This window comes from Urocampus carinirostris, chromosome 18, assembly GCF_059441175.1.
Source record: "Urocampus carinirostris isolate Australia breed hairy pipefish chromosome 18, RoL_Ucar_1.0, whole genome shotgun sequence".
In the NCBI taxonomy this organism is placed as follows: Eukaryota; Metazoa; Chordata; class Actinopteri; order Syngnathiformes; family Syngnathidae; genus Urocampus; species Urocampus carinirostris.
Genome location: NC_142366.1, coordinates 24,258,645 through 24,377,731, shown reverse-complemented (window position 1 = coordinate 24,377,731; position 119,087 = coordinate 24,258,645). Strand labels below are relative to the sequence as shown.

The 119,087-nt window shown below is 41.5% G+C and overlaps 2 protein-coding genes and 1 long non-coding RNA gene across 3 annotated transcripts; 1 reads left to right on the top strand and 2 right to left on the bottom strand.

Moving 5' to 3' along the window:
* Positions 1-2,400: 2,400 nt before the first annotated feature.
* Positions 2,401-108,686, bottom strand: sspo (SCO-spondin). Its single transcript, XM_088322158.1, has 117 exons — positions 107,617-108,686; positions 107,329-107,538; positions 102,389-102,471; positions 102,084-102,254; positions 101,783-102,006; positions 101,589-101,691; positions 101,340-101,498; positions 101,173-101,258; positions 100,970-101,095; positions 99,970-100,126; positions 97,647-97,899; positions 97,433-97,574; positions 95,514-95,658; positions 94,517-94,689; positions 94,220-94,438; positions 92,838-93,003; positions 92,507-92,768; positions 90,890-91,094; positions 90,725-90,819; positions 90,406-90,662; positions 88,509-88,643; positions 88,238-88,440; positions 88,038-88,165; positions 87,063-87,172; positions 86,832-86,981; positions 86,655-86,748; positions 86,369-86,578; positions 83,944-84,149; positions 81,870-81,984; positions 81,675-81,796; positions 81,384-81,554; positions 80,190-80,423; positions 80,005-80,127; positions 79,844-79,941; positions 78,730-78,961; positions 78,503-78,655; positions 78,287-78,424; positions 78,040-78,222; positions 77,819-77,969; positions 77,042-77,201; positions 75,788-75,836; positions 75,583-75,681; positions 75,368-75,495; positions 74,830-74,950; positions 74,610-74,737; positions 71,987-72,128; positions 71,660-71,830; positions 70,469-70,649; positions 70,297-70,372; positions 68,762-68,783; positions 68,572-68,692; positions 68,288-68,501; positions 68,073-68,214; positions 67,787-67,960; positions 66,245-66,421; positions 65,067-65,147; positions 64,830-64,985; positions 62,862-63,017; positions 62,623-62,787; positions 62,353-62,544; positions 60,867-60,989; positions 60,567-60,696; positions 59,233-59,355; positions 59,068-59,159; positions 57,721-57,903; positions 57,490-57,660; positions 54,474-54,729; positions 54,349-54,395; positions 53,091-53,261; positions 52,892-53,026; positions 51,968-52,104; positions 51,806-51,900; positions 51,673-51,722; positions 51,431-51,601; positions 50,004-50,174; positions 49,864-49,943; positions 48,750-48,919; positions 48,626-48,672; positions 48,352-48,552; positions 47,303-47,473; positions 47,038-47,238; positions 46,889-46,961; positions 46,491-46,711; positions 45,169-45,321; positions 43,046-43,212; positions 42,817-42,962; positions 42,521-42,741; positions 42,358-42,390; positions 41,274-41,444; positions 40,985-41,197; positions 40,743-40,910; positions 40,399-40,533; positions 39,555-39,792; positions 39,332-39,484; positions 39,205-39,251; positions 37,827-37,997; positions 37,582-37,758; positions 37,334-37,489; positions 37,092-37,216; positions 36,192-36,328; positions 36,040-36,086; positions 35,718-35,963; positions 35,133-35,294; positions 34,942-35,058; positions 33,500-33,638; positions 33,228-33,424; positions 31,512-31,682; positions 31,300-31,433; positions 30,122-30,270; positions 28,197-28,243; positions 26,738-26,902; positions 24,798-25,015; positions 21,017-21,112; positions 10,307-10,367; positions 9,889-10,019; positions 6,203-6,353; positions 2,401-3,532 (listed from the first exon to the last, which is right to left on the bottom strand). Exons 1-117 carry the CDS (start codon positions 107,682-107,684, stop codon positions 3,510-3,512), a joined length of 17,199 nt encoding a protein of 5,732 aa, XP_088178284.1. The 5' UTR covers positions 107,685-108,686; the 3' UTR covers positions 2,401-3,509.
* aoc1 (amine oxidase copper containing 1) lies at positions 103,966-115,004 on the top strand. The gene is made up of 5 exons (XM_088322157.1): positions 103,966-104,035; positions 110,399-111,934; positions 112,174-112,462; positions 113,135-113,267; positions 113,463-115,004. The coding sequence occupies exons 2-5, from the start codon at positions 110,401-110,403 to the stop codon at positions 113,730-113,732; spliced, it is 2,226 nt and encodes a 741-aa protein (XP_088178283.1). The 5' UTR covers positions 103,966-104,035; positions 110,399-110,400; the 3' UTR covers positions 113,733-115,004.
* Positions 110,418-117,992, bottom strand: LOC148348701 (uncharacterized). The gene is made up of 3 exons (XR_015847561.1): positions 117,942-117,992; positions 117,598-117,657; positions 110,418-113,643 (listed from the first exon to the last, which is right to left on the bottom strand). It is a non-coding gene; the product is annotated as an uncharacterized LOC148348701 (long non-coding RNA).
* Between the last annotated feature and the right edge of the window lie 1,095 nt (positions 117,993-119,087).

The following is a 119,087-nucleotide window of genomic DNA, read 5'->3' as shown; positions in this document are numbered from 1 at the left end:
CCGTACCGGCCATTGACCTGTTTTTGCCCTGTTTTCTGCCTGATACCTGTTGCCAACCTGTTTCTGGACCCGTTTCTACTCTCCGAAATTATACTGCCCTGTTTTCCTGCCTGATACCTGTTGCCGACCTATTTCTGGACCCGTTTCTGCTTTTGCTCCTCCGTCCCGGCCATCGACCCGTTTTCCCTGTTTCCTGCCTGATACCTGTTGCCAACCTCTTTTCTGGACCTGTTTCTACTCTCTGACATTATCCTGCCCTGTTTTCCTGCCTGATACCAGTTGCCGACCTGTTTCTGGACCCGTTTCTGCTTTTGCTCCTTCGTCCCGGCCATCGACCTGTTTTGCCCTGTTTTCTGCCTGATACCTGTTTCTGACCTCTTTTCTGGAACTGTTTCTGTTTGGCTCCCCCGTCCTGGCCATCGACCTGTTTCTCACCGTCAACAACGACCCTTGCTCGACACGGAAGTGCCACTTCCGCGTTCCTGCCATATGCTACCCGTGACGGACGATCATCGGATCGTGGATGCAAGCGCCGCTCTCTTTCTTAATAAAAACTGAGTAAAACAAACGGTATTGGGTCCCGTCTCTGTTTCTGGTTTGTGACACTGCTGACGTGTGATAAAAAGGGTTGCCGGGTCTCGTGGAAGGCCTGATTTCCTCCTTTTTAAACTAGCTTCTGTTACGTTTAGTATCATTTTGCCACGGCAAAGGCCGGCCACCCCCTGAAAAAGGGTCCAGGTTTGGGTCCCGCCCCGTCAGTTGAGAAACGACAGGAGAGCAGTACCCGGGAAAAGGGTCCGGTTTTCCGTTCCGCGTTGATCAAAACGACCCTCGATCACGAATGCGCTCGTGTTCCCCCCTCCCCCACTCTTTTAACGACGGCAAAGAGGTGATGGATTGCAAAGCCCGGCGGTTGGATGAGGCCCAAGCAACAATTTGTCAAAATGTGACATTTTTCTATGAATTAAAAATGCATCAGTCCCCCCGCTCCCATTACACACTGGAGGATTGGGCGCATTAGCGGCAAGACAGAGGAGGCGGCTTGAGCGGCCTTCCGTCTTCCACTCCCTTATTTAGTCATGCCGCCAAAGAGGGGAGGAAGAAGAGGGAGGATGGAAAAAAAAGAAGAGGTGGACCTTGGCTTGTGGACTTTTACACACAGGCCTTCATATCTGTGAGGGGCAGTCTGGAGAGGCGGCGCCTCACCTGTCAACACGGAGATATGAAATGGTTATGTTTAGTCAGTCTTCAAATTCTTTCTCCATTTTTAGATCCCCTTCTTTAAAATGACCGATTGTTCACCTTAGGAGTATTACGACCTGTTACGGTTGCCGTGGCGCCCGATCGGCCCCAGCTGCGGTTCATTGACAGATTGGCTTTCCATCTATTCAAGCTCAGTGCTCTCATTCTCCCTTTGTCAGTCTGTCAACAAACCTGTGCCCCGCCTGTCGGTCCTGTTTCCCGTTGGCATTTCCTGTACGGTATTGTTCCCGTTTATTTTCGTCCTGTTTAATATCGGTTTCCGGTTTCGTTCCCGTCTATTTTTTCCCGTTTATTATTCTCTCCAGTTTTCGTTCCCGTCTAGTTTGTCCTGTTTTATTTCGATATCCTGTTTCATTTTCAATCCTGTCTGTCCCGCCTGTCCGGTATCGACCCCATCTGTCCGATATCTACTCGGGCAATTGCATACCTGTCAACCTCCACGGCTCCACGCCTGTACAAACTGTCGTATTTTCCCGTAGAAAATACAAAATAATCGTACACCGTATTTTTTTTTCGGAATGATGCACGAAGGGAAATCCCCAGGCGGCGGACGATTGCATATATTTACCTTCATGCGCCGTAACTTTGACTTAGAGGGAACATTGGTTATCAGCTAAAAGAATAGCGTTTTCATTCTACAGTTAACGTATCACTTTCTTGCCTTGACAATGAAATGATGAATAAGCTGTAGATACATGTATTTGTAAATCTGACTGTGCCTCAGCAGACACAAACCACACTGAAAATGACGTCTTAGTTTATCATCGTGAGTTTACGTTCAAGCGGTTGCACGAGAACAGTTGTGCAATGTGCCACTTTATCGCAGCCGAGCAGCCATTTTCCTGTTCGGCTTCAATCCGCCTTTGGAAATCGTATCAACATACGAGTACAAAAATATAAATAGCACCGGTTTATCTTCACAGGATCTCAGCTGGGCGGCGACGTCATCACCAGGTGCTTTCTGCTTTTCTTCCCTTTGGCCGAAGGACGCCTACAACACGGCAAGAATGGATGTTCCTGTCCGGAAAGGTCGAAAACAACTGGAACTGGTCCCGGGGCCTTTTACAGTTGAGGGTTAAAGGTTCCGTTTTGATGGAGTAAGAACAACATGAGATTTTGACAAAGTAGTCCGCGTGCTCCTTGAGTAGAAAAGTTTATTAGACCTTTAAAAAAATGAAAACATGACATTTACACCAAAATACTTGTTGTGAAACAAAAACTACAACAGTGTAGAAAAGCAGTGGTGTGCACAGATAGACAGTAGGTGATGCTCGAGGCCATGCCTTTTTTCATAGGCATATATTAAGATAAAAAAACTCACAATTTACTGAGGTTTTTTTATGTATTTAAGAAAAACACCGAATTGGGGAAGGAGGATTTGGGTCTGGTTATAGGAGAGGGGGGTTCCGAAAAAGTTCCCGATGTTCAAAACGACACCAAACTATTGCAACCCGTAGCAACGTTTTTTAAAGACACATCGGGGGGAATAATGCCATTTTTGTAGCATAGACTCACATCGTAACTCATAACTTTTCTCCATTTTTAGTATAACATCTACCTTTAAAAAATGAAAACATGACATTTCTGCAAAAAATACCTGCCGTGAAACAAAAACTACAATTATATAGTGTAGAAAAGCAGTGGTGTGCACAGATAGACATTAGGTGATGCTAGAGGCCATGCCTTTTTTCATATGCATATATTAAGTAAAATAAAACTCACAATTTACTGAGGTGAATGTTTTTTTATGTATATAAGAAAAACACTGAATTGGGGATGAAGAATGGGGGGTTCCGAAAAAGGTCCCGATGTCCAAAACGACACCAAACTATTGCAACCCGTAGCAATGTTTTTTAAAGACACATGGGGGGAAAAATGCCATTTTTGTAGCATAGGCTCACATCGTAACTCATAACTTTTCTCCATTTTAAGTTTAACGTATTACGAGTAGGAAATACTGTTTACAGAATTTGTGAAATCAATTTGGGCATTTTGATCCATCATATCAAAAGTACACTTTAATATGAAAATAGCTTGGGCTCCTAAAATATTGGTGCACAACACTGTCAAAAAGAATAAGACACAGGCCCTTTAGTAATATATTTATGAAAAAAGAGTAGATAATAAAAGCATATATATGGAAGTAAAAGTATAGTTTTCAGTCATATAATGACTAAGAAGCACATGAAAAATCTTCTCTGACTTGCTTACATGAATTCATGTTGCCGTAAATGTTGCAGACGTGCTCATCGCCTGGACAGGTCACCCCCTGTAAATCACAATGACATTTGTGAGTGGAGTATGAAAGCAGGAGCAAGATATCATAAAGCCTGGCGCTTGCCTTCAGTTTCAGACGGAATATATGACAAAACATGTTTCGGTGATGGTGGCCATCTACTTATATTTAAATGTGCAGTGATGCGCCATCAGGGGAGGCAGGTGAGACTGTGCCTCACTTGTCATAATGGGAATAATGGACTAAAGTTATGTCAAGTGATGCATTCTTTGGCTGGAAAATATGCTAGCTTGTTTTATTTGTAAATCTGACTGCCTCGCCAGACGCAAACACCAATCCCGACTCGATGCAAAATCTCCTGCGTCCCGACACTCCAAATTTGCATGGAAGACGAGCATCCTGTGGAAAAAAGCCGACGGGTGGTTGCAATTGCGTGTACCGTTCCGGCCCGCCGCTTCGCTCGATGCATACGCGGCCGAGAAGGATCGCCATAGTGACCGAATCAGTCAGTCGGCGAGATCGAGAGTGTCACGTACCAGAACAGGCAACAGGAAGCACAACCCAATCGCGTAACGTTACTCACAGTTTATTGGGGAGAAGAGAAACGAGCGCACACTCGATCCGGGGATCTTTGGTCGCGAAAGTAGATTGATCGGGACGAGGAAGTGGTCAAAATCAAACAGGTCGGGGCGAGAACAAAACAGGAGCAAAACACAGGCAAAAACAGAGATTCACAGGGCTTGGCAAAACAAGAGCAAAAACACAGGAAAAACGGGGATTCTCCGGGCTTGACGTGTCAAAGCAGAGTTTCGCGGGAGTTTCTCAAACGCTCCGACAAAGGGCGACTCACAGGACAGCGTTTAAGTAGTCAGGGAGCAATCTGTCAACGCGTTTCAGCTGGTGTCCATGGGCGGGACCAATCGGGCGCCATGGCAATCGTGACAGAGAGCGCCGAAGCGGGAATATGAGACGGGAGGGGATTCTCCGTGTTGTGCTACATCCAATTAGCTCGCGCAACAGAGAGGCGGTATCCGTGATTGAATTATTGATGCGCGGGGGCTCGGGCAAACGTACTTTCAGGTCAGGCTGTGTGAAAAGGTCGGATGAGTGTATTTGTAAACGTGCACAAGAGTGTGAAAAGTGTGTGATCTCCAGGCAAAATCCGTTCATTGATCGATCATCTCAATCAGGGTTGAGGTACTTTCCCCTACCGCACTATGAAAAGCTCTTGATCAAATCCTAGGGGTGGCTTTTTGTTGCGTTAAATAAAAAAGAACCACGCTCGGGATTTCACATTTCACAAACCAATTTTGAGAGGAGCATCATAAAAAGACACGCCTGGAAAAAAAAAAACTAGTGCACTCTCTGGATGTTCACAATTTTCTGACTTTTGAAAATTGGATTTAAGACATGTTGATGCCAATGAATGTGATTTTTAGGGATAGAAGGATGAGATGCGTCGGTCTCGATTCGATGGTATCGCGATCATTGTGATAGGCTATAATTGATGATTGCGATTGCGGTCCGCCGACATGCTGCTGCGGGTCGTTCGCATCGGTTAATGTTGATATCGGGGTAATGGCGCAAAAGAGATGCAGTCGGGTGACGGCAGCCGAATACGGGTCTGCGCTATTTTGGGTCATATCGTGTTCCGTCTTCCCAGGAACTGTATCAAAAGCCAAACGTGTCCATACTTTGGATTGAGAAGTTCTGCTTGCTCGCTCTTGTCCTCCATTTTCATCTCCATTAAAATCACAGGCGCAGCCGCGAGCGGCAGCCTTTCCAACAGCTCCGTGTTATTTCGCTCTTTTTGTGATTCATTGTTTTAAGTGTCTGCTTCTATCTTGGCTGTTTTTTGTCCCGTTTGACAACGACACTTTGGATGACTTTCTATCCTATGGTTATGGGTTTAAGGCACAAAAATGCGTTTATTCGAGGAATCAACTCCTTGCCCTGAAGAATTCTTGAGCAGGCGTGATGAGGGGGCCCTATGGTGGATGCAGAGCCGGAGCTAAAGCTAAGCGGCTAGTGGCACTATAAGTCTTCGGTATCGTCCGTAATCTTGGTAAATGTGAACTCTCTACCAAATAAGACCGACCAACTGTCTGTGCTGGTAAAAAAAAAAAATAGTACAGGGAGTGCAGTTTGCTGTCTTTTACGGAAAAGTGGCTCATGTCTAGCATCCCGGACGCTAACGTGGAGCTACCCGGAGCTACCCGGCTTCAGCGCTGTTAGGGACAGAGACACAAAAGCCTGCGGGAAGCGGAGAGGAGGCGGACACGCTATCTACGTGAAGACGAGGTGGTGTAACCCTGGGCACCAAGATTTCCATCTGCTGCAGGGAAGTCCAACTTTTGGTCTAGCGTGTCACGTCATCCACTCCGCTGTGGCTAAACTACAACACAGCACCCCGAGGCCATCCTGTTAATCTGTTCATAAACAACAGAAGGATACTGCTGGTATTGTAAATTTCCCTACGGGGATGAATAAAGTATCCATCTATCTATCCACTTCTGTTTGCTTTCCCGCACGATGACGAACTGTAAGCGGCTGCACAAAAATCCATTCCGGGGAGAAACCTCGATTTTAGAAATCTTTCGATATATTCGCAAATGTCATTTTGTCCCGCCCCTCGTGATTTTCCGCCTGGCGCTACATCGGAACCGGAGAGGGAGATTCAAACCACGTGGTTTAGCCTCTCACCTTGGCAGCTGGTGCACTCGCAGCTCCGTATGACGGGCAGGACCACCGGCTCGCTCTCGCCGTCGTCGCAGAGCAAGTTGAGGAATCGAACCGGGTTGTCCGGGTCCAAGCGGTAACTGCAACACTCGCACACGGACATCAGGTACGGCTCCTGTGTGCATAGGAGAACATTGAGGCTAGGAATGCCGTAGAAAATACAGGATCAGAATCAATGAAAATGATACAAGTAAAATCTTTAAAGAGACAGCGCCTATTATTTAGCAACTCCTGAAGTCATAAAAAAAACTGTGTTTTGAATAAACAGCAAAAACCCTCAACTATCATATAAACGTGCAGTAGTTTCGACTCGCTGACGGCATCTTCTGGCTAGTGTCATTATTGCAGCCTCTGTCAAGCTTCTTTTGTTGCGTGTGTAAATCGATTTTTTGCAAATTTACAAAGTAGTACTTTAAGCTTTTAGGAGTGTTTTTGGCTAGGTATGGTTTCAAGGCACCCCCAATAAATACCAAAGTTTTTCTCCTATAATTATGAATTAGGTTTTTTTTAATCATCGATAATGATTCTTTTCCCATCGCTACTTTTATCATCATTAATTAAATCATTTTAGAATTATTTACACATATTTTCTAATTAATCATGATTTTTTTTCTTCTATTCATGATAACTTATTTTTACATTGATGTTTAAAAGAAAATTGAGATGTTTTATTCTATCATTACTTAAGAATTGATGACTTAACGCTCGAATACACAAAACAAATATAGAAATCAGAGAGGAAAATGTAAAGCAAATAAGTGTGTCCCGGTGCTGGTGATGAACCCAATGGCCGCATTCCATTTCTTGGAGGCTCACCAAGCCCCGTTGCCACAGTAACAGTAGGTAATGACACGTCGGGCTCAGCCGATGTTTATTTTTACGAATCTCTCGGCGCGATCGCCTCTATTTTTAAAGCGGAGACGTACGGGTGCCGACGCGGGCGTCCGCGCTTGCTTTAAGGATGAAAAAAATGACAAAAGAGACGTCAACCGGCTCAACACGTGACCTCGGACATTCTCCTTCACGTGTGCTAATCAACACGTTTATATTTAGCTCACTGGTGAAACGGATGCGTGGGCTCAAACTGAGCCAGCCTCTTTTGCAAATTTGGACTCATTTGCTAAAGTTTAGCCGCTAAACGCTCCGTTTTTTTCACCTGGCGTACCTTTTTTAGACCGTAATCAGGGTTCGTACACGTTTCCATGGCCAAATTCAAGTCCATTTTTTTCGAAATCCAACAAATTAAAATTAAAAATGTTTCGTTTTTTTGTTGTTGACTCAATTAAAGTGGCTATCTTGCTGCTAGCACATACCTTGTACAATTTGGAGATTTTCCAATCTAAGATCTTGTCATGATTACTGATGCGACTCAGCTGTGCCCGCTCATTTGGCGCCACCTGCTGCAGGTTCTGATTGGCTCCCTCTCACTATTTGAACCCAGTCCTGTCAGTCCCCTGTTGTCAGTCCGTCTGCAAACCTCAGTGAATACTAGGCAAGCCTTTTTCGACCCTGACTCCCACTTGTCCCATTTTTTTCCGTCCACGACCTGTTTTGCTCCTGACCAGGTCTGTTCTCCCGTCCCGGCTTACAATCTTTTTGTCCGCCGACTATGTCTACTCTCCCGTTCTGGCTTAGGACTCGCTTCCGACCCTGACCACGCCTTGCTCTCCCAACCCGTTTTTTTCCGTCCCTGACACCGCCACCACATTCGGAGCACAATCCGAGTACGAGGGCGACTTGCTTCCCGCGTGCAGCGAACACCGGATCGTGGGTGCAGCCCTTTCTCTTTCCTACAATAAAACTTGTGAGAAATGTAACACAATTGGGTCCTGTTTCCGTTGTGGTCCTGACAGATCTACAATCTTTTTGTGTCAATGGGCTGCGATAGACTGACACACGCAGCTTGAATACGTCACACTTCTTATCAAACATGGAAAAGGCTCTATCGGTGTTCATCGAAGAGACAAGGTTCATCGAAGGCTCATCATGGAGTTCAATATGGAGCGGATTTTGAATTGAATTGTCTCTATTGTCATTGACATCGACGTATCGTGCATTGTGTTCTGCAGCAAATACTATCACGGGGGCAGTTTAGGTAAGGCTTTGTGTGTTGGGTGGGTGCACTTGTCAATGTGTTCACCCAAAACAAACTGTGAAGCATGGCGATGACTCGCTTTTAGGGGCTCGTCACGTTGAAAATAAATTCATTCATAAAATCGGACTCCGAGGAAAGTCGGAAGTGCGCAAAGACATGGTGATCCCTAACAGGTGCTCCGGGGATTGTTTTCCTGTCCGACTGAGGCAACGTCAGAAGTGAAGGTAATAGCAAAGCTGCAGGTACGGCCTACTTCTACAGCTAGGCTAAACACTCTCTTAAGCTCCCAATGCTGATCGAAACGGCAGATCAATTCACCTATGAAACGGATGACCTGGAGCTACAACATGTGTAAAAAAGCCGCATTTCGAATGGTCCCATTTTAATCATTGCGGAGACCTTGCTCAACTCAGGGTTATCCGATGCTAACGTGCAGCTAAATCTTTAAATCGCTTTCTCACACTGAAAGGAGAAGCCTTCCAATTTCAATGTACTTTTCTTTAATGACTATAAAGACTTTTTCATTTAACTGCAGTTCTGTGTTTTTATTTGTAGATCTTTTGTTGTTATTTTGTTACAGTTGTATACTCTCAGTCAGTTTGCTCCTCTTATGAAGGTGCGACGCTACTTCGTGGGAATTCATGTTTCTTGGGGGTTCCGGTTCCCATGAACTGCAATAACCGAGGGATTACTTCACTGGCTAAATTAATATATTGACAATTTTAAGTGATTTTTAACTTCAAGTTCAAATGATGGTAAAATATGGAATTTGCAGAAAATTTCTTCTGATGGTGTTATACTTTTTAGTGTGAGCTGGGCTTTCCTCATTTATATTTGAAAAGAAAAATGTACATCTGTAACCAACGATCAACATGATAACCCTATCCCATCAAATGGCAGAAAATGACATACTTAAATATGCATCCATCCATCATCTGCACCACTTATCTTCAGTAGGGTTGCGGGGGTGTAGGAGCCCATCCCAGCTATCTTCGGGCAGTGGGCAGGGGACACCCCCAACTGGTCTCAGGGCACACAGGGACAGACAATTCACTCGCTCATTCCCACCTAGGGACAATTTGGACCAATCAAATTAAACTGACATGCATGTTTTTGGAATGTGGGAGGAAACCAGAGTGCCCGGAGGAGAACATGCAAACTCGACACGGGAGGTTCGATCTCATGACCTCAGAACTGTGCCGCACATTCGCCAACCACTGCGCCGCCGTGCTCATACTTAAATAGTTTGTGTTTATTTGAGCTAGAAGTTGAAAAATGCAGTGAAATAATGCCTGGACCTTTGCAGTTTTCACCCCTGTGGTCACGGTCTTTCTTTGGTGGTTTAGCTTGGTGTCATATTTTGAGTTGAGTCAAAGTCATTTTTCCTACAATATTGCTCACACACTCAAGAAGCCAGGCGCTGACTGTGAGGGGGAATAAACCACCCGAGGACACAATATGTATGAAGATGCAACCTGCAAGCTTATGAGACAATAACCGTGCAACCCGAACCCCCAGGAGAACTCAAAACGGACCCGCTCATCTTAACCTATACCTCCAAGATAACGTCGGTCCTGGAAAGACAGCGCCCCCTACAGAAGCTGATCTCCACGTTGTCCAGCCGACAAGTCCCCTTTGTGATGTTCTTGACCTGCACGAAGCGCCGGCACTCCGGCGTGGGCTCGTCTGATGGGTACAAAGGATGAGAGTTAAAGGAACGGGAGAGCATAGGGGGAAATAATTGCGAAAATCCGCTTCAATTTGCATGAGAAAGGGAAGATAGTTTGATTCCTGGGAGCAAAAATGTCACAGTTGTGAGGAAAAGGGATTTAGGGCCGAGTGCGGGTTATATAATGCGATGGCTTGCTAATTGGCGGCCGCGGCAGTCCGCCTAATGTCGAGCTTCCATTTAAGAAAGCACAAAGGCTCCTCGGGAAGCATCAGGTTAGCTTTTTGTCCAGATTCTCATTTACCTGGGAAAGGGTTTCTGCAGACGGGGCAGCAGCTGCCCGGTTCTTCAACTTTAACTTCTCCCTGAGGAAGGAGATACAGTTTGATCAGATGAGGGGCCAGGAAGCTACGGCTCGTGAGTCATATATGGCTCCTTTCATGGGTACATATGGCTCAGAGATGTGACACTAGTCAGCTTTCTCCAGGTGAGTTTCAAGCATTGTAAAATACACTGTGAGTCGTTCAAAAACTGAATGTTTATACGATAGTTTGTGTACTCTATGCATATTATTCAAATATTGTTGCTTTTCACACATAAAAAATGCACAAAGTCTCTTTAAATAAAGTAAATAAACACACAGCAATTGTTCATTTGTAAAATTGAGAAAGAATGTCATCAGAATTTAAAATAATAATAATGGTTTCCTTCTCTTCACAATCATTTTGCTCAATTTACTTTAAATAAATCACAATATAACAAGTAAAAACGTAAAATAATCAAAAGTTAAAAATAAGAATAATATACTCAGAATTAAGGTATATTCTTCTGAATAAAAATGTTTTTGTTCTTTTAGATACGGTTACCTGGGAAAGAAAGGGAAAAATAAGACACGACTTAAAAAACATTAAATACAACTAACTTGCATGGTATGATGACAGACAATGTTGTTTACTGCAAAAATAAGGAAAACATGTATTTAAAAGAACATAAATATGAAAAACTAATTTTTAACATATGATAAATGATTTGCCAACAGAACTGAGGTTTAAGTTTCCAAGTAAAAATGTTTTTTTATTTTAGAAGATAATCCTACTGGCAAAAAAACAAAACGGGAAAATAAATGATACAACAAAAAATATTTATCTATCTAGTCCTTTTATCTATTCAACCTTTTTCAAGCCGAGAGCTACTTTTATTGATAATTAGCGCAAAGGGCACCCAGTTTGAAACGCATTTCTAAAAGAACAACTTATGTTCGTATGTGGCTAAAAGACTTCGAAACAGCTGAACCGATTTTTGTGAAAATGTACACAGTCGTAATTTAGGCCTATAGGAGTGTCTTTAGCTAGCTTTTGTTTCAAGGCAGCGCCAATAAATACCCAACAAAATCAATAAACATCTGCTTTCGTGTACAAGCGGCTCTGGAGCTGCAAGCGGTCATTTTGCTCTTTGGCACTCCCTAGTGGCTCCCTGGTGCTTTTACAACAAACCGCAGCCCTAAAAACCTCGCTCAAGTAGAATGCCCGGCAACGCCATGCCGGCAATGCCAGGCCATGACGCTTGTATGCTACTAAAATGTATTTGCCAACAGAAATTTCCTGTTATGATGACAGATAATACTGGTTTATTTGACAGCAAAAATAAGGAAAAGATTTATTGGACAAGAAAAAAACCCATGGTATAGTAAAATCATTCTTACAATGAGCAAAATTATTGAACAAGAAAGACAAATTAGAAAATTAAGTAAAATAAGAAAAATCAATCAGTTTCCACGATATAATCTGAATGGAATGTACAGCATTAAATAAGCGCCAGTAACATTTCTGTCGGTCAGGGGAAATAGGAAACTTCTTCTGCAAGAAAGAAAAAAGGTGATCATCACCAGTGCAGGGAAACATCCATAAAAGCTGTCAGGCCCCTGGAAGTTATTTCACTGACCATTGAGTTTTTCTTTTCTTTAATAAAAAGGATAATCATATATTTTGCCTACGTGCAGAGATGGAGTAAGCCACACTGCTGAGTTGGAGATTTTTTGCCAAAAAGAAAGGCCGACTCTCCCGTGATTGGAGAATAGCGCTACACCTGCCTCAATTCTGAATCTTCTTCGCTCGTCTGCATCTTTCTATCGAATGTCGAGACGTCGCCTTTGCCCGCTCGGACTTCCCCGACGTGTTTCGAGAATCGACGCAATGAAAGGGTAAGAGTGCACGAGCAGGACGGAGGCATAGAACTTCTAAGGTCATTAAAAACAATATTTAACTCTTTCACTGTTAGACGTTCATCTCAAATGGGAAATGCCGGCCGATTTTGACTCATTTTGTAGGCCTACAGAAAATCTTGCACTATTGCGATATAGGCATAGGACATATCAAAGAAAGCTTGAACCCTCAACTTTCATTCAGAAAGCATGGTATGCTTCTAGGTTTTACCATTGTGTCGTAAACAACAGTTGCTTAGTTAATTGAAAATACTTGTTTCCAAGAAAGCTGAGAAAAAATGGTCAAAGGGTGAATTTCAAGTGGAACTGTCACATCAGTACTTTTTATATATAAATATATATAGTTTTGATACCTACTACATCTAAAGAATGCTTTCTGATAGGATAATTGTGAATTTATAATATAAATAGTGAGCATTCCAGTGTCCTTACAGTTGAGTAAAATATTTTCCTTGCTTCCAAGAGTCTTATCATTTTTGGGTAGGAAAAGCGTACACTGTTTACAATGGTGTGTTGTCCCTACTCCTTCCACTAACAATGCTGTGACTGAACTGGAATAAAAAGTGCAGATGATGAAGTTCTGGTCAGATGAGAGTCAGGACTTGAACTGATTGCGTCTCCTCATGAGCTGAAATGAATTTTTCTTGTCTTTTATTGTCTGTTTTATTCAGAGACCTAACACTTTCCATAAACACCTGGGCGCTATGCTTTCCAAATGATATTTTATTCCAAGAACACTGAACTTATGCATGAAGGATGCATGAACCTTGCGAAAACTTTTCAGCCCCCAACGTTTCTGGTGACCTGATCCGATGAGTCGGGTCGTCGTGACAATTGCGGGCAAGCACGAAACGTCATCCCTCTCTGTCCTGACATTTAGGGCACTTTGTTGTCTTTTTTTTTTTTAGAAAGAATAAAGTTTTGTAGCCAGTTAGACAAAAGTCTGACCAAACTCACCCCTGCCATCTAGTGGTGATTTATCATCAATTCCCAGAGGCTTGATACTATCGGAAGAGACCCGCAAAAGCCTTACGAATATTTTTTTTTTTAACTTTTTGGTATGTTTCGGCACTCAGGGACAATATTTCTCTAAATGTATTAAAATGTTATGGCAATGAACGAGGTAATGTTCGCGAGTCTTCAGTTAAATTATCACTTCTTTTTTTTTTTTTAAGTCAGAGTTCGTGGGAAAAATGATAATAACACTGCTAGTAATTAATTCCTTATTGCAAGGGTAAAAACTCATTTTAGCTTGGGGGGCAAATGACACACACAGAGCCTGGACTAGTAAATGAATGGCATAAAAACTTGCTAGAGGGCTGGGGGGGTCTTTTCTGAGGCTCATAAATTATGTTTCAGGGAGGTAAAATTTAGTTATGAAACACATATTGAGGGTTTCTTTGTCTCAATTTTTCCAAAAATGAAACTGCAGTCCAACTACAAAAAACAATTAAAAAGATCTGACTGCAGAAATAATACAAAAATACTAAGAAAATAAAACTACAGTATTACTACAAATTTTAATATCTAATTTAGTGCTTAAAGCAGGGACTTTATATATTATTTTGCTTTAAGTGTAAGCATTTCAAAACCAGTTTGATAAAAATAATCTATTTGAAAAAAAAAAAATATATATATAACATGTCTGCAAAAGTAGATTTCTTCATAAGTGAAAAAGGAATAGATCTCCAGGATTGGCCTAAGTTATACCGTAATAACTTAGTGCCACGAATTTTTTTTTGCCAAGGCCATTTTTGAGGTTTTTTGTCGTTTTCGGGGACCCTATAAGCAAACAAACAATGTCAGCTCCTCTAGGTGACGCTATGCAAAATAAATGCAAATTTCTCAACCTGAGTGTTGAATGAATTTGATAGTTTGTATATTTTCACTTTTCTGTTTTAAACTAATTTTGATTTTTAGTGACATTTTTACCACTGTGAGGTGTAAACTAATACACAGTGTCCCTTTGAACACATTTTGTTCGAAAGAACTCGATAACTTTTTATGTCTAGGAAGGTGAGCGATTTTAAAAAAGTAAGCGACTGTCTACCTTTGAAGCTCACCTTGAAATTTGTACCTGTCAGCAGATTGTATTTTTAGTCCGCCCTTCATGAAGCTCGCTTGAGTCAAAGACAAAACGTTCATCTCGCTTGTCTAAAAAAGATTCAGTCATTGACCCATCTTGTTCATTTTCTTTTTTCTAGCGATCGGGAAATAATTATATTTGCAGTTTCTTGATGCTCATCCAAAAAGAGCCACAAGAGGCCGACAATACAGTGAATACTTCCTATCGATATCTGATAAGTATAGCGGTTAAACATTTCAGAGAGCGTAACTTAAAAATATCCAGAATTTTGCAAAATAATCTAAAATGATTGTTTGTGCATAGCATTTTCTAGATCTTTCACAAATGTTCTATAAGATTGAGATCTGGCCAGTTCAACTCCTTTATATTGTTAGGTTCCACTGTCAATTTTGTTTTATGTTTACAGTCGTTGTCCTGTTAGAAGGTGAACCAGCGCCCCATTCTCATGTCTCTTGGAGAATCCAACAATTGTTCAGCCAGAATCACCCATTAAACTTACATTAATCCCTGCTGAAGAAAAGCAACCCCAGGGCATGATGCTACCACCTCCATGTTTGACAGTGGGGATGGTGTTTTCAGGGCAGCGTTACTCTAACGCCAAACGTAACGCTTTGCATTCAGCCCAAAAAGTTCAATACTGGTCTTATCTGACCAGAGCACATTTCCTCGTCTTATCCGTGTTTCCCATGTGGCTTCTTGAAAATGCCAAATGGGCATTTTTATGGTGCTCTGTCAGAAAGGGCTTTCTTCTTTCCACTCTTCCATTAAGAGCAGATTTCCACTGATTGTGACAAATAGTTATGCACGGATTGCCCTACCTCAGCTATGTATGCCTGCATGTCATCCTGTGTGATCATTGGCTTCTTGGTTGCAGCTCTGATCTGTTTTATCCTTCCTTGGGCTGAAAGTTTAGTGAGACGGCCAGGTTGTAGTAGGTTTGCAGTGGTTTTATGCTCTTTTCGTGAGGATATTATTGCTCGCACGGTGCTCTGGGAGATGTGTAAATATTGCGAAACCTTCCTTCATTCCTGCTTTGAACATTTCCACAACTTTATCCCTGACCACCTTGGTGTGTTCTTTGGTCTTCATAATTCTGTCTGTTATTCAGTGTCCAGAGCCCATCACATAAAACAGAGGCTCGAAAGCACACGGGTGCACTCTGTTTCTCATTGTTAGTCATTTAGATCAATATTGGATCAATCAGAAGTGGTCAAGGAACCTCTGGAGTCAGTTGGCTGAGCAGAGATAATCAAAAATATTTTCGCAACACGTTCAGTTATTTTCTCTATAAACGTAATATAAAATATTGAATACATTTGGTCGCTTTTCTCAAATGTGTGTAGTTGATTCTTAGAAAATATTTTCAATTTTTTAGTTTTAAGCCCGAAATGTGGCAATATACGACAAAAAGTTGTTGGCGGGACAATACTTATGCTAAGCACTTTATATACAGTATTCTGCAAGTTCTGATTATTAAATTCAGAAAGGAGCAAATATTGTAACCGTCAAATAGGGTACAAAAAAACGGATCCATATTTCATAAGGAATTATTTCCCTTCCGCTTCTCCCGCCTGTACAGAACTCATCCATAATTGACAGTTTCTCTGAGCCATGTCCCCTGCAAGATGACCCTTTAAGCGCCCTTGTGGTTTATGACTGCTCCTTTTCACGCAGAAGCAGAAAAGTGACCCTCAAATGGATCCAGACGGACAATAACTTCTCTATCATGCAAACACAATAATGGGAAATAAAAAGATATAATAAAAAGTAGATTCAACAATTTTCCGGATTATGAATTTGAAGCTCTTTTCTCATAGGTTGTCTTTCCTGAGATGTATACTTGAAGCGACTTACACATTAAAATATTGGCAGAAGTTTAGAGACTCTTGTGCAAGGATATCAAACTCAATTAGGCTCAGGGCAAGATCCAGAATTTCTGTTCTGAAGCGGGTCAGAACAGAACAGAACATGTCAACTCCTCATGTTTTGCTTTGTTTTTCAGTAGTATGCTTTATCATTTAGTTAACCTATCCTACATATCATAGTCATGGATGACAAGGGAACAAAGGGAAAAGCGATTTTCATGTTTGGCATTGTATGTATAAACTGGTTTATTTCAACAGTTGGGTGAACGCAGATTAACACTTGAACCAACTCACCAGTCTATACAAACTCAACACTGCTCTTTAGTTGCCGAAGAGAGCATTTGATTTATAATAATCTAAAAAAAAATCATAACTTTGATAGAAATAACCTTGAAACTCGTTTTTTTTGACAGAATCAGAAATGGCTTGAAGGCCAAAATAAATGATTGTCATGCCTGCTCCAGTGTTTTATTCTTAGCTTTGTCTAGTTCCACATAAAAACTCAAATTGTTGTCACCTACTGAGCTAAACAATTGCTTTACCTAGCCGAAAACCTGTTTCTTCTTCATTGTTGAAATCTAAAGTTGTTTTCTTATCCACTGAAAGCTAGGGTTGTGGTATTTTATGCCAAAAATTAGCATTATCTTGAACAGAGATGGAAACGTACGTTTTCTTTTTCCTCGAAAACTAGCTTTTACTTGTACGACAAAAATTAGCTTTGTCTTCTTCTACACAAAAAGCTAGCTTTTTCCTCTATTTTCGAACAAAACCGGCTTTTTTTTCCAAAGCCAGAAACAAGCGTCTTTTTCTGTGTGGAAAGCTAGCATTTTACTTTTCTACACCAACAATTGCACTTAAACACCAAAGCTAGAAAATACAGTCATTACCGTATTTTTGGACTATAAAGCGCATCTATGAAAAAAAAACAACAGAAAATATTGCCAGTAATGAAAAAATGTGCTTTATGGACCAGGGGATATGGTAATGGGAATTGGTCTGCATTTAAAAATTTCGTTTTTAAAGTCACTTAAGGCCTTGCAAAGCACTTTACAATGTGCTTCACACTTATGCATTCACACTAACGCTCACAAACCGATAGTGGTGTCAGCCATGAAAGGCTCCTACCTGCTTATTGAGGCAATCAGAGGTTGAGTGTCTTGCCCAAGGACACTTTGACATTTACCCTGGAGGAGCCAGGAATCGAACCCGCAACCTCTCGTTCCCAAGACAAGCGCGCTGCCTACTAAGCTACTAGGCAAAAAATTGCATATTTATACATTTATTTGGAAATGTATATATGTAGGATTTCACTGAAATGCTTCTACAATCAGTTACGATGTATGCATAAATTCTTTTTAGTCATTTATGTTCGATCAATTTTTTTCTTATCTTTTTTTGGGATGTTTTTTCAGAACGCAACCTTCGCTCTGACAATCGTTTTAATTTCATGCGCCTCGTATTAAGAAAAAATATTTTACACAGGACTACTTTTTGAGGGTACGCTTTTATAACCCGCTCCAGAAGATTCGGTAATTATTTTTAAAACTGTTCAAAAGAAAGAAATAGAAATATTTTTAGGGTTAGGGTTAGAATGTTTTTTTTTTTGTCTTTTTAGAACTAAAAGTCAGAGATGTGCAGCGAGCATCGTGTAATGTCGAACAAGTGCAAGATGGTGGGCGGATCGGGCGATCACGTATCGATCGGGGTTATCCGCTAACTTTTGGAAAACATTTCCCACTTTCTGTCGGGAGCCAAGAACTTAAAAATAAAATGAGGCTTTTGTGAGCGCCTGAGACCATTTTGGGAACCGTACCACCTCAGGGTAGCACTCGGAGGACCGACTGACCTGGTCCGAGGACAGAGGTGGTTTCCCCGTCTTTACGCACAGAGAAGGAGAAAACACATTAGTGAACTGAGCCTCTTCTCTCACAAGATATTAAAAATGAATGATTTCATTTGCATTTCAGCAGGTATCTGATTATTCTGGTCCTTCCGCTGTTTCTTTGAGCATTTTGGGAGGATAAAACTTGCCCTCGGGCACATCCACAGCGCACACTATCACTCGGCCGTGTAATAAAGACGAGGGTCGAGATAAATGATTCATGGGGTCGTAAAAAAGGAGTAGTATTTATTTCTGTGAGGAATAATATCTAAACACGATTTGGATTCACGAGAAGAGTGTTTTTCAACCTATTTTGAGGCAAGGCACATTTCTTCAGTCATGATTACCAATATGAATCACCTGTGCCCGCTCTTTTGTCGCCAACCGCTGCGGGCTTTGATTGGCTCCCTGTCCCCATTTAAACCCAGTCCTGTTACTCCCCTGTTGTCAGTCTGTCTGCGAACCTCTGTGGATACAAGGCAAGCCTTTTTCGACCCTGACTCCCGCCTGTCCCGTTTTTTCTCCCGTTCGTCTCTGGCTACGACCTGTCTTGATCCCGACCACGTCTGCTCTCCCGTTCTGGCTTACGACTCGTTTACGACCCCGACCACGTCTTGCTCTCCCATTCCCGGCTACGGACCCGTTTTTCCCGTCCCTGACACCGCCATCGCTCGCTACGGAAGATCCACTTCCGTGTTCGGATCACAGTCCGAGTTTGAGAGTGACTCGCTTCCCGCGTCTAGCGAACGCCGGATCGTGGGCGCAGCCCTTTCTCTTTCTTTCAATAAAGACTTGTGGAAAACGTTACGCAATTGGGTCCTGTTTCTGTTCTGGTCCTGACACTTCCATTGAAAAAAATACCCCGGGACACCACCGTTCTGCGCTGTTACTCCGGTAAACGTAAATCCAAATGAAAGACAGCTTTCGCTAGACCGCAAAGGCACACAAATGGCATCATTTTCCACGCCGCAGTATGATACGCAGGTTCGAGAGCATTCTCCTTTGGGGCCACGGTGCTGCAGAAATGCTCTAATGAACGACCTATACATGGCTGTGTAGTGCAATATCCCTTTTGGCCTGGTCATTCTGGAAGGGGGATGATCGTCCTTAGGTTTGGATTTTTTCCTTGCCCTCATGTCGGTTTTAAATCAGGGGATGCTGTCATGATAGTCTGTCCAGCCCTTTGATACTTCTTGTGATATTAAGGGCGTCGACTATCACTAATCGATCCTATTCATGGTGCCATGTAAGGGCATACAATATCCACAATATATTCAACAAAAGAGCTGTCTAGTAATTTTCGAGCACAATGTGCACAATGCGCAGGGCTTGTTTATAAAAATGTATACAGCTCCAGTTAAAGCAAACCGCTTGGGCTGTAATAGCCGAATGCATTTTTCACAATGCAGGATTTTAGCCAAACGCGAGCCAACTGTGTTTTTGGGTCCCAAAACAAGCAAGGACAAGCAATTTCTTCCAGTCTCCATATTGTGAATGGAAATGTACAAAACGGGAAATGAAATCACTTAGGACGGAGTGAGAGCAAAGACGCTGAGTCAGGTTTACTTTGTGTTGTGTCTATTGTTTGCGTTTGCAGCCTACGGGCCTGCCAAATCCGTGAAAGATGAAGGTCCGCTCGGGTCATTGAAAAAAACCACGTTATGACTTGTCCTCCGGGTACGATGCCGTAAATAACCTTGCATGAGACGGTATAACTGTCCTCTTCGATGCAGATAAATAAACTAAAAGATACAATTCTAAAACGCTGGAAACTTTTATGCTGTTATCAACAGTGCGGAAGAAAAACTAAGTTACAGTTCCTCGCAAAAGTATAGGCCTGTCAAAAAAACCATACTGTTGTAGACTTTTGGTTTATGTTTTGGGTCGTTGTCCTCTTGGAAGGTGAACCTGCGCCACATTCCCAGGTCTCTTACAGACTCCAACAGATTTTCTGCCGGAATCACCCCAAAAGCCAGTTTTCTAAATAGAGCTGTCCTCTTGCTTCATATGACAACGCCATAATGACAAGGCACCAGAGCGGGTTTGTCTGTGATATTTTTAGCCCTTTTTTTTTAAAACAATGTTTCTTCATTAAATTGCAAAGAAATCCTTTGTAAGGAAACTCATTAAACAATGTATGATCACTGTTGAGACACTTTACAATAAAAACCCACGGAACTGCAAGACTTCAACTGAAACTAGATCAATTCGAGAAAAGATGGAAGCTTATCATAGAATTTTTACTTGACGTCTAAACACCTCACTTTTTATTTTATTTATTGTATTAACATTTTTTGGTGTTGTTTATTTTGTTATTTATGGGGATGTCAATTGTATATATTTTGTGTTTGTGTTGCTGTATGATGGAGGAATCAAACCTCTGTCAAAATGTGTGTGAGAAATAAAAAGTTATTAAAAAAAGGAACAAATTGTAAGCACCCAAAAACAAAGCACTCAGAGCAATTCGATTTGGTGAGGGGTAGGAATGGGCAGAGCTATGCACACAGCGCGCTGGCACTCCTTTTCCTCAGCCAGAGCTGTCAGCACTGAAGGTAAATACCTCAATGTCCTTGTTTGCAGTCATTTGTGACATTTTTACAGAAAGACTTTGCTTGCACCTTGTATTGAAACTATTATTTAGGACAAAAATGACTGCAGTTGGGAGACAAGTTCAAAAACGTATATTTGTTGATATGGGACACAGGCTCTGGCATTATTCTTATTTTCTAAATGTTATAAATTATGAAACATCACACAGTGAAATACAATGAGCGTCCAACTATGAATGCTGCTTCCATTACCATTACATCCACTACTGTTTATCTTAGAGCTTCCCATTAACTTACTCGTGGCTGAAGTGTAAAATGACAATGTCAGTCATTCGATTCACATCAAATTGAAGAAAAATGACAAAAAAGAATGTCAGTACCCGGACAAAAATGCCATCGAGCAGGCCTCACCTCATTGCAGATGAGCGGCGGGCATCTCGGCTGGCACAGTTTCTTCCCGTTGACGCAACGGCATGTCAAGCATTCCTCCTCCCATTCTGATCCCGCCTGAGGAAAATAAATTGACATTTTTACTCCAATTTCTGTCCCCGGTCACTGAATTTTTCATGAAGAGCAGCCGGCTCGGATAGCTTCAGATCAATGACTGAGACTGTACAAGTGCAGCCAAGCGCCACCCACTGACAAGATCCTCACTTTGGTATTGTAATTAGAACAGCACGGACTACTTCTTATTTCCAGACTTTAAGACGCACCTAAGAACTGGCCAGAAATGTAAATGTGAGCCTTATAGCCAGGTGAGCCTAATATACCGCAGAATACAGTGTATGATATCGGAAATGCATACCGAAGTGTCTCACTACAGCGTATTTACGTATTTGAGCAATGATTGATCAATCGAAAATCGCTAGCCCAAATCGCAGCACGTTGCATGCAGCAGGATTCTGTCAGGACCAGAACAGAGTCAGGACCCACTTGCGTTGCATTTCTCACAAGTTTTATTGGAAGAAAGAGAAAGGGTTGCGCCCACGATCTGGTGATTGCTGGACGCGGGAAGCAGGTCACTCTGAACCAATAGTGAATCTTCCGTGGTGAGCGCTTCCGACCACGTTTTGCTCTCCCAGTCTTGGCTACCGACTTGTTTTTCCGTCTCTGACACCGCCATCGCTCGCTACGGAAGATCCACTTCCGTGTTCAGATCACAGGCCGAGTACGAGAGCGAACACCGGATCTTGGGCGCACCCCTTCCTTGTTCCTTCAATAAAACTTGTGGTAAACGCTACGCGAGTGGGTCCTGTTTCCGTTCTGGTCCTGACACAAAACAACACGTGGCTGTTACATAAACTCGATGTGCTTTTTAGTCCTGTGCGCCATATGTAAAAAAAATAAATGACAAAAGACAATTTTTTGTGGGTGCGCCCTATAAACCAGTGCACGTTCTAGTGCGCGAAATTCGGTGTGTCGGCCACAGCAATCACCGCCACTGTTTAGTTTGTACACTCGGCGAGGCGATTTTCCAGCTCGTGCTCGTAACGCTCGTCAGGCGGTTGATTAGAGAAGCTGTTGAGGGTCTTCGGAGGCGCATTTGTCATCCTATACTGACAAGGCGAGTCAGAGAAAGCAAGGAAAGGCGCTTAAGAAAAAAGAAAATTGATGGAGAGAGATATCAAAGAAAGGAGATCTGACCTCTTGTCAGAGTGTGATTAACTCTCATCAGCCCGTAATATCCTTTTCTTTCGGAATTATTCCTGGCAGGCTTGGCTGGTTGCGGTCAGCGTGCCGGCTTTCTACAGAGCAGCATGCATAATTGATGGGCCACAGGCAGAAGAGGCATGGCGGAGTCGTGCGGCCCCCGGGGCATGTCACTCATCTTGGAACCGACGCTTTTTTGGAGAACAGTGGTTCTTCTCCAAAGACCAGAACATGGTATACGAGTTCTATTTGCGCCGAAAATCTTGCTCGCCATATGAAGGAAAATCCAGTTCACGAGCAGTCCCAGAGACTACCACTGGAGACTGCTTACCGCTCATGACCGCTTGGTGCTAGCATTAGCTCGTCCAGTTTGCGCATGCAAACTACTAAAGGCAAACGTAATAATAATCATGCTGTAAAATGCGTTTGTGGGTACGTTCATTTGAAGTAACGGTAACTTTCATTACTTTAAAGTGTATAATATTATGTTTTAGCTCAACATTGTTTGCCAGGGGGCGACGATGGACAGTAAAAGCCCCGAGAGGTTCCTTGGTCCAGTCATCCTCATAATCACCACCACATAGTTTTCCTGTTTTTTTTGTTTCCTGCTTTGGGTAGTTTTTGAATTGTTCACTGACCATTTGTTTGTTACTATGTTGATAATTTTGTTATTAAATACCATGTTTTGTGCACCCTGCCACAGTTCCTGCTTCCCTGCGTTTGGGTACCCCCGCCAGACAACAGTATGTGCAAATGTACCATCTAGAGTCTCTCGATCTCGTCCCTGCCAACCTCCGCCAATTGCTCCCTTTATTGATGATTGCAAATTTTCCTTATTGGGCAATGATAAACAAACACAATGCAGCACCTATTTACTCACAGCAAGACAGACTGTAGGATACCACAGCAATATTAGCAACAAGATGATCTGGCGGTCGTACGGGAATCATGGAACCGTAGTTTTATTTTTCACCTACATTTTATAGCTATTTGGGGTTTCACTTGGGCTAGGTTCACACTGCAGGAAAATCGGATCGATTGCAAAGACGTGAACTGCCCAGAAACGGTTTAAGTCTGTCTGAATGGAACATATCCGATTCGTTCACACTATACTTAGGCCACTTTCATATGTAGTCCTAAATCTGAATTATATCTGATCTCGAGGAATGCGGCTTCTAGAATATGGTCGAGGCGCATTCGTGTGACCTGCAGGTAATGGATCGGCGGCGGACGTCACTATTCTGCCTTCAACTGAGCGGGAGGAAGCAGAGAATTCAACAACCACGGCGGACAAAAACACAGCGTCATGATTTCACACATTCATGGAAGATGAACACGTACTTAGTTTGTAACCCACAGGAGAGACAACATCGCATCTCACACATGTCGCTCGAGTTCATTTTTTAAGCACTGGTAACCTTTAGTAGTAGTTAATCATATTTAGAATTAAATCACACCAAACTGAGAGCGTTCGATGAGGGTAAAGCGGGGTATTGGATTTATTTCATATTTGGTGTTTTTTTGTTGGGGGAGAATGCTCTGTTGTTAGCATCCATGACTACTTCCGCAAACTTGAGCGTACTGCAAGTGACCTCATGTGTCCTGTTCTTTGCATGCCGTACACAGGAAGATCAAGTCTCATACACGTCGGATTTAGTCGGAAAAGTGAACCGTCTCACAAAAACATCGGATTTCAGCATTTAATCAGATTTTGTCATTAAGCTCTATGTCAAACAGGCGGCCCGCGGGCCAGATCAGGCCCGCTAAGGGATTGAATCCGGCCCGCGAGACAACACTCAGAGAAGCGCAAGAGAAAAACAAGCTGCAGGTTGAAATATGCCAACTTGATGTAGCCAAAGCCAGGTGCCTCTCACAAAGACACTGTACTTGTATTTCTCTCTCTCTCTCTCCCTGTTTCTCTCTCTCTCTCTCCCTGTCTCTCTCTCTCTGTCTCTTTCTCTCTCTCTTCCACCCCTTTTCTCCCACTCTCTGTCTCTTTCACTCTCTGTGCCTCTCTTTTTCTCTTCCTTTGTTGCTCTTTGTCTCTTTCTCTCTCTGTGTCTTTTTAACTTCTTTTGCTCTAACTTCCTTTTTTCCTTTTCTTTTTTTCTCTTCCTACCCTTCGCGCTTTCTTTTCTCTCCCTCTGTCTTTCTATTTCTCTTTGGGTTTCTTTCTTCCTCTCCCTTTCTTTTCCCCCTCTCTCACAACTTTTTTATCTTTTGTTTCTCACGCTCTCTCCCTCTGTCTTTTTCTTTCTTTGTCCCGCCCTCTCTCATTTTCCCTCCCTCTTTCTCTTATTTCTTTATCTCTTTTTCTACTAGTCTGGTCCCCGAAAGAATGTTTGTTCTAAGGTGTGGCCCCCGAGTTCAAATGAGTTTGACACCCGTGCTATATAGTTTGAAGCTAGCCTCGGATGCATTTTGGGAGGACAGAAGCGAATCAATGACTTTGAACTTTCTTCATATGAGGAAAATGTGCCCGTTACACGAGCGACCTGAGCTAGGAGCGCAGTCCTGAGGGGCCGGGGTTGATCGGGTTTACCTCTCGCACAGCACCCCTCTCGTGGCAGGGGCAAAGGGCCGCGATGACGCACACACCCATCCGGTTTCGGTAAAGCCCCTCCTGGCAAACGCAGCCCTCCCAAGAGTGGCTGCAGTTGACGGGGGCCGGGGAGTAGATTTCCTCACAGCTCCTTTCGCACCACGGGATTTGCTCCGATAGACTCCGCCTCTTCTTCCATCTTTCTCCGTCGGGACAGGCTGCGGAGGGGGAGTCGGTCAGTGATGGACAGGGTTTCCCGAAAAGGAAATTAGAAAGGGGGAGATAAGGCCCGAAGAAGATAATAGGACGGATAAAGGGACGCGGAATCGGAATTGATGGCTCGGTTGAAGAGAGATCATTAAGGACTTGTGAGTTTGGTTTGTTGCCAGAAAGTAGGGATGCCAGCCCCTGCACCACATTATAACATCATTTTGAACCCTTTAGACTGAGGAGATCATTTCTTCCTCATGCCATGAGGCTTTTGAACTCCACCCGGGGGAGTAAGAGCCCACATTAAACCCCACCCCCACATTGCATATTACCTCGTTTTTATTACAGTGTGTATTTTATGTAGCACTATTTAAATAATCTGTATAAACACGTTACATTGGGTATTTTTGTATGCTATATCTTTATTTTAATTTATTTTTCAACACAAGGATACTGCTGGAAGTGTGAATTTCCCTACGTGGATGAATAAAGTATCCATCCATCTATCTATCTATCTATCCATCTATCCATCTATCTATCTATCTATCTTTCAAAAGGTAACACCCAAACTGAAATAAAATCTGCAAGTGCTACTAACATTGAGTCATCTAAATTGGAACACACAGAAATAGAAGGTTTTTAATTACGGCCTAATTGTTTTTTGCAAACAAATGCCTGCAGAGGAGGATAGCATGGGCATCTTAGCTGGAAAACAGGGGAAACAATAGCTTGAAGCCTTATACTAAGTACCAAAAAATTCAATTTTCTGTCAGGACCAGAACAAAGACAGGACCCACTTGCATGCATTTCTCTGAGTTTTAATAGGAAGAAGGGGAAGGGTAGAATACAGGCTCCGTAGATCGTTGATCGTGAGGAGCAGGTTACTCGGACGCGGAAGTGGTATTTCCGTGGCGAGCGAAGGCAGTGTCGTGACGGGGGAGCAAAAACGCAATCGAGTTCAGAAAAGGGGTCGGAGCCGGGAATCAAACAGGAATCGGGACAGGATAGATTCAGTGTCGAAAGGGCTTGCCTAACGTGAGCTGAGGTTCTCAGACGGACCGAGAACAGGTGACAGTAAGACGGGGGTTTAAAAAGAGATTGGGTCCTGTTTCCGTTTTGGTCCTGAGAATTTTGTTTTTTAGCTTATATGCCTCTCGCTTTATGTTTATTGTGCGGTAATCTCATTGTATTATTTGTCTAAAAAAGACAATACTTTTCGGGACTTGAACGGATTAGCGCATTTACATTCAAAAGACGTCTCTACTTACAAATGTTTCAGGTTACAGAGCTACTCCCGGAACCAATTCGTAATCAGATAGGCTTTCCGGGTCAAGGTTAGGTCGTTTAGGCAAAGGTTTTCACAGTTGCCATGGCGCCCAATTGACCCCGCCCATGTGGTCAACGTGACACGGGTGGGTCCTGTTTCCGTTCTGGTCCTGACACTCAGATGATTGAACCTTGCTACTTTGATGTTTTTTTTTTTGGTATATTTTTTATACATTTTGTTTTTAATTGACATCACTGTAAATGCCATTTTTCTTAAAATCGCAACACAATATAATCACATTTTAGACATTGATACTTCGTGATTAGGTCTATTTTTAGAACAGGCCTGCGGGCATGCGATAATTTCGGTGGGCGACCCCTGCTGTAAAGGTTGGACTTCTCAAATATAATACGCTCATTAAAACTCGTCAAAGAGTACCGTGAAACTTCTTCCTCTGACTTACCACAATCAGGGGCCACGCATGGGAGGCTCCGGTGGTCGGCGCCCTCGCACGGGACCCCGTCATACTGGCTCGGCCGTAAAACAGTTCTGGTGGAGCTTTGTTGTCCTGTACCGCAGCTCGCTGAGCACGGACTCCACCGGGACCAAGCAGACCACTCGCAATCCACTAGCGGGGGAGAAAAAAACAGATTTGTGAATCGAATAGAATAGAATATACCTTTATTATCATTGTTACAAAATGGGTTGAACATATTGTGACAACGAAATTGGACGTGGCACTCCAGGTTCACATTTTACAGTGAGGATAAAAAAAAAAAAAAAAAGGATAATTTACACAAGAAAGTGTGGGCATGTAGGGTGTTTACATACAGTTTTGGGACGGTATTAGTGCAATATGCGTTAGGTGCAAAAATAGGCAACATTGTGCAAAGTAAGCATAGGCATGAAACAACTTCCTTTCTACAGTTTTTTCTGTAACCTTGTGACAAGCTTATGTTAGAAATACGGTACTTTCTACTCTTCAGCATTGAACACTCTACCTTACCGACTTGTTTACCTGACTGCCCATTTTGCATATCTGTTCAGCCTCTCCTCTTACACTTTTTGCACTACTGTATAGTACTCATAGCTATAATTATTTAGTATATTATTTAGTATTTCAATACTCCAACTCAACACTACATATTTATATCTGTACATTCAAGGAAACTGTGCAAGTCAGATGTATCGACATTTCGTTCTGTATACATGTGTACAAGAATGACAAAAAAGTATATCTGAATCTGAATCTTGACACTCTCTCTTATATGTATAATATTTGTCCTGATTACTGATGCGGGGCACCGGAGTCTGCTTCATTGGCCAACAGCCGTGGACGTTGATTGGCTGCTTCCTCTTTTTTAAACCCCCGCCTTCCTGACAACACTCGTCGGATCGTTTGTGAACCTACGCTACACGCTAGGCAAACTTTTGTGACTCCTGACTCTATCCTGCCCCGTTTCCTGCCTGATACCCGTTGCCGACCTCTTTTCTGGACCCGTTTATGTTTTTGCTCGACACGTAAGTGCCACTTCCGCGTTCCTGCCATCTGCCACCCGTGACCGACGATCATCGGATCGTGGAAGTCCTGTTCTCCTTCTTAATAAAAACGGAGTGAAACGAATGCAAATGGGTCCCGTCTCCGTTCCTGGTCTGTGTCTATAATGTTCATACATTGCTCATTTTATGGAGTTCACCTGACGTATATGGCCGTGTAAAAAAAAAATCAAATGTCTCCCTTGAGCAGTTTAATTCGTGTCATTCATCAAGTCCTGCGTCACGAACAGTTTGCCAAATACACTGTTCTCGTGACGTTCGCCACTTGAAAGGAATGAGACATTTTTATTGCCCCGGTGCTTTGGTTGCAGTAAACGTGACATCTTACAAATTGTCTGAAGCGCTTTTGGCAAGGCATCACTCACCGTCGCAGATCTTGGAGGTGCAGTTAAACACGCCTCCTTGACACACACTGTAGACAATCGAGAGAATTGACATCAAATCAATATGTTTTTGTACTTTTGAGGCAACACAATGCACTCAAGGAGCTGCAGATAAACATTGAATGCACGATAAGAAAATATGCCCCGCACCAATGTATGAAACAAAATATATATTATGTGAACAAAAAATGCTGACTTGGATAAGGTTTGTAGGAAACAATGAATGAGGGACTTTTTTGGCCATTTACTTTAGAAGTATGCCTTAACTACCTAATAATCAATTGAACAAATCAATCAATTTTTATTTTCATTGATTTTCCCAATTTTTCTGTTTGCGTACCATCCATTATCTGCACCACTTATCCTCAGTAGGGTCGCGAGGGTGCTGGAGTCCATCCCAGCCATCCTCGGGCAGTGAACTGGTTGCCAACCAATCAGGGACAGAGAACTCACACACTCATTCACACCTAGAGACAATTTGGACCGGCCAATGAACCTGACATGCATGTTTTTGGAATGTGGGAGTAAACCGGAGTGCCCAGAGGAAACCCACGCATGCACGGGGAGAACATGCAAACTCCACACAGGGGGTTCGATTTCATGACCTCAGAACTGTGCTGCACACGCGCTAACCACTGCGCCGCCCTGCTGCCCAGTTTGTGTACCATCTGGTTCTATTTGAATGGGTGACGTGGGATGAAGAACGTGGTCTACAGATTGATAGGGATTTTAGAGGAAAAGCGATCTCGAGAATAGTATCTTCAACCTCGTGTGCTAGGCTGGGGCTTATCCAGTTTAGAATACTGCACAGCGTTCATAGCTCAAAGTGGAAGGGCTATTTTGACACTATGTCAACTATTCTCCACCAATAGCAATATTTTGGTATTCTAGGCACTTTTATTTCATTGAATTCCACCCGAAAGGATATTAGAACCATCACATTGTTACTAGCAAGGGGGTGTTTGTAACATCACCATTTTTTCATGGACAAATTCAAGCACTTTTTAGACTGTTTTTTTCCCAGTACATTCAAAGAAGGAAATCCAGCACAGATCAAAAAAATCTAAGCATTTTCAAGGATTTAAAGCACGTACTACATTGGTAATCACAAAGGTAGCCTTCATTTTCTTTGTGACTCAAGGACACCATGTTTTTTGCTAAAACTTCAAGTACACTTTGAGAGGGTCCACCAGGCAATTCTTCCAAAAAATAGCTTTCCCCAATCACGTACTTCTAAAGCCTGAAACCGTTGCCCTCCTAGATGCGTGCCTGAGGCGGTTGCTTTCTTTTTCTTTTTTGTTGTGTGTGTTTGTTTTTAAGTATGCGCGCACTTGGCTAACCACGTGACGTCGCTCCGAGGCTTTTAATTTTTTCCTTGTCTTTGTTTGCATATGTATCCTATGCCAGCATTTTTGCGAGGTATGATTTCTTTTTTTAACATCTGCATTTGTAGAAAAAAAAGTACAATGTAGATTTAATTGGAATTGTACATGCTATGTAATTGTAAAAATGAAAAACATTGAATTTTAAAACAGACGGACGGATTGATAGACAGATAAATAGAAAGATAAAATCATGGCAAGGCACAGACTAACCGTTGAGTAAAGGGGTCACCTTAAGAGTACCAAACTTAATCATTTTGAATAATGTCTGGCTTATTTACACAGCTTTAACATGAGTTTTAATATTGTATGTCTGCTGCAACTCATTTGGTGCCAAAAAGAGACTTTCCTCATTGAATTTTTATTTTTAAGTGAGGAGTGTGTCAGTTCAAAGCCTATTCCTCCAAGTAGCCCATCAAATAAAATGTGTTTTTTACCTAAAGCTTACATGTGATAGCATATATGTTGTGGGACATTTATCAAAATCTTTAACATAGGTGACATTAAATAAAATAAGGTATGTACCATGTGTTGCAGTGGTCCTGGTAGGATGCTCCTGGTGGGAGAATTTCTGTCTGCCCTTTGCTCGTATTTAAAGTTTGGTTGGCAAATGGTAGCGAGAGCAGCGAACACGGACATTCTGCGTGTGACACACACAAGCCTCTGTGCAATACCTGAAAATAAAAGAAAAGAAATATACATAATAGTAAAACAATTACTACTAATAAAAATAATGTAAGTTTCTTCAGTGCCAGCTTTGACCGCATTGTCCCTTTGTCTGTCTCCTACAAAATACTTCTACAGAAATACTCGCAAGTGACTGCAAACTCAATACAAATTTTAGTGCTTAAAACATGGGCTTATTATATAGTTTGTTTTTATTCTGAAAATATAAAAGACAACAAAGATAGATAGATGTCTAGATAGAGGTCTAGATAAATGTCTAGATAAAGGTCTAGATAGATAGATGTCTAGATAGAGGTCTAGATAGAGGTCTAGATGTCTAGATGTCTAGATAAATGTCTAGATAGATGTCTAGATAGATAGATGTCTAGATAAATGTCTAGATAGAGGTCTAGATAGATAGATGTCTAGATAGAGGACTAGATAGATGTCTAGATAAATGCCTAGATAGAGGTCTAGATAAATGTCTAGATAGAGGTCTAGATGGATAGATAGATAAATAGATATTTTATTCATCCCCGTAGGGCAATTCACACTTCCATTAGTATCCTTGTGTTGAAAAATAAAATAATAAAATAGAGATATAGAATACAAAAATACCCATAACATTAATATGACTACAGTAATATTATAATATAGAAATAATATTACACAAATACTACAAAAATAGTGCAGAAATACTAAAAAAACTAAAAAGAAAAGACAAAAAAACTACAAAAATAGAGCTACAGTAATACAACAAAAAATATTGAAACCAATTTGATGAAACATATCTATTTAAAACAAATAAAAAATAATCATTACACATAAATGCCTGCATGTATATTTATTCATAAATAATAACAGTCGTATAGGTCTCCAGGACCTAATTTTAGACCCAATGCGGCCTGCGACTCGGAAACTGTGCCAACCCCCGCCTTAGACTGTGAATCGGTCTTTTTACTCTTTTTTTCAGTGCCATTGACGGCTAGAAACGTAAAAGAACTGTTTTGTTATCAAGCCGGCAGAAGTATCCATACCTGTCCAGGTGGGCAAGAGCATCCAGGTCTGCAAGGTCCCTCTAAACACTGAGTGTGTGGCCAGAGGTCCTCACAGGTAAATGGACAGGAACCCGAACATTGAGTAAACATCTGGCCGTCGGGACACTCCGTATCTGTCATGTACATGATGCAAAAGATTCTCTTACTCATCAGGAGATGTAAATCTACATTTCTACAATCATTTCTTTTACCAGTTGTGCAGCGGTTGCTGTGACAGACAGTGTGTTGCTCGAGTGGCCCAGAACAGGCGTGGCCACCCAATTCTGCTTCCTGAAGGATTTTCCTCGCTCGCATTGACAAACCACTGCCACAGGTGGCGCTACATTCGCTCCAGTTTGACCATTCGCTCAACAAACACCCCACTTGAATGAAATAAGAAATACACCAATTAGCATAGCGAATATACATATCAGAGTAGTGTTTCTCAACTGGTGTGACAGGACCTGAATTAAGTAATTGCTTTGGCAAAATAACGCTAAGAAAGGACTTAAAAAGTGGTCGGCGGCGCCCTCTGTTGGCTGCGGCTGCATCGGCTCGCTACAACGGGTCAGGTGCAATCGACATTTCGTTCTGTGTACATTGTTACACAGAATGACAATACAAGGAAATTATTATTATTATTATTATAAAACACAAAAAAACGGAGAGACATTTAAACTCCTAAACAGTAGATGGCGATAATTCACTGCAAATGCAAATTGACACTCAACGTTTCAAACCACAGAAAAATACCGATAGTTTCTTTACACATGTCGAGCATGGTCAAATTCCGATATAGCAGAAATGATAGAGGATATGGATTTTATTATACGGGAGAAAAAGACACTCAAATGAGGTGTTTTGGATTTCATTAAAGGGATGTTTTGTATTATTGACCTATACCTACTGTTAAAACGTCATTTGTTAAAAAGAAAACAACACTCATTTGAATAATAAGCAAAAATATATGAACTATCAAATACATTTTTTTTAACATTTTTTAAAGTTTGTGTTTATTTGACGTAAATGAAGCTCACCTAGAGGGAGTTGGCATAATTGATTTTCTTGATTTCATGTTTTCGTTTTTTTCTTTTTGATTGTCCACGAACTTGCTTCTAAAGGTACCTCCCAAAAAAACGTAGTTTGGTTACTTCGAGTCTCCGTAGTTTGTATACGTCCTTGTGATTCATAGCACTCGTTCTTGGTGGCACTACACAGTACAAGGGCATCCACTGGTCAAATATTCTACAGAAATGCAGCTAAATGAGCATGAAGGGAATATCATTACGTTTTTTTGCTTTTGCCTGTCAACTTGTTTTGCTTTTTAAAATTGTGAAAATATTCTACTTCCTCTGGTTTAGGGCGGCATGGCGGCGAGGTGATCAGCACGTTAGTTAATTGGTCCCGGGTTCAAATCTACCTACTGGGTTTCTCGTGCGGAGTTTGCATGTTCTCCGCGTGCCTTGGTGGCTTTCCTCCCACATTCCAAAGACATGCACATGCATGGCAGGTCAATTGGCAGTTCCAAAATGGTCCCTTGGTGTGGATGAGCATGTGATGGGTGTCTGTCTCTGTGTGCCCTGCAACTGACTGGCACCCAGTTCAGGGTGCCCCCTGCCTGAAGACAGCCGAGATGGGCTCTATGACTCCCGCAACCCTACTGACGATAATCAGGGCAGAAAATGAATGGTAATTACTTTAAGACATTTTGGTTTTGCTGGTCATTTTCTCTCCTTTTATAAAAACCTGACTATATTGTACTATCTCTAGTTTAGACTGAAACATCCCTTTCATTCAATTATTTTGAGGAGTGGATTTTTTTTTTTCTTGATTTGGGTCACGGCTTGCAATTAGGGTAGGACAGTGGGTCCTTAAGTTGGACCAGTTGAGAAGCACTGTATTAGAGCATATTGAAGTATGTTTAAGACCTGGGCAAGGGCCCAAGTCACAGATTTCCGACTGTGCGGTGTCAGAACAGGAAGGCCCGCCCTCCACGGGTTGGCAGAGGCGAGTTCTCGTCCGCTGGCCAGGTCCGCAGGAAGCCGAGCAGGTCGTCCACCGAGTCCAAGGTTCGTATAAAGGACAGGGGAGATCGGTGCACACGAGCGTGGCGTTCTCACAAACGCTGCGAAAAAAACGAGTCGTTGGAACCAAAATCACTTTTGTGTTTCTATTTCAGTCGCTGCCGTGTTCTGTTTACCAGGTATTGCAGTCCATGACAAGCTTTTCTTTCGGGCCGAACTCCAACGTGCCGTTGCCGGACGGGATGCCACAGCGACATTCTGAGACGGGCACACAATGGCTGTCCTGCAGAAGCCGTCCTTCTGGGCAGCGGCAACCTGAGAAAGAAATCCTTCAAATTCAACGGGAATAATAGCAAACGGAGAGCCTCCTATTTCTCCACTCTCAGTTCCTGGATGTAAACTGTAAAAATAAGAGCATAAGATAGGCATACCCGCTACCCTACTGAGGATAATGGATGGATAGATGGAAGATAGGCATGTGCTTATACAATTCCATCACTTCTGATAGGATACGGATATCACATGTGGGAGCATTACCAGCAAATTGATTCGATATTAGCAGGATTTTCAATTTTGGTTGTTTGTGTGTATTCTTCTAACTCTTAACTGGGCACTAGTTTTAATTCACACACTTGTGGTTGTATTTCTTAAAAGTGGGGCGTGTCGTTTGAGGTGTCCTTGAAAAGATGAAACTTTAATATTATGGCCATTAAATATGAGTTAACTTATGCTTTATTTTCCACTGAGTCTATCTGCTTTTATTTTATTTTTATCAAACATGTTCGAGGCGAAACAAACCCCCAAAAAGATGAAAAAAGAAGAGTTTATACGAGCCCGTTTATAAAATGCACGCGGTTGCACGCGCATTGTGAATGAGCTGACTGAGGTTGCAATCATGACTTCCAGCCAGAAGACGGCAGCAGAGAGGAGCCAAGTTGTAAATTCCGTTCAGCTCCTTTAACAATATCTATTTTTATACTGGAAACATTTTTCATGCCTTAAATGAGGGTGCTAAACACAATTTTTAGGCTTGGCAGTGGAGTGGAGATCCATTCATTTGCACTTATATATACATACATAGATATAATTCATTTTCTTTTACCAATAGTGAAATTTACTCTTGATTAATTACTCCAAACTGCGTCACCTGAATATATGTGAGGGCAAAAAGCTGAGCTTTTCAATGTAATCCCATACAGTCTTTCGGGATTTTATCTGCCCAGTCTTGAATATCAACATTAAGTCCCATAATATCAACCCAATACACGTTTAAATCCCAACTAATTAATCCCCTTCCTTGCAGTTAGCCTATTGTAGCCTCATTGTGAGATTTTTTATTTGAGCCACCGATAGCGGGTCCAGTCCATTTTTTTCAGTTTTATGGCAGCAATAAAAAACAAGGGATTTGCTGGTGATTTATGTGGCAATAATTCCCTCTTCCAGATGCTAATTTTTACATATACTGTGTTATTCCCGAAATCAGTCAATATTTCATGAAATATGGTACGTAACATTCTCTTGAGACTGAATCAATAAAGCTCACTTGTTGTTGTTCCTTCTTTAACTTTGAGTCAATTCAGTGGGCCGAATTGAAGAACATACGCAAGCCGTCTCGTACCTGAATGACAGCGTCCTTGGAGACACTGCACATGCTCCCATAAGTCAGTGCAGCTGCGAGGACACTGATTGGCACAGTCCTCTTGGTAAATACGGCCCCTGTCTTCGCAGTTCTCACCTTGATATTGAAATATCTTGAATATGTCATTCTACAGTAAGGTTCACCTTCTCCCACAGGACATGTTGCTATACCTGGACAAAGTCCTGTGTTGCAGCTCTGGCTTTGAGTCTGCTGGCTGCGGCAGAGGGGTCCTGGCGGAGAGGCCAGAGGGTGCCTGTAGCGTTGCCTGACTCCGCCACTGCACGGCTCGGCGCAAACTGTCCACGCGCTCCACAGGCTCCACTGACAAAGGTCTGAAACATTGCAAACATGACCGAGCTCTTCATCGTCACCAGGAATAACTGCTGTGTTAAGACTTTGTGCCTCCGCATTATACTCTGTTAATTGGCATTGAAATGAACAATTTCCCGAAGCGCTTTTTTATACGTTAATATCAAATGTTTACTTTCAATTTCAACCAGGCTTTAAGTGGATTTCTGCACACAAGCTCATCATGAATCTCAATTTTAAACAATGAGAGAGAAGCATATGTTTTCAAATCACGTCGATTCATCATACTTGTGACTTTACAAGCTTAGCCTAAAAAGAAGATTTATCATAAATACACATCAAAAGTCAAGCGTAGAGTTCTATGCATGATTGTTTCCAAGTTGGAGTAATTGACAGGGACAATCTCAATGAATAACCGGATGAAGTTTTTGTCGAACGTAGTATACCTCGGCAGATGCTATCATCCGGACAGAGCCTGTCTTCGACTTGCGGGTGCGGACATTGACTTTGCTCCTGCTCCCCAGAGACTGGAAAACCAGAGTCAAAGTCTAAACAGGCCCGGAAACGTCTTTGAATGGAAACCATTTTGCTGCCGTTGACGGCCCCTTCCGGCAGAGTGGTCATGGGGCTCAATGAGGAATAAGGCATGCAGGGGGAACACGGGGTCCATTCGGACCATTCACTCAGGATGACTGGAGACGAGAAATAACTTTCTTAGTATGCATGGAAAATATGTGTTTCAAACCTCTTAAAAACTTTTTATCGTACCTTCACACTCTCTGATGTCGCACTCCAAGGTTCCGTCATGGCAGAGACTGAGGATTTAAAAATATGGAAAGGGGTAACAAAAGGTATTGATCGTAAACATGAATATAGTGATATATTGCAACAGATTTGGAAAGCGATGGCCTCAAACTGACCAGGTACTGCAGCCGATTGTGACGGTCGACCCCTGAGGAACAGTGACTGGCCTAGGTGAGCCCGTAGGTTGTTCCTGCAAGTAAATACAGCCACACTGCTCCGAAGGTACACAGCTACCGTTCTGCTGGAGCAAACCCTTCAGGGACAACAAGCACACCATTAGTAAAATGAAATTAGGGACCGTGTTAGTTTCTTATTTGAGTTGAAGAGCAGATGAAGATAGCAACCATGTAAGGCTGGTAATTGATTTGTGCATTTTGCAGGTGACTCTCAATGATTTATATCTTACTTAAAACCGTTAAAGTTATCACGGTAACGAGCGCTGTCATGTTTTATAACTGCAGGGAGCAGCTTACTCTTCCATATTTCATTACCTGCACTCCTTGCTGCCGCGTGCGCATATTGTCAGGCCGCCACCAAACATTTGATAATAAATCAAAGCTGAGAGCTTAAAAACTTAGCGAAATAACTCGGTGAAACTGTCGTCGCTGCACATATCAAAGTGATCTATGATCAAAAGTTCATAGCTTGGCATATTAAACCTGTTGACATTGATTGACTAGTAGAGTGTTCCATTTAAGTAGTCATCATGAATAGCATTAGACCTGAAAACAACAATTTATAATAAATGTCCATTTTAAACATTAGTAGGCACTCAAAAACGGAGAAAAGATATCAATGGATTTTGAACTTCCAATGAGGACAAGGGGAAAGGCCGTTCTCCCCCCAGCACCCCCTGGCATCCTATAAAATCTAATTTGCATTAGTCCAATATTAAAAACAGAATTAACTTATCAATTACACTTCACGCTGTTTTTTCAGGTTGGACATTTCTGCAATTCTTTAAACAAACAAACATTTTTAACCAACTAACAAATACACCAATGCATAGAAGTTACCGGTGGACAGTAGCAGCCGGGTATACACTCTTTGACTCCCTGGCACAAGTCTGTACGTCCATGGAGCTCACAAAGCTTCTCACAGGGTTTACCGCATGAGGAAAACACGAATGGTGCTTCACATTCTGAGAAAATATTCAAATGTAGAACGTCGCTTGGATTAAAACTATGGACCTATTTGTCCCTGCCAAAAGCAACGGTGACAATGACAAAAACTCTTTTTAAATACATTGAGACCTCACCATCACACTGACTGAAGCCGCATGGTTTGCTCTGTGTTTCAACAGGAGTGCATTGCTGCCCCCTGGTGGCAGGGGTGACAGCTACGCGGTAGCGCTGCTGCCTTTGAGACTCGCATGAACACTGAGACCAAACGCTCCAAGGTGACATGGGGCATTCTGCGAAAGGAATAAGAAACAGGGATGTTTTAGTCATAAGTGATGATGTTTTTTCAATAGGATCTCATTGGAATATGGGAGTTATCGTGCACCTGGACAAGGTCGCTTGAAACATAATTGGTTTTCCTCTCGGTTCATGTCGGCTTCGATCTCAGCAGGGCACGCTGCGGTCCCTCCCTTTCCGCAGATACACACCCTACGCCGCAAAGCAGTCCCTGCCCCGCAGCTGCGGGAACACGGTGACCACGGCGACCAGGGGCAGAGGTCATCTAAAACGAGTGAGCGAGTATTAGGAACCGTATTCATACACGATTAAAACGCGAGAGGAACTACAGACCCAGACAGGGGGTTTCGTGGCATTCTTGGTTCTGTCTGTCGGGCCCGACGCAGTGGGAGCCGTTGTTACGAGGCGGCGGGTTGATACAGGCGCGGGTCTGAACCTGGGTGCCTCGCCCACACGTCACTGAACAGTCGGACCACACTGACCAAGGAGTCCAGCCGCCGTCCACTGCAATAAACCATGAGATCATGAAGACTGCCTATTGCTGAGTTATTTGACGGACTATAAGGCGTACCCAAAGACCCCCAAGAAATTTGAACGTGCGCCACTAAATCCAGTGCGCCTTAAATGCGGACAAAATTGGAAATGCGTTACCATATTTGTGCAGTTTTTGATTAGACTGAACACACTACCTTAATAATGGTGGGTATTTGTTAGAACTGACGTGCCTCTGTGGTATTTCTGCAAAAAAGCAAGGGGCCTCAAAATACCTCAACCCAGAACCATCTGTTGGAAAGGGGAAAACCCATTCAGCGCACAGTAGTGACATTTAGTGAGAGTTAGAAGGACTCTGGTCAGAAAGCACCCCACGGTACAGGAGACCTCTCCTCATCTGCCACAACACTCCACCACCAGAGTCCCCCCTCACACCACCCTTGTAGACCTTGTGGTTCGGGGTCAAAGCGTACAGAGACAGTTGAATACCAGCTGGTGACATCTTCTGGTTGAAGGCTACAGTCACTTTTTAAGTGACTGGAAGAGGTAGCGCTAATTTGTGTATGTAAAAACGTGGCATACACAAAGGCCATTAGTCACAGTACCAGATATGCTAGAGTAGTTGTTTCACTTTTTCTCAGCTCAAACTAATATCTAAGTAAAAAACGTTTTGAATACATTCGGCCATGCGTTTATTTATATCTTTCAGAAGGACAAAATTACTCCCAACAATGCCATTACCTTCATTCAGTTCAGAATGACCAAATTACATTCTACAATGAATATTTATTCATTCAGTTCGGAATCTTGCACACTTTGTAAAAACTTACGGCCGAGCTCAATAATAACTGGCAGTTTAGAACAATGACTAAAAATAGTGTGATGATAAGATCAAACCTTTTCATATGTCATTCTCATCCCTAGTGGTCTAGTATTAGGTGGCGTGCCCCCTGCCACAATCTGGGTTGAAATCCTATTGCACCCAATGTTTTGCAACTGTGATCAGTAAAATATTCCAACTGAACAATCAATGGGCGAATCGGCACTTTCTTATTTTTTGTTCCACCCTTTATATGAGTTCTAATTCCATGGACCTTATAGTCTGTTGTGTCTTAAATATGAAAAAATATTACCAAAGACTATTTTTGGAGGGTGCACATTACAATACAGTGTCTTAAAAGCCTTAAGGTTTGCACTTATTAAACTAAATGTTACCTACCTCTACAATCGATGTCTTGGCAGTAATCTCCCTCCGGAGTGCATGTGCTGAAAGGTAAATAAGCTGACGATGAACTTTCATTCATTGACTCTAATGTTTTCCCTTTAATTGCAAACATATATCTCACCATTGTTCACATTCTCCCAGGAGCCAGGTGTCTCCCACATGAAGCTCCTGGTCGCCATGGAGACAAAGAGGAGGGCAGGGCCCTGGTGCACAGGGTTTATGACCGACTTCCTCGAATTGGCAATCTGTCCCTTCGGTCTCTGAGACGAGCGATCTGAGACAAAATGTTATCGTTGCATTTTCAGATCTTGCAATCGAGCCTAAGGAGAGTGACCGTAGCGTACCTGTATCTGGTCCTCTGTCCCTGCCCGCAAGTCACGCTGCACGATGCCCAGCTGGACCAGGAGCTCCAAGTGCACGCGGCCTGGCAACTGTGGTTGGTGCACGCTAACTGTCCGTTTTCACAGCTGCAGTTGTTGCAATCCACCCGATGCGCACTGCCGGCAGCCCAAATTTGTCCCTGCGAGTCCACGCAGTCGCACTGCCACAGATGCACGCAAGCGCTGTCCTGCTGCAACTGACCTGAACGACCAAAAACAAGCCCGTAATATTCAAATTACCCGAAATTTAATGGAGAAAGTGAAAACTCAATGACTGTAATCGTGATTGCCCCTCCTAAAACTAACTGCACTGTTTGGTCGCAATCCATTAAGCCCAGTTGACTATTGCTGAGAATGGGGGCAGAGAGCAGAATCCAGTCATGTGGGGATGTTATCTTTTCCCCATTCTTTCTGCCTAAAATGAACATCACATGTGAACTGCATTCCATTATCCCTGGTCAATTATTGCTGCGCGCGGGGGCTGGCAGAGAGTAGGTGCTACTTTGCAGATTTCCACGGATCATGGCGGATTCTGGTCCCCATTACTCGCGATAAACAAGGGATTACAGTACATATTTTGGTGCTTGTACCAGTCTTTCTCTATAGATCATTTACACAAACAACGAAAGTGTCACTGCCAACTACTGTAGTGTATTAACAATTATTTTCATTGTGGTAAAAATTAGAAGAGCGAGAATAAAGGTAAAAGAAGAGGGTGTAATAGGTAATATTTATCATAACCACATCATACTGTATGAGCAGACCTAAAAAACACAAAGGTATCCATTGTTTATAAGGATCCCAATACCTTTAGGGCAGCGGCATCCGGGTTGACATTCAGCGTTAGTTTGGCACTCGATGCCTTGCTGGAGGTCGGCACAGCGTTGCGGACACTCATTGGCACAAGAAACAAACTCTTGTCCCGGTGGGCATCCTTGTTCATCTGACAGGACAAAAACAGAAGGTCAAGGATTTCGCCCACAAGCTGAGAGCATTTCCAAATAACGAGACAGCCCCGCGGACTAATCAGGAGAAGAAAGAATGCTCCGAAGGAATGCTCACCCTCTCCTACGATAATGAGCCCGTCCTCAGATCATGACTAATGACATACGCAAGGTCTACATGTATGAGTGAATATTTTGTTCATCTCACCGCAGGGTTTCGTGTTGCACGGTTTGACCTGGTTTTTCTCTCCTTGGCACTTTTTTCCTCCATTTTTGGGCGGCGGGGTGGAGCACGATCGGGTGCGAATGGAGCGGCCGCCACCGCAAGGTTTATCGCAGGAGGACCACGGGCTCCATTGAGACCAGCTTGCGTCCACTGGAGAGATGAAGGTCACACTCGCAGTTAATGGAGGGGACTTTTGTCGAGTCTCTAAATCTGGAAATCCTCACCTCGGCAGGGCTTGATGTTACAAAAGCGTCGCTCAATGTTTCCTCCCAGGATGTCGTCGCACCAGGAGCCGTTGGGGCCCGGGCCGAGGAAGGTTCGGATCCGCTGCTGCTGGCCCACGCCGCAGGAGCGGGAACAGGAACTCCACAGAGCCCAATCCGTCCAGGTGCAGTTTCTCTCTTCGCAATCATCCCCCACGCACGACTCCTCGCCATCTGAGCCAGATTTGGATCAATATTCTAGGTTTTTTTTCACCCATCAAAACATCCGTCTTACTAAATGTTCAAATACCTGGGCCTGGGCACTGTGGGAGGTTGCAAGCTTTGTCTTGATGGGAGTCCCCAAAGCAAGGGGGTTTAATGCACTGTCGGTAACGAGACTTCATAGCGGGAGAGCGGGCATCAGTGCATGTTTTTGTGCACGGACTCCAGGTTGACCAGACAGTGAAACCAACATCCTCATCTATGAAATAAACAAGTATGCATAGACATTTCATATCATTTTGAAAAACCACCTTTACTGTTCACCATTGTGCCTATATAGTGGAACTACACCACTTTTTTTAAAACTTTTTTTGAAAAGACTTTCAGGTGTCTCCCACTTAATGGTGCTAAGCTAGCACACGGTGCTAATGTCTTTGATTATCTGTCAATTCTAAGTGCCAGTTCCACTGACTTTGCAAGACGGTGGACCGTTCTAAAGGGACCAAACGCCTCCGGCAGCAGGTTGTCAAGATGAAAACGAAAGGGATGACCCTATCAGCCATATCACGACACGTTGATTGTTCCAAATCTGTTATTTCAGGAATGTTGAATCTTTACAAAACTACAAGTTCATTCAAGTCGCCAAGAAGGCTTATCGTCCACGCAAAACAAATGCTATGTTGTGAAAACGTGTTGTAGTAGCATGATATAGACACAACAAATTGTCCTTCAACTGTTGAGCAGTAAAGATGGGATTTTTTCAAAAGAATTCATTTATTTGTAAATCGTTCTCTAGTTTTGATCACCAGTGTATGTCGATAATGAAATATTGCATAATGTACTGCAGGAATATAGAATAATACTGAGCCATTTGCAGAAACTGTATATTATAGTGTATTACGTCCTTATTTTACAGCATTTTTAATCTCTTTTTCCTTATTTTACAATACTTCACATCTTAGTCAAAAAATATAATTCTTAAAAAGAAAAATGAGATCTCATTTTTCAGTATTACCTTATTTTAGTTATAAATAGTGATCCTTCAGAAATATAAGATACTTTATGTCATTTAACACTTTTTCTACTTCTTATATCTTTTTTTTCCCTGAAAATGAGTTCAAATTTCCCAATTGGGCAAAATGTATAATGTTATGAATCATATTTTCATTTACCTGGCACGTTGGGTTCTTCGGTGGGACCAACAACTATCATGAGCATAAAAGAAACAGGCAAATATTGTTATCATTATTATGAGTAGTAGTAAAAATAGTAGTATTGCTGAGGAATATTTTTTTTTTAGGAATCTGGGCTGTCTGTACCCATTTTCCTTCTTACCTGGGCAGTCCGGGGCCTGACAATAGGTGGTTTCCATGTACGGCCCAACGCAACCTCTCCCGCCGTGAGCTGGAGCGGGTTGGGAGCAGGTTCTGGTGCGTGTCTTCAGGCCAAGACCTCCACAAGACAGCGAGCATGAGCTCCAGGAGCCCCAGGGTGACAGACCCCCATCCACCGGGCAGTGTTCCAAAGAACAGTTCCATCTACCTTGTTCGCAGACACTACAAGAGAAGCGAGGCCAACCGTCAAAAAGGGCGAGGATTTTGTGTTCGTGTGTATCCAAACGGCCCACTCACCATGAGCTACAGTCGTGGACCAGTGTGTCTCCAGGCAGGAGCTCTACTCCCTCAGAAATGTTATGGAGGAGCAGAGATGACACGGGAGTGACAGAGACTCTCTGAAGGGAAGCTAAAAACTGCTCATCGACTAAACAGGGGCACTCCTGTAACAGATTACAAAATTCACGCAAATATGCTCAAAGCGAAATATTTAGACGAATGCTCGCAGGATGCGAAGGGAACCCACGTGGAGGCAGACACCGCGATGTTGGAACGTGTGCAGGGGGCAGTGGCAACCCTCCTCGCAGCCGTCACTGTAGCAGCCCTCCCTGCCACTTATCTGCTCGCAACTAAAAGGGCAGCCCTCCCCTCGCTCGCATTCCCTGTAGAGTCGACCTGGGGGGCACCCCACTTCTGCTCCCAAAAAAACCGGAAAACAGATATGACAAAACAAATTACTGATGCTTACCAAAGATAACATTGTATTTTTCACACCCTCTAAAATGGTCTTTTGTCGTAATGTTTTATATATTAGGCCAAGGGTGGGCAACTATTTGGAGTCGGGGGACGCATTGGGTTTAAAAGTGTGGCCAAGGGCCCGATCCGGGAGACCTAGCAAAATTGTTCATTTATGAATAAATATACATGCTGGCATACAGTAGCTACGTTATATTTCTTTACATTTGTTGTAAATAGATTAGTTGCATCAAACTAGTTTTTAAATGCTCACAGTGTTTTAAGCACTTAATTTGATATTTAGTTTTGTAGTGTTTCTGTAGTTGTATATTCCAATATCAGTTATTAGTAGTATTCTTGCAGTATTTTTATAATTCGATTGTAGTTTTATTTTTAGTGCTTGCTGCTGCTGTAGTATTTTCATCGGAGGATTTTTGTAGTATTTCTGTAGAATTACTGTAAAACCATTGCACATTTTATACACTTGATGTTTTTTGATGGATCAATCTTTGCACAAGTACAACACACACGAATAAATACTGTATGCGTTTCCAATTTTATACAGCAGTATTTCGAGTATTTGAGGCACACCGAGGTATTCGGCGCACTTTAAAATTTCTGACCAATGTGGAGTTTTCAAGTGTGCCTTATCGTCCAGAAATTATTATCATTACATAACAGATTCAAACTTTAATGAAACACCAGCTTACCTGTCTATAGTATTTTTTTAGTATCAACGCAGCAGTTAAATAAGCAGTTGAATTGATACCAATAATAAATACCAATAACCACCACAGAAGAATAGAACCACCAACTTTTACCATGGTCATTTATTCTTCAGTGAGCTAACTTCTAAAACTGATTTGGAATTTCGTCCCTTTTGGTGAAGACAAAAGACGACAATATTGATCTGCAGCCAAACGGAGGGACTGCTTTTGTGCCGAGACACAACACTGGCAGTCCCTCAAGTATTTCAGGATATGCAGCCGACATTTTTTACATGGTAACATTTGATGTATTTCCGCGCAATTTTTTGATAACTGGTATAAGTCATTTCAAAGACACTCAATATATTAAGATAGCTAGTGCTAACTAGCTATGTTAGTGTCTTTTGAAGTAAACAAGATGCTTTTATGGCGATTAACCAGCGATTCAAAACAGTAATCGTCGAATATCACATATATTGAGAACTGTTATGTGCTCCACCATAAAGCTTGTTATGCCGAAATCAACTGCCAAATTATCAACGGATAAAAGGAGAAACAAACGTTGAGAAGATAAAATGTTTGCCAAAGTCATTTTCAGCATGCTTAAAAGGGATTTTGAGACAATGTGCAAATGCCCGGTGCTTTACTGTTCTATTATATTCCCCAAAATTTTAGATACCAAGTAGTTTTAGTAATGTTTGCATATGGGGGGACATTTCATGCCAGGAATGCATTTTTTGGCACCAATACGGACTGGAAAGCGGCCAGACTTACAACCTTTTAAATCAGTGTTGGTTCATTGGGAAACTCCTTTTACAATCTAGTGGTACAGATGGTGTGGACTAAAGTCAGGCAGACTGGATCATTTGTTTAGACGTGTGAATATGTCAGGATAATGACTATATGAATCAGTAGCTAGCATTGGTAATGCTATCCTAAGTTTCTCTAAATAGTGCTTACCGACAAGGTGAGCCATCTTATTCCTTTGACTTGTCATTGTCAATGGTTGAATAGTATCAGTCAAATGTTGAATAGTATAGCGGTTTTTGTTGTTGTTTTCTACCATTTACGGGCCTGGTCTACCGTTTACTACAGTTTACTGCCGTCCGTCATGCTGTCTTCAAGTGGTTAGATCACGTGTGCGCAAAGGGTCAATATTTGAATTTCTACAAGTGAAAAAAGTCCAGTGATTCGAAGCAGCACGTACCAAGGCAAACCTCCGTATTGCAAGTCTTGCTTTGGCGGCTGGTGCCGCTGCAAGCTGATGAATTGCATGTCCGGAACCGGGACTGCTGCCCGCCGCCACAACTGACAGAGCACACTGACCACTGAGACCAAGGTAGCCAAGGGCCCACTGAATCTAGAATCAAGAGTATTATATGGAGCATAAAAGAACTATACTCTTAGACGGATGAAAACACTAGGAATGACATTGATGAAAAAAATCATTAAAGTCAAGATGAAGAAACTCTATTCCAGGGGTCGGCAACCTTTATCACCCATAGAGCCATCTTAGTATAATATATAAATTTTTTGAGAGAGCCATACCATATATTTTAAAACAAATCTCAGCAAAACCCCCATAGCTCTTCAGACAAACGCTAATCCTTCAACGCATTTTTTTTCACTGTGGGACATAAGATGATTTGATAAAATGTATTAAATAAGAATCATGAAACATGCATTTCAGGTGAATTGGCCGGTCCAAATTGTCCCTAGGTGTGAATGAGCGAATGAGTTGTCTGTCCCTGTGTGCCCTGCGATTGGCTGGCAACCAGTCCAGGGTGTCCCCTGCCCACTGCCCGATGATTGCTGGGATGGGCTCCAGCATCCCCGCGACCCTACTGAGGATAAGCGGTGCAGCTGATGAGATGAGATGAGATGAGAAGAATCATGCCAAAGCCTGTGTCCTATATCAACAAATATACCACTTTAAACTTGTTCCCTCCCACAATTACTTAAGATCTTTGAGGCTCATTTTGACCTTCATTTTTTTTAATCAAATAATGGTTTCAAGCAAGGTGCAAGCATAGTTATTTTGTAAAAATGTCACAATATACTACAAACGACGATACTGGCGCTGTGTGTATAGCTTTGCCCACCCCTACCGCTCACCCAATCAAATTTTTCTGTGTACTTGGCTGGCGTTTCCGTCCGTTTACAGTTTTTTTGTGGATTTTCATTTAAAAGTCTCTCAACGGTGAACCTAAATTGTTTAATGACACCTCGACTGTGAACTGTAGTAGGGACTATGCTCTTTGTATACTGGACCGAACCATTTGTTTTATTAGCTCTGCGTCAGCTCCGTGTGCCATAGACTCGTCGCTGCTCACAATAGAAATGGAACGAAATTGGATACATTTAAATCAGGGTCATTTTATCTCTGAGCCATATGTACTGATGAAAAGAGCCATATGTTACCGACCCCTGCTCTATCCTAATAAACAAAACCACTACCCCTTTCATTCTCAAAGGGCTGAAAAGCGAAATCCTCGCGCAGTACATGGTACAGACTGCAGCCAAAAATACCTGTGCACAGATGTAAGTTACAATCTTTCAGTTGTTCACCAAGTCCCAGGCAACCTCTCCCTCCGCTCTGAGGAGATGGATTATCACACTGCCGTCTCCTCAAGTGAACTCCTCCTCCGCAAGAAACTGAGCACGAGGACCAGGCTCCCCACTGGCTCCAGCCTCCGTCGACATAGCAGCCAGGGAGGGAGTGACAGTGTAAAACCCCAGCTTGGCAGGTACTGAGCAGAAAAAAAATACAGTTATTTATTGTTAAGGACAGAGATGTAGCCAATTATAGTGGATATAAAGGTGATTTCAACTGCCATTTCAACATATTATCCTTAAATGCCTATTTATAGATTAAGCGTGTCACCTCCACACAAGAAAAACATCAACAGACACCAAAAGATTCAAACCAATTTTTGCAGTCAGTGATAATTTCCTCCCCGTGGCTTGCAAACAGCCACTCAGTGTCACTGGTGGGAGAATCTAACCAAAGAAGAAGACTGGAATCAAAGTACAATTCATTCTACGTATGTTCTAAAAATCAAAAAGGACCCCTGACCGGCAGCGGTGCCGTTCTGGTATTTGCAGCGGCACTCCTCCCTGGTGACACACACGCCATCCTGCAGGACCATGTCACCCGGACAACCGCAGGACTTGCTGCATCCTGGGGAGTCCATGCACTCTGTTTCTCCATGGAGATCAGAACAGGTGCGAGGACACGGTTTGCCGCAAGGCCATTCTTCCTGGCCTCCGTCACAGTCTGTAAAACAAAAGAAGTATTTTTAGAGTGTTTTGACAACACAAATTCCTTTTACAAAACGTACCTGAGCAAACAGTCATGTTATCGTGGCAACCACGGGTCTGCAACCTCTCTCCGAGACAGGGCAGCCCACCGTACCTAGCGGGGGGACTGTCGCATTCTCTAGTGCGATTGGACGATCCGGCGCACCCGTCACACGCTGACCACGATGACCAGGAGCTCCAGGAACCATGCACTAAGTTGATGATGAGTGACAAGAGTGGAAAAAAAATGATCTTTTGTGTTTTGCGCACTGTAAGGCACACCCCCAAAAATGTGTCTGTTGTAATATAGTTTCATATATAAGGCACAACAGATTAGAAGGTACCTAAAATGAAACCTAGCATCAGGGCTAGGGTTAAACTTAAGATAAATAAGTACCAAATGTACACATTGATTGATCAGTCAGCTATATTGCTGGTCGCAGTTGCAAAAAAATAGGGTGCAATGGGAATCGAACCCGGATTGCGGCGGCGAGCGCACCACTAGACCTCAAGGGAAGTGGACAACAAAGGCATCAGGTATTATCTCATCATCCAACTATTTTTACAATACTATGTTTTTAATGTTATTCTTGGTCAGACATTAAACCAGTCCGTGGTACAGAAAGGTTTAGGACCGCTGAAATACAGTATTGCATTACTGACTCTCATATTCCTTACAAAGAGCACAAGAACAGAATGAAGAGAAAGACATTGTCGGAAGTTATTTGAACGTCCTGAAAGATAAATAAACACACGGCCTCACGTATTAAACATTTGTCACTTACATTGCTTAGCATGAGCTAAGAAAAAGTGAAAGTGAATTTTATACAGATTTTCAATAAATTTGTTTTCTCATTTCTCAAACGTTTGTATCTGGTACGGTGACTAAAAATAGAGTGAGCATGCTCTAAGAGCTATTGATCATGTTCGATCAGCAAAGCCAACCATGATATGCAATGGCGGTCGGCAATAAATATCGACGGATCGGTAATTGCATAAATACTATAATACACTGCTATGCAGTTCCAATTTTATCCATAACTGAGGTGCAGCTGATTATAATTTCAGTCAGAAAATACGGTCATCCTACCAGGACAAAATGTGACGACGGGGCAGGGTTGTCTTTGGATTTGAGTTCCAACGCCATTGTGTATTTCCTGTTCTCCGGGACAAGGCTCTCCGCCGGCTTTGGGTGCGGGACAGCCGCAGCTCCTGTAACGGGACACCGACTCTGCCCCGCAGGTCCTGGAGCACGGAGTCCACGTGGACCACTCACACCAGCCACCTGATACTGGAATCACAAATAATGGTGATACACTAGGGACAAAAGTATTGGGACACCTGATGGTTTTTGACTGACTCACCTGGGCAAGGGTTTCGGGAGCAGTTAAGCTTCCCTCCTTCGCAGGTGCTGAGAAGAAATAAACGTCCAAATGAATTATTTTCTTTTTTAGGCTGACTGGGCAGGTGTGTGTAAATCCTGCCGACCAATTGTTACAGCCATCAGGAGTCAAAATCGTGTCTCCGGGCTCCAGTCGGCGTCCGGTGTTAAGATCGAGGCAGGGGCATTCGTCGCGCTCTAGACAGACCGTTCCATTAGCTGACAAAACCTTTCCCTCTGTACAGTAGCACCCGGGCTCACAAAGCCAATCGCAATGCTGTTTAACAGGAAAAGAACATATATATGTATAAAATCAAACAAGTGGGAAACAAAGTTGATTCGGGCATGTTTCAGGTGTTAAATACTAGAGGTTGACCAATTATTTAGTGGGCCGGGATTTGGCATTTTGAAGGATACTCTATCTCTCCTGCTCCTACCAACCCTTTTACCTCTACTTCTCTCCCCTACCCTGCCTTCTGATTGGATAAGCGACTGTGGGCGGAGCCACTAAAGCAGGAACATTTGAGCAATAGCTCTGCAAACTCACCCTCACACGCCTGTGTCGGTAATATGAAAAGCATGTTAGTAATTAAGAGATAGCGTAAAAAGTGAGAGGAACGTTCAGGTAGAGATTGATATATAAGCTCTTGTTATAGTATTTGCTGATTTTTAGAGTTAATCTAGATCATGTTGGTTGTATTGCTGTAATGCTCTTCCACTGAGATTGGATGTATAAATCTAAGCTAAAAACAAACTTCTATTCTATAGCATATGAATAACCTATATTTCCTGTTCACAATATCTGTGTATTATTTGCACTCATGTAGGTTTTAGATCAGGGGATGGTGTCATAATATTCTGTTGTCTGCAATAATCTTTGGTCTGCGCAGCCCTTTGAGACTCTTTGTGATTAAGGGCGTCTACAAATAAACATGACTTGACATGACTATAGGCATTTTTTTCATTTCTTCTGAAAAAAAATCCGGGAGCTATTTAAGGTTTTTAATGTACCTTTATATGAGTTGCTGCTAAGCCCAATTTTATTTCCTGCACTTATATGTTTGATGTGTTGAACGCCTAATCTATTTACTGTAAAAGGTTTTAGAGAACTATTTAAGTTTTATTTAAATGTATAACAAATATTTTTTTTTCATTATTAAAAATTTCTTACAGCAATCTTCACACCTGAAAAACCCACATTGCTCCACCACTGATACATACCGCCAAGTCATCACAAGAGCGTGGGCAGGACGGTCCGCAACTACTGAAGGCAGTGCCTGGTACTTTGGAGCACGGCGCCACTGAAATCCGACAATGGTGTCGGGATGAGAGTTGCTTGACGGTGGAAAACGCGAACCTACCTGGGCAGTGGGCAGTGTTGCAGGCTTTGACCTCCGTTCCCAGACCCTCACAGTAATCGCCTTCTCCTTCAGGGGCGGGGCTGTCACAGTCCCTTCTCCGGCTTTGGACACCCCCGCCGCATGACTTGGTACACTGTGTCCAATTACTCCAAGGACCCCAACCGCCGTCCCCTCAAAGGAGCACATAACAAATATTCATTCGATTTCACTGAAAAATTACAACCAGCTTATTATTACCACTATAAGGCGCACGGGATATAAAGTACACCCCCCAGAATTAGTATTTAGTCTGTTTTTGTTCCGTAGATAGGGGGCACCAGACTATAGATAGATAGATAAAAAAGGCTGGTATCAGCAACGATACTCAGTATTGGTATTCATTCTTTACTCAAATTAATAATAGATAGATAGATAGATAGATAGATAGATAGATAGATAGATAGATAGATAGATAGATAGATAGATAGATAGATAGATAGATAGATAGATAGAGAGAACTACAGTAAGGGGCACAAGAATTTAAAAAGTTCCATAGTTTTGCATTGATTTAAGAGTGTAAATACAGTATATAACTGTTATCAATTGCATGACATTGAATGCAACATGAGTCAAACCCTGATTGCAGCAGGGAGCATGCCGGATCAATTCCATTAGGGATACAGACGACAAATGAAAAGGTACAGTATTGTATCACCGGCTCCCGAAGTCTTTACAAAGCGCACGAGATTCTGAACTGACCGAAAAAAAGGCACTGTAGGAAGTAATTCAGTCATTCTGAACTGAATGAAGTAAAATGCACTGTAGGAAGTAAATGGGTTGTCCTGAAAGATGTAAATAAACGCATGGCTGCACGTCTTCTAAACATTTGTCACTTCCAACGGCAAGATTTTGTTTGGAAAAAGTGATTTTTAATCACTTTTCTGTTTTCTCTAAAAAATCTGGTACTGTGACTAAAAGTAGTGTGATAATAAGATGATAAAGCCTTTTCATGTGTCGTCTGAATCCCTAGTGGCCTAGTGGATAGGATCAAATGCTCTCGCTGCCAAGATCCGGGCTCAATTCCGTTTCCATCCAATGTAATGCAATTGTGAACGACCATTCCTGTCCCAAGTGGTCTGGTGGTTAGGATTCAGTGCTCTTACCATAGCTATCTGGTTTAATTCCCGATGACACCATTGCAATGGTGGTCAGCAATTACATTTTCAACTGATCAGTAATTGCACAAATCTGTTAACGAGTTTCCAATTTACAGCACTACTGCGACCCTACTAAAGATAAGCAGTGCAGATAAAACATGGATAGATAAGGCTAACGGGATCATAAGGAGCACATTCGAAATTCTAGCCAATTTGGGGTTTTTGGGTGCGGGAAATACGGTAATTAGCAAATACTCTTCCGCCACTTTTGAGAGGAGACGTTTAACTCACGGTCACATGGGGCGGTGACACAGACTCTGTCCTCACGGTTGGACCCAGGACATAGAAGTCTGTCGCCTGAGCGCTGGGGGATAGAGCAAAAACGATATCGGGACTGGAGCCCGGCACCGCACGACATTGAACAGTGACCCCAAGGAGTCCACTGTGACCACAGGCCATCATCTATGGAAAATGTCATTCCATATCATTTAATCGTGGTGACGCTTGAAATAAAAACAAAAAGAAATGCTTACCGTCGCAGCTGGCTTGAGAACAGTTCACAAGTCTTCCTGCTTCACACGTGCTGAAGTATTTGAACACACGAGAAAGTAACAACAAGATGCAAATAAAGTGCAAGTAAACAATCAATACTCTTCATTGACTCGCCAGTTTTTGCAGTCAAAAGAAACAACGTCTCCTGGTTGGTGTTGCTTGCCATCGACATCACAACGACAATCCGACTCCGGGACACACTCGCCGTCCTTAGTAGCGACAATCAAATGAGTCAAAATTATTGACATTCATCATTCTTGTATTTTGAAGATAGACCTGTTGGAAAGTTCCAGGTGGACACTGGCAGCCTGGCGTGCAGTTCCTACTAAGGTCCATCATCCGGTCTGAGCATGATATTGCTCCTGTCAAACACTGCTTCCAGTCCTGCCCTGGTGGACATGCTTTGCTATCCCCTTTAATAAGAAATGAACGTGAATCACTAGGAAGCATAATTGTAATGAACACTAGAAGTCAAAACAGGGACCAAATATACTATTTTGTCCTTATTCTGTAAAGAAAGAAAATTACCATAGAAATACTACTACAACAATACTATGATGCAAAAATACTATTACAGAAATATTAAAACAGAACTATAAAAAGTCAGATACAGATGTATATGGAAATGGGATCTCAACATAATGTAAATTGATTTTATACCATTCTTCTTTTAGTGAGCAATATTTTGTCTTCTTTCTCAGAGAAGAAAAAAGCTTATTGGTTTTAGTCATCGTTATTTTTCCATAAAAGCGTGTTTTTAATCCAGTTTTGTATCATTTTGGCCAGGAGAAAGATGTGTGTTTTGTTTAGTTTTTGATGACCAAGTTTGTTAGTGCAATGTTTTTAAAACTCTAAAATAATAAAGAAAATAGGGGAAAAAATAAACAACCAAAGGGTAGTACAGGTTTATAATTTAGCCTACTCATTTTGTTTGAAAGAAACTCAAGCTTCAAAGTTATTATTGTCGCAGAGATTTTTCCAATAGACAAAGTGTGCTTTGGCTCAGAACATGTTGCAAAATCATTTTTATTTCACTCTTTCTGATTTGTTTCCCTTTCAAAAGGAATTGTAAAGGTTTTGTAAAAAAACTGACCGATATATGAAGTAAAATACCTCCAAAACACATGAGAGAAAATTTACATTAAAAAAAAACTGTGTGGATGAGAATCTCTAAGCCATAAACTGAAGTGTCTTTCATACCACATGGCTGGAGATTACAAGCACTGAACTGCTGTGGTGTGCCATGGACTCTGATAGGCCCGCTGGTCCTGGTCCTGTAACCTCCTCCGCACGTCACAGAGCAATCGGACCACTGGCTCCAAGGTTCTCTTACGCCTATGACACATCATCACCTCATCAACCCCGGATAACTCGGTAAGGGGTAAAACGAGAATCGCACCAAAACACGGCTGGATGCTACACGTGTCGACGCCGACTCTGTGGCCCTGGCAGGGACGCCCTCCGAACTCTGGCGGCGGGTTGGTTCCGGAGCGGTAGCGCCGTCTTACGCCCACGTCGCACGTTCGACTGCAGGCGCTCCACTGAGTCCAGCTGCTCCAACCGCAGTCCACTAAGAAACGCAGAGTCACTCAGGACAATTGAAAAAAGGGAATAGGAAGTCTCTCGATATTTTAGCAATGGTGGGCTGTCAGGGCGTGTGAGGCCTTCTCTGTTGGCCTAATAAACATCAGAATCATGTGACGTTGGTTATATTTTGGTCCAGAAAAACATATTAACAACAGAGAGCCCTCGATACTTTGCCCGTCAGTTATCGCTAGTTCACTCTTCACAGGAGAAAAAAATTTAATAATAAAATTTAAAAAATGACGGATGCATCCCCATCATTGAGGAACTTTTCAGGCAGCCAATATTCAAGCCAATTGGACTTTAATTTGAAAAAGAAGAAAAGAACAAAAAGGTAAAGAGAGAAAAGAAAACAATAAATGCTTCCTACACCGACTGCTCTCTCAAATCCAGCTAAGATTTACGCCGATCGGCCAGCACCTTTTGACTTGAGATTGCCGATGCCGATTGGCCAATTCATATCATTGGGTCTTTCAAGTCATGTATTGTGACCAGACACCTGCTCTGCATCCTCCCTGCATCTCCCTGAGAAGAGTTTGTATCAAGCTCCTTTGTCATACTGCCTAAAACAAGCATTTTTTTCGTTCTCTCTATTAGTAGGTCAAAATTAAAATATGTACTGGTTTTCAATGTATTCTCTCTCTTTCCCTTTCATTCTAAATCAGTAATTCGGCAGGTCTGCTAAAATGAAGGCTGCCCCCGCCCAAAAAAGAATAAAAAGTGCATTGGTGCTCCGCGGGTTTTTACTTTTTGGTTCTGGTCCCACAAAAACCCAGGGATTTCTGTAATTCCAAATTGTCCATCAGCTTCCTTTCGTTTCTTTTCCCCTGGTTGTGCTGCTTCCAGATGTGTGTCTTCATATGTACACTTCAAACCAATCATGACTTGTTGCAGTCTGTTGTCTGCAGGCCCTGTAGCATTAAATAAGTGTCGATAAAGCGCTTGCTTTAACCATTTAGATTTTAAGTTGGCAAAACCATAGAAAAGTTCCTGAGGGTTGGATGGATTCAGACGTAGCACTACCAAAGGCTTAGGTGTGAAATTCACCACTGCATTTTCATGTCCCAACTCACCAGGGCATGAACTGGTTTGACATGACATTTCTCCATTGATGCACGTGCTGTAGAAGACACCATCAAAACTCATCAATCGCTTGAAAAAAACAAGTGATCTGGCCACAAGTGGGTTTGCAGAATACCAGTTGTTACAAGCGTCGACGGGGAGGGTGGCCCCGGCCGGGAATTGCACCCCCTGATGGTAACACGGGCATTGGGACAGAGGGACGCAGCTCCCGTTGAGCAGGTACAAGCCCAGTGTGCAGTAGCAGCCGTCATAGCAAGCGGTGGCGCACTGCACCTCGGCCGAGGTCATGTCCATGCAAACCCGAGGACAGGCGCCGCCATGAGCTTCGCATTCGGCCGCTGTCATATGGATCATACCGTCGGGGCAGAGTCCTGCAAGCCAATGGGAGACATCATGAATACGTGGGAAGCATTCTTATTTATCTACTGCCGAGCAGTGCTTCTCAGCTGGCGAGGCCTTGTCCAGAACTTCGCAGGACCTTGTTCCATTTCATCTAGTTATTGACGACAAATTGATCCTCGCAAAAAAACGTGCCATTGTCAAATATCTGTGCAGTGATACTGTTGTGGAATGTGGATAATAACTAATGATATGTATATAGGCATCTGCTGAAGGTCGTGAGATGACGTTGTTGCAAGAGGTCACAAGCTGATATGCTAAGGGAACCGGGGCGGACGACCTTCACGAAATATCTTAACTTTATTTGAGAACACTATGAAAGCCAATGTTGAACGTCTGGATCCCGAATGCAATAAAGAGCGTTCCCTTTTTGTCATATCTCCTCTCTGCGTATATTTTGGGGTGACGTCCAACAATGTTCTCTCCAAAAATTAAAGAAGTGTTTGTAATATTATTATTTCGTATCAATAACTGGTCAACTAAATTGGTAATTTATTTTCTTTGGAGATGATGTTTTGAGCATACACTGAGAAAAAAGTTATTGTGTCACTAGCAGATAATATACAACATTTTGAAATCCTTCGAGACATAAATATCACAGAAAGTACATCATTAAAATCAGAGAGTATTCATGTTAAAGATGATAAGATTTAGTCTTTAAAATCTGAATGAGAAATGTAAAAGCATTTATATGATGTGAATGATTTCACAAATGTTTAATAGGCACACCGCCTGAGACATGGCACACGTCAAGTCGGTAATCCAGCTGCTCCCAAACACGCTTGAAGCCGTCTCGGGTAACAGTCTCCGGGAGATTACTTTTTTCCCCTTTTTATATACAAATTATCTGCTCATGAGTTAGTCCAAGAACATATATAAATGTATTCTAATGATTAATCGTTAAAAATCAAAGGATGTAGTTTTTCCGAAACACCCTGTTTTTCTCAATTTTCAATTCATTCCATATTAAATTCCTTTCCAACTGAGACTAGGGAACAAAATAACACAGGAAACCAAACCTTTTGAAGCTGAGCGCTGCATTTTTATGACTAAAGCGGCTCATTTGATGTGCATTTCTAAAAAAAAGTAATCATGTTACACTATATTATTGTTATCATCAGGTTGTAATTATTAGTTTAAGATCATGGGATTGTGTCATTGTGGCTGGTGCAGTCCTTTGATAAACTTTGTGTTTGAGAGCTGTACAAATAAATGTGACTTACAATTGGGGTTAAAATGGACTCCTTAAACCACTAAAACAATGACTTATAAAGGGCACTGAGTGATTTTACATATAAGGAGCACCTTTAAAAAATGCATCGTTGTAAAAGATGTTTCAGATATAAGGTACACAAAACCTTAACTACAGCAAGAGCGACGTTTGCATGAAAAAAGTCACAAAATTAAAAAAACCTATTTCGTCGAGCATAAATATTAGGAAATTTGATTTCATAACTATAATAAATTCATAGATCTATGAATGAAGACGTTTGCACTGTACTGGTTACTGTAAGTAGAAGCGTTTTTTTATAATAATGCATTTACCCGAATTTCCTGTCAATAAAGAGCACCGGGTTATTTGGTGCGCCTGCAAATTTCTTATATAGCTTCTAAATTGCACTTATTTTCATTGCAATACACTATTCTTCATTGTATTAGGATTATTATTATAACTCAGGCCAGTTTTTCTAAAACCCTGATCGTATTTATCTCATTTTTCTTAAAAGTCTCTAAATGACATGTTTTACCCAGAAGTGCCTCGTCTAATCTCGTTGCATGCAATGTTTCACATCGTTGATATCATCCATCCATCCATTATCTGCGTTGATATCAAGACAATTTTAATTCTGATTTTAACGGTAATAGAGAAATTACAGTAATTTATAGAGTACAGTGGAACCTCGGTTTTCGAACGCCTCTCAGTTCGAACAAATCGGTTCTCGACCCAAAATTTCGAGAAATTCTTGCTTCGCTTTTCGTTCAAAAAATCGGAGTTCGAACGCCGGTACGCTAGGGTGCGATGCTGAGCGCGTACGGGTGTAGAACTGTTGTCACGTGAGCGCGCACTCCTTTTTGCTTTCGTTTTAGATATCGGTGAAGGAGTGTTTTAGCCCCTAATTATGCCTCCGAAGAAGGTCGGTGCACGCAGCAAAGTTGCTACAGGTGAAAAAAGAAGGGTAGTGCGTACAACTATTGCATTTAAGAAAGAAATGATAGCAAAATATGAAGAAGGTATGCGAGTTTCCCTTCTTTCGAGGGAATAGAGCATGGCTTCTGCAGACCTTCACAAAGGTAAGAAATCCTATTCATAATTCTTTTCTTTATCCTTTAACCGCTCACCACTTTTTGTGGAGACCCGGGTGCTAAATGACGTGTAAACGACCTGATTTTTTTAGTTGTACACGTTCATGTTAGCGTAATCTTTGGTACGGAAGATTACGCTAACGCGAACGTACGATTAGCCTGGGTTAGCTTCATGTTTACGTTCATGGTAAGCATTCACGGATTTAAACGATTTTACATTACTCTTAATGGGAAAAACGATTTTCGGTGATCGAACAAATCGGTTTTCGAAAAGGGTTCTGGAACGGATTATGGTCGAAAACCGAGGTTCCACAGTACTTTCAGTTGTTGTTTTTTCTCAGAACGAGTCTATGGGCCACTCAGGTGTTCTTTGGGGGTTACCTGCTTCCCAGGAGTACCACGTCAGTGACCCCTGAAATAGCATGTACCTGAACAGGGATGGGCATTGCAATCGGCCGTCTGAACGTGTGGACCGGCGCAGCTCCTGCCTCCGTGTTGCGGCGACGGCGAAACGCAGAATCTCTCTCGCGTTTGGACCCCGGAATTACACTCGGACGAGCAGAGAGACCACGGGGACCACGGAGACCAGCCGCCGTCCACTAAAATAAACAACAGGGTTTGAATATTTGATGAGAAATGAGTAGGGACGCCACTCAAACCTGGGCAGTGGACAATGTTGCAGGGCTCTTGTTCTGCGCCGTCCCCGTCACAAAGGGACCGGGCGTCGGTGCGGTTGCAGCTTCGAAATCGTTGCCTGATTCCCACGTCGTCCGCGTGATGGAAACACGTCTTGCTGCATTCTGACCAGGTGGTCCATTTACTCCACGTTCCCTCCGGTTCTCCTGAAACAGAAAAGGGGGAATATTTTGTAATACATGATTATGCTGATGTATATTTTACATCAGTGGTCTCAAATTTGCAGCCCACGGGGTGATTGTTTGAGGCCGCAGCCTTAATATCAAAGTTTAAAGGGACAGTATGTATTATTAAGCGCCTCCTGGTGGGAAAAATACAATTCTTTAAAAAGCAAATACTGATTTAAAAAATAAGTAAAAATACATGAACTATGAAATAAGCGACAATGTTTTAAAATAGGTAGAGACTATTTGCATTTAGTTTACTTATGTAAAGTAGCCTCATTAGCCTCACTTAGATGGTGATGACATCATTGTCAAGTGTCATGCTACTACAGGTATCCCCCAAAAACAAGTTTTTTCCCCCTTGTTCTTGCCTAGCTTTTTCTTATTTTTTCTCTCTTTTCTCGTCTGTTTATTTTATTTTTTCTTCTTTCTTTGTCATATTTCATTTTACTTTCTTTGTTCCTTTTGCTCTTTTAGTCTTTTTATGACCTATGTATTTCATTTTTTCCCCTTTACTTTTTCTCTTTGCAAAAGGATGGGCATAAAAAAAAAGGAAATTGTTGTAGTTTGGTCTTTTTAAGTCTCTGTAGTTTGTCTTCTGTCTTTCTTAGCACACGTTTTCGGTTGCACAGCACAATAGAGCAACATCTAGCGGTCAAGTAATACACACTGTACCTTCGATGTAAGCGCAGCCCTATTAATTCATTCACGACTGATTGATTTATTTTCACGTTAATTGTTGATTCTTTGTGTTGCATTTCTTTAAACGATATTTGAGAACAGTTGAATTTTTTAAAATCCGAAGTTTTTGCGTGGAAAGCCTAATCTGACCCAACCTCACCCAGACCCTAGCTCCGGCGGCCCTGAAGGTAATTGAGGTTCATACCCCTGTTTTACATATTTGATTATTTCTCTATTATGATGATGAGATGTGATGTAAAAATGCCTTTTTATAATAATGTGAAAAGTGTTTTGGTTGTTAAAGGGAATGGACCAAAATAATCTCCGGCTAATTTCTGTCTGCCCTTTAATTGTTAATTTTTAATCAGTTGATTTTCAACTTTAGTAACCCTGTACCAGCGGGAAAATATAAGAATGCCAATCAATCAATCAATCAAACCATTCAGTTAAAACGAGAATGAGTACCAGGGTAGCAGGGGATGGAGCACTTTTGGACTTCAGAGGAATCTCCCAGGCAGAGCTGCCCTCTGAGGGATGCGGTCTGATTCACTGGAGACCTAACCAAAACAAATACGCTCTCATCTTTAAATTGAAACAAAAAAGGAGTCGCGGTTTCTGCGAGTTTTTCACCTGAAGCGCTGTTGAAGCCCAAGCCCACAGGTTACATCACAAGGTGACCATGACGACCAGGCTGACCACTGACAACTTGTTGCACAAGTGGAGTTACAGGTAACGCGTCCGTCCTGGCACATGCTTTTAGAGACAATAATTCATGAGCGTATGATTAACCAGTTATCGAAACACAATGCTACATGAAGTGTAACTATAAAAAGGAAATGAAATATTGTCATTAAAAGTGTTCAAATGTTTTCTCTTAACATTCACATACAAACATATCAAGTCAAATCAAGTCATGTTTATTTGTGAGAACCACCAGGAAAAGTATGTGTGTGTCTGTGTGTGGAGTCAAACTTTGGAACAATTTACAAGACGAGATCAAACAATCTCCAACGATTCACTTGTTCAAATTTAAATACAAAAAAACATTCATGGCGGAATACAGAGATGAAGAAAATGGGGTATGAGTGATACAAGAGATTGGAAAAATGCATCTAAAACTATGGTTAACTTTGTCTTATTGTTGCAATTGTTATATCATAACTGTTATCATTAATTATTACAATTGTTGTTATATCATTGGTGTATTTAATAGGGAAGATGAAGGGGTGGGGAATATAAGCATCTGCTTCTTACTATCCCTTTTCGAACATATTATGTAACATTATTTTGTTGTTGAGTTATTGTTTTGTTCTGTTTTTTATTTTAATGTTCGAATAAAGTTTTCATTCAACAGCCCTGGGTGCTGATTGGCTCCCTGCCTCTTTTTAAACCCCCACTTTCCTGTCATCATTTGTCGGATCATGTGCGAGCCTACGCTATATGATAGGCAAGCTTTTGTGACTCCTGACTCTATCCTGCCCTATCCCGACCTTTTTCTGAACCAGTTTACGTTTTTGCTCCTCCGTCCCGGCCATCGACCTGTTTTTTTTCCTCGCCTGACACGCTCTTTGCCTTCGCTCGACACGTAAGTGCCACTTCCGCATTCCCAGCGATCTGCTACCCGTGACCGAGGAGCACCGGGTTGTGGGTGCAAGCCCTTTCCTCATTCTAAGTAAAGCTGAGTAAAACAAACGCAATTGGGTCCCGTCTCCGTTCCTGGTCCGTGACAAAAGTAATAAGAGTACAAAATAAATCCGTTAAAATGGCTACAGAATATATACACAGAGTAGTCAATTGCCAGTGGTGTACAAAAATAGAATATTGTAAGAATATTAATAGTAACACGATTTCATCCTTTTTGTAGCTGATTCCAACAAAAAAATCAATAGACACGTATTTGTAAGTTGTGATGACCGAGAATAGATCAAACAAAGTGGAAAATAAATAAAACAAATATATCTCACCATGTAGTGCAATGGTCCCTGCTGATCTTCTGGCCCGGCTGCAGTTTTTGGCCGTTCCAGTGACAGTCACATTGGCTGGCTTTTACACACTGTCCTCCCTGGAGGTACATTCCTGAGGGACAGCGGCAGCCTGAAGGGAACACAATTCATTTATGACAAAATCTGTGTTTCGGTTGAGATGGGATAAGGAGAAAATGTCAGTGAGTCAGTCCTGAGTGAGTATTTTGACAGTGTTGACTGGGAAAACCCCCAAATCTGTTGCATTGAATCTGACGTTGATAAATAAATGTATAGACCAACCCGGTTGACATTCCTCAGTGCAGTTGCTGGCGAAGCTGAGATGTAAGCACGTCGGAGGGCAAGGTTCGACTCTTCCAGTCTGGCAGTCCGCCTCGGAAATGAACACCATTCCGTTGACACAACCTGAAGAAACCTTTTTTAGTCATTTTTCATATCAAACAAGATCGTTTGGAAAAGCGTGAAATGTCGTGCTGAAAGAATGACATTTATGTTATTTTATCACTGACAAGATAACACAAGCCTTCCATAAAGCTTGGGTCATCCAGCTTTTTCATGGCTAAGTTCGAGGAATTTTTCCGTTTTTACGGTATCCTCAGAAGAAGAAATCCAGCACCCATCAAAAGAACGTTGTTTTTTGTTGTTGAATTTGATGGCCAGAATAAAATAACTTATCTTTCTGCTAGCACATACTTTGTGCTATTTGAGCCGTTCCCATCTATGATCTACAATCTTTTTGTATCAACAGGCTGCTATAAACTGACAGGAATTCTGCCATTCTGCTTTAACAATGCATGCACAGCTTGACTACGTCGCAATTGTTTACTAACACGGAAAGGGCTTCATGGGTGTTGGACTGTATGTATAAAAAGCAGAAAATTGAGCCAAATTTGGTCTCTTTTAATGATATTGTTTGTTCCGAATCTGAGTTCATTTAATTTTTCAATCAAAGAGACTGCTGATCTTTTTCTATTATCGCACTCATTTTAATTGATAATTTTTGCATGCTTTTTGGAAGATCTGTGTCTAAATTGTTTAAAATTGAATTGTAAATAGTTAATTCTTTTGCATTTCATCATTTATTTATGGCACTGAAAAGTTAATATTTTAGTTATTTTATTGGTTTGCATTTTCAGGGATGTTGTTTTACGACTTTAATTCATTTGATATGTTTTTCAGGGATCCCCTACCAAACATACAAAATTACTAATGACTAAACAATTTGGTGCACAATGTTTTATTATTTTTGATAATATATCATTAAAAGAACAAAAAATCTAAGGAGCCGTTTGGGAGCTGGAACAGCCGGTTTTCTAAATTGAGCTGTCCTCTTGAGTGCAACCAGTAGGGCACGGTGACACTTCATGTCATCTCATGTTTATTTATTTGTGACGCCCTTAATCACAAAGAGTCTCAAAGGCACAGATCACAGATACCATCCCATGATCTAAAACCTACATGAGGGCAAATAATACACAGATATCGTCAACTTCACACGACAGCGCCGTAATGACAAGCCACCAGAGCAAGTGTGTCGGCGTCATTTTCATGCACTTTTTTGGACAATTCTTTTCCATTAATTGCGTGGTCTATAGAGTGAAACATGACATTACCAACAATGTCAAGTATTTTCAAGCACTTCGTCTAAAATTCAAGCATTTTCCTGACCTTTTCTGGCATTTTTAAGGATTTCAAGCACCCGTACGAACCCTGATAAAAGTCGCATATAGCTGGGAGAAAATATGAGGTATGTTTGAGACTGACTCACCTGTCTGTGTCCCAGTGTCTTTGGTGCAAGGTTGGCTGTTGCAGCTATGACTTTGCAGGCTCATGCCCTCGCAATCTCGCCCGTCATTCTTCGGGGTAGGCGAGGAACACGTTCTCTTCCTCTGCCTGACGCCACCCCCACACTGAACGTCGCACTCGGACCACTCTGTCCATTCTGACCAATGGCCGTCAACTACGCGAAGTGAAAATAAAGCGGTGGGTTTAAAAGCGGGATTCGGATCTCGAACGGGGTGTAAAATGGCTTGGAGACCTGGGCACGGCCTCGGGAAGCAGGCTCGGCTGTCGAACTGGCCCCGGCTGCAGGATCCTCCGGGCAAGGCTTCCCTCAGAATGTCTCTTTGCCGAAACAGAGAGCCCAGACCGCAAGTCACGCTGCACAGACTCCACGAGGTCCACGGAGACATGATACAGTCAACTAAAATGAAAGCATAAAGATGTTTGCTTCCAAACTAGTCCTTCTTCATAAACATGATTTTAAGATTGGCTTACAGCAGTCTTGCTCATCTGAACCGTCCACGCAGTCTTTGTGCAGATCACATCTGCGGTCCAGTTGAACACATTCGCCGCTCCTACAGGAGAATTGTTTTGGGGAGCAGGGGCTCGGCACTGACGGCCGCTGGGGCGTCACCGGACTTACTATGGAACCTAATCAGACATTTGGATACAGATAAAGAACATTCCCACATCAGAAGTGTCCGAAAATATGGTGTTTCTTGGCCTTTTTGAGCCAAGGCATGCTTTTATCAGTGAAAAAAAAACCAAGCTGCATTGCTTGTATAAATTTTTTTTATTTTAAAAAAGTGGCCTTTTAATATTTTTGTGTTTAACTTGTTACGACAGACATTTTACAGGACCGTCTCCTTTGAATATTGTAATATTGTGATTGATAGCAAGTTAACAGTAATAGATTAATAGTAAAATTGTATTCAGGCTTACTTTGCACAATGTTGCCTATTTTGCACTACCGCATATTGATAATACTGTATGTAAATATCTTCTGCCTCTACATGCCCACACTTTCTTGTGTAAATATTGTGTAAATGATCTTTTATCTTTTTGTTTTTTTTTATTCTCTCAAAAAAATGTGAACTGGAGTGCCATGTCCAATTTCGTTGTCACAACCCATTTTGTAACAATGATAATAAAAGTATAATTTATTCTATTTTAAAGATCTTTATTTTCTGTAATGCAGTTGAAAAAATAATCATGCATTCTGGATTGCATTCAGAAAAGTACATTTATCCGAATATTCTGTTTCTCTGTACCACGGACCGGTTTAATGTCTGACAATATTCTCACAGCATGGCTCAATGATAACATTTGTAATAACAACCATTACAAAAATAATATTAATGATAATGATAATCCTCAATCCACTGTGTGATGACTACACCACTAGATAAAAAGATGAGTGCATACGCGAATAAATATGGTACAATAATACAATAATAAAATGTGAACATCATTTACCTATGAGTAGATATGTGTCATGATTGCTGATTCAGGGCACCTGCGACTGCCCTGTTGGCGCCAACAGCCCTGATCTCTGATTGGTTCCCTGACTCTTTTTAAACCCCCGGCCTCCAAGAAGAAGCTGTCAGACCGTCTGCGAACCTATGCTTTCAGCTAGGCAAGTTCTGCACTGTCCGACGTTCTCCTGCCCTGTTTTCTCCTGCCTGATACCTGTTGCCAACCTGCTTCTGGGCCCGTTTCTGCCTTGCTCCTCCGTCCCGGCCATCGACCCATTTTTCCGTTTCCTGCCTGATACCTGTTTCCAACCTCTTTTCTGGACTCGTTACTGCCCTTGCTCCTCCGTCCTGACCATCGACCAGTTTTCGGGCTGCCTACAACTATCCTCGCTCGACACGGAAATGCCACTTATGCGTTCCTGCCATCAGCTACCAGTGTCTGACGATCATCGGATCGTGGAAGCAAGCACTGCTCTCCTTCTCAATAAAACGGAGTAAAAACGAACGCTATTGGGTCTTGTCTACTTTACTGGCTTGTGACAATATGTTTAAAGAATTATTCTTAAAAATTTTACTACAACTGTTACCACTGTAGTAAAATAAGAACAACATGACCTAAAATGAGCAATGTTCTCGGGCATGACTGATGGCAGGATCTGTTTGTTTTCAAAAAATAGATGAAATTGGACAATTGATAGTCCCATTTTAAAGGTGGGGGGAAAAGGTTGAAAGTTAACCATCTGAGTTCAAAGAGCCCTTGTGCTTTATTTTCCATTGCGCCTATCGTCTTTGATCTTACTTTTATCGGGCATGCTCGGGGAGGACGGAACAAACCCCAAAATAATGAAAAAAGAACAATTCATTCAAGGGCGTGTAAGAAATGCACACACGTGATGTTTTACTCTGCTGGCTTAAAGTCATGATTGCAGCCTTAAGTTTTGAAACGCCGCCCCGCACCTTTAAAATCTGTTTCCCAGTGCACACATACCGCAGTTCTCTTCATCGGAGGCGTCCAAACAGTCCCGTTTGCCGTCACACACCTGAGCAGAGTCGACACAACCGAATGAGCGGCACGCGAACTGGCCTTCCGCGCAACTCACTCTGGGCAGGCCTCCATCGGAAGGGCTTGTGGTGAACCACTGAGCTGTAAAATTGAGAGTACCTTCAGTAAAATGCAGCTTAGGTCGTGGATTCAGAACTATCAACATTGCTCGGTGTCTCTCACGCTTAGTAGTCTGCAAGCCGGGAACACCGGGATGGTAAGATGGCGTGAAGTGAAGTCCGGGCTGGCCGGTAGTAGCTTTGACTGGAAAACATGGATTTTGTTTTTATAATGACTTCATCATTGGATAGTGAGAAAAGCTTTTAAAGAGAATCTTTGTACACTCAGAAGTAAAATCAACCAGCTCTACAACACATGAATGAAAGAGTCATCTGGTTCTACAACAGTTTCTTTGATGAAACTGATATTTTGTTGGTTTTGTTTTTTTAATTCCTATTTTCAGCATTCTGCTTTGCAACGTTAAACTGCTTCATTGGGAACAAATTTAGACATTTTAACCGAGGGATATGTCACTTTTGTTACACGCTTTCAAAAGTTTATTCGCAAGGCGGATTACTTGCCATTGCAACAAATGGTAATTTGTGTCATGGTTGCCATGGAGCCCAATTGGCCCCGCCCATGTGACGCCAGATTGGTAGACGGATTGGCTTTCCGTCTATTTAAGCTCAGTGCTCTCACTCTACCTTTGTCAGTCCGTCAACAAACCTCTGCCCTGCAAGGCGTGGGTTTTGACTCTGTCTGTTTCCTGTTGGTATTTTCTGTCCGGTATTGTTCCCGTTTATTTTGTCCTGTTTCTTTTCAATATCCCGTTTTGATATCAATCCTGTCTGTCCCGTCCTGTCCGGTATCGACCCCATCTGTCCGATATCTACTCGGGCAATTTGTATCGATCTCGTCGGCCTCTGGCTTCCTATCATTCCAAGCCAGACTGCTGCCTAACGTGCATGACTCCCCATTTCCCGTGAAAAAAAAGACTTGTGTGAGAAACGTCACGTATTTGGGGCCTGATCCCGTTCATGACAGTCTGTTCAGTGTTTTTTTTTTTTAAATACTGTTCTTCAGTGGTGTGCACAAAAGGACAATAAAGGAGTTTCAGCCCCATGCGTTATCTAAGAAAGTGACCTTTCGGAAATATATTTATTTTTTTCATATAACAATTCAAACGTTTACTAAGGTCATAAATGACCGAAAGGCTTTTTTTTTAAATACAAGAATCAACTTGTATTAAAACATGTGTGCCTATTTAAACTGATAAATCATATATTCAATATAAGGATACACCACCGTTATACATATAAGGCACCCTTTGATGGGTGATGCAGGTGAAAATCAGTTTCTACCAGTGAGTTGAGTGGTGGTTTTCCAAAGTCCAGGTTGTCCCGTGACCCCAGTTGTAGCCACGCCAGGCAAACCACCTCCTGCCTTGGTAGTTTGAAGACCAGGGGCCCCGGTTGTCCTGTCTCCATGGAACCCCGGTCCACCAGTGGGAATAGTCACGTTCTGTAAACCTGGAGAGCCTGTGTAAAAAAAATAATATATACCTTGCGACTTATTTGGGGAGTTTTGTTACTGCAAAATGTTATTGCAGTTCTTTTCATGAAACTATTGTTACGATGCACTATTGTCTTTCATTGCATTATAACTAAGGCCAGTCTCTAAGCACTACGTTGTAAATATCTTTGCCTTATTATCCTGACAGTCTTTTATTTTATTTTTCTCTTTTAAAGGTGGGGTGCAGGATTTGAAAGCGTAAAGCTCCAATCATGACCTTAAGCCAGGAGATGGCGGCAGAGTAACACTGCTGTTTCTTAAACGTGCTCAATAAACTCTTCTTTTTTCATCTTTTAGAGGGTTTGTTCTGCCCTGAACAGACCTGATAGATATAAGATAAAAGCAGATTGGCGCAATGAAGAATAAAGCTTAAGGGCTCTTGCAACTCAATTGGGCATTGTTAACACATAATCAAGAGTAAAAATAACCTTTTAAGGACACCCCAAACGACGCACCCCACCATTAAAAGTATTTTTTACATGTGTACTGTGGATTGCCAGGTCTTGGAATGAATGAATGAAAACTTTATTTCGAACATTAAAATAAAAACAGAACAAAAACAATAACTGAACAGCAAAATAATATGACATAACATGTTCGAAAAGGGGTAGTAAGAAGCAGATGCTTATTTTCCCTACCCTTTCATCTTCCCTATTAAATACACCAATGATAATACCAACAATAGTAAAAATATTAATAATAACAGTTATGATATAACAATAGCAACAATAACAACAAAGTTATCTATAGTTGTAAACGCAGTATTTCCAATCTCTCGTATCACTCATACCCCATTTTCTTCATCTCTGTATTCCGGGAGGAATGTTTTTTGTATTTAAATTTGAACAATAGTTGGACATTGTTTGATCTCGTCTTGTAAATTGTTCCAAAGTTTGACTCCGCACACAGACTCACACATACTTTTCCTGGTGGTTCTCACCTTTGGGATTATGAATTGACTACAGCCCCTTAAGTTATAATTTCCCTCTTTCCGAATGAATCATTTATGGATGTTTTCTGGCACTATGTTTTTGTTGACCTTAAACAGCCAGCTGTACAGTGAAAAAATTGACTAAATCATACAATTTTAATAATTTGGACTGCACGAATAAAATATGAGTACGATCTCGATCTCTTACCCTGTGTATAGTTCTAATTGCACATTTTTGGAGGATAAAAAGGGGCAGTAGTGAACTTTTGTAATTACAACATTAAAATGAAAGACAATAAAGACAATTTACATTGAATTCAATAAAAAACCCAGAATTTTCTTTTTCATCGTGCATTTTTGATTCACACGGAAATAGTAAGAATTTGAGTAGAATTCTCACCACAATTCAACTCGTCTGTCTGGTCCTTGCAATCCGGTCGCCCGTCACAAACCATTGCGATCTGGATGCATTGTTCACTCTTCTGACAGGCAAACTCTCCTGGATGACAGCCTCGCGATGTCACTTTCCCGACCACGGAGGGAGACGTCACACTGCTGGGGGTCACGTATTCATCTGCAAGGCACGTCAGAAAAGCCATCACCGATCACAGCTTGTGACAGCTCAATCTATCCATTATTTCTCTCTTAAACGAGAGGAAAACGAACAAGGGGCTGGAATTCATCACCTTCTTTACAGCCATGAATCTCAACACGCAGGTTGAAGGTGTGTCTGAACTCCACAGGGATGATGCGTAAATAACGGGCTCTTATAAGCCGACGGAGCCAGCGGGTGACGGGCGTCCGACCTATCATCCGCACCTCAAAAACCTCCAGGATCCCCATAAAATGACCTCGTATTAGTTACCTACTTAACGCAGTTGCAATATTGTGCCTTCGTTACCTTAGCAGGACTATCAGGTTTGCCGTCTTGTGTATAATTGCTGAAGAGGTTTTCACGCAGGGCAAAGGCTAATCTGTATTTTGTCAGGTAACCCCACATACGTTGGCTTCCCTGCAACACAACCCCCGAGACCCACGTGGGCTCCAGAAAATCCACTTGGAAGTACGGTAGGGAGTCTGTCGGTAAGGGACTCCATCCAGGTTCCATAACTTGACTGCAAGCATCACAGAAAACCCGTTTTCATCAATGGCTGCATCTTTGCAGAACGTGAAATGACCACTTACACATTGGGGACGATATTCAGTCGACCGGCATCGGCAGGGTTGTTTTCACGAGACGAGGATGAGGTCAGTTGACCGTAGCGAATGCTTCCGTCCTCCAGTCCAAGTGCAGATGAGCAGATGCCTAAGTATGATGGGGGGGATAGTTTGACAAAATTCTGCAACGGTAAGTCGAAGTTCCGAAGGGACTTACCACGAGATCCAGGGCCACCGTCCTGTAAAGGTCATAAAAATAAATGAAATTAAATAACATCACATTCAAACTATTTAATCCTTAGCATAGTTAAAGTCACGTCACATTCATTTGTGACGCCCTTAATCACAACATATCTCAGAGGACTGCACAGGATTACAATGACACAGTCCCCTGATCTTAAACCGACATGTGGGCAAGGAAAAAACTCAAAACCTCAGCCTTGAGAAGGGGCCTCACAAGTGGTCATCCCCCTTCCAGCATGACCAGGGTGGAATAGATTTAGCATTGGGTACATAGCCTAAGTAATAAGACCAATATAGATATGCTAAATCAGCGTTTCTCAACTTGTGGTTTGGGACTCGTATCCCAAAAGTGGGTCGTGGTCCTGTTTTCAGTGGGATGCAAACCTTTGCCTTGGCAAAGTAATGCTAATTAAAAATAAACAACTTAGGTCGATTATACTTCTTAACACTAGATGGTGATCATGTCCTGCAAATACAAGTGGACACCTGCCATTTCTCACGGCAGAAAAATACAGGGAGAGTTTGTTTACACATGTAAAGCATGTAAATGCAGATACAGCAGTGAATAGATGTGATATGCATTCAATTATATCAAAGACAAAGCAATTGAAGTGAAGCATTTTGAATTCTGTTCAAAATGGAGAACCGCAACATTCTTTCTTTAAAGGACAGTGTCTATTATATGAGCACTGGTTTGCGATGTATAGTGTCAAAAACCAGTGCTAAAAAGCCCAAGGCAGAATACAAACTACAGAGACTACCCTTTCGCACAGACATGGGACCAAGTCACACATGTGCAAGTCTCAAGTAAGTCTCAAGTCTTCACCTTCAAGTCCCAAGTAAGTCCCAAGTATTTTTTTCTTGGGCAAGTCAAGTCACAAGTCAAGTCCCGAGTCTTAGATTGCCAAGTCCAAGTCAAGTCACAAGTCATAAAAACAGCGACTCGAGTCGACTCGAGTCCAAGTCACTAAGTCTCAAGTCCCCATGTCTGCTTTCGCAAGCTTTTTGTGTCTTTCGGGTTTCTGTTAGCAGCAGGATGGCCGGCAATTATGGTAAGACTCATGTAATGTTAAATAATTGCAAATTTCTCAAACAATTAGTATTTCACAAAAATGTCGGTTCATATGTATTACATGTAATTTTACCCATTATTTAAATCAACATTGTTTTTCTTATGATCATTGATTTTTATTTTCATTTTTTTAACTATACTGGTCACTAAATAATACTTTTCCCTGTATATTGTTATTTGAAGTCGTTTAAGTTTTACTGGTCATCATATTTTAAAAACAATGTGTATATATTTGAGAAGTGTAAAATGTTTTCTTGATTTGGGGTTCGGATTGAAACTAGGATGGGATGGTGGGTCCGGACGTTAGAACCACAGTGCTAAGTTACATCATTTCACCAAATTATATATATGTATAATAAACAAATTTGATGGTAAAATCATGGTTGAATATAATAAGGAAAGAAAATGGAAAAAAATCATAAATCAGCTATCCTTACTGTTGTTGATACTGAGGGTTGAGTCACAGGGATCCTGGAAGGAGTTTTTATAGGTGCAGCTGTGGTTGTATAAGGTCTGAAAAGATGCATATATATATATATATATATTAATTTCAATATGATTTGAACAAAATCAAATATCATAAAATGCATTCTGTTTCTCTTAACTCGCCTGTCAGATTGAGTGGTGATGTTCTCATGCAGGTGACATCTCGCTTCATCATCACCTCGGGGACAGTGAGGAATCCCATCGCACCGTTTTCTTGCGTCGATGCAGCCCCCTGGTGGTAAACATAAGTACTGGCCGCGAGGGCACCGAGGAGGACTTGTGACTGTTGGGTAGGTCTGTGTACCTAAAACAACAGAGCTTTGAGTGGCCTGGCTGCTTCAGACTTTTTTTTTCATTTCACTTGAAGTGATTGAGGATTGAGGGTACATCCTATTTGTGGACAACACATTACATTTTGTAGCAGATTACTATGTCATGCCCAGTTTTCACTCATTTATCTCTAATAGACTAGACACACAGCTAGGGTAGCTAGGCTGATGATTGTCGCATTTGATTTAATACAGCTAAAATGAGGACTAATATCAGTTTGTGATATCAAGGTAGGCAGCAGGGGGGTCGCAGTGGTTAGCGCGTGTGTGGCACAGTTGTAAGGTCATGAGTTCGAACCTCCTGTGTGGAGTTTGCATGTTCTCCCTGTGCTTGTGTGGGTTTCCTCTGGGCACTCCAGTTTCCTCCCACATTCCAGAAAACATGCATGTCAGGTTAATTGGCCGGTCCAAATTGTCACTAGGTGTGAGCCAATAAATGGTTATCTGTCTATGTGTGCCCTGCGAATGGCTGGCAACCAGTCGAGGATGTCCCCTGCCCAATGCCCAAAGGTAGCTGGGATGGGCTCCAACACCCCCGTGACCCTACTGAGGATAAGCGGTGCAGATAATGGATGGATGGATAGATATCAAAGTCATAGTATTGGCTGGTAAAATAGTTGTTTAGCATAACTACTGTAAAACATGCTCTCAATGTGATACACTGGAGTCTCCACAGACTCTGCCGTTATGCCGCAAGAGGAGCGGGTAGGGGGTCAAAAGAAGTGCAAGGAATAAAATAGACTGAACCATTTCAGTGTAGTTAAGTACGTCCAATTCTGTGTTGTTCACATTTTTGTTTTATTAGACTTTTTTATATCGCATTTTTCATCATACTTAAGTCTCTCCTGTGCTTTATTGAGGTAAAATATGGTTTCAAAAATGGGGGTGCTTAAGTTGAATTTGGGGGTGCTCAAGCATCCCCCGAAACAGGCTTGCCTAAAATACGGTTGTAAAAAAATGTTCACGTATAAAAAATAAATCTCACCACAGTAGATCTCATCCGATCCATCGCCACAATCATCAACCCCATCGCAGATAACTCCCGACGGGCCGGCCGGCACGCAAAGTCCGTTTTTACATTGGAGTTCCTTTTCACGACAGCTACCTCTTGGCGAGACGGTTGAAGTTGGTGGGGGGAGGGTTGACTTGCGGTAACCTGAATTTCAAAAACAAAAGATAAAAAACACTTCTAGAATTGATTCCCTTTAAGAATTGAAGCTCTTTATATTCCAAAATAATGATGAGTTCATTTAGAATCATATTTACTGTCAGTAAATCTAAAATACATTTCCAGTATCCCACATCTACTGACCAAGATCACAGCCCATAATCTCAAGACGAAGATAGATGCCATTATGGAAGTCGTGTGGTAACAGGCGTACAAACTGAGCAGACACCATCCGGTCCAATTTGATCTCGGCGACCCCTCCCTCGTTGTGGTTAGCGTGAAAAACCTGCAGGTGTAAACGTGCACATAGGGAGTAATATTTTCATATGGATAGCAGTGGAAATGCAAATCTACTTCATTGATAAAGCCCTTTACTGTAGATCAGTGTTTTCCAACCCTTTTTGAAGCAAGGTACACTTCTATTTATAAAAAAAGGTCCGAGGCACACCGTCCGTCGAAAATGTTTGAAAATCAAGTTATGTCAAATATTTCACTGTTTACCTCATAAGCAGGTAATTAGTATATAAAAAGAAGAAAATGATACTTAAAATGAAAAAGAATGATGTGCTTTATTTATCTTTTTATTTTTTACAGTGCAATCTTAAACGGCTTTGTTAAACAAATTAAGTTACTAAATGTACTGTGCTACCTCAAGAGAGGATAATTAGTCTATAAATCTACTGCCACATACTGATATGGATGACTATTAGGAAGGGAGGGAGGGTTTCAATAAAAGGCTTTGTATATGTATAAAGCTCCTTGTCTGACGATAGCAAAAATATTGAATAATGGCCTGATTTTTTGGAAAGATAAAATTGGGCAAATTGCAGCGGCACACTAGACAAGGTCTCACGGCACACTAGTGTGCCCAGGCACACTGGTTGAAAAACACTGCTGTAGATAATAAAAGAGAAGCGATAAGTAACAACCAAACAAAAAATAAAAGCAATAAAGACAATAAAATACAACAGGATTGAATCAAATAAAATATAATAAAATTGTCATCTTACTACTAAGGTATTAAAAGCCATCTTGAAGAAGTTTTTTAGTCTGATTTGAAGAGGCCCAGTTCAGAAATGAGACCCATCTTGACAGGGAGCCTATTCCAAATTATATTATTAAATTATTAACGATTATATTTCTACCTGGGCACTTCTAGCAGAAATTAATCCTAGGAGCTAAAATGTTGGAGAAATATGACGTGGAAAGGCCGTTAAAAGCTTTAAAAACGTTTAAAAGCAATTCTAAAAAGGACCGGGAGCCAACGAAGGAAAACAAGAACAGGAAAAATATGCGCACATCTTCTGGTAATGGTAAAAATAAAGGCAGCAGCGTCCTGCACAATTTGAAGTCGACTGAGAGAAGACTGGGCGAGGCTAACACAAAGTGCATTTTGATCTTCTAACCTTGAGTTAATTAAGGCATGGATTGCTTTCTCAAGGTCTTGACTGCTTAGAGGTAAGATCTTTAACCTGAACCCTAACCCAACCTGACCCAAGATTCGGGTCATTAGTTCGGGCTTCTCCACGGCTTCTCTCAAGCTGCTTTTTTTTGTCCACCACTTTTCTTTTCCAGAATTCCAGGCAGGCTGGCAGCTGCCTTTTTTATTCATTTCTCCGCTCCTCCCTCTAAGCCGCTGCATTTTTAAAAAATCTCTGCGTCATTGTTATTTATTGTCCCACTGCCCCTCTCTCTTAAACAAATATTGTTGCTATTGTTAAGGGTGCGATTTCATTTCAACCTGAAGAGAACCCCTTAAAAATCCCCCTCAAATTACTGAAGGAAAAAAAAAAGAACTACATTTATTTATTTAATCGTCACCCCCTCCATAATTTGGCATGCATTTATTTTCCATCCATTCATCCATTTTCTGCAGTGCTTATCCTCAGAAGGGTTGCGAGGGTGCTGGAGCCCATCCCAGCTATCTTCGGGCAGTGGGCAGGGGACAAAGCTCAACTGGTTGCCAGACAGTTGCAAGGCAAACAGAGAGACTACTCACTCGCTCATTCACACCTTGTACTGGTGTGATTGACTGCCAAAATGGAGCCGTGAAAGGGAAAAGATCGACTAAAAACAGTGAAGTGAAAAGGCAAACAAGCACCGGTAAGAGTAACGTTAGTACGCTATTCTTTATTTATTATGTAGTTTGGGCTTTTGCTCTTCAATCGTTCCCCTAGATTTTCCAATTCCAGACATATATCTTTTCTCATTTATTTGAGCTGCACAAATCTATATAAGCCAAGTGTGTGGGCTGCAGTATTTCTCCACGTAATTAGGCAAAGTTTGCATCTAGATCGCTCATCTTATTCCGTGTCCCAGTGTTATTTCGTTGTCGAAATGCATTTATTACGTTCATAAGCATATATACATTATTTTAACCTTAAGAAAACTTTTTTTTCTGCCCAAAATACAACAAGATGAAGTGATACTAAAAATTGCAGGTCATGACATTTGTTGATACTTATACATCCCGAGTCTTCACATATAACATATGAAATTTTGTGTTATTTCAGGTTGGTCCTGCAAAATCAAGTTAATTGGTCCGGTGGCGGCATGACAAAAATGTTGTGTTTGCTTTGAAGGCGGCGCCGTCATGCAAGTTAATTAGTCAATTCCTGTTGGGTCAGGGGCACTACTTTGCGGGCCGGGTAGGGCTGAATTTTTTAGGCCTGATCTAACTTCTCGGACTGCTGAAAAAGAATTTAACTTTGGCTCTAAGACGCAGCGAAAAGAAGCTCATCCTGACAACATTGTGTGACTACCGGACCTTAGCTCTCGGCTGTGTATCCGTCACAAGCTCTTTGTAAATGTACCACAGTCTTCCGTCCCGGCTAAACTGCAGATATAAACTGGAAACGTAGGTGTCAAACACACCGCCGCCCTGAGTCAGCACACCTGGAGAAAAGAAAAAAAGGTGTTAGATGGAAAATTCAACACGCATGGAAATCTCACACGGTGAAATTAGCATGGCCTGGTAAAAACTGCACCGGTGATGTTGTACGCCTTTAGCAGGTCAATTTGTATGTAAGGACTTTGAGCGCCGCCACTGTGCCCAGCGGGGCTTCGCTGTGGTAGATCCTTATACTCCTCCGGTTCTGGACTCCAGCCCTGTACACAAATGTCACGCTCTTATTAGGAATGAATTGAATTGGAGATAACATATGTGCTGTGTGTTAATATGATCCCAAAACTGTATGTAACATCCTACATGCCCACATTTCTTGTGTAAATATTGTGTAATTTATAACCTTTATCTTCTTTGTTCCTTTATATTGTGTAAGTTATAACCTTATCTTCTTTGTTCCTTTATCTTCTTTGTTTTCTTTTATCCTCACAGTTAAAGGTGAAACTGGAGTGCCACGCCCAATTTCGCTGTCACAATATGTTGAACCCATTTTGTAACAATGATTCTATTGTATTCTATTCTAATTTATTCTATTATATTCTATTAATCTTGTAAAATCTAAAAGTTGCAGTTGAAACCCTTAAAACATAATCAGAATTAGAACCTTTAAATGGATTTACTTGCAAATCGGTGTGGGAATTCCAACCATGAAGACGAGCAGCTTCCGGGGGATGACCGTTTTGCTGGGATGAAGCGTGGAAACTGGAAGCTGGCAGAAACTGAACGCCCAGGGGAGACCAACATTCCTCTGGTGAGATAGAGGGAAAAGATCATGACGGTAAAGTACTATTCATTGTAGTGATGTATTCTTCTGAAAATGCATGCTGCCACTGACCACCAGGTGGGAGTGGGTAAGTGGGCACCAAGGGAATGATGTCTTTTACTGGCGCCGAAGTCACAGAAGCCGGGCTGACAGTAGAACTATCATTGCTTTCTGTTCATAAAAATCAATACAACTCGCATCAATGACACAGAAAAAAATAAAAAAAATACAAAAAAACCAAGAAAAATACTGGAACAGTATGAGACAAGAATTGTACCTTGACAATAACAACATGTGTCATCCTCTCCAGGAAATAAAGTCTGGCCCTACACAGATAAGGGGGTACAGAAAGTACAGGATTAAAGGGCATTCAAAATGGTGAGATTTAAATAGATTAAAAAAACTGCAAAAAAAATAAATTTGCTTTAATCCATCCATTATCCGCACCGCTTATCCTCAGGAGGGTCCCAAGGGTGCTGGAGCCAATCGCAGCAATCATCGGGCAGTGGGCAGGGCACACCCAGCTGTCGTGCCGCCCATTTTGCTTAATTATTGAATTAAGAAAATACAATTGAATGTATTCCCTGCTATTTTTATTCAATAGTTTATTATTATTGTTGTTTTTTATTTATTTGCAAAATATATCACAATCTAAGGTACTTTTTAAATCCTGATTTGGGTGGTAATGTGTTTGTATGTTATTCATAAGCTCCGAAACGGCTGAAGCTATTTTTGTGAAAATGTACACAGTTGTACTTCAAGGCCCCCCACGAGTGTCTTGAGCTAAGTTTCGTGTCAAAGCACCCCCGACAAATAGCAACAAAATCAATAAACACCTGATCATCTTCGTTCATTTATAGTGTGTAAATTATAACCTTATCTTCTTTATTTTCTTTTATCCTCACTCTTAAACGTGAGCCTGGAGTGCCACGCCCAATTTCGTGGTCACAATATGTTAAACCTTTTTGTAACAATGACAGTAAAGGTATATTTTATTCTATTCTAATCATTTGCGGGGTCTTCATTGCCCTCTGGTGGCCAAATTGGGTACTGCAGCTCCAGAACTAGGAGAAATCCGGGCAGCCAAATTCAATCTTTCATCAGAACCAACACCTTGATTGATACTATAGTTTTCGATGCATATGATTCAACAAACCATGGCTACAACAGCTTCGCCTAAGTAGAATACACGGCAACGCCTGGCCATTTGCTTGTTAAGAATAATTGAGGAGGTAAAGAATTTTAATTGGACAATATTGTCAATGAGATTTCAAAATTCCCACTTTTTAGCATTTTTTTTAATTTGGGAGTTCTTATACTTTATTTTTTCTTTGTCATGCGCAAATAAACTTGACAAACTGAAACTAGTTTTTGATCATTCTGCATATTTCTTTCTTAGAGAAGTATATATTTTTACACATAAAATAAACGCAATTATGGTTTATTTTTTGCACCAAATACTGTATGTCCTGTATTCAAAAGCTCATTTTAATGCTAAAACCAAAATGAATACACAAAACATGTCAATTACCAGAGGGCATCCAGTTACAGCATATGGGCAGTAAGGAGAGCACTCCACCGAGAGGTTGGGCAAACAATGACACAAGTGGCAATGGTCGGCCCGCCATCTCTCTCCAACAGCGTGAGACTGACCTTGGTACTCACACTCATCGCAGGGGTCAGTCTGACACCTGTGGACACACAGGTAAAGGAAAGGATGGTAAAAGCAGCAAAGCATTCTCTTTCCTGGTGAGGGATGAGATCTTGCCCCAAGTTGAGGAGTTTAGGTATCTCGTGGTATTGTTGAAGAGCGAGGATAGGATGGAACGGGAGATCGACAGATGGATCAATGCAGTGTCTGCCGTCATGCTGACCCTGTACCGGTCGTTGTGCAGAAGGAGCTGAGCCAAAAGACAAAGCTCTTGATTTACCGGTAGATCTATGTTCCTACAATCACCATTGGCATGAACTGTGGGTCATAAGTAAAAGAACAAGTTCCCAGCTACGGGTTTCCTCCGAATAGGGTAAGAAGCTCGGTCATCCGGGAGGGACTCAATGTTGAGGCAGGAACAAGCTAAGGTGGCCCAGGCATCTGATAAGGATGCCTCCAGGAAGCCTCCGGACGACCCAGAACAGGCTGGAGAGACTAAGTCTCTAGGCTGGCCTGGGAACGCCTCAGGATCCTGTCGGATGAGCTGGACAAAGTGGCTGGGGATAGGGAGGTCTGGGCCTCCCTACTAAGGCTGATGCCCCCACAACTTGACCCGGGATAAGCGTAAGATAATGGATGGATGGACGGGCTACACACCGACGCGCTTTCCGATAAATCCCCCTGCAGGTTCTCCCTTCTCCGTGATGACTTGGGTTGACAGGGCTCCGGAATGACCACTGGACACTCTGCACACCGCACGGCCCCAAACAGTCTCCCCATTCAGACCATGACGACCAGGCACAATGTACTGGGAACGATCAAGACAAAAGCGGTCATTTCAACGAACTGAACGCGATAGAACAAATTTTGGGACAGACCGGGACAGTCCGGGTTGGGCTGGCATCGCTGAGGTTTTCCACTCTCACAGACGCAAATCTCACAGTCCACCTTCATCTGTTGACCAGGACGGTAGCGCACGCCTGCCAGTTCGCACGGACACTCCTCTGGAGGCACGCATTTCTGTGTGTGGCTCATGACTTGGCCCTCTGGGCACCAGCAGCCTGAAAGAATATATGACATCGTAGAGGAATGCAAATCAATAGGATCATGCAAATGAAATGCGACCTGAAAAGCAGGGGGCTGTGGGATCACAGGTGGTCCCACTGCTGATGTGGGCACATGACACTGGGCAGGGGGAGCAGTTGTGCCTCACTAGGCCTGCCGGACAGCTAGTATTCAAACAGCCATCCTCAGGACAGGGCCCTGAAATGGAGTAATTGATGTCAAGCTCACTAGATTTTTTTTGAGGGAATGACTATTTTGAACTTAGAGTGCTTGTACTGATTTCCAAGCTGAGGTTGGACAATCCCGGGAGCTGGAAGCAGTCTCGACCCCCGTACTTAGGCAGGACGCAGTCCCTGTGTCGGATCTGCACTCCTCCGCACTCACCGGAACAGTTTGACCAGCTCACCCACGGAAGCCACCGGCCGTCCACTGTTTTTGTCAAAATCGTGACGGTTTCAAGACCGTTTCAACAAATCCTGAAAAGTTGAAGGCCACATCCGTACCGGGGCAAGTCGTGTTAAAGCACTGCTGCCTCTGGATCTCTTGGCCCCGACAGTGGTGCAAAATGTCTCCCGCCGGGCACGATCTGCGCCGGCTCACGAAACCTGTCCCGCAGGTTTTGCTGCACGGAGTCCAGGAACCCCAGGGGCTCCAACTTCGACAACCTTGCTCGTCGGTGGGACCCCCAAGCGATGACAGTGAAGAGTCTGGACAGTCTGCCACACCGTTGCACATCTGAAAAGGTAAAAAGGTATTTTGCGTTGAGTTATTTTTCAACTTGTCTTTACAATTTTTCCTTTACAAGATTTTTCAAGGGTTGTCCTGATTCAATATTTGTATTTGAAAAACTAAAAAGCACCAAAGTCGAGGTATAAAATGTAAGAATTCTTACTTAAAATGGAATTGCCTTTGATGCAAAATTCTCAAATAAAGTTTTCAGAGCCTCTGTTTCAAAATGAAAAAAAAACTATAGAGAGAGTTTTCCGATTTCTCAAGTTTATTCATACTGAATTTTTGGGTTGAAAGTGGTTCTTGGACAAAAAGAGGCTGCACAACAAACCTGCTGTTACTGCGAGTGTCCAGCAGAGAGCTCTAATTTCTCATATACAATCAAGGAACAATCAACATTGCTAATCTACGCGCTAATTTTTACAAAATAGTATAACATTTCACTGTAGCAAGTGCGCCAAGCTAAATTTAACCTGCTTTTATGCAACCGACTTGAGGCTAAAGTCAGCTAAAAGGACTAATCCCTTATCTTGGTTCTGTGCAATATCTCCAAAGTGTATGTGTGTGTGTTGTGCCTTCTGCAGATCACTGAAACACAGTGCTGGTCAACACACCTCAATAATTTGTTGGGTTTTACAGATTACCCAGACATATTTTTTTTATTGGTTTGCAATAATCTGTGGTCTGTGCAGCCCTTAGAGACTCTTTGTGATTAAGGGCTGTACAAATAAACATGACTTGACTTGACTAATACAAAATTGAGCATTGCTCGATTTTCTTTTTCGATCTTTGTAGCTTTCAGAGAAAATGCGCATTTTGTAATTTGCTTTAAAGTAGTGTAGTTTACTATGGAAGATTTGTCTTGTGTTTTAAACATAAAAAGAATACCATGTTGAACTTGATACAGGATCCATCCAGACATGTGAATTCTGGACAGGTGACAGTTCTGTTCCCATCACCAGGTGGCGCAGGTGAAACATGTTTACCTGTAGACAGGAGATTTTGACTTCTGTTGGTGAGCTTCTCTTTGAGAGTATCTTAGGACTCACCGCACACAAGCTCGTCATCACCACGTGGACAATCGGGGACACCGTTGCAAACTTTTGTCATGTTAACGCAAGTGCGATTGTCACACGAGAAGCTGCCCGGGCAGGGAGGGATCCGGGCAGAGCCTAAAAAGCAAACATCTGTCACCCTCTGCAGTCATCCAACATCAGGCTCATGTTTGGCTAACCGCAGTTGTCCACGCTCTCATCAGATGCGTCTCTGCAGTCCGGGTGGCTGTCACAGAGCTGCCGGTACGGCACACATTGGTCGGCGCTGAGGCAGGGCACTTGGCCGGGACCGCAGAGCGAAGGGCACGGCTCCTCGTCGCTGCCGTCCAAACAGTCCGACTCGCCGTCACAGTGCCAAGTCTGAGGGACGCATTGGCCGCCGGTGGCACAGGCAAACTCATATGACCAACAACCTGGAGAGAGTGACATATCATTTGTTATCATTTGTTATAAGATCATAGGCGACGCCGCAAGCGGCAGCCTTTCCAGCAGCTCCGTGTTATTTCGCTCTTTTTGTGATTTATTGTTTTAAGTGTCTGCTTCTATCTTTGCTGTTTTTCGTCCCGTTTTACGACACTTTGGATGACTTTCTATACTATGGTCATGGGTTCTAACGCACAAAAATGCGTTTATTCAAGGAATCAACTCCTTGCCCTGAAGAATTCTTGTGCCGGCGTGATGAGGTGGCCCTATCGTGGCTGCAGAGCCGCGTTATAAGTCTTTGGTACCGTCCGTGATCATGGTAAATGTAAACTCTCTACCAAATAAGACAGACAAACTGGCTGTGCTGGTGACAAACATTAAAGCGTACAGGGAGTGCCGTTTGCTGTATTTTACGGAAACGTGGCTCACGTCTAGCATCCCGGACGCTAGCGTGGAGCTATCCGGAGCTACCCGACTTCAGCGCTGTTAGGGACAGAGACACAAAAGCCTGCGGGAAACGGAGAGGAGGTGGATTCGCTATCTACATGAAGACGAGGTGGTGTAACCCAGGGCACCAAGATTTCCATCTGCTGCAGGGACGTCGAACTTTTGGCCTAGCGTGTGACGTCATCCACTCCACTGTTGCTAACTACAACACAGCACCCCAAAGCCATCCTGTTAATCTGTTAATAAACAACAAAAGGATACTGCTGGAAGTGTGAATTTCCCTACGGGGATGAAGAAAGTATCTATCTGTCTATCATTAATTTGAGTAAAGAATGAATACCAATACTGAGTATCGGTGCTGATACCATCCTTTTTTAAAGTATCTCTATCCGAGATATTGACTGATTAGAGTAAAAATATGGCATCAAACATCAATAATTACGGGGATTTAATAAAAGGGAGGCTTGACATAAAAACGATGCGTCAGTGCCTAATAATACAACCTGAGGTAGGCACAGTCGGTGTAAACGGCGAAGGAAGTGGTGTGATGAAAGAGTAACAGTTGCTCCGTTTTTCATCCTCTCCACTCGGGCAATCTCGCTTTCCGTCGCACAGTGTAATGAGGGCAACACATGTGCCGTCACCGCAGGCAAATTGGTCCGGTCCACACGTCACTACACATCCAAAAAAAACCGTGACATGTCGGGCCTCCGGGACACCTCTTAACCTCTCTTTCACACAATCACTTAGGAAACCTCACATGGAACACAGAATGTTGCAAATGCTCTCTTTACCTCTGCCTGGACATACGGCCTCATCTGTTCCAGATGGGCAGTCTTTATGTCCATCGCACACTTTTTCTGCAGGGACACACTTGCCCCCGGGACACTGAAATTCTGTTTGCGCACAAACACACCTAAAATACACAGACGTGTTGAAATAACGGATGTGCTTTGTCGGTAGAAAACGTTGGTGATAAATAAACACACCCCCTTTCATCACTGAGATCCCCACAATCATCGTGACCATCACATCGGTGGATGTAGAGAATACATCGTCCTCCGGCACATTGGAACTCCCCTTCGTCACATTTCACACCACAATCTGGGCGGGGAAAAATACTTCATTTCAGTAAATAGGACTACAACTTGTGTTGTCTATTTTTATAATGTTAAGTGTACTTTTTCCAATCTGAAAAGAGTTTATATTATATATATATATATATATATATATATATATATATATATATATATATATATATATATATATATATATATGTGTGTGTGTGTGTGTGTAAAATATGTAATATTGTACGTATTACCAATTTCCTTTGCTTTTTTTAATTGTTCTTCAAGATGTTTTGTGTATTGTTACCTAATGCAATAACTCTTGCATCCTGGTCATCCTGGAACTGGAAAGGATTTACCACTTGTGTGTTAATTTCTCAAGGTTTCTTATTCTTCCAATGTTGAGGTTTTGAGTTTTTCTTAGCCCGCATGTCGGTTTTAGATCGGGAAGTGGTGTTATTGTGGCCAGTGCAGTCTTTTGAGACAATCCGTGATTAAGGGCAATACAAATAAATGTGACTTCACTTAAAATCAGCAAAATCGTCTTATCTTGCATTTTTAAGAATTGTTTTTCTCTACCAAGATTAGAAAAATGCACTTAAAGAGTGCAAGTATATAAACATTATTACCCCATTCGCAAAAAATGCTGGTCATAGTAAGTGTATTTTTTTCCAATTTTAAGGAATTTGGACTTCTTTTTTCAGTAACTTTATCCAAAAAATAAAGCAAAGTTTTTTAGCTAATTTTTCTAATATACGGTAGGTTGAAAACAAATCATATAATAAAAACCTATTTGCTGTATGATTTAGTAGTTTTGCCTATTTATGTTTTTTCTTGTTTTATCAGAGAAACAGGAAAAATACATTTTAGTACTTTTGAACCCTGCCCCATCTCCTGGCTTGCACTCTTGATTGCAGCCTTCGTTAGCTTGTTCATCATGCGCCTTCAAGTATGTGCATTTCTTAGACACACTCGAATAAACTCTCCTTTTTTATACTATAAGTCGAAAAAAGATTTCATAGTCTGGCCGGGGGTGCGACCAACACTCCGGTAAGACTTATAGGTGAAACTATTAACACATTATATCATGGCGTTTCACATTTTTATTACCGGTAATTTATGTTAGTTCACATTTTATTTTCATACTTAACCGCAAGAGGGCGCTCAAGGCCCGTGTCGATAATTTCAACCTTTCACTGTTTCGAACCGAAAGAAGGAAGCGGCTTAGGATCCCGAGCTGGAGGAGTTCTTTACTGGCAAAAGTGACACAGAGGATGATGATTTGATTCAATTTAGTGACTTGGAGTGAGGCTGTAAGTTTGGTAAGCATGTTATTTATTCAGTTATCTGAATAACTCTTAATATGTTACGTCGGAACTGAAATCGACAGGGAGGTCGCATGAAATGATTTAGCCTATTGTTCTCTTTTGTTTTAAATTGCCTATTAAGATAACATGTATGTTTTTGGTATTGGATTTGATCAAATACATTTTCCCAAAAATGTGACATAAACTCCGAGTGGCTGGTGCGTATTATACTTCAGGTACTTATAGTTTGTAAAAAACAGTGCTTGAAAATGCCTCTTGTTACTTTCACGATTTTAAATGCTGCAGTGATAAATAAAAAGAAAGAAATTCATGTGGACGAGCATTAAGTTAGTCTCCACCCCACCTTCCTCTCCTCGGTTCTCCTATTGAGACTCTGTGATTAAGGGCTATACAAATAAAAATGACTTGATTTGACTATCTAACGTATTCTGCGGCCAGAATAGCTTTGCTAAAAAAGCAGATCGGTGCAGTGGCAGAAAAAAATGTCGGGCTCTTTGAACTCAGTTGGACGTGGTCACCACCTACTTAACAGAATATATTCTACTTTTATCTTTTTAAGGACACCTCAAACAAAATTTTAAAAAAACTCCTTAAAGTGATTACATTTCTGTGCCAATTGGGATGATGTGTACGATGCTTCAAATTTGTCACAACAGCACTGGTATTACCTTGCTCATCAGACCCGTCGGCAAAGCCGCAATCCAGCCTGCCGTCACACACGCGGCCGGCCGGGAGACATTTGCCGCTGGCGCACCGAAACTCCCCCGGTGGGCACGAGGGCACCGGGGTAACAAACCCGCAGGATTCCTCGTCCGATTGGTCGGCACAGTCTGGATGGCCGTCACAACGCAAAGCCAGGTTCAGACAAGGTCCGCTGAGAAACCCCAAAAAAGATGACGTTTTAGTCCATGGGGTTCAATTTTCATTGACATAATAGAATTGACTGAGTTTAGAACTTGAATAAAAGGGCAAACTTTTGCATTAATTTGAACAAATTCTTAACCACATTTAACCGCGGATGATGAAATCTCCCTGTCTTCAATCTTGAAATACTTCAAATGATTACCAATATAATTTAATTTAGATCTTTAAGGCAACTCAACTTAACCTCTTTATACAGCTTTAATATATATATATATATATATATATATATATATATATATATATATCCGGGCATTCCGGTTTCCTCCCACCTTCCAAAAACATGCATTTCAGGTGAATTGGCCGGTCCAAATTGTCCCTAGGTGTGAATGAGCGAATGAGTTGTCTGTCCCTGTGTGCCCTGCGATTGGCTGGCAACCAGTTCAAGGTGTCCCCTGGCCACTGCCCGGAGATGGCTGGGATGGGCTCCAGCCCCCCCCCCGCGACCCTAATGAGGATAAGCGGTACGGCTAATGAGATGAGATGAGATATATATATATATATATATATATATATATATATATATACGCTGTTGATGCCCCTTTAATTTCTAATGAGTCCAAAAACTTTTAAAAAAAGGTTAAACATTGAATCTATTAAATAAAAAATAAGCACTATATTTTAACTCCTTTATTTTCACTTTTTGCAAATGCACTTTTTGCTGTAAAGCTGTCGTAAACATTTCAACAAAAAATGTGTAAGGCTTGTGGTGTCAAAGACACATTTTCCATTCACAAAATATTCAAGTTCCTTTTGTAAACATCGTAGAACACCCATCTCTTGCACCAAATGGATCCAAGGTTGTTTGCATTGTGATTTCTGGATTTTTTGTTTTTTGTTTATCTCTCTTACAGTGGACATGCTCCTGCGATGAAAATTTCAGATCTTCCATTATTTCTAAGTGGGAGAAATAGCAAAATAATTATTTTCTTCATTGCATATTTGTATTTAGAGAAAGATATACAAATCACCCACAACACCATCCGCAACTGACAGTGCGAGAGCGCACACCACTAATTAAGACTTAATTTGAAACCATCGAGCAGACAATTTTATTTCTAAACCATCTATTGTCTGTCTGACCTAATTATATTGATTATCTCATTTCTGTACCTGATTTCAATGACCCCAGAGTTGTGTTTGCTGATAAAGGGAAATATATTATAGAAGTGAATCGTATCTAATCAGGAAGTGAGTCGAGTATAAAAGATGTTGCTCATAGTGTGGACGATGAGGACAAGAGTTAGCAGAAAATGCCGAGGATTGAAACGTACAAAGAGAAGGTAGTAGTGAAATCATGCATATTTGAAGATTTCCTTCTTTTTGCATATTTTTCCTCTGCATTCATTTAGTGATCTGGGCAAGGGATACTCTGGTGCAATTATTTGACCTCTTGGTGCCGAAAGAAGATTTTCATTCAAACAAGTATTTTTATACTTTTATAGGGCGGAGTTTAAAATGAGAGAAGAATCAATATAATGCTTCCCATCAGACCCAAATGTATTAAATTTGCTTTCATCACTGAAGTAACCAGTTCTCCTCTGTCCACAGAACATGCTCCTCAGAAAATCCCAGTCTGGCTTTTGGATTAATTATTTTTTTGCTAATGAGAGGTTTGGTCAATGCCGTGTGGGTCATCAGTCCAAATGCTCTTTTGGACGGCGAGACACTTTATGGGGGGACAGATCCTTACCATGTTCATGCACTGAACTGGCGAGCAATTCTTGCTGCAGTGTGAAAATGATTACCTAGTACAGTGGGAGACACCTGAAAGTCTTCTCTAAATTTGATCAGTGCATTTTTGGAAAAATACACTTTTTTGTAGAAAAGGTTTTATAGTACCCTGGTATAGACACAACAAAATGTCCTTAAACTATTGAGGATAGAAGATGGCATTTTTTCAGAATTATTCTTTCTTTTGTAAACTATTCTATAATTTCGATCTCCGGTGTATATATATAATTACAACACATGTACCATAATAATATTGAACTGTTTTCATTGCACTACCAATAACGCCCAGTTGCCTACATTACCTTGTAATTTTGGCTATCCATCCTAATATTCTATGATGTTTATATCCTGGAGTGCCATATTTATTCTTCACTATGATGTTAAGAATGGCAATTAAGACAGTTCTATCTCTTCTAAAATACATTGAAGATGCCATACCTTGGTGTGCTGGCACAGCGGAAATGTTCCGGAGGGCAGGCGAACGGACATATCTCATCCGAGCCGTCTCCGCAGTCATCTTCGTTGTCACAAACCCATTGAGAAGGGATACAACGACCACTCGCGCAGGAAAATTCCGATTCTAGACAGGTTGGCGAAGGGGCAGGGCAAGCCACTCCGTCACAGTGCCACTTGCCATCTCCACAGGAACTGGATGAAACATTTGACAAAATGATCAGGGAATTTATTTTAAGAGTAAATTTCGCTTTTGTGGGCATGGACTGACCAGTTCTGGCAGTGTTGTGTGACAGTAGTTCCAGGAGGAAACATTGACCCCTCCCACTCACATGGGCATTGTGTAGGAACTGCACAACTGTCACCTACAGAATTAAAAGTATACATTATAAAATTTTTGAAAATAAAATAACATTTATGGTTTTGATGAAATGATGTTCCTCCTCACCATATCGAACAGAACCCGCAGGGCAGAAGCAGCCCTCGACACAGGAGAGTACGTCGCACTGAGAGTGCGGACTCTGCTGCACATTGGGACACGAAGGTGAGCAAGCTGGACCACACGGGTCATAAACGAGTCCATTTTCACACTGCAGGGCTTCGGCAAATAGCGGAGACAGAGAGATATTGAGTTAGACTCAACTGAAACGTTAAGGGACATGATTTTTTGTGTACATACGACAGAGCTCCTGGGACCTCCAGCGAATGTATATGCCCCTGCGGTTGCACTCCTCAGCATAGGTGGCGATGGCTGTGCACAGGCACTCGCAGTCCCCGCCAGAGTCACAGCTGAGGAAAGAATTATCAACAAAAGTTTGAGCTACGAGGGGAAAAAAAATATACATGTTTTGATCATAAAATCTTTAAATAGGTCTTAAAATAAGAAACGTATTTAAAATGAGCAGAACAATATGCAAGTGGAAGAAAATAATTGTACATGTTTGTTTTATTTGTTTTACACCGCCTGCCGAAAGACTTCAGTGCATCGTAAGAACATCGGAAAAGCTCATTGGTGTCCCCTTAATGCCTTACCTGGACTTCTACAACTCCCACCTCACCTGTAAAGCAACTAAGATTGCAGCTGACCCAACCCACCCATCTCACAACCTCTTTAACCTGCTGCCATCACGGAAAAGACTGCCGAGTCTCCCAGCTAAAACCAACAGGCTTCCAAGGACAGCTTCTTCTATCTGGATGTCAGGACTGTGAACTCTCTTGCTGTCCTAACCCCACCAACCCCTTTGCCTTCTGCCAAATCAATGCACAACTGCTTAGATTATGGCTTGTACTTAGCATATTTTTTATTCTTAACCATAGGTATTTTTTATTTTTATATGTTTACTTTTTTATTGCATTGCTGTCTTACTTAACGCACGGTTGCACGCGGGGTAAGAGTAAGTCATTTAATCTGTGCAGTATGTTGTGCATATAGCATATTTGACAATAAATTTGAAAATGACAATAAAAAATATATACTTTCAATATCGGTCTTTTAAGCATAATTTGTACAATCTTGAAATATTTTATCCTGTTTCTTGAATAAAACCAGAAATAGTTTCTACCAAGAATTGCAAAAGATACTAAAAAAAACTCTGACTTTTTGCAGTGGATATAAAGCCATTTTCCGGAAGGACACATTGAAGCTCTTACTCACCCACAAGCATCAAAGACACACCAATCGTAATACTGCTGGAAGGGAACCTCAAGGTGGCAAGGCGAGAAGAGCTCCTGAGTTAGGATGCCGCATTTTTTCCTGGCCCATGGTACTCTGTGTAAATTGATCTGTAGAGTCATCGTATTCAATTATTTCCCAATGTATAATTTTTGCTTTTTAAATGTCATAGGTGAACTCACAGTGCAAGGGTCCTGCAGATCCTGGTCTGCTACATCAGGGCAGGATGGGCTGACTTTCCAGGAATTTCCAAAGAGCTCAGCAGTCGACTCCACGATGCCTTGACGCGTGGTGAAGTCATTCTCCGTGTCCCCGTCAAAGTTACCACAGAGCCCGCCGACATTTCCCCTCAGGTGCGCGGCCAGACGCACGTACACGCGCATACCTTTAGGTCGTATAGGTCGTGAAAACATATTTTTGCGTGACGTTTCCCGTTTTGGATGCGAATCCTACCTCCGTCCCATAGCAGTGCGACCCCAAGTTTGGAGGAAAGCGACACAAACATGCCCACTCTTTCCAAAGTCAGACCACTCCCACTGTAGGTTTTGGGTAAGGTAACCGGCATCCCATTAACAGTCACTGCTTTACCTGCATTAGATTAAAAAGCACTGATGATGTTACAGTTCAGTAATTACCAAGGCGAAACATATTTTCATTGCCCTCAATATACAGTGTTGGGAGTAATGTGTTACGAAGGAACACGTTTCTGAAACGCAATTACTTTTTTTTAGTAACAAGTACTGTCATGCTTTATTAATACAATTTTGTAACGCAACTGACTTTACAACCATAAAAGCAGACCATGATTTATTATGTATTGTGAATATTGACGGTTCTTCCTCATGAAGTCATATTCAACCCTCAATCCGCCAGCAACACAACGCGGACTATATAATAACCATGTAAGGTGGGCATGTTTATATCTACCAACAAAATTCAAGAAAATACAGCTACATATGCACCGTGTCAGAGTACGAGAACGCGTAATTTCTCTTTACTGATATTCTTCCTACTGTATATACTCACATTCAAGCCGTATTGACAACTCAACTATATTTATAAAACATTCATTCTGTACACAAGTAAAATATAGTTAAGAAAAAAATTGAAATAGACCATAAAATAATGAACACACTTAAAAAGTATAAAAATAATCCCCCCAAAAAAAAAACATCAAATAAAATACTCAAATCAGGGAGTCAGATATTTGGTTCTGTGTCACTAGTAGTGAATGGTGGGCAGAGCGTGAGGAGGGGGCATGGCTTAAAAAAAATTAAAAATCAATGGAGCAAACGTGAGGACAGTATTTAAGGTAAAAGAGTGCTGAAGTATTTTTATTTGTAAATAATTTTTGTAACACACCATCCCTCGAAAAAAAAAATCTTGAAAAGCACACAGAAATAGAAAAGGAGCTAAGTTAGTGGTTAGAAGCCCAGAAACAATATGGATATAGGGTGTCTCTGTCAAGGCCAGAATGGAGACAGGACCCACTTGCATTGCGTTTCTCACAAGCTTTATTGGAAGAAAGAGAAAGGGTTGCTCCTACGATCAAGTGATCGCTGGATGCGGAAGGCAGGTCGCTCTGATACTCAGATTGTGCTCCGAACGCAGAAGTGGATCTTCGGTGGCGAGCGATTACGGCGTCGGGGACGGAAAAGTGAGTCAGTAGCCGGGACAGGAGAGCAAAAACGTGGTCGGGTCGGAATCGAGTCGTAAGCCAGAATAGGAGAGAAGACGTGGACTCGGACAAAATGAGGTCAGAAGCCGGGACAGGAGAGTAGACGTGGTCGGGAACAAAAACGGGTCGAAGCTGGGGGACAGGCTGGAGCAAAAAACGGGACAGGTGGGAGTCAGGGTCGAAAAAGGCTTGCCTATTGTTAACTGAGGTTCACAGACGGACTGACAAGAGGGGACAGACAGGACTGGTACTGGGAGCCAATCAGAACCCGTGGCAGTTGGCGCCAAAGGAGCGGGCACAGCTGAGTCACATCAGTAATCATAACAGTCTCAGCTTAGTATTCGTTTACGAGCTCTCAAGATTGCACAAGGCAAGAAATAGGAAGGTTTGACCGCTTCCACAAGTTAGAGTACACGGTTTCTTCTATTTCTCTTATTATGTGGCTATTTTCAAGCAGTTTTAATGGGTCCGCTTCAATATGTATTTACGCGGTAATTAGTAACTACACATGGTTACTTTCAAAGTAACGCTCTACTTTTGGCTGTCAGTAATCTTGGGGGGTATCCAAGTATTTTCTAAATGTAGTAATTAGTAACTGTAACGAGGTACTTTTTTAAGTAACGTGCCCAACACTGTCAATATGTAATGGCTTATGATGACCTATTTTTTTACTTCTTAGCAGGTGTATCACGGTGTTCCCCAGGCTGAGGGTAACAGACTTAGTGCAGGTGACCCCGGTGCTTCCGCAAGGTACATTCTCTGCCGTGACGCTGAACAAACCACTGTTCTCCCGCGCCAGCACATATTGGCAGTCGCCCAGAAAAGAGAAGTAGCGGCCGTCGAAGGTGACGTAATGAGGGTCTCCGGTCGCCACGCAGATGCCGGCGCAGGCCAACTGGCTGCAGTGCCAGTGGCGCTCCTTACACACACTAAGAAAGTCAAATCCAAGATGAGAGCCGGGAGTACAATTTGGAAAAAGGGACGAGTGTACCATGTGTTGCAGTCTTTAGCGATGGTGTCGTTGCTGTAATACAGGCGGCCGTTGTGTCGACACGGGCACTCGGCGGGCGGGACGCACCGATCGCCCTGGAGGAGAAAGAAAGCTCGTACGATTTGTCGTGATGTGTCACGATTTGTGTCGTTTTCGTCCACCTACGAGCAGCACAGTCCCTTGAGGACAGACACAACCAGATAGCGGCTCCCTGCAACTGGTGAGGCCGGAACCTGGCTGCAGACTCGGAGGGTCCAAACTGGAGCACGTGAGGAGGCAGGAACGTGGAGCGTAAATCAGAGTGCCGGGACACTTATTGACCTCTTCGCAGGAGCCCTGGGTGCAATTGAAACGGCCCTCCACACACACGCTGAAAATGAAGAAGTCAGGTGTGTTGTCCATATCACACATCATAATGAGTACCACAATAAACAGGACAGTGATTCAGTCCAAAGGTTAGCTTTTGTGATCATTGCAGCTGCTTCGTGGTAAAGAGAAGCAATGAAATCAACCTATCCTGGCGAAAGAAGCAGGAAAATAGAGTGATTTCATCAGAGCTCTTGCACCACCAGACACAACACCATGAGGAGCGTACTGTATGCTCCTATCTATAAAGTATCGATGGTTACAGGCTGTTCACTCTTTCAAAATATGGTAAATGTACTTTACTTACATGGTACTTTTTGCACTCTAGGGTGAACACATTTCATTTAACAAAGACACTGTGGGAAACATTATTTTTAGCCTCAAGAAGGCCATAGGAGAAGAATGCAGAGTAAAGAGTGTCCTTCATGTGGTATAAACGGTGGCCTACTTATTGACTGCTTATCACAACTAAAGTGGAACACAGATAACAATTGTTTTTTTATGATTCATTGTAAAAAAACTGCATCTGTATTTTGGCGCGGACAGGAATGTTTTAAAATATACTGTATTCACAAATAACACCAACAATAGCCCTAAAAAAACAAACATTTTTAGTTTAATAGGGTAGATGAAGGCACTCCAAGGGTTTAGTGAGATTTTGAAATCCATTTAAAACTTTTTTACCATTAAAATGAAAATGTAAACGTAAAAAAAAAAGTAATTACCATATTTCGGGAAAATTAATGTACTGTACAGAAAATGAACGTCAGCTTCAGAAAGCAATTCATTTTGAACATAGGTTTACTTTTTTTTTTCCAATCAAAATGACCTCAATTGAGTTCCTGTTCCATTATCCGCTAAAAAAAAAGAGCAAATCCTTGGTCCAATAGAGGATTTTGCTAACTATATTTATTATTCTTTGTTTTTAACAATATTTCAAACATGTTTTACTTGTAAAATTGGAAAACGAAAACTAATTAGTTATGGCAAATGCCAACACAATTGGTAATGTAAACATTTTTTCACCAACACGAGATATCGCTCATTCCTCGTATTATATTTATCATTTTGCCAGAAAAATAAGTTAGTATGAAGTAAAATAAGACAAATTAACAATGTCCCCTAAACAGAAGTTATTAGGACATTTATTCCTTTACTTGTTATTTTGCAGTGTATAAATTGTATGTGTATAAAACGTTTTGTTTGTATTTTTGGTGTCCTTTGCTTTTTTTTCTAAATAACATGTTTTTAAAACAGTTTAAAAAAAAAAAAAAAAAAAAAAAAAGAATACAGAATCAACGACTGAAAAAGCTTTGCACTACGAAGATGTATTTATACAAAAATATAATAATATTTCAAAATACACAATATGTCACTAAAAATGTTGAATGAACGTTATCTTGGCTTTCAACATACCAGATGTTACAGCTGTTGTGTACAATATCTCCGGGTAGATATGTCTTGTCTCCTTGCACACAAGGGCACATAGTGGTAGGCACACATTGACCTTGGTGATCCTGCACTAGCCCCGCGGGACATTGGCAACCGGGAACACATAACTCGTCTCCTCCACCGTTGCCGTCACCATCACAGCTCCAATCGTGCCGCAGGTCGGAACACTTGCGGCCGCATGCCCGACCGCACTCCTGATGCACCTGACCCCCGGAACACTGCACCGCTAGGTAGACGGGAGGAAAGGGGCCGTGAGCATGAATGATCTCGTCATCGGTTGTCCGTCTATACTTACGGCAGAAGGTATGGTTCCGCCAAAGGACAGCTTTGCCTTCCTGAGCGCAATGTCTGGCATAGGCTGTGAGCACTGTGCAATGACAGGCCTTGTGGGGCGCACAATTGCATACTTCCGATTGACACAGACGGAAATATGGCTCTCTCTCTACTACATCGTGGCATGCCTGTACGCACAGAAGGAGAGGAATATAATGGCTTGAACTTTGAAAAGAAATTTGTAGGATGTTCAATGTTGGGTCAGTATTCTGTTTTGCAATGTAAAAATCAGACGAGTACATTGAATCCCATAGTAGCTCTAATTCGCTGATTTAAAGTGATTAAATGGTCTGATGTGCCACTGGGCGTGAACGTGAAGTTTGGTGTTATCTTGCATGTGTGAAAAGAAGGTTGCCTTGACGACACACCTCCAGGTAACCAGAAGCCAAGGTTATGTGGAAACTAGCGGACGGACAAGAAGGTTGAGCTGAGAGAGAGACCACAATGAGTTCTGTGGAAACCATCCAGCGGGCAAATAAGCTGAGCTCAGAAGAGACCGCAAGCAATTCTTTTGAGGCTGGCGAAGCGGCAAGAAGCCCAAGTTCTGAAGTGGCAAGCGACAAGCCAGGATCAAAGGACCAAGTCCTCTCCAGCAAGCAACCAAAAATGTTCCGAGCATGTCCTGTGAGCAAGGAGCAAGAACGCCTGGGTTTGCCAACAACCAAGTCCCAATCAAGCCAGCGGCTAAATCAAAGAAAGGACCAGCAGATAGCCACAGCGTCACCACCCTGCACCCAGGGATTCTGGTCCAAGGATCATCAAACCGAAACCAAAGCCAGGTACAAATTGGTTTGACTTTACGGGGACTTCTATTAAATTACAATAACGCCCAGTTGCCTTAAGTTCTAGCTAGGGTAATCATTGGCCCAACCACATTGGATTCCTACCAAAATGTTGTCTCCAAAGATCACGATGCTATCTTTTTTTCTTTTGTTTTCTTATCCTTGTGTTTTGTGTGTTATATTAAAGTTCCCTCTATAGATGATTAGTAAGGAAAATTCATTCAATCCGAGAGTGTGTGCCTCGATTAAAGTATGTTGAACTATCAAAAATGGGGGAAACCAATTCACTTAAAATTGCTGTCTAGCCAATCCTTCAGATTAACTAAAAATTCAGTTTTCCAGATATGATTATTTAAAAACGTATGTTGTGCTCCAAAAAGGCAAGAAGAGTTTAAAAAAAAGAATAAAGGCGCCCTCTTCAATTGAATGGGTCAATTCATTATTTTAAGGGTGCCATCTAGGTGCCATTAATTGTTTAAAAAATTGATTGCCCACCCAAATTTGCTACGTACTCTAAAATTAGATTGCTGTTTACATGACCCATAGAGTAAGACAAACAAACCTGGAACAGGCCACTGTGTATGACGGAACAGAGAGAGTCAGCATATTGTTTTTTCTGTGCGTAAGTAGCGCAGGGGTCTGACGGGTTTCCTCCAGGTAGGTTGCAATTTTCTGTCGTGAGTTTGCCGGCAAACGACGACACGCCGCTTTCCACATCCCCTTCCGGGGTCATAAAATCATCATGCTGGTTCCACGTCAGTGTTCCACAAAGGCCTCGCACCTTCAAGGTAAAATAGACAATACGCTACTAATATCATGTAAACCACCATGGGGAGTGAAACCGCCACACAAAGGCTACCTTGTTTGTGAAATGAGGCTGCAAGGTGATGATGACTAGCGGGCCATCTAGGTACCACAGTAGCTGAGCTCCGAAAGTCTGGATCAGGAGAAAGGCAGACGATGCTTTGCGCACTAGCAGATCCCCCGTCACAACAGGTAATGGTTCCCTTTGGCCATTCAATGTCACAGTGCCTACAATAAGCAATGAGGTCAAATTTCAAACTGTATATTATGATAATTTTCGTGCATCTTAGATTCAACTCAAGTTCCATTTATTTGTTTGGCCCTTAATCACAAAAATGTCTCAAAGGACTGCACAGGATTACAATGACACCATCGCCAGATCTTAAACCAACGTGAGGGCAAGGAAAAACTCAAAACCTCAGCGTGAGGAAAAAAGAAACCTTGAGAAGGGGCCTCACAAGCGGTAATCCCCCTTCCAGGATGACCAGGGTGGAATAGATGGTGTTTCACATTTCTTAAAAGCATTACGGGCATTTTGATTTTTAGATTTAAATGTGCACTGCAAATAAATGTTTTTTTTTCCGACGGCACATCATTTTGCCCCTTTTTAAAAAAAGGATTCTAACTTGGCTCAATTGAAAGGAGCTATACATAATTTGGAACTTTTACAGCCTTAGTCAGCTCATTTCATGATGCATGTGCATTTCTCAGACGCACTCAAATATAGTCTTCTTTTTCATCTTTCTTTGGTGTCTACCTGAAAAAGGACTTGTCATACATTCACCATTTTCTTACTAAACTGACAATTACAAAAAAAAAACCTTGGGGGACAAACATGACAATCCTCTCCAGCAGGCACCATCGCCCATTCCTCACACCTAATGTATTCCACCACAAACAGCTCTGCTAGAAGTAACATAAAAGCCAATAGGTGCAGTGGAAATGAAAGAATAAGGGCTCATTTAACTCAGTTGGGCAATTTTAACACATAATTGAGAAAAGATTTAACCTCCAACATTTTTATTCTGTCCAAGATGAATGAACAAATTCACCAGTGTCCGTGACTGTGACTGTGGTGCGAAGTGCCGTCACGGTCATCTCTATGAGACAGCCAAGACCTGCGGCACTGCCTCCTCCTGCCCCTGCCGTGCACTCGCCGGAGCGAACGGTCACCACGAGCTTTCGATCCACGTAGTCCTGAAAACACATTTGTGCAATCAAACATTTCGGGTAACGTGGAAACTGCATCATAAGTCCTGTACTGCCGCGCAGTGTTGGGAGTAACGAAAGATTCCTGGAACGCAATTTTTCTCTCAGTAACGAATACTGTAATTAGCTAATACAATTTTGTAACTCAACTGTCATTACGAGGTGGTGCACTACTCTACTACGTTTTAAAAGCATTTACTGATTTGCAAAAATGTCTCTTCTTTAGAGATAACTTTGGCTCACGAAACAACATTCAACCCCTGATCTGGAAGCGACAAATTCTGAGTATTACGCTATACAAGGGTTGGCGTGATTTCATGCAGAGAACCTACAAAACCCTTTGGTGGGTGGTTGGATAGCTTAACCACAAGGGTCGTAGGGGCACCATTTCCTGCGGTGTGTCTTGGGCAAGTACAGCCTGGTGGCGCTAGTCCCTCTCCAGGCCAACAAATGTTTCCAGGGCAGTGGTTAGCTCAAGATTGCACAAGGCAAGAAATAGGAAGGGTTCACCACTTCTTGGTAATCTAGGGGGTAATCCAATTGATTTTTGTATGATCTTATTAGTAACTGTAACTAATAACTTTTTTTCAGTGACGTGCCAACACTGCTGGTGTGCAGTCTTATTGTGCAATAGGATTGTTTAAGAAAAACTTGTCTAATGGCCTGTGGCTGGAGTTTGTTTACTAGATAGAGTGCAAATATTAATCATTATTTAGATAAGGTACCAAAAAAAGCAACATCTCTTCCTTGAAATACTGGTTTAATTTTTAAAGCAACGCCAGTTTATGGGTTGAAAATGCATAACAGAACAGAGAACTTCACTTAGTAGTAAGGTATCTCTGATACACAAAATAAAAACTGCAAATTATTGTATTGTATTTCTTTTTCAGACGCATCTACTGACTATTTTCAAAATGTTGTGCAATAGAAGGTATTTTGTTCTCTAGTGGACATTGTTATACAGTATTTGTATTTTCTTTTAACTTTTTTTGGTGTGACTCTCTTGGCGTTTGTTCTAAAACGCTTGTAATAGAATTTCTTGAATTGATTTTTTTATACAGTTAGTTTGCAATGTAGTTAATACAAAATGGAACATCTGTGCTGTGTTTATTGTAATGATTAACCAAGTCAAGGCCAAAGGGTTCAATTATTCAATGATCATAACATTTCTAAGCAAAAAAGTATCGGTATCAGATCGGTATTGATCGATACTGCCGTGTATTTACTTGAATTGGATCAATACAAATATTCTCAGTATTGTCCACCCCTAGTATTGGTACTCAACAATCCCCATTTATTGGTTTCATACTTTTGATTTAAGTTATTAAATTATGAGTTTTTACAACTGGTTAAAAAAATAGATATATTTTTACTCCTTAAAATAAAAACTTAGCCCACAAAATAAAATGCCATAAGAGCAAGAATGTTTGAATTATAAAAACAACTTTGGAGTGATTTTTGTGATCTTCCCTATGAACTATGGCAGTAGCTCAAGAGGTAGAGCGCTCGTCCAAGAGGTCACAGGTTCGATTCCCTGTTCCTCCGAAATGTAGAAGTGTCCTTGGGCAAGACAATGAACCCCCAGATCAGCAGGAAGGCGCCTTGCATGGCTGAGGCCGCTAACGGTGTGTGTGTGTGAGAATGAGTGTGAAGTACATTGTAAGGCGCTTTGGAGGTCTTCAGTGGTTTAAAAAGTGCTTTATTATTGCAGTGCATTTAGCATTTATAGTATCAAATTGTGATCTAATTGTTTGTATCCTACCTCCACAGTTGTAAAAGGACAGTCCCCTCCTTGTAAGGAGTATCTCTTTTTGTCAAAGGTAGAAACATGGAGCGCTCCCATCAGACTGCACTGAGCGGCGCATTTCTCTTCAGTGCATCGCCACTGACCCTCTTTGCACACGCTATATTTGGAATGTTGAAAATGTCACCAACAACCAAAAGGCCCACATAAAAATTAAACAGTTACTCCTCACCAAGTGTTACATCTCTGCTGTATCTTGTCTCCTGACTGGTATGTGTGCCTGCGATGGAAACAAGGGCAATCGTCTTTTTTCAGGCACTGTCCCTGGTGAAGATACAGTCCTGGAAGACATTCGCATCCCCCGACGCACTCTTCCCGACATTGACCGACCGATGCAGCGGGACCGGGAGGCTGGGGGGACGCGCAGCTCGGGGGACACGAGGACACGCAGTCTGAAAAGACTTGCCCTTTAGGACAGAACCGAGCTAGAAAGATGCAGGACAAGAAATAGTAGGGAAACAGTGAGAGACTTTCTTTTCATCCGAGTGAAAGACCACAAGATTGAAAAATGAACTTTGTTCTTCTGTCAAAATATTTAATGCATTCAAAGTCACATTTATTGAAAAAGAAATATGACTGACTTCTCAACCATAAAGCAAGAGCGATTTTCAATGTTCCCCAGCTCTTGTTTGGAAAATAAATCGAATATTTTACATCGGGTTCTATGAATGCAATCACATTTCTGTTGCAGGTCACATAAAAGTTTCCCCTTGTGTCGTCATGAAAGTGATAATATATAGGTTGGTTGGATCCCTTTACCACACAGGTCATGGGGGCACCATTTCTTGTGGTGTGTCTTGGGCAAGAACAGCCTGGTGGTGCCTCTCCAGGCCAACATGCGTTATTTTATATTTTTTCAGAGGTAAGATCCAAACCCCAAGCCTTATCCCGACCCGGCTGCAATTTCTCTCTACCTTTCTCTCTGTTAAAGTGCTGCGCTAGATTTTTAAGGATGTACTGCTGTTGTGTTTTACGGCCCAGTAATCAACCCCTCAATATGATGGACGGTCTACAGATCTCCCCATCGACTCTTAAAAAATCTATCCATGATGAAAATGTGTCCCTTAATGTAACCCCTGCAGACACCGAAATATAAAAGATGCAGCGTTGGTAGGATTACTTTAAAAATGTTATCCAATACCAATACTAATTACCGGTTAAAAAATGTAATCAGCAAAATAATCTGAATACTATAATGTTAAAGTACTGTAGCTTGATTACTTTGGATTACTTTTGGACGAACAAAGATGCTATTAGAAGACAAAATAAACTAAATACAAATATAATGACAACATTTTGTTTGAGATAAACGAACAACCTTGAAAAATAAATAGAGGAAACCAAGATCAGGTAGTTGCTCACATTTTAACCACGTAGTATATCGTAATGAGCAAAATTGAAACTTTCTCTTTCAGATGGCGGGTAAGAAAAGCTTTGTTTTACTGCGCATTAATAGCAAATCAGGAACCCAATATAGTTTTAAACACACAAAGTTTTCACTTTCTAAATTTCCAACACACTCGGGGAATTCTTGTCAACTTTCTCTGCTTCTATACTGTCAATAATTGAAATTATGAGACACAAATCATCCATAAGTGCATTATGTATATGTAAATGTCAGACACACGTGAATAAGTGCATTAAAATTAATGAATGGATACTTGGAAGTACGCTGTGGAAGAGGGCACATGCTCCCGGGCATTAAACTGTAATCATTTGTTCATACTTTTTTGTTGATGTTGTCTCGTTAGTTACATAGTAATTTCATGGCACTTTTCTGTTAGTTTTGTGAAATTTTTGGTCATAGAGTCATGTTTTTGTAATCAGGCATGGGCTTGTTTTGAGTACGGTCCTGCACATCATGTTAATTGAGGTTTTCCCAAACTTTTTTTGTGAAGGCCTCATATTGGCCTAATGAAGACCGCAAAAGGCGTTTTGTTTACGACAATCTGGTTTGTTTTGTTTTAGCTTTTAGTAATAGATTCTGAATACCTTTTCTTTTCAAGATTATTCAAATAAACAAAGATAATTTCAGTTTGGATTATGCCTGTATTTTGATCATTGTACTGTATTTAGATGAATGTATCAAAAGTATTGTTTTTTTTTTTTTTTGTAAATTATGTGGGGAAAATGGTCAGCAGAGTGCAAATGGCCCCAGAATATTGTTTCCAAAATATACAGCGTATGTATATAGAGTTGTATTAATTACAATTTATCATTTAGAATGCAAGGTCTAAGGAAAATGTAGTATACAACATAAATATTTTACGATTAAAAAAAGGAATCAATTAAAAAGAAAAGAGGTTAATAAATGTATCTAAGAATTTATTAAATAATAAATCAAAACATTCATTTGATATCGATGCAAGTTTATGATATGTTTTTGATTCAAAATAAAATAAAAAATCCACCGAATGATAACCTCAAGTATACACACATTAGCGTTGTCACACTACATAAAGCAAGGCAACCTGAATAGCAGGACAACGTATTACCGCATTGTTCCCCTTCCCTCCAAAGTACGACGACATGTTGCTGGGCACACTCTCTGGCATAGCTCGCCAATGTGTCACACACTGCTGCCGTCCTCTCCTTAAGTGGCAAGCTACAGAAAAGATACAGGCACGTATCGAGGTAGGCTGCTGGGTCCACCTGTAAAACATGAGAGGAAACTTAACACAACATATAAAATCATTATGGTGTGGGTTTCTAATCTGGTAAAAAATGCTGCAGTGAGGCTTTTAGAAAGTTTGATCACAATGACCTGTTTTTAGCTGACCTGCCCTGTCAATTTAAGATGAGATTTTACAGTTCTGTTGCTCCCTTATACCCTTCTGGTTTAATTTTTCCCTGCTGTATGTTCTTTCTCAGAGCAAATACTTTTTTACTTATGATTCCAAGAGCCAATACAATATCTGCAGGTTTGAAAACATTTTCCAATTGAGCCATGATGTTGTGAAATGCTCTGCCCTCTAAGATACAATCTGCAACCTCAGTGATAATGTTTAAATTGATGGTTAGCGTATGAGTGATGTTGACCTCAAACTCTTGTCTTCCAGTCCTTAAGGGAGAACAATGAGCCTGGTTGTTGCACAGGACACGGATTATGAGCCGTCGTACAGGCACTTAGAACCTGATGTTCGCGATCATCTAGAACGTGCTGTTTCGGTCAAGATTTTGGGGCAGGCAGCTGTCAACTGGAGATTCTATTACCTGTATTCAATGTTGATTATGTCTGTGTATTCTCTTTTATGCCCTTGCATCATCTTTGCAGCCTGATCATCCTGGATAGTCGATAATCTCAAGGTTTCTTTGATTTTTTTGAGTTTTTTCTTTTAGTTTTTCCTTGCCCATTGTAGGTTTCAAATCCAGGATTGTAATGGTAGTCCTTGCAGCCCTTTGAGACTTTTTGATGTTAAGGGCTATGCAAATAATTTTACTTGACTTAATCACAAATTTAAATGAAATTGCCTAGTTTGGGGGGTGAAAACTCACACGAGAGTGGCACTGTATGAAGGGGCTCTCGAGTAGTCTGTGACACATGGATTCTGCTTTCCTGCGCAAGGCAGCATCCCCTGCTACATCACAGCTATGTCCAAGCTCCGCTGCATCGTTGCAACCCTTGAAAAATATGCAATCGGAAGTCTTTAAGCAGACAACAAGGAATACTGCTAGGGTAGGGTGCACGTGTGCTGTACTTCATTCAGCTGGTCAGGAACTCTCCATGAGTTGCCAAAACTGGCAGCATACTGGGACACAATTCCTCCCATTGTGGTGAAGTCATCTATAAAAATTGTTTTAAATATGACACCAATTTTCTAAAATATACAGTACCATCGCTTTATGTGAAGTTTAAATGACGCACCATTTGGGTTGTTGTTGTAGGTCCCGCAAAGGCCCTGAGTGGCTGAGAGATGTTCGGACGTTATGGTCACATAGACAGTGTTGACCAGGTCAAACTTCACCCTGACACCGATGCCGCTCTCGACAAAAACGAAATCTCCGAGCCAGTGGATGCTGACCCCTAAATCGGTTTCATTAAAAAAATCTGTTTGGATCAGTTTTTTATCACAGGAGGGATGTGTTCTTGATATAAGAAAGGGTGGCAGCATACCGTTTTGAAATATGGGTAGGCCATTTGGAACATGAAGGCTATTGAGGGTTAAATTCTTCTGATGAATTGCAACCAAGTCAAGGCCCATCATCATTTTCAGAGCCTGAAAAGACACCAAACGTCAAACAGCCACAGCAAGTTTCACATGAAAACCATCCCACTCACATGACTCATGAAACAGGAACTCCTCATACCTTACTGCACTCTCCACCATTAATACAGACTGTACTGATGTATACTGCCCAAGTCCCATCAGAAGATGATGCCAGCAGGTAAGTGCAGCTCCCCTGGAAGTGGAAGTGCTTTTTGTCAAAAGTGCGATAGTGGGATCCACCCCAGGACGTGCAAGTGGCGGAGCCGTGGGGCGTCCTGACGCTGCCGAGGAGACCCCCGCGCACTAGCGGAGAGAACTGTGAGTCTGGGGGTTCGTAGAAAGCAACAGTTGATGTAAATGGCCATTTCTGTAGACATAAATGTCCGCTTATATTAATGGACCTGGTAGAAGTGTGTAGGCGCAGGACAAGCAGGTTTGATCGGAAGCATTTCTCCAACTCAATCCCCACTGGCTGCTGCAGCACTGCTCCATCGTCATTAGGGAGACGTTATGGACTCCGGGGAACTCGGTACAACTCCAGGTAGAGTAACATTGGCCGTGCATTCCGACACCTGAGACAGAAAAGACAAACGGGTGAGGTGCAATTGTTTTATAGTACTTTGAAAAGTCAGAGATCAAAAATATTTTGCATTTTGCTGTAGCAATGGAAATGTTCTTCCTCTCCCCACCACAACACCTCCCTTACCATCCAAGCACCGTGGTCCACTCCAACCTACACAGCAGGCTCTCACTGTCTTGTTCAGCATTTGGCTTTCCATCACAGGCAATCTGAGGACACATAGGTAGATGACATTTTCACGCTCTTGTTCCAATGGCGGATCACTTTGCTCAAAATAAATTATAATTCTTATCATATTTTATTATATTCAATTTGTTTTTTTCCTAGTAAAAACAAGTGAAAATATTGTAGAATTTGTTGAAATTGTTAGTATTCATTTTTTTACTTGTTTCAATATAACAAGAAAAAAGAACCAATTTCACTGTACTTTTTAAACTACAATTAACTATCTGGGTAAAAAATATAGATGGATAGATACTTTATTACTTTATTTATACTTTAAATGAACAAAAAAGTGTAGAATATTTTGTAATAGTTTTGTAATATAACAAAATATTTCATCAAATTTGATCATTTTTCTCATTTTAAGTATTTTTTCCTTACATTTTTACAAACATTTGTTTTAAATCTTCAAAATGATCTGCCAATTGAAGAAGACATTTTAACGCCAAAGAGAACAATTTTAAAAGTTCCATTTTCTTTCACTATTTTAACTGGACTTTTTGCGGTGCATTGCTAGCTGTAATAATAATTGTTGAACAGACAGGTTCATATATACCTTAGGTCCCTTCTCAGGGTTTCTTCATATTCCTCATGTTGAGGTTTTTGAGATTTTCCTTGCCCTCATGTAGGTTTTAGATGAGGGGATGGTGTCATAATAGTCTGTGGTTTGCAATAATCTGTGGTCTGTGCAGCCCTTTGAGACTCTTTGTGATTAAGGGCCAAACAAATAAACATGGCTTGACTTGACTTGATAAGTTTCCCCGCATATTATGCAATTTGGCTTGCGTAGGCTGTATAACTTTTTTTGTATGTGTACATATAGATATATTTATTCCTTTTTTTTTGTTAGACCAATCTTATCTGCCCATATATGCTTTAGTCTCTTATCTTCAAACTAAATATGCAACACTAAATTTACTGCAAGTGGGAAAAGAACTATGAAAGATGGATAAAGCATTATTTGTGTTGTGTTTTTGGTAAATAAAATAAACACCAATTATCGGTTGTGTCTGTGTACTTTGTTTTTCTTCTACATAGTCTGTCTTGCTGTCACTAAATAGGTGCCATGTTCTGTTTGTAAGGTTTATTATCGCCTAACGAGGGGAAATCGATTGCAATTATTAATAAGGGGCGCAACTGATGACAGGTATGAGTTCATACTCGATCTTTTGGGTTGATTGTTCAAAAATAGTGGCTGCATTTAAAATCAAACAAATGGCTCATATCTATTTTGCAACCTGGAAACACTTCAAGCACCAATCCGCAACGTGTGTAGGGTTCACATCAGGTAACGATGCAATACAATCATATTACAAATACATTTATTTACCACCCCGCTCGCTCACTGCATTTCCGACCCCATACCAATAAAATGGATCTATTATTAATTAAAAAACGAAGAGAATTAGATGCGCGCATTGGAGTGGGCGGAAACTAGAAGTCTTGCGTCACCGTGACGTCACCCGACCGAAATCATTAAAAGACTCAATACGCGCTTGACTGAATAAATACTTCCTCGACTGGGGATTATTCGACACGCGAAACCGGCAAGTACGTCCTGTTACTATAGCGACATGTTTACACGTGCAGTGGGGATCTAGCGTTTGCATGATTTAACTTTATCGGAATATATGGCATACCTTCTGGGTAAAGGAAATGGAGTTTGACTTTCCGTGATGAATGAAATAGTGGTGCACGATTGCACATTTCCAAACTGCAGTTCATTGTCTCTACATTGCTGTATTAGGATCTTAGCTCCGCTGATGAAACGACGCGCAATGAAGGGATAAACTCATTTGCACGCGCGCGCAATCAGGTAACGCTTTAATTGTCTGTTTCATTCAAGGGTGGATTAGAAACAAGCAACGGGGCCCCCTGCAAACACCTTTTTTGCGTGAATGAAATCTCAGTCATTCTATCAATGAATTTACCATGCATGTTTTTGCAGTGAGAGGTGCTCACGTGTTTGAAAATATTCCGCGACCCATTATCCCTTATCGTGTACTACTGCGAGCAGGGCTAGCAGAGTGCAATTTTGTTGGGCCTGGCGGCTCTTTTTTGCCATCCTGTCCACTGAAAAATGAACTTTACTCATGTGGCCAAGATCTATTACAGTGTTTTTCAATCTTTTGTTTGAGCCAGAGCATGTTTTTTTACATTGGAAAAATTTCACAGCACACCACTTACCAAAAATGTTATAAAATGACACTGAACAGTATGTTTAATTACAATATAATTTATGATACCCTCAGTTTTTACAGCACAACACTTGACAATGACATCATAGTTGTAGAAAATGATTCAAAATGTTTTATAAAACTTCAAAAAGTGACAGATAATTTCTCAAGGCATACCTGATAATCTCTCACGGCACACCAGTGTGCCGCGGCACAGTGGTTGAAAATCCCTGATCTATTATTTCCGATCGCATATTGCTGGGAGCGTGGACTATCAAAGCGCACTTCTTCAGGCTTGGCACTCATGTAACTGTGATCCATTATCCCCAATCCCAAAATGCTGGCCTGCCTAAAATGAAATACACGGTTGTGGCCACGATCCATTATCCGCGGTCGACTATTGCTGAGAGCAGAGGCTGACAAAGCACTTTTTTTCTTCGTTCGGGCTGCCTAAGTGTGCCATTGTGGCCTGCCTTAAATGAAATTGGTGCACTTTGCTGGTTTTCGCATATTGTGGGAGGTTCTGGTCCCCAATAACTGTGATAAAAGAGTAATGACGGACACAAAAAGTAATTTAAATGTGTGCTTATCAAGTGTCTTAAATCAGTATTTTTTGTTATCTTTTTAGTACCTTATTCGTTCGTTTTGTTGGGGCTTTGGCTCGGGAGGTAGGATGAAGAAATCATTTCGGTAACTCATTTTGTTGTCAATTTACTACTTCATTTAACTTTTTTCCAGGTTTCACTACATTTTTGATATCTTGTTTTCTAGTAAAATAGGAATATATTTTGTCAGTGGGACCATTTACAAAAGGCAATTTTTATTTCTTCCCCCTAAAAAAACACTAATGTCAAAAAATGTTTAAATAGAACAAAATCTGGGAGGACATTGTCAGATCAGACATGATCTCCCCCCAAAAAAATAAATCCTAAGATTTTTACGCAAACTACTTCCTCATCAAACCATTACAAAAATAACAGTCTGCTGTCACTCACTGGATACGGAAATCTGTTGGTCTGATTATGACTGGAAAACAGCCATTTAGTTCTGAATGCCAATAATTATGAACTTGTCACGTTAAATAGGACATGCAACAACCCCGATGAGTTCTACCGGCACACTACTGTAGTGTGGTCTGATAAGTGAGTCGTCATAAATAATCATAGATCATTGGAAAATGTTGCACTGTCTAGGTCATCAAAACCTCAGATAGAAACTCAAAGGCTTCGTAAGAATGTATTGATGTGAAATAGCAACTGATAACAATTCGGTCTTTGCTCTTTGGCAAGTGCTTGAAAAACGAGCTTAAGATATTACGAGGTCAATGTTTGACCATGTTTTTCAGGGCGTGGGTGTTTGTGTTTGTTAACGTGCCGCACTGATGCGATAATCTGGTGGCACTTTTGCTAATTATTTATCTGTAATCTGCAGAGCATCCCAAAAAAAATCCATAGTACTGCTGTCAGAGTTTACATATCTTTTTTTACCTCTTCACACTCTAAAATCAAGTACGTTCACAGAAGATCGCTTACAAGACTTTAGATAAATAATCAGATGGTTTATCGTATTATTTCGAGGTGATGCTCAGTTGTTTGTCATTTGTGTGTTTTTTTAATATAAATTTGGCACAACAACTTTGAAATAAGGATGATACGCTTCCTCAAAGTCGATCGACGTTTGCATTCTCAATTTCAATATTAGTTCTGTCAAATCCAGGTTGTCCATGGCCAACGCAAAACGCAAATTCAGTTTTATGAACATTTTTTGGGAATATTACAGCAATATCCTGCTGAATAGAATAAGAAGTGTGGAATCTGGATTAAGCTTGTAAATGAGCGCCAACGTTGGATATTTTCGATGAAACACGATACTGATTCATCAATATCAATATTGGATGAAGTACACCCTTAATGTTTATGATGAAGCTATGAACGACTGTTATTTCGGATAAACTAAGGGAACACCTTTGTAAATGTCGGTACACTTCTGATTTATTCAAACAGAAGAGAAATCTCTCAATTATTCATTTGCATTTTCCATGGATGCTGTTTCTTGGATTTCGGCTCAGACGAATAAATTCAACTAAGGGGTCCGTCGGATGTTGCAAAATGTGTTAGACGGGGAACCTGAAACTCAAAACCTGTGTGTGCAGATCTGTGTGTAGTTTGGGGAAGTATTCAATTTGAAGTTTGTGCAACTCACACAAATGCATGCAGCCGTCATCCTAATGCGTTCTTTTTTAGTATTTACAGATAAGCCGAGGCAACAACACCAACAGAGCATTTTGCAGTTTCACAAAGATCGTCAACATTTACAGTATTTTATAAATGACTGGTTTTTGTCACTTGTAAACAAGAGTCTCTGGAAAAGTTGTTCACTAATTCTGTACAATAACAATAACAGTTTTTGCCAATCTTGATTTGTATTCATGACTAGCACACACATCCAATCATGTTTTAATATACATTAAAAAATGGACATGGAGCATCTATGTATAAAAACAATGGAAAAGTTTGACAATTGAATCAGGTTCATTAATGAACCACTGATTATAAAAAGTGCTGGATGGTAATAGTATTTATGTTACTCATGGTTTTGCCTATCTTTTCTCACGCTATCATGTATTTTTGTAGGTTTTCTCTTAAATTCCGACAAATGTTCACTTACTTGTACATAGAGCAGAGTGCCTCGATACCGTGCTTTTGATAGTAGAGCGCAATGCCATCATCTCCACCATGCTTGGCCCTCATGGCCTCCACATCCAGCCTCCAGCCTTGGGTGTTATACTGGTAGACCTCAGAGCAGCTTACCTCCAGCTGTAGACGCGGGGTCAGTACCCGGTCTACCTTCTGCTGCACTGTGTGTTCACACCAGTGCCTAAAGATAAAAAAAATGTCCATATCGTTTGCATAAATTTCAGATTGTAGACTTTTTTGACAGACAGTTGAATGTTACCCTTTCCCCATCACTGTCTGCAGTCCAAGCAAGGTCAGCAGCAGTGCCTCCACAGCCCAGCAACACATGCTTAGAAACCAAAGAGTAGAACATTTTACTGTGTCATATTGTCATAAAATTAAAAGAAACAATCCTTACCTTGAAGTTGTCCTCCACCCACAGAATGTCTACAATTTTATCTATAACCACGTTAACCAGTCTTCAATGAAGTGATATTTTCCCTATTGAAAGGGACGGAAGGCCGGTTTTTAAACGCGGGGGTTGACTCGAAGGACGTACAGTAGCATCTGAGTCTCCGGCCATTGGGTAAGAGTGGAAGGTCACAGCTGGGAAAGCCGGAATTGGACATGGACTCTTTGACGGACATGCGGCGTGACCTCCCGGCAGCAAAAGTTCTAGAGCGTAGGAGGGTGACGGTTAGGGGTAGCGCTCGTCTCGCTTGCAGGATAAAGATGTTTGTTCAAGCCTAATCCTGTAAAGATGGGCCTTCGGGAAGGGCGATGGGGCGCTTCCTTGAATGAAACTCCTCAAAAGGGCGTGGGGAGCCAGTGGATCACCAATCTTTTCTGTCTGACCTCCCGGCCTTCCAATAAAGGCTCAAACACAGCTGTCACCACCCTACACCTTACTTTAGCCGAAAACCTGACACAAGTTACTTCCTACTTTTCTTGGGCAGAATAAAACAAATTTAATGAATAGTCTCCCCTTTAATTAATAAAGCTTAAGCCAACATATTTTTAATCTGGCAATAAATTAATCGGGAATTCGTCCACTGTTATTACCTTTAAAAACTCACCATAACTACGATTACATAACCTTTGCAGGTGAAAGGAAACTATTGAATTGGAGGACCTAATTCGTGCTTGTATACTATAGAACTGGGGTCACGAACCTTTTCGACCCAAAGAGCCATAATAGCAAAATATTTGGATTATTTTTTTGTTTTTTTTATTTTACAGAACCATCCTCCTTTTTTTAACAATTGTCAGCAAAACCGCCAAACCCGCTCTCCAGACAAAATGTAATTTTTCAGCGCATTTTATTTCACCTTGTAACGTTAGATGGCTTCATAAAAGTTTATGAAATGATAATGCCAAACCTCGTGTCCCAGATCAACAAATATCCCACTTTAAACTTGTCGCCCTCATGCAGTTACTCAAGATAATTGAGGCAATTTTTGACCCTCATTTTTGTTAAAAATGGTTTTACAACAAGCAGTTATTTTTGAAAAGAAATGTCACAAAATACTGCGGTAATTTTCCGGCTGTACAGTATTTCCCTTCAGTGCTAGTGAGCTGTGTGTGCAGAGATCCAAGCACCCCTAACACTCTTCCGATCAAATCAGTCCACTCCTACAGCTCATCTGATCAAGTTACTCTGTCTGCTTGGCTGGCATTACAGTTTGTTCTGTGGGTTTTTCTCATATAATTGGCTCAACAGTAAACATTAAGTATTCAATGAGCGTCATATAAAGGATTCCTGGCTCTGCACGTAAATGTCTCGCAAGCTATTGGTTCCCAAACCCTGCAATAGAAGGTATTTTGCCAACAAAATTTAATTTATATAAAACTTTTTGTGTGGGAACTGGTTGCCTGCAAATTTTTAGTACTTGCATCAGGGCTCTATCCAAGTTCTCTTTAATATTTTGTGTACAGTAATCCTTTTATTTGCAAAGAGTTCATTACAAACTTTTCCTGAAGTTGTGTGAGCCACCACCACTAGTCTAAACAAAGGAAGAGCCGAGAAGAGATCCGCAGGTTCGAGAGCGTTCTCCATTCGGGCCCCGGTGCTGTGGAATGCTCTGCCCTCTGAGATTTGATCTGCAAGCTCAGTGGAACTGTTTAAATCTTGTCTTAAAACACCTCTTCTATTCTATAGCTTATGAATGACCCATATTTTATGTTAACAATAGCTGTGTATTATTTGTTATTGCAACATCCATTGCAGCCTGCTCATCCTAGAAGGGGGATTACCTCATGTGCAGTCCCTTCTCAAGGTTTCTTTATGTACATACTGTTGAGGTTTTGAGTTTCTCCTTGCCCTCATGTAGGTTTTAGATCAGGGTATGGTGTCATAATAGTCTGTAGTTTGCAATAATCTCGATTTGAGTTGAAAATAAAGGGAAGAGGAAATGAGAAAAATACACATTTTTTAGTGATTGGCTTCTCATCTCATCTCATTAGCTGCACCGCTTATCCCCAGTAGGGTAGCGGGGGTGCTGGAGCCTATTCCAGCAATCATCGGGCAGTGGGCAGGGGACACCCTGAACTGGTTGCCAGCCAATCGCAGGGCACACACGGAAGTGATTTGCTTATTGTTTTATTTTATTTTACAAAACACTCAAAACAATTAATTTAAAACAAATCTTACTGGGCAGCTGTCAGCAAGACAATTATCCAGTTCCAGTAAGGCTTCAACAGCAATCCTGAAATCTGCTAGCTGTCACAGGTACTGATATATCAAATTATGGTCTGATATCAGCTTGACACCAATACCCGATAAAGAGAGTCACCCATCCCAGATGCCTACAGTACTTTTTACATAGCTTAAAAATTCTTGGAGTTAGTTTCTTTTCCATGTTTTTTAATTAACTGATTTTTTGTATTGAATTTATGCAGACCTGAATGAATATAATCCATCAAAACTTTCAGTTATACCAAACTATTAGAGTGATTACTGGTAGTTGTTTTGGAGGGACATAAATTGTTTCCACTCTTCATAGAAATATTTGTGTTAACTTATCTGTCCTATTTGCCCCCCCCCTCCCCTTCTTTACTTTTAGCAATGAGTCTTCTCAGCTTGATGTGTCTGCTCTGCTTTGCTGCTTGCGAGGCGTCCAGAGCAAGAGACTGGGCCCACCACGGCGCACCCATGTTCGCAGACCTGACCCCTCGCGAGATGAAGGCTATTCGGGCCTACCTCCACGGAATCGACGAATTTGGGCTCTCCAACGCCGATACCGAGGCTCTGAAAAAGAACACCATTCTGATGATAGAGCTCCAAGTGCCAAGAAAGAACGATGCCCTACGAGCTTTGGATCGCGGTCAGGCCAAACCTCCCCGCCAAGCACGGGTGGTCGTTCAGTTTGCCAACCAGACCAAGCCGAATATTACAGAGTTCATCGTCGGACCACTGCCAACTCCAAAGTCTCATGAGGTCAAGAGGTTCAAGGGCGATAGGCCTATCCCGTTTGAGTCCAGACCGATGACGTCAATGGAGTATAATTATTTCAATAAAAGCCTAAGCAAAATCACGGCTAAGGCTCAAAGGCTTCTTATCGAGACCACAGGTGGATTTACGTTCACAAACTGCTCTAAACGTTGTTTGACTTTTATCGACATAGCCCCGCGAGGGTTGGCATCGGGTGAGAGGAGGTCCTGGATCATGTTAATGAAGTTAGTGGAAGGCTATTATATCCATCCAATAGGGTTTGAAATCCTGCTCAACCACAAAGATTTGGATCCGGAGAAGTGGACTGTTGAGAAAGTGTGGTACAATAGCATGTATTTTGATAGTGTAGAGGACCTGGTAGAAAAGTACGATTTAGGAATTGTGGAAAAGGTCAATCTACCCCTCCACGATGCCGAGGATCTTTATTCCACCTATGTTCCTCGGGGTCAAACCAGCACTCCTACTAACATCCACGGCCCGAAGCTCGTGGAGCCCCAAGGGCGCCGCTATCACATCGAAGGCAACTTTGTCGAATATGCCGGCTGGACCTTTGCCTACAGGGTGCGTTCATCAGCCGGACTTCAGGTCTTTGACGTCCGTTTTAACGGGGAAAGGATCGCCTATGAGATCAGCCTCCAAGAAGCAATCGCCTTCTATGCTGGCAACACTCCTGCTGGCATGCAAACAAAGTACATTGATGCCGGTTGGGGCATGGGGACCTTATCGTATGAGCTAGCTCCTGGCATCGACTGTCCAGAAATCGCCACGTTTGTTGACCTCTATCACTTCTTTGACACAGACAAACCTGTGCGCTTTCGAAACGCACTCTGTATTTTTGAGATGACCACAGCGTTGCCTTTGAGGAGACATTTCAGCGCGTTCAAAGGTGGCTATAGCTTCTATGGAGGACTAGACAACGCCGTGTTAGTGTTGAGGACCACTTCAACTGTTTACAACTATGATTACATCTGGGATTTTGTTTTCTACCAAAATGGAGTCATGGAGGTGAAGGTCAGCGCTACAGGCTACATCCATGCAACTTACTTTACAGAGAATGGATTAAAGAATGGACGCAAAGTGTACAACTATGTTCTGGGGAACGTGCACACACATCTTATCAATTATAAGGTTGACCTTGATATTGCTGGTAAGAGAGATACTGTATGTTTGAATAAACTAAGATAAAACTAACTATGATGCAGAAAACCCATGCTAGCTATACATGGCACAAGATGGCAGCAAAGCACTTTTTGTTTGTAATGCACTTAATCAGTCAAAGTTGTACAAAAGTGATAGTGTCAAAAACAAACACGCATTCAATGTCATATCTGAACAACATGCAAAGTAATGTTTGATACCTCATGTCAATATTTTGTTCCGACACAGGTCGCGAAAACAGCTTTCAGTCTTTGGATCTGAAATACGTCAACTTCACAAATCCCTGGAGCCCAAAGAATTTTATCGTCCAATCCGAACTCAACTGGACGGAACATAAGACGGAGCGTTCGGCCGCCTTCCGCTACGGCAGGAAGTTCCCCCGCTATGTGCATTTCTACAATCCAAATGAAAAAAATAAGTGGGGACATCAGAAGGGCTACCGCATTCAATTAAACTCCCACGGCGATAGTGTGCTACCGAAAGGCTGGAAGGAAGAAAATGGGATCACTTGGGCAAGGTGAATGCAGGCTTTGCAATAAAAATGTAAAGATTTTGAGGGGGGTTTCAATGAAGCTGACCGAAACATTTTTATGTAAAAGTTATTTACTTTCCTTGAAGACAAAAATGCCCTTCCTCTAACATGTTTTATGGACCTTTTTTGTGGCATACCCCATGAGAAATATTTCCCAGCCAAGCATCGTTATTAGCGCAATGCTTTTTGTGGTTAGATGTATTAAATGAATAATTAGGAAAAAAAGAAAATATAATCAAATCTATATATCTTTCAGACTACAGTTTTATGGTATTTCATGACGTTTGCTTTTTTTAAAGAATGATTTTCCTGATATTGAAAAATGAATACAGTTAGGGTAGAATAAGACAATACGAGAAAATTAGAAAAATGATGTCCTGTTGGTGTTATTTGATTCATTAGTTTTATTTTAGACTTAAGACTTGTCATTGTCAATAACAGAGTGAAAAATGAATTAGGACCTTTTTGTTAATAGCACAATAATTACAATAATATTTTTACTTACAGTACCGTAACGTATATTATCATTATTTATTTGTTTGTGTCATGTGTTTATTTATGTATTGTATTTATAAACATTTGACGGTACCCTCATTTGAAAACTATTGTGTTCAACTATATATGTTGGATGATAATATACTTATTTTTACATTTCAGATATCCTCTTGCCGTGACTCGTCATAAAGACATCGAGGCCACCAGCAGCAGTATTTATAACCAGAATGACCCTTGGAAACCGGTTGTGTCCTTCGAGGATTACGTTCGCAACAATGAAAATATTGTCAACCAGGTAAAAAATGATCACTTAACTGTCAGTACTGCTTCTAGTGCTGCTAGGCTAAAATGTATTGCGAGCGACTGGGAGACTTAATGAGTCATATTGAAGTTTTTTAAAAGCTGATTTTTTTCACTGTTTGCACTTTCGAGCTCATGTTTTGCAGGCCTATGACAAATCCGAGAGTCACGTTTACTTTCCTGTGTGTAGGATCTGGTCGCCTGGGTGACGGTAGGCTTCCTGCACGTTCCCCACGCCGAAGACGTCCCCAACACCGCGACGCCGGGCAACGCGGTGGGTTTCTTCCTCCGGCCTTTCAACTTCTTCGATGAGGACCCCTCGGTCGCATCCAGGAGCACGATCATTGTCCGGCCGGGGCCGGACGGGAAGCCTAAAGTGCAACGGTGGACGCCGGAGGTCATAGGTCATTGCGTGACGGACAAGCTATTCTTTTATAACGGTAGTTATGCGGGAGTTTAGTATGTGGTTATTCTTTAACTAGGTTGTTTTATAGAAGGTTCCTGTGAAATGTACTGAATTTTCCGGACTACGAGGTGCACCTGAAAACCTACATTTTGGCCGGAAATTTCAAAGTGCGCCTTATATACCGCAGAATACAGTGGATCAGATTGGAAATGCATACAGTAGTTTTTGGTATGTGTTACCATGCAAAGTTTGTAGTAATACCGAATTTGAGCAATGGGTGTGCAATGATCGCCAAATATTGTGTGCAACAGGAAAAAACTAGTGGCGGTGAAAGTACCATCACGTTCATCAAGAAAAGCAGTGGTATAAATGACATATGACAAGGCATTAGTCCTTACCTCATTTTCACACTATTTTTACTCACGGTGCCAGGAACACTGATTTGCATAGGTGATTCTTATAGATTAAACAGTCTATCCACTTCTTCACCCTTTCAATAAAGTACTACACAAGGTCTTTTACATACGCTTCGTGGACATAGACTTTCTGGACTAGTTTACAGGCTGGGGGCGTCGTTGCTGTCATGCACTTTCCGGACAAATTTTCAACATGTTACCTAGTGTTTACTATGTTTGTGTACTGCAATGCTAAATCTAATTCACCCTGGTCATCTTGAAAGGGGGATTACCACTTGTGAGGTCCCTTCTCAAGGTTTCTCTTTTTCCTCACGCTGAGGTTTTGAGTTGTTCCTTGCCCGCATGTTGGTTTAAGATCAGGTCATTGTGTCATTGTAATCCTGTGCAGTCCCTTGAGACATTTTTGTGATTAAGGGCGTCATAAATAAATGTGACTTGACTTGATGCTTACATATCAAACCAAGAGGTGGACAGACTGTTTAACCTATCAGAATGCACTATGAAAATCAGTGTTGTAGCATTGTGAGTAAAAATAGTGTGAAAATGAGATAAGCTCTAATGCCTTTTTGTATGTTATCTGTTCCACTGTTGGTGCAGTGGTGATCTCTCAGCGCTTTCACCTTTTCCATGTTTCAGGTTCAATTCCTGTTGCATATAACATTTTGTAAATTGGATAAGCGGGAAGTATTAATGCACAGAAGCTCTTAATGTAGTCTCAATTTCATGCGGTACACCTTATGTTTAAAACCTATATAACAAAAGTCTATTTTTAGGGGTGCACCTTATAGTGTGGAAAATACGTTATATGTGTTTTATTTATGCGTCCTGCATCCCTTAGACAATTCATTTTACATTCCTGGCAATTTATTTCAGTCCCCAGTTTTAATGGGAAATAAAGACAATATACTTATGTGAGTACTAAGTACTGTATTGTCCCAAAATGGCAGCAATGGTCATATTTCTTTGTCTGAATGAAGCTCCTCAACCCACTATTTAACATCATTGGCCGCAATGATTTAAAATCCGACTAAGTTTGCTAGGACTGAGTTTTTAAAAAGTGAACAGGTAAAGTTTCCTTAAATTTAGGGTGTGTTGTTTGACATGTTTTTTAAAATGTGAAATATTTTCTCTATTAAGCATGTGTTAACAATGCCCAACTGACTTTGCTTGTCTGTTGTTATCTTACTTTTAACAGAGCCGTTCGGGGCGGAACAAATTAGGTTCGAGAATGGGAGGTGGGGGGAGTGCTGGAGGGTGACGTCATGCCTGTGCCTGCGTTTTTTTTTTAATGATTTTATACGGTATATATATATATATATATATATATATATATATATATATATATGGGTATTTGTCAGTGTAGCATGATAGTGATTAAAAGTAAGAAAAGTACCTGCTTCTATTAGAGTCCAAACGCCATCCCAAACCTAAAAAAAGAGTTATGTACAAGACATGCACATACTTGGATGCATATCATGAGGGACCTGACCGAGGCTGCAATCGTGACTTCAAGCCAGGAGAGTTCCAAAGTGCCAAATTCTCTACAGCTTCTTTTTCCAAAAACTGAAAACCTGACAAATTCTGAACAAAAATATTTACTGATAGCATATATAGCACATTGACTTTCGAAGTGAGTTGATGGAAATAGAGCCAATAATACCCACAAAGAATGTATGAAGTGTTCTTTTCACGTGGAGTGTCTGCTTTGGCCAATCCGATGAGGAATTTCCATGACTGAGGCTTAGCTGTAGAAGGCATGCAGGATGCAGGATGCTCTGTATCCGCACAGCAAGTGGTAAACCCGCTGCTTCACAGCGGGCCACACTCGCCCTCTTGGCGAGAATGTTTTTACCCAAAAGGCATCAAGTTCAGAAAGCAAACGCTCTAATACCGGATCCTTTGCGCAAACAATCCAGGATACCCTTTTGCTGCCATGGTAATCAAACCATACAACAGCAACATGATGAAATAAACACAATCATGCAAATACCTGACGAATTGATATGGGTTCTAAGAGGACACGGTCAAGTATTTTTTATATTCCAATCAAATCTGATGTGTCTTCTTTTGCTTCAAAAAAATAAAAGTCAATCCTTATAAACGATTTTTTTTATATAAATGTCAGTAAATTGCAACGGTTTACCCGTGAGAGCAAACTGAATTGCCAAAATCGGTTTTATTAGTGTGTCGAGGTTTTTACGGTGCGCATGTTATAAGTTCAGCGTATGAAAGCCATACACTTGTGGATGGGAAGCGGACACAACCGAGAGTAACAAGCATTCCTGTCTTTATTGCCATGGAGGTGACGGTCATGACATCACCACGGACAATCTGTAGGAATATAACACACTATATATTCATTTAAAAAAAAAAAATCGGCCTCACAAATAACAGGCCGGGATTTTAACTTGGTACGGCGACTCTTTTTTGTCTTTTATTGCTCTCGTTGTGTTTTTGTTTTACACCTAATAAAAATGGATGAAAACATTAAGTGATGACTTTTGAGTTTATTTGAATTCATAATGAACCTAAAGGGACCGTGTGTAATATTTAGTGCCTTCAATGAAAAAAAAAAAACTTTCATTCAGTTAGGAAAAAAAAATATGTTGATTTGAATTCTAGGCAAAATACCTGAACTATCATACAAAAGTTAATTTATATTTTCTTTAAAAAAAATCATAGGTCAATTTTATTTTATTTTTAATTTTACATATCCACCTTGGTTGCTGGCAACTTGCTACTACACTGTGTTACGTGGCAGCATTGGAGCGTGCAGTGCTAGCTAGTCGTCAAATATTACACACTAGGGCTTCAACCACATTTTCATAAAGTGTTTTTTTTCGGCACAGCACAGCAAAATCATGCACTCCAAAGTAGGATTTCAGGGCTGGAGACTAAAGGCTTAAATAACGTCACCATACTCGAAATTTAGGTCTCTACCGTCACCTGCAGGTTGAATGATGACATGCACACCTGCACAAACTCGTACAATTGTCCTTGGAACTTTTTGATGAAATAAAACGAAGCGAAATATTTCATTTTGAACCAGTATGTATGGAAAATGTTGCTGCTCATGAAATGTAACTATTTTCTTTGCATGTTTTGCACTCACAACTTGGGCCGTTCAAAATATTGCCTATCCTTATTTTTTGTTAACATTTTTTACGTCTTTTTATTTTGCATCCTGGAATGTCTATAGTTTTATTCTATTCTACATACTATTCTACTCTACACGTCAGTCTGTTCATATTTCTGTAATTACATTTTTAGTTGTTTTTATAGCATGTTCATCCTGGAGTGCCACCTTGTACTCAATAACACTAAAGCTATGTCTATTCTATTATTTTCTACACGTCAGTCTCTTCGTGTTTTTGTATGAAAGTATTCCAAGGTATTAGATGTGTTGGAAATAGTATTAATAGTGCTGGTTGGTTTATCTTAACCTATTAATAAAGCAATATTATTGTGCTACAGGATGTCCAAAATTGGTTGTCTTTGCCTACCTTATCAGATGATCCTGGAATTGCGTCGTTCAACCACTAGAGGGCAGTCACCACGTTACTCTGAAAAACATAAACCAATCCTTTTTTGTTGACTTCAGAATAATAATATGACTCTTTTTACCAAATGTGAAGCAAGTCATTAAAACAATGTAGTAAAACGTAAAATACTGCGAATGTTTACAAATACAAAGCGCAAATTCTTCATGTACCAAGCTGTACAGTACAAGAAGAGTAAAAATGGGATTAGCCCACACGAATATTCTCTTTATATGTTGTATATGTTCCCCCAGTCTTCTAAAAATTATGGTTGTGTTTAATTTTGTGTCATTTAAATAAAAACTCACGTTTTTGATTCATTTGAAATGACGGCCATTTTGCCAATTGCTGTCAACAGGAAATGATCTCACTGTCGTTGGGTGACAACATCCAATCACGGCTCACTTTTTTTTGAAGAAGTGTGATTGGACAACACCCATCAAAATGGCCGCTATTTATAAATGATCCCCGTATTGCATACATTTTTTGATTATTTCAAGTTGTGCAAGCCGTATAACATTTTTTTGCACGGGAAGAATATTGATAAGATGCTTTTTTTTTTTTTTTAAACCAATCACGTTTTGCCCATTTAGCCCTAATCCGGATCGTCTCCTTCTCTGGTATCAGACGACAACGGCATCACAGATTGCTAATATTGTCGCGGTAAACCAGTAAATTACATCCTCGATCAAGCATTTCTTTTTCGCTTGTATTCAAACTTTTTGATAAAGCATGATAATTAAATCGGTTTCTAGACGTAACCCACCAAGGATCCACATTCAGGCTGAACTAGATGATGAGGCTTTTATTTCAGTTACGTTAGCAGCGCCCTGGAGACTGCAATGAGCAACACAACATGCACACACCATGTGGTTAGCACCTCCGCTGGTTTTCAACATCGTTAGCAGCGCGCTGGAGACTGCTAACAATATCCGCCTTCCGGTCATAAAATCAGAGGCTAAACTAAACCTTACCCCATACCAGCAGGTGGCACTGTTGTACTCGTCATTGCAAGACACTTACCGTAAATTCCGGACTATAGAGCGCACCCGATTATAAGCCGCACCCACCACGTTTTAAGAGGAAAACCGATTTTGTACTTACATAAGCCGCACCTGTATATAAGCCGCATGCGCCCACATTGAAAAAATTTAACACAAACACAAAATTAACCCAAACCCGACTTTAAGTCCCGCGATTGAAACTGAATGTCGTTCATAAAAGTACACAGTCCAAAAATCACAGCCGGCAAAATTAACAGAAAATGATACCGGTCCTTAAGGTTTGATGCAGACCTGCAGAGTCCGGGTCCCGTTGAAAGTAATCCAAGGAAAAAAGTGTATATTTCCAAAGGTAAGGGTGGGAAAAGTATATATCTACTATTGTCCGCCGCGTCCACAAACACTCACCCTTACCGTTCCCTACTTCCCGTCACCCCGCGTTTGTTTCGCCCC

Bases quoted from the DNA above. Each gene is read 5' to 3' on its own strand.
- sspo (XM_088322158.1), bottom strand. From the start codon at position 107,684: ATGTGTTGCTGGGCTGTGGAGGCACTGCTGCTGACCTTGCTTGGACTG. The intron at 75,496-75,582 runs GTCAGTGGCAGC...CTATCTCACCAG, and splicing joins TTACCCACTCCCACCTGGTG to AGGAATGTTGGTCTCCCCTG. The intron at 41,445-42,357 runs GTAAATGAAAAT...TTTATTTCATAG, and splicing joins CGAAGAACCCAACGTGCCAG to ATGAGGATGTTGGTTTCACT.
- aoc1 (XM_088322157.1), top strand. From the start codon at position 110,401: ATGAGTCTTCTCAGCTTGATGTGTCTGCTCTGCTTTGCTGCTTGCGAG. The intron at 111,935-112,173 runs GTAAGAGAGATA...GTTCCGACACAG, and splicing joins GGTTGACCTTGATATTGCTG to GTCGCGAAAACAGCTTTCAG. The intron at 113,268-113,462 runs GTAAAAAATGAT...TCCTGTGTGTAG, and splicing joins ATGAAAATATTGTCAACCAG to GATCTGGTCGCCTGGGTGAC.